The sequence below is a fragment of the Zosterops lateralis genome (assembly GCF_965231275.1).
Source record: "Zosterops lateralis genome assembly, chromosome: 13".
Taxonomy (NCBI): Eukaryota; Metazoa; Chordata; class Aves; order Passeriformes; family Zosteropidae; genus Zosterops; species Zosterops lateralis.
Window position 1 is genome coordinate 4550322 of NC_139773.1, and position 121188 is coordinate 4671509.

The 121188-nt window shown below is 41.7% G+C and overlaps 1 protein-coding gene across 1 annotated transcript; it reads left to right on the forward strand.

Moving 5' to 3' along the window:
• Positions 1–47142: 47142 nt before the first annotated feature.
• On the forward strand, positions 47143–109316 carry RORA (RAR related orphan receptor A). Its single transcript, XM_083871172.1, has 10 exons — positions 47143–47196; positions 89743–89828; positions 97693–97834; positions 99525–99920; positions 102691–102812; positions 104029–104161; positions 104835–104942; positions 106351–106461; positions 107723–107835; positions 109058–109316. The coding sequence occupies exons 1-10, from the start codon at positions 47166–47168 to the stop codon at positions 109220–109222; spliced, it is 1407 nt and encodes a 468-aa protein (XP_083727298.1). The 5' UTR covers positions 47143–47165; the 3' UTR covers positions 109223–109316.
• Positions 109317–121188: the final 11872 nt, after the last annotated feature.

Genomic DNA, 121188 nt, shown 5'->3' on the forward strand with positions numbered 1-121188 from the left:
GGGGAGGCTGTCAGCTGTTGAAAAATGAAATCATAAAATGCCTAGATGGTGCAGGAAGTCACCCTCAGAAGCAGGGAGCCAGCCTGAATTCCAAGGGCTAAAAAAAGTCATCTACCTCAGTAAAATAATGTCAAAACATTTTTAAAACTTCCTTGAGTTTTTTAATCTGTTCATTTCAAATACTTTGTATCTGTATTTGAGTAAGAAGTAAAAAAATTGTCTTCTGGAAAATTTTCTGTAGCTAATTCAGATATAACCATACAAGCAGTGAATGTAATTACTATATATATATATATTAATGTATATAAATGTAATTAACATATAAAATAACCATGTGACTAAAGCAACCCCTTAAAAATATAATTGTGACTAATTTGTTGATAGAACTTAGGTATGAGGAACAGCTGTGTATCTTAGGATAGAAAGGTTGGGGTGCTTTTCAGTACTGAAGCACTTAGGTCAATATTGATTCCTATGGCTTTGTTATGTACCTATGGACTTGAGAATGTGATTGATCTAGAATTGCTGAAGAAACCTGAAACCTTGTTTCACAGGAAAAGGTCTTTCCTTCTCAACAGAAGATGTGAAAAAGTCTGAGAAAATCTGGAATGTTTAAAAACTTATGTCATCATATTTTAAGTTGAGGAATTTTTTTTTTAAGAGACATTTGGGTTTGGTTTTGTTTTGCAGGGATGGTGTCATAATTTTGGAAAGCTTCCTTGTTCATACATGCCTAGTGGCTCTTGTCCTTGATCCATGCTACCCTAGAATCTAATTTTAATTTTTTCTTGAGTGAACTGTAAGCAGTAGAGTCTAGTTTTGAAACAAATTAGTGAAATTACTTGGAGTACTTTCAGTAGTGTGCTGATCATCATTAACAGCTCTTCTGTCCTAGACAAGGACACTGTTTTGCTACATGACTTTCTTTTGGTAAATGCACTTAAGTTGTGTTTGCAGTATTTATATATATGTTATTTCACCTTGGTCAGTGTAAACAATAGCTCCCAAGGATCACAAAATTCCTTCAAGCCAGAGCTCCATACAGACTGAAATAGAAATCACTATTAAAGTTTCTGAGAGAATGAACTCCTTTCTGAATACACCTAAATCTATTATTCTGCCTTGGTAGGTTCTCTGCAAGTGCCCCAGTGTTCCATATAATCTTCTGCTGTAATTGCCAGCTTTGTGTGGTGACAGTAAAGAAGAATTGGAGTGACAGGATGAAACACAGTGGGATCCAAGCTTGTAATATGTTTTCTTTCTGATTTTACACAATATGTCAGGCAGGAGGCTTAGAGTTTAAAATTTTAAGGTTTGGGTTTTGTTTTTTTTTCCCTTGGGATTTCCAATGCATCCTACAATGCCTAAGTTCCAAACCATGCTAGAGGCTTAATGCTGGCTTGAGGGGAGGATAGGAAAAAGTTAAAAAAACCCCAAAACATATATTGGTACACACACCCACATGAGCAAAGCATCTTACACCCAGAGCACGTACAGCATGTGCTGCCATCAGAGCAGTGGTGGTCTGAGCACCTGGTTTGGACAGAGCAGAGCAAAGGGAAGCTCAGGGATGCTTCACTGAACTCTGAGATTGGCTGTGAGCTCTGCCCGTGATGACTGTGTTTGTCCATTCAGACTTCCGAGGGAGACTTTTCTTGGAGGTTTAAGAAAATTGCACTCAAGAGTTTTCTTCTTTGATATTTTGCAGAGTAATGTATTCTGCCAGACAAAGGGCCTTTTTACTTATCTTTCTGTACATCAAAGTGTGTTTTCCCCTTGAAATATGGGGAGCTGACAACTGTACAACAGCAGCAGGGATCTGGGTTCACAGAGTAAGCAGTGTTTCATTATGCTGCTTTATTTGGATGGGCAACTGTGAGAAATAGCTTATGATGTATAAAATATCTGAGTCTCTTTTTGTACTTGAAGACATTGTTATCTCTATTTGAAGTTGGCTAGTGAAGGTCAGTCAGGCTAACTGCTTGCGAAAGAATATCCTGTCTCTGTTGGTAGATACTCTTTTCAAAGTTCATTGCATCCAGCAAGCTATTTTTGTAAATACCACCCATCATGGCAAATTACATACTGTTAGTGGGAGGGGGAAAGGGAATGGTGTAGAACTTCTTTTCATTTAAAAAGAAGTCAATTGTTGTTGTAAAGAGTGTTGCCTAGCCATGATGAAAAGTCTAAGAAGTTAATTTGTTTAAGATTTGGTGTTGATCAGGAATGTCAAATTGCGCTGCAGAAGTGATACATTCTGTGATAACTGTAATACTGAAACTTTCACTCACTGATAACCATGGCAGTGATATACTGTGGTATTTTCATGACATTTCCTTTGCTTTACTTTGAAGTCTAGTTGGTTAAGTCAGGAAGCCTTTCTGTATTAGCAACACTGAAGTTACAGTGTTGTTTCTTCCTCTCTTTATGTTTTTTATATTTGTTGTTCAGTGAGAATGGAATGCTGGCAGTGTAGGAGAGTGCTAATACTGGCAAGCAGTCACTTACATATCCAGCCTATCACATTTTGAAATGAAACCCATTTAAAAATGGGATTTTATATTAAGTAACATTTTTAAAGGAATCAGTAGGTTCTTTGTGCTCTACTTATTAAAAATAAACCTGTCTTTCAGTGGTGTGTTGGGTTTAGTTTTCATTCTATGGTGTCTACTCAAGTCTACATAAGCTGATGGTCTTGCCCCAGAAATATTTACAAACATGAGCAATCCTTGGTAATAGTGCCTGATCCTGTGAAGAAAATTCCTGCTGTACGTTGGACTTGCAGACTTATTTTCTCAAGAGACCCTGTTGATTTTAAGGGAACTGGTGCATTGACTGCACAGGAGAGGCATTCACAAGTAGATGCAAGTGGGATGTAGCCCTGGCCCAGAGAGAGACAGAGATCTTGTAACTCCCCTGGCTGTCCAGACCTTGCTAGAGCTAACACCCCCACAGTCCCCCTTCTTACATTAAGTCGTTTTATGACTGATTTTTTTTCCATAATACACTCATTTCTACGTTATTATTGCCTACCTTGAATGTTCTGAATAGCAGTCATTGGCTTCCTGCAATGCAATGAAATCTGATCACAGTGTTGCAACTTCAATGTTTATGTTTAAATTACTAGTTATGATGTATCTAATTTAAGTAACTTTTTGGAAAAGCTGGTACCTTTTTTGCTCAGTTTTTCTAGTTTTTAGAGCTACCTGTGTGAGAAGGAAGGCTACTTAAAACTTCATAATTTATGTTGGTGAAGATTACTGATTAATTTAAAGCTAATCCTGTTGAACTCACTGGCAACATTTATCCTCGTTCCACCAGATTGCAGCTACTTTAAAACCAATGCTCAAAGCAAAATACCTTGTTTTCAATGCAACCACCAGTGGAGTGATGAAGATGATGCAAAAAATCTACCTCTAAGCTGTTGCTTTAAAAGGTTATCTAAAAATATCTGCATAAACCAGCTAAAAGGTTTTACCAGATGATAATCGGTAATTATTATGGAAACATCTGATTTGGAAAAACCCACAACACATCTCACATGAAAAAAAAAAAAAAAAGGTAGAGAAATCTAAGCACTGATATTTCCATCAGTGCAGTGTTTCATGTATCAGGGAAAGTGGGCCCTCAGTCAGCGAATACAGCTAAGTCTGTTTTGTGCTGTGGCAAATCCCATTGTGAAGAGGCTGTGAGTAATCAGAAGTGACAGCATAAGCACTTTCTGTTCAAAGTGATTTTACAGAAAGCATTATTTTCTGAGAAAAGTACACATATGGCTCCCATAATGCTGAAAGAGCACTGCTGTATCCATTTATTAGCACTAGTGTTGGGAGAGGAAGTTTTGCAAATGGTGTTCAGATTTAAGATCTTTTCCTCTGCATTTCCATTCTGTAAAACATCCTTAAAATCGCAGGAATCAGACAGGCAATGGCAAGGCAATAGTGTCTGCCAGGGGGATGTTAGGGCAGTCTGTGAAGATGAGGATGCTGTCAGCGGCTGTACCTGCTGCTCAGGGGTCACTCAAGAAGCCAAACACACCAAAAATGCTCTTGCTTGGTGGAAGAGCCAATGGGCCAAGAGCAGCTGTAATTTCCAGTTCAAAGGGTGAGGCAGAGCCTTGGAAAAGCTGAGAGAGGGGTCTGCACTCGTACCAAAAGCTGCATCAATACCATTCACACTTTTTACTGTAGGTGCTTTAGATCTCTCTGCTCCCTCTCACTTGGGCCCTCTTCTTGCCCTAAGCTGGTGTTCCTAGAGCAATGCTCACCTGCTTGTCACCCTCCTGTCCTGTCCCCTGCTCTGAGCCAGCCACTCATGGATGGGCTGGAATGAAAACCGGAGAAATTTTACTCTTATAAATCATGAATTTCAAGGATGAATTTGCCCTCTGTGGTAGATACGTGTATCCAAAGGAAGGGTTTTTTGTTTTGCTTGAGGTTTGTTTTTTATTTTGTTTTTATTGCTTACCTTGGCTCTAGAGTCTGTGGCTATAACCCTGATTCCTTGTGTGAGACATATTCATGTTTGGTTTCAATTTAAGTTAATACACATACATAATCAAGTTCTAGTATTCTGATTTCTGTAAATTGCTTACCAGTGTCTCACATTTACAAAACTGCCCAAAGGAACTACTCAGAACTTCATTTCCCAAAGCCCAAAGCCTCTTTTCTTTTCAGGGAAAACAAAGGTCCCAACGCTCACACTTGTAGAGATTGGTAGTTCAAAACCAAAATGCCAATAGCAACATAAGTGCAATTTAAAAAAACTCCTCATGGCAGTTATGTCAAACTTGATAGCTCAGTATTTGGGATTGGCACGAGGGTTTTATGTACCGATCAAAAACATGAATAATTTGAAAACTGTTTGCTCTGGAAGTTAGCTCTGTATTTGCAAAAAAGGTGTATACATTTTTCTGAGTTATTGTAATTTACTGCCTCTTAGATGCTCCACAACCAATAAATAAATAAATATATTTATTTAAAATAAATAAATAAAATAAAAGTCTATTTATTTCCATAGTAATTCGTTCTTGAAAAGATGGTTGAAGGAGTTGGAGGGTAGCAAAGGAGATTCAGGTCTCTCTCTTTTTCATGAATATTAAGCCAGACAATCCCAATTCCAAAGTTTCATTACAGGCCTCGATCACAAATGAAATGTTTCAAATACTTGTACTGCTTCCAGTAACCTCTTTCTCATCGTCTCATAAAATTACCCCCAAGGAGAGTGAAGCTTAAATAGTGATGGGTCTGAGCAAGTCACCAGTTATCTACTAAAGTGGAGACAATATTGTTTGTATTCAAGCATGAATTCCAATGACATTTAACAGAGTTAATTTTATCTTTATTTGGTATTATGAATTTTGCCTCATTCTGTTCACTCTGTTGCTTTCTTTGAAATGCCTCTCAAATTTCACTGGCACTGGACCATCATTGGTGATGGCTGCCACATGCCTGTCTAGCATGAAAACATCTTTATTACTTCAGAAAGTCTATCTTTAACAGCTTGGAGATTTTTGCATCTGGCTTGGAATTACAGTAAGCAACAGTCATATTGAGAGAGCTGTTTGTTTGGTTTTAATGAGCATAAGCTACAGCTTGTCATCAAGGAACTGCTTGAACTTAATAACACAGCAAATGACTTGTGCTGCTCCAATCCGTTCTGTCTGGGTGGTTTAATGGGCACTGGTTAATGGGAGTGTGGCCATGGAAAATAAAAGGGGCTTCCATAGCATTACTGCTGTCTTCTCTTTGTATCAGCTCCAGTGTTAAACCAGCAGTGTGGAGATAGGCATTGCACGTTGAAACATTTACTGGGGAGGTATGAGGAGAGAATGTACCATCAAAATCTTCACACAGAGGGGGGAAATCCTTCCATCTTTAACGTACAAATCATGGCAATTTTCATTCCTCTTTGAGAGTGGCTGCTGTGTGTCTGATGAAATAGATTAATGATGAATTAGATGTCAAAAGAATTTACTCAGTGGTTGCTTTGCTAACACTGGTGTCGTTTCTTCCCTACAGGTATTTCTGTAACAAAGAAGACTCATACATGTAAGTAATATCTTTTGATTTGGCCTTCTCTCACAAATGGAATTCCTGTTAGGCCCTGCTGTGGTGCTCAGACTAATTGGTGTTAGTCTGGCCTGAGAAAGCTCCATTTAAAAAATTCAGGTGTTTTTTCTGCCTTAGGGGTTTCAGTCCTCACCCGAAGTGTTGTTGGAGTGTACAATGTGTGTGTGTATATGTGGTACTCACATATCTGTTAAGTTAGAGGGCAGAAAAAGAAAGTTGTGAGGAAAGGCAGAATTCCTTACTGTACTATATCTACCTTACAGCTGGCTGATATTTAACACACCCAGAAAATACAGGTGAGGAGAATGGTTATTTTTATGTCTGTTATATATGCAGTATGATTCAAATCAAAATAATTTAATTGTACAACTTCTGTCCCTTCCTATGCACTATCTATAAGATATATCATTCTCTGCTTGTGCTTGAGGAACTCAGTGAAAAAGTAGAGGTTCTTGGTTTGCTCTCAGCCATGTAAGCCAGCAGCCCCCATAAGTGGTGACCTTGGAAATGGCTGTGGATGTGTGCATTTACTTACATATACATTTATTCCAAATCCTCTTCAAAGACATCATTTCTGGGGATCAACTCTTATCTACCCTGCAGGGAGCTTGAAGCACAATTCTGAGAAAATACTGGGATTTGTAGCTGAAGGAGTATGTTGAGATTCTTCAGATACTGTGGAGGTTTGGAAACCTGGTAGTGCAAGGATTGTACTTGCCCAGGGTCAGAAACAGGCATAGGCTAAAGCTGGGACTATTACTCTCATGAAAGCCCTTTTACAAAAAAGATACTAGGCTGCTCAAAATTTACTAATATATACGCATTTTTATGCATTTTGAAGTATTTACACCACAGCTCCTAGGGTGTCATGGAGTGTCTTACATAGCTTTCATTCTTATTTCATTCCTGGCTTTATAATACTCACAGAGAGAAAAATCTGACTTGAGATGATAAATTCTCGGTGTGTAGAGTTAAAAAGCAGATTTGAGAGTTTCAAATGAGAAGCTGATTAGTGTGAGTTTTGAACCAAATTTTAAATATCTCAAACTTTTAGAGCATGATGGTCCTCCTTTGCTTATGTGGGCTTTTGCTGCTTACTGCATTCTGAGGGCTGGACCCTCCTTGGCTGAATGATGGTTTTGTTAAACTTAATGAGAACTACAAGGCAGGCAGCTGAGGGCAGAACGTGACCCTGGTATTTTTGGTGAATATTTGAGCTGGTGCTGACTGGGATGGACAGCACAGGATACTGAAGTGCTCCATGTATCCACAAGCCAGGCAGTGTCCAGTTCACGGAACACCCCTGCCCAGGGCCAGCCCTGGCATGGGGCCAGCCCTCTCTCATGGTGCTGAGCAGCTGGTGGGTGTTTGTGCCACCTCAGTCCTGGGCTCATCTTGTGCAGAGGTGCCTGGTGGTCTGTAACACCCCCCTGGGAACCAGCCAGAACCCCCCTGGGGTTTGTACAGCAGTGCCATGAACTGACCCACAGAGCCACAGCTCCAGGACTGGGAATTCTGTAGGGAAGATGAAATAGTGACCATAGACCTAAGGAGCACAGGGAACAGGCTCCTCAGCCACGCCAGACTGGTGAAATGTTGTCACCCTGTATCTCAGCTGAAGCTGTTTCAGGCCTGTGATGAAAAAAAGATGTTTTTCTCAACTGTGAGAGATGATTAGTACTGCTCACCATACAAGGCCTTTCATCTAGTTCAAACAGAAATTAGGGTTCCAGTGTCTTTCATGTTGAGAACTCTGTGCTTTTCTAAGAGAACTGTCAAAGAGTAGTTCCCCGATTTGTTAATCAGTTGTCATGCAATTGCTGAAGCATGAACAGAAAGTTGCCTGAATAATGGGAAGATAAGCTTGCCCATTAAGAAGGGATTAAAATAGAAGGAGCAATAGGCTGTAATTGGCATGATGAAAATGTAAGCTACATTTGCTAGCAAATATGTATGAGGTTTCATTCTGTTTTGGTTCAAGTTGTTTTAGAATTCATTCCTGTTATGACAAATTCTCGTAGAGAAGGAATGGATGTAAATTGTGCATCTGTGGCATTTCAGCACCACACACAAGAAGCTTTTTTCCTCCTTGTTGCCTAGAATTAGGGTTTTTAATTGAATAGAAAAAGTAGCCAATAAAATCCACAATTTTGGAATGAATTAGGAAAAAACAATTTAAGACACTTAAATATGAGAATTACACGGTCCAAGTTGTTAACAAGTACAAATGATAGAGAAAGAGTTTGTGCACCAAGATACGATCTAGAATTTATCACTTTGTATCAGTATAAATAGTTTATCCAAATGAAGTTATACAGAGTAAGATTTCTGCAAAGACATTTCAAAGAACATTCCTGCAAACACTTTGTGTGGTATATATACATTGCCTGCTCTGATTTTTAGAAATATGGATGAAATTGTCTTATTCCAAATTCATAATGTGTGGCATATGAGGATGTTGACTGACTGTAAACTGCCACTTATTTCTAATGACCTTTGATTTAATCAGGGAGAAAGAAGAGGAGTGGAGAAAATGAGTGGAAAAGAGGAAAGAAATTAGTGGAGAAAAAAATATTTTTTAACATAATGCCAGAAAGTTTGATACATGATGCATTTCAAACATCAGATGAATCCTTTTCAGACTTCATCCTAACAGCTGTTTTTAATTGTGCAGGTTTTGAAATTGGTGGGGGTTTGTCTCCAGTACTTAATTTTTCCTGGGTTTATTGTTTGAGGGTCTGAGTACATTTTATCCCCTACTTGACCTTATTCTGTGACAGAAGTGTCCTGTCAGCTGAAACTGAACTCCTGTGCTGATGGCAGCTGCTCAGGTACTTCTGAATCTAAAATAGCTTAATATTTGTACACATGCAACATAGTAGTGCTGAAGAAATGCAGGTCTTTCATAATTTAACTGTCTAAAACCTGAGAGATTCTTATCCTTTTATCCAACTATTCTACTTCATTGGTGCTTCTCCACATTTTCTCTTTATCACAGTTTAAATGTTGCAAAATCTGACACTTTTAAACAGAGAGTGCAATAGTCTCCCAAGGAGCACTGAGGGAATAAATGTTATCCACCCCAAAATGCCCTTCTTTGCTCAGTTCAAGTTTAAGATTAAATAGGCTTTTGAAGAAAAAACTCATGCCTTCTGTCTGTTTGTAGAACTATTCTCTTGAGCTCACATGGCTATTTGTCAGGTTAACCATCACTTTAGATAAGCTGCAGTCTGTCAGATGGTAGAGGACAAGTCCTGTCTCATCTTCCATACAAAGTGGGACTCCTGGTCTTTCAGTTCTTTCTTGACTCGAGAAAGACATGACTGACATTTAGATTCTTTTCTGATCATTTGACTGGCAGTAATATTTGTAAGACAACCCTCTTCCTGCCATGTCTCATGCTCTGAATAGAAAAATACTCCAAGTGAATTGTAACTTTGCACAACTTCGCCCTTTTGGCAAATTCAGAAAGGCATCATTGCGTCAGTGATGATAAAATATGAAATTCTGGGAAACAGAAAGCTGCAAAGGACCTGCCATTTAATACTGACCAACTGGGCTTCAGGCTGTCCTTAAGTGTGGAGTATTTTGTTTCAGGCATTTGAAATCTAAATCTTGCCACACTTCATGTAATTAGTTTCATGGCCTCTACCAGACCACTTGTCACTCAGAGCTATCACAAAAATCAATCATCTTCTTTTTCTTCAGATCCCTGTTTTATCTTGGGCACTGAATACATTCAGTCATTGGCTTACCTGGCACTTGTAAGATAGTAAAAAATGCATAGATTTTTCAAGCCTTCCTCACAATGTTCTGTCCAGAGCTCCTTTGGAATGTTGTTCCACAGCAGAAGAGAGCCAGGAGCCCTGGCTCTGAGTGACACACACTTGTCAGAGCAGAGATGGGCACCTGCAGGGTGCTCTTACCTGGCCTGCATTAACCTGGGGCTGCTTTGAATAGGGGCTGCTCACTGGATTCAGCTTTCACAGGTAGTGCACCTACAGTTCATTGTCACCACTGTGTGGATCAGGGCTTTTTTGAGCTGAGGCCAGAAGTGACAACTGCTTCTTTTATTTAGGCTAAATTATCACCATTTGGAGAGAAAGAGCTTGTTTTTTCTTGTGATTTATCAATATATTTAAATTAGAGTAATTTTTCTTAAACAGTTATGTCAGTAAGCACCTCTGTATGAATTCCTTAATTCTGGGTGAACTGTTCTTTACTTAAAACTGAAATTATCCTTTCAGTTAATTTCTGGCTGATAAGAAATGTTTCCAAAGCTAGGTGCTGATTTTAATGACTTGAGCTCCTGCTGGAAAATTAAATGGAAACTTTGTGCCTTTAATTTTTAGCACTAAATAAACCCATTTGCATGAAGAACTGGCAACTTTGTTGGCAAAGGGTAGAGGTAAACCCATCCCTTCTGCTATCTGACATCCCAACCCCTCTCCTCACTCCCAAATGAAGCTCTGGGGCTGTTCCTACACTCCCCTGGCTGTAGGTGTTGCTCTCATGGTGTATCTTTGATAAGTACACAGAACTCTGGACTAAGGGGGCAATTTGTGTTTGAAGTTTACACTGCAGGTGGGAAGTGTTGACTGTACCACAGGGAGGTCAGCCTGACTGCCACTGCCCACTGTGTGTGACAGGAGCTAGAGTGAGAGTTTGGGTGTCCCCACAGCTGCCCATGGCCCTGACAAGCCCCTGAGCCTTTGCCTGGACCTCAGAGTGCTGTGCCTGCATTGCTGCTGCAGCACCGTGAGCCAAGAAAAGGCAGAGTCTCATTCATGGAGTCAAAGGCTCTTAACTCTGTCCTGGGCAGAGATCCACTCCTGCAGCATGGAATGGATCCACGGATCCAAATTCCTTCCTGTCTTTGACTCTAAGCAGTTGCTAAGAAGAGCATACTGCTTGTTAAAAATGGAGAGGCAGATTTGGGGCAGAAGACAGCTCTTCAGCTTCTCAGATATCCAACTACTCTAGACTGGTTTTCACCAAAGTTCTACAAGTATATATTAACGTTTGCAGCTTAATGGAACCCAAGAGCCAAATTTCTCCTCTTCTCTGATTTTACTTTCCATATTGTATTTACTGCCACTGCTAAAGGTTTCTCAGCGTTTGGTAGTTATTTTGTTTAATTGCATTAAAGGGAAAGTCACTGTGGTTTTATTTCCTGATCTAATTTATAATTACTTACCTAGTGTGCATTGTACTGTTGCCTTCACCTCGTCTGTTACATGTGCAGACTCAAGTAAGTAAAAAATGCTTTTCCCTCACAAAACAGGAGCCTTCAGAAAACTGATGGTTAACAGGATCTGCTGTTAGCACCAAGGCCTAAAGAGAACAGGTGAAAACTAAACCCTGTCCCCTGAGGCCAATAAAATAGCTGTTTGGTCCCCTGTGTGTAACCTCCTAATAACTTTACTGGGCAGCCTTAAGATCCCTTGGGGGCTTCTCTGCAAGAGCATTCCCTCTCTTTGTTCAGATTGCTTATTAAAAATGATTTTATAATGAAGTTGCCTCAAATAGCTGCTACTTTCCTGCTTGTCCTTGAAGCACTGTTTGCCCTGATGAAGAATCTGAAGACAGCTATCTAGGGCTGTTCTCTTGCTCAAAACTTTTACTGAACTACTGCTACACTTCTTTTTTTCTTTTTCTTTTTCTCTTTTTTCCTTTTTTTTTCCTTTTCAACTTCCCTGCTGTGAGCCAAAGGAAGCCTCTTCATCAGCTTTTTGCCTTTAATTCCCCTTTGAGGCCATCCCTGTGGAAGGTTTGGTTTGGTTGCCACACAAAACACTGTGTCGTTGCCTTCTTTTTGTGTGGCCAAATTATTGAGTACAGGGCAAAGATGAAGGCGTTGTCAAAAAATGAGGAGAGGAGGGAATATTTTTTAAGTCAGAAAGTGTTTCTGGCTGGCTTGGGAGAAAGAGTACACAGAATGGCAATGGGTAAGGATGTGTGACATCCATGACATGGCTGTAGGTGAAATCTGTGGATGATCTGGTTCTTCCTGGCCCTTCCGCACCAGTGAAATGCTTTTTCTGTAAAAGTTCCAACATTTGTAAAGAGACCAGCCCCTTTACCCATGTGGAAACAGCCATGGGTAAAGGTAAAGTATCAAAAGAATTTTTATTTATGTATGTTTTGTGTCCTCACAGAATTAACAGGTCAGAGCTGAGACAAACCTGTTGCCTCTAATCTTCTCTTAGCTGCCCAAAAGCTTGGCCTGTGCCTGGGCCCCGAGCCTTTGGCACACTTGGAAGGAACATTTCATTTCCTCTAAGGCTGATAGAACAGGCAATTAAATGCACTGCCCTGGAAGTCCCATGGGGAACTCTGTCTATTAGCTGCACTTGAAGATAATATCAGGTCTCTTCTCTGGTTCTGTTCTGAGTATGTGGAGCACCTTCTATCCATTTGGGGGTTTTGGCTGTAACCATTATTTATGGGCTTACTTTACTGTGAGTTTTCTGGGGGGTTTTTGGTGCCTTTAATAATGAGTAGCATGCAAACCAGAGCAAGGGAATAACTGCAAATGAGTTGAAAAGTAATTTTAACTAATGAAGACTAATAAGTATTTGCAAAATGTTAGTTAGTAATCCAGTATGAAAATTTATGTGTCTGTGTATGTTGGCTTATAGATCAGATGCTTCTAAATTGCAAATCAATATATTCCAGTTCTGCTCACACTTAATTTCTTTTTCTGGTCACTCCTGGGGAAGCAGACAAGGTGGGCAGAGACATTCTCTTTAATGTTTAAAAAAATATTTGGAGGCCCATGTTTTAAGGATTGATGAAGTGTTAGGAGGTCATTAAGGGGTTTCTGACATTAGAGATGTAAATTCTGTTAGTGTGGTTGATGGATATTAAAAGATTGTGGACGTGACTCAAAATAAATTTGAACTGTTTGTGGATGTAGGCAGTTGGGAATGTCTGCAGTGTTCTGTTATACCCGGGTCTTGCTCTATAATTTCATAGAAGTTGCTCTTGCATGTTTTGTAGCCTTCTTTTTTCTGTCTATTAATTGCTAAGGCTGTTCATCTGGTGTAGCAAATAGTGAATGAAGCCATGAACACCTCCCGTGGTGCAGTGTACTCTGACAGGGAAAGTGTAGGAGTGCTCTGAATCCTGTGGCAGCTGCTTCAGCAAATCCTGTTGGCTGAAAGGAGCTTCCATCAGCCCTCTTAGCATTGCCTATTTTTTAATTGTTTTTAAAATCTCCCGTCTTTAGAACTCTTGCAGCTGCTACATGCAGTTAATGTTTCCAGCTTGATAAGAACAGCAGTCCACAATTTTGGTGTGTTCATTAGTTCTAGAGAGAACTGTGTTATGGGCTGAATCTAAGCTTAAAAAAATCTGATATTCTTCACATTCTAAGATTTTAATCCAACTCTGGGAGCAGGACGAGTTGTTCTTTGCACAGTCATTAAGTTAATTTTTTTTTCCCAGTTTTTGAGTGTCTTGAGCACCAGTAAACTGACAGATGAGACTTCTCCAAATCTACTTTTGTATTCTGCATATTTTTCCATGCAAACAATGTGAAAGCAAATAGGAAATGTTACTGCTCATGACTTTCTTCTTTAATATATGGGTTGCATATTTTGGCTCTGAATAGTCTAAGTCTAGCCAGCTCTAACTATGCTTACAGGGGAATGCTTTTGACTACATCCTTTGCAATAGCTCCCTAAGAAATAATTGTATTTTCTAAACAAGACTTGTGCAAGACTCATTTGGTTTGATTTGAACAGTTCCTTGAAGCCACCTCAATCTTTATAGAAAGGTGAATCTTTGTGAATGGATTGCCACCAAATACAGCCAAGTGTTGGGATTAAATTAGGGTTAAAATTAGGACTAAAACATGATCTTCATATCATTTGTTCAAACATCAAAAATCCAAGTGGATTTTTTTCCTATGGATGTATTGCTGCTACATTTTTTCATGCTTTGGGAAGACTCTGTGGAATTTTCTGCTTACATTCATTTTACTTCATGACATTGTTTATAACACAATGCTGCATTTTTTTGTAGTGAAGCTGAATTCTAATGATTCTAAAGCAAGCTCAGTCATAGGGACTTCTCCAAGGTTGGTATCTGAACCAAAAAAAGCACATTTTATTATCTGAATTTTGAAACCAGGGACTGATTCCATCATTCCTAATAGACTCATTTATTTGACAGTGCATTGCTAGACTTGAGCACTTGCCATCCTGACACAACTATTGAACCTGAAAAGGGCTCTTTAATGTATGTTGATAGCTAAGCTTAATAAGGACTGTGAAAATATTGGAAGTTTTGCAGCCTTTCTCTAAGCACATCAACCTGGAATTATTTAAATGTTGACCCAGCTGGGAGCACAGTCTGATGCAGACAGCAACTAAGACAGCTCCTTATGGCAGATCAGGTAATCACTTCAGCTTCTAATGAGGAGCTTGTTCTTAATGTTATGACCAAATGATGATGATATTTGTAAAGCTCCTAATTTAAATATTGTTTTGCTGGTCAGGTTTTTCTCCCTATAAGTCTCCTAACACGATGAAGTACAAAGGACAGAAAGTTTCAAAGGGCAATGTGGGTCAGTTTAAAGAACTAAAACTTGCAGCTGAAAAGGAACAGAAATGGATCAACCCAAAATTAGAGTGGGAGAGCAAGGAGGGAGAACTGTGCAGACAGCATTTCAGAAATCTTGCCAGATATGAGTTCCAGTTTTGAGTACAGGTGATTTTTGAGGTTTACATGGCTCAAACCATAGTGACAGATACTTTGGTTTGAGCTTGGGTTCTTAAATGTCAGCTGTTTTTGTAATTTGCACAAAGGTTGGGAAGATGGTCATCTGCTTACCCAGACTATGCCCACACACAAATTCCTTCTGCAAAATTCTTCATTAAACTGAAAGACTCAGGAAGAATGGTGTCTGGTGTTGGTTTGGTATAGGGGAATACTTAATGTTCTCTTGTGTCTTAGTAATTGTGTTGCAGTTGAAAACACAAGAAAAAATACAGTGCATTCCCAATAAAACAAAATTACACCATTTTTCTGTAATGCCAAAATTATTTACTTTGAATTACCTGTACATTCACTACAAAGGAATAGGTGAAATATGTGTGCTTTGGCACATCCTGATGTGTTGATTAGTGCACACTGAAATGAGCGTCACAGTATTGAAATAACCCTTTTTCTAAATATGTTTTATGCAGGGGAGGAGAGAGACTATGTCAGTAACAAAATTACATCCTGCAGTGTGAATACCTTTGAATTGAGTGTAAATATCCATTGCTATTTTATCTCTTGCTTTTAAAACACACGGTAGTAGAACTTTGATTTGGTCTTTAACCCCACTGCAGTCACTTTGCCTTAAATTACTTTATTGTCTGGGTTTGGATTCACAGTTGACTTGATCAAAGGAATAGAGCTCACCTAAGTAGAAGTTACCATTTTAAGGGATTGCATTTGGGACTTTGGGAAGTTTCCTTTCTTAACCTTACTGCCATTAATGGTTAGATTCTCAACTTGAACTAGAACTGAACCTTCAACGAGTTATTGTAAAAAACCTAACAAGTGAACTAAGTAGGAAGCTGTTACCGAGAGGATGATGGTTTGGCTGGAAAAACTAAGACTCGTGAGGCATTTTTGTTATCTGGCTTAGCTTCCCCTGTGTGTATGAGAGGTTTTTGTTTAAAGTGATCACCAACTATCAGTTGTGAGGTGCAGCACTGTCACTTGCTGTACAACAGGCTAGGCACACCCTCAAAGCAAAAGCAAAGCAATTTCCTCTCTCTTTTTTTTTTTTTTTTTTTTTTTTTTTTTTTTTTTTTTTTTTTTTTTTGAGGTGTTTACCACCAACTTCAAAAGCCAGTTCACAAGAGTGGTGGTGTTCTTGCAGTTTTTTGGAAATTCAAACAAGCCTTTATTTTATCTCTGTGCAACAGAGGTAGGGAAACCTCTGGTTTCAGAAAGCCACTACATGACCAAAGGCATTTAGTGATTTCCTCTTAGATAAAGCCATAAGTTGATAACCATCCTTCTCATCAGTGTTTGTCTGAAGAACTGTTTTGTTATCTTTATTATGTTACTTAACTGATATGGAGGGGTGATACTTGCTGGCTGTAAAGGCAACTTTACAGATAAGGCAAGTTTCCTGTTTAAAGTCTTCACATTTCTTTCAATTCTGACTCTTTTTTCCTTTCCCCTGCCTATATTGGTGGCTTAGTGCAGAGCTATGGTCCTTGAAGTAAAGGTGGAAGTAAAGAGGTCATTCAAAAAGACTATTTTACATGCTGTTTGAGGGTACTAAAGGCTGGCTGAAAATAATTTCCCTGTTAAACAGAGCTTTAGCTCTTTCAAAACATATTTCACTGAAAGTCTCAATTTTTTCCTGCAGTTTTCAGAAGGGAGGTAAGAAAAGCCCTTGTTAACTCAGAGTGGGGTGAGTTGTCCTCCATGTGGGATGGTGGTGGCATGACTTTAAGAGCTGACCTAGAAATGAGGCAGTTCAGGTACTTCAACCTTAAATTTCCACGTCCTGTCAACAGGACTTCACCACCTCACTGTCAGCTGTTTTGAGAGTACATTTTAGCACGAAATCCTGTCTTTAGAAGCAGTAATGTAAATTTCTCTGGAACATTTTGTTTTTGAGAAGCCAACAATGTTGACACCAAAAAAATCCCTCTTCTAAGAGGGAACCAATTAAAAGAGAGAGACAGAGAACCTTAACTTGCGAACAAGTAATTTGGGAAGTTATTACTATTCTTTGTGAAACTAATAGCTGGCAACTCCTGTTTACAAAAGAAATTCCCTTTACTGTGGGTTCATTTGCTGCTTTTCACTAGTATTGGAGGAAAGGTTTTATGACAGCATTGCAGGTGGGAAGCCAGCTCCTGCTTTATAAATAAACTCTTTCCTCACTGCAGATTAAATCAGCAGTTGAACTCAGGGTCCAGCCTAGCAAGAGGTGGTGTGTTCTTGGAAGGTTTACATGTAACTGCTAATTTCCTTTTCTCAAGATCCTGAAATCACAAAGCTGAGCATTTCAGTGTGATACAGGATCTTTTACTGTATGTTCTGCATGAGTGGAAAAGACCCTGCGTATCTGTTGTGGGTACAGGCTGTCCAGTCAATCCTATTTTTTCCTTTGTGTCAGATTTGGCTTGCGTGTTCCAAATGGCTTCATGTCACTGGCATAGCAGCCTCCATGATGCTTCTCTCCAAATCAGACTTGGTAGTGCTTATTTTGTCAATCAAAAGGTCTGTTCAGGAGGTAGGAAGAGAAACAGAAGCTTCAGCTGGAGTAGAGGGTCAAACTGAGTTTAAAGGAAAGACCACAGGAGCTGAATGATGGCAGTTTTCATATTTGATCCATTAAATCTCTGAAATTTCTGCTTGCCTCCAGTAAGATTGTAACACTTCACACCTCTACTTCCATGCATCAAGATAAGCCTGCCCAGATTATAAAATTAGAATATGAGTTCTTAGCCTCTTTCAAAAGAGCATTTCTAGGTTAGACCAAGAATCTCTGTGCACCAGCAGCTACCAACTGAAATCTGACACTGTCTATGCTCTGATCGTATCATATTCATGAAAACAACCTTTTTCTTTTTACTAGAAGCCTTCATTTCTTTAATTGTTGCACTCTTCATTTTCCTCACAAAACTTTTCCCCTCAAAGATGTGATCAAAGACAGGTGCAGTGACATTAAAAAAATGGGAAAGTTGTGCGTCTTTTGGAATCAGTAGAAAAGCTGCCCTTGGCTTTAGAGCCAGCAGAGCCACTTCAGAGCCACTTTGTTCACTGTCAAGTGCTGTAGCTTCTCCTTTATTCTCACAGTGGTACAGCAGGCTATATTTAGTTGTTTTTCACTCTATTATAAAAGTATTAATTTTGATAAGGAAAGAAACCAGGATCTTATCAGACTATTTGCCAGTAAAGTTGGGGTAATAGAGTTCTCCCAAACTGCCCTCTCTGCGTGTTCGTTCTCTTTACTTTGTGTTATCAAATGCAGCACTCTTGGTACTTTAAAATGAATTTCAAAACAGTATCTTTATTCCTTGTTTTAAAAGAAGTAACAATAATTCCATGAGCTGTTCTATTTAACATGTAATTGGTTATTTATTATAAATGCGAATCCAAGGTACTTGATTTTTAGTGCATTTTTGTCAGATGATTTTTTATTTTAATTTTTGGTGCTTAGTGCTGAGAAAACTATTTTTCATTTCGTTTCTAACCATGTGTTTTCATGGAAACAAACCATCTAGAACACATTGTATTTCTATGAAAACACAAGCCTATTAAATGTCAAACAGTTTATGTTTTCCTGGCAGTCATCTTGAAATTGGCACATTCACTGTGTCAGTGTTCTATGATGTAAGTTTAAAACTGTCACATTGTCAATGTTCAGACATTAAAAGGTCTGAAGTCTCACACATGGGGGAGGAGGAATTAGGCTCTTGTCAATGAGCAGGTGGTGATAATTTAGGCACGTTTGTTTGAGGTTTGTATTAAGTTAATAGAAACTCTCTAGTCTGAGTATCCTCAAATATTTAAGCTGATAAAGAGGTGGCGTCAATGTTGAAGTCAGAGTCATTTGTGCTTACTAAGGGCTGACTATAAATATCAGGGTTGCTGGTGGAGCTTGAAGTGTCTTTGCACATTTAACTTCATCACTCAGCTCATGCATTGCAGGAATAGCTTTAAAAAGCAGCGAAGCTGGGAGGAATTGCCCTCCTGGCTGTCCATACCCTGTGCCTCTGGAGCTGCTGCATCCTTAGGGCTGTGCAGCCAGGGCTGAGCACAGCTTACTCAGATTGCAGTTGTAACTGAGGCTCACCTTGTAACAGGCTGAAAACTTCCTTTGAGAGCAGGGCTGGCTCCTGGAGGAGAGAGGAGCCTCCTGGGTGAGTTGCTGGCCCAGCCCTGTGCTGGATGAGCCGTGGTTGATCAGGAAGTGATCCTGTTTTATGGACACTGCACTCACATCCCAGGCTGTCACTGCTCTGCTGGCAGGTGAGGTGGGCATCAGGCTGTTAAATAAAAGATGAAGGAAGCATTTGATGCATCTGGAGCAAAATGCACAAGTCACAGTAGAGAGAATTTTATCTTCACTAAGATAGGAAATACTGTTACAAGAAAACCCCCTTTAGCTCTCCAGCCCCCATCATCCTTACACTTCAAACAATACCCACAGCACTAGTGCCCCACTAAGCTTGACATTTCCAATGTATGTGGATTAACAGGCAGTAAAAATAATTTTGCATTTATCATGCTGTGCTATATTTTATAGAATAAACTAGTGTTGATTTTATGGTTGAATTCAATATGATTCTACTCAGAAATAGCTCACATGCAAAAATCTTCAGGATTAATTTATGAGTTTAGTTGCATACATTATCCTATCACATTATGCAAATAATTAGGAAGAAAATAGCTATTTAGCTTATTTATTATCTCTATAGGGAAAATGTACACATTTTACATGCATGTTTCAACTATATTTCATCTTCTTGTGATTGTGAAAAAGCCTTTAATATATTTCTTTACCATGAATTTTAAATTTCACAGTGGAATTAGCTAAATGGTTTGTTTTGCACTCTAATGGATGAGATTTAAACCCAGTTTTTCACATCACACAGGAAACATCTTTCAATATTCTTCTGACTCTGTTCTATGCACCAAAACCAACGACAATTTCTCACTGTTGGAAATTGACTTTAAAGTAGTAAAGATGTTCTAAGCTCCTTACTCAGAGGCTTTCTAACAGCTTCCAGACTCCCTCTGGGGTCTACACTTGCACCTGTGTGTGGAGGCTCAGCAGGAGCCGTGAGAAAGCCCCGTTCTGGGTCAGCCCTTGGTGGCTGAGATCTGGCTGAGCTCTGTGAGGTGTTCTTGGTTCTTCACTCAGATCTCAGCTCTGGCTCTGCCCGTGGGTCACCTGTGCCTCCCTCCCATCAGCTCTGCCTGTGCTGGTGACACACATCACCTGGTGATAGGCCCAATGACTCGTGAAATCCCGGCCCCTGGGGCACGTGCTGCTTATTTATTGTTACACACACACAGAGCACACGGGGGATTTATCACTGCCCAATTTCCCCGACTGAAATGGCTGTTTGATTATCTGAAAGAGGCAGTGAATGTTTACAGAGATTTGCGTAAGAGCCATTTTTCATTTCACCTTGCTGACGGACACAGTGGATTTGTGAGCTTGGCTGTATTCTGCTGTAATTGCCAGTATTTTGGGGTTTTTTTGAATGCTGACCTATGGGTGTAAGTGTCATAGATCTTGTATATCAGAATATATCTTATATATCAGAATATATCAGGTGTGTTGGTATGAAGCTGTCATCCAATTTTAAAGGAAGGATGAAAGTATTGGAATGGTGCTGAGCCGTGATGTCATAAACTATGTACTGCATAGACTCTGTATTTGTACTGGGATTTTTTTGCATATAGTAGCAGAATAATTTTCTGATTTTTCCCCAGAATAGCTTTTCTGTCCGTGTTATCTCTTATGCTAATGGTGTTACTAAAGGAAATTATGACTTCTTAGCCTCACCCATGAGCCAGAGGGAGATTTACTGGAAGTGTATCAATATCTGGTTTTATTAATGTTGATACACTCTGTGCAAACTTCTCTGTACATGTTTACAACTTACTCATATCTGAATTTGGGATAAAGTGTAAAGACTCCAGAACCCTGAAGCCGTGTCTGCCTTGCCAAGTCATGCAGATGCAGGGGAATGGATCTAACACTGCACAGCACTTCCCCCAGAGGATCTGCCATTCACACTGTTTGGGTTGGTCTGTTTGTGGGCTTTGCAGTCCATGGGGTGTGGTGGCTGGAAGCCTCTTGCAGTGCATTCCATATTGTCTGGGAGGGTATTTTGCAGTCCAGTTTCCTCAGCAAGGGACCCTGTCCATGTGCCCTTGGGCCACTGGTACAAACCAAAGCAATGGGGACAACTGCTACAAGCCACCTCCTGATCTAAGGGGAATGCTCTGGGAGACACACACTCAAAAGGTGAAAGGGCAGTTTGTGTATGGGACTGAAAATCTCCTCACCAAAGTGGTGTTTGCTGCACCAGCCCTGCTAACCCACCTTTGGCAAGAGACCTTGTTTCCCTCCAGCCTTTCTGTTCGCTGGGAATGGTCCCCATGGCTGCTGCCCATCTCAGTCTCATGGTGGGGACAGAGGGCTCCTCTGCTGCTCCACAGCCCTCCTGTGTGCACAGATGCATTGTCAGGGGAGGAGCTGTGGGAAAGGACGAGGTGTTCATTCCTTACACTGGAAAATGACTGCTGAAGGTTAATCATATTGTACTTTTAGCAATGCCTCTGTTCAGAATTAACTGGAGAATGCTCTTTATATTGTTCTTCAGTTTGCAAAGGCAAGTCAGATTGATCTTCTGGGGTTTTGTTCCTATTATTGTGGCATAGCATATCCAGTATAAGAACCTCAAGTTCATTCCACTATTTAAAGGAGTGCTGGAATTCAGTATCAGTTGTAGTAGTTATTGTTATTATTTTTATATAAATTACCACATACAGAGAAAACATTTACTAGGGTGAGAGGGAGAAAGGCTGTTTGGTATCCCCTGCATCAAAATGATCATAAAAATGATCAGTGAAATGCAACTTTTAATGCTCTTCTCTATTGTTCTTGTATGGATTCAGGCCCCAAAGCTACATTGCTCATTTTGGAATTTATTGCTTCCAGTGCTGAAAGCAATGGAGATAGACAGGGGAAAAAAGAAAACAAGGAGGTGCACCATAAAGAAAGGCTTTCCACACAGAACCCAATTCTTTTGCAGGTGTACACGTGTGACCTTTTTCTTGTCATTATCTATGCACACAGAGCCTCTGATTCAGAAATTGTTTTGGCAGTGTAATGCACTGCAGTAAAGCTTTTGCTGCCTTGGCTTACTCACTCAAAATTAGCCCTAGTAAATACTAACTTGGTGTGATCTGTACAGTGCTGACAATGTGTTGCTTGGCTGAGTAACTTGTAAAAAAGGCTGCAATGATTAGCTCCTACAAGTTCACATTTTCTTTCATATTTGAATATATGGATTGTCATTTGCTGCCAGGCTCTGTGTAAGTGTGTCAGTAGTTCCTCGCATTGACTTTTGGATCCACTGAACTGCTCAGCAAACTCTGGTGCCTCCATGCATTTGCATGCCTATGGTGAGCTAAATCCACATTGCTGCCCATCCTTTTTTACAGTGTCACACAGGAATGGCGCTGCAGAGTCTCCTCAGATTCCGGGATGACGCGTTTTCCTCTGAGTCACTGTTTCTGTTCTGCGTCAGCACTGCTTCGTTCTCTAATGTCAGTCAACTGGGTTTCTTCACCCCAGAAGTATTTAATAGTATTAGGGAGTATTTATTTATGTTTAGGTCATCATTCCTTTGGTGTTCCTTTGGAAAGTTTAATCTAAACATTGCCACCCTTTTTGGTCATTACTTTCTTATTTCTGTGTGTTGGCAGTGAAAAGTGTGTCCTTTTCCTTCTTCATTTTCACTGGAAACAGGAAGCCCAAGCAGAGAATTCCTCTTCTTTTTTTTTCCTCCTTAGAATTCCAATATATTTATCTGTCTTTCATCTTCTTTCTGTATGCTCTTTAGCAGACATAATGTTATTGAGGTGAATGAGAGGAGTCACGGACAATGACTGCATTATGGCTTATGTGTTAATGTGTTTTTCTTTCTTTACATTTTCATTTTTAATGTTACATTTCTTTTTTGTTTGAAAAGAATACATTTTAAAGAATCTTAAAATTTAAAAAACCCTTACACTGGAAATGTGATGATTTAGCTGGGAAGGCACAAACAATGGTGGTTGGTGCACCTGTGAATTTTGGTTTTCAGTCCTTCGCTTAGACAAGCTGGTACTGAGAGACCTTTAATTTATGTTGCCAGCATAGAGAAATAGCCACAAGAACTTCACTGTAGTATCCTTTTAAACAGTATTTTTCATCCACCTATAATGAAAGGTGTCTGTTTTATGTTGCTGCCTGTTCATCATTCCTTGGACACCTGCTGCCTCAGTTATTTCTTAAATTGGAGTCAACCTTCTAATGTAATCCTGCTCCCCTTTCTTCCTTGCCTAAACCTATTATTCCATAAACCAAGCAGTCCAACATGAGTCCAGGAACCTGTGAGCACAGGCTGGAGGATTTAACATCTATCACTTGTGCCTGCTGTTCCTTGGAGCAGTGGATTTTCACCACATCTTTATGAACAGAGGAGCCAAGTGCCCAACTCATCTGAACTGTTCATTATGTGCTCAGGGGTTTGCTTTATGTTTTCCCTCCCTGGCTTTGGACTGCACATTGTTCTAACTCATTCTGTAGACAAGAATGGAACAATTAGCCACAAACTCTCAAGCTCTGGCAGATGATTAATCAAAAAAAAAAAAAAAATTAACTTTGGCTGATAATGCCTGGGTGTGAATTATGAGCTGGCTCTAAGCCAGGGAATACTCCTATTGTCCCCTCTACAGACATCCCATCCTTCCTGACTCAAGTGCACCAGAAGTTGTAACATTTTTCCTCTTAGAGAATTTTCACCATTGCATTCTTGAGCTTTTTAACTCCTTAGTGCAGTGTTTGTGAACCTCTCTTAGCCAGCTACCATGTAATCCTCAGGGAAAAAACAAATCCTAATTCCTTTGTATTTCAGTATAATTTGACAGTTGAAGGGGGAGGGATTAAATAAAGTTTAAAGCATTTAGGTAAATAGCCACATTGCAAAATCTTATTGTTATAACTACAAAGGTTTTAATTAAAAATGTCAGCCACAAAAAATTCCTGTGTAGGCCTCTCTGCCAGTGATTGCAAATCAGTTTCCATCTGTGCTTTGGTACTGACACACAGCCAAGTTGCTGTGAAGAGAATATTTATGTTACTTTTACTGTTGGTACTCTTTTCTGTAATGTTTTCCTAGGCCCTGTACGTTCCCCTGGTGCCCAGCCAGGCTGAGTAACACTTGAGCAATGGGGTAATTTTGGCTGCAGAGGATTAGTGATTCCAAAAGCACTGCAGTGACATTAACAATTACCTGCTGCAAATGTATTTATTTCTGGGGAAAGGAATCTCGGCTTTGCTTCCTAAACACAGCCTGGTTTGCTTACTAATAAGTCTTATGAACCACTCCTGTGAGCTTGGATTTGTCAGCTCAGACCTCTGGAAGTCTTTCTGGATGACAGTGCAAATCTGTAGTTCTGCTTGGAAACAAGTGTTGTTTCCACAGGGAGCCTAGACAGACTTTTTTTCCGCCCCCCTCCTGAAAAACACTGTAATGAAACCCATGCTGCATAAAACCAGGTTTTGCTTTGAGGAGGAGGATTAGTGTGTCTGCTTCTCATAATTACTTATCTGTACTGGCACACATATGGAATTGTTTTTCATCCATCAGTGAAAGGATTTCTAGAAAAGTGCTCCACTCCCAGTCTAGGGGTGAAAAGCAAAGGCTTTACAGCAAAAGGAACTGCCTTGTGTGCTTTTCAGCTCTTTATTGGATAATTGCTGATTCTAATATTGTACTTTTCAAATTTAACGTTAAAAAAATAAAAATTGCCATTATAGGCAAATGGAAAAATACTTAAGACATAGAGTGAATCTCTGGGGCACTAATAGTTAAAGATTGTTGCCAAGATTTTGCACAGTGCTCTGAAACTTTCATTAATATTTTATTTCATTCCTGATTAGCACATGGAGTTTGGTCCATTTCAGGACTGATTTGGTGGGTTTCCAATACAGGAGCCATAGCTTAGTTTAGTACTTATTGTGAAGAGGTTCATGTAGAATCCAATTAGTGTTTAAATTTACTTTCTTTCTCATACTTCACATTAACAGTTCCAAGGATTAATTTATAGGACTCAGTAGTGACTACCAAAGAAAAAAAAATAAAGTAGTCAAATTAAGTATAAATTAAGAGATATTTTGTAGTAACTTGATGAGTCTTGGCACAAGCTTGGCTGCTCTTATTCGTAGCTAAGCTAACTGATGATGAGCTTTACCAAGTAGGAAGGAAAAAAAAGTAAGTTCAGGAATCAGTGTCTCCAGGGGGTCATACCTGTCAGTAAGAACCAGCCTGTCCTTTGGGAGTGTGTTGCCTGCACAAGTTGTGTGAAAAATGACAAATGCCAGATTTTGAGCAGAATTTGTCCATCTGTGTAATCATATCGAGGGTTGCCCTCATTAGTGCCAGAGGCAAGCACTGCACAGGTTTTGGGAGCTCAGAATCTGAGCTAGGCAGAGGAGCACTCTCATCCCTAGAAGGAGAGCCAAGACACAGAAGTGAAGGGATGCAGATCCTTTCCCAGCTGTGGTGTTGTGTGGATGTGCCCCGCACCCTTTGGGCAGAATCAGCCTGATGAGCCCTGCTCAGCAGTTCTGACTGCTTTAGGTGTTTTCTGTTGCAGTTTGGGGCAGGTTTTGGAGCTGCCTCAGGAGCTGTCCCCCCAGCAGCAGGGAGGACTGTGCTCTGCTGTGCTGCTGCTCTGAGGCTGAGACTGATCCCTGGCTGCTGCTCAGGCTCATCTGTCCGAGGGGCACGGCAGCTTTTCCCCCTGCACTGGGGAGCCACAGGCCAGGGGAACGCTCTCAGCTGCTGCTGGAAGCAATTTCCTCTTTCCTAAAACTCCTGGTCCCAGTAACTCCAGTTTCAGCTTTGTGTTCCCCTGTCCTATGAGAGTCCTTTAAGCTGGGTATCCCTCCCCTCAGAGACAGATTTCCAATTGTTTCACAGACCCACTGGGTCCTGCTTGTTTCCCAAGTACGCTTCTTATTTTTCTTTTTAGCTGCTGGCAACATCTGCAAATAGGGAAACTTTTGGCACTGTCAGCTAATTGAAATTTCTGTGGGACGAAGTAGCCCCTGCTGACACTTCAGTTTAACTGCTTTCCTTTCTATTAGCAACTTTTTGTTGTGTAGATATCCAGGCTGTAAGAAATGTACTGCTCTTAGATAGAGCTTTAATTCACACTGCTTTAGGAGGGAACAAGTAATGTTGATTGATGATGCTGCTTAACGTTCTTTTTGTGTAATGCTAACAATTTCCAGTCAGAAAATGTTTTTCTACTGTATTGCTTACACTTCGAAAAATTGTTTCTCTCCCCCTTACTACAGAACTTAATCAGGTACTTCATAAATGTGATCCTTTCCTCCCTGTCCATCCTTCTGTCACAAAATCCAGGCTTGTTCTTACTAACAGCTGCTTCATGAAACATAAAAGACTCCTTTGGAAAGCCTCTCTTCCCTTCCTTCCTCAATAGAAAGCCTTTCACATTATTGTTTATATAGAAGAACATAGTTATATTTATTATTAGGAAAAATATTTTCCGTGCAGGCCAGGCCCTGCCATTGCCAAAAGAAGCACTCTTTGGGATTTTGGAAGGAGTCTTGAGAGAAGGTAAGACTATGGTTTGTGATGAGGGAAAAAAATCAAGTATCTGAACCATTCCCTGCTGCAAAGGAGACCTTTGGGGTGTTGATCAAGACTTTCTGGGTTGGGATTGCCCCTGGTAGGCTGCAGTGGATCATTGTGATTCACCACTGCATTGTGTCATTACTCGAGGAATACTGAAATAAAGTATAACAATGGCAGGAAAGTTTGTATTACATTAAAGAACAACCAGCCCAGGTAACAACAGCAACCACCTCAGCAGAGCACAAGTTTGGTGTGTTCCAGATGAAGAATCCTTCAGTCACTGGTGAACTGTGCTGCCCCAGCTGTGCTGCTGCTTCAGATCACTGTACCTGGAGTGTGAGAACCTGTGCTGAAGTTTTCCTGAGACAGATGTGGAAGCTGATTTACCTCTGATACCTGAACTGACCTGAATAAAGGGCACACAGAGTGGCCACAGATATCTAGGTGGAAAGTAGAACTGACAGTATAGAGACTCTCACCAAAATCTGCTTTGGTAATGCAAAAATTTTAGACTAAAAATAAAAGATATCTCTTTCTTAAATCCAGGCTGTCTTTATGCACCCCCAAGTGACAAAATAGGCCTGATTGTTTTTTCATTTCTATTTTTTTTTAAACCTCCAGCAGTCACCTTTAAGAATGTGACCCTTATTCTTTGTGCTAGGAAGATAATTACTCATTCTCAATTGCTATCCCTAGGACCAGTTAATGAATGCTACATAATGAACGGAAGTAGGGCAACTGGATGAGAACAATGCACAGGTGGGTAAGAAGACTTCATTTGGTGAGAAGATAATGAACATGAGGACTTGTGGTTTGTCTAAATACCACCCTTGCCTCCTCTTCAGATGGCTCCTGCATTGTTACAGCTCTTCCTCAGTCATTCTACTTGTTAAGTGACAAGAGGAAGGTGGTTACAAAGGAAAGAGAGGTTTCCTCAGCAGAGATTCAGGCAGAAGAGGATCTTGTGTGTCTCTCTCTCAGACCCATCCTAAACATACTTTCTTAAGTGTTATCCTGCACCTTCCCAAAAGAGGCTTCTTTCTGCAGGCAGAATAATCACTGCTTTGCAGCACCTGGTTTTATCTCTCTGCAAGACTTGTCCCTTTCTCCCTTAACAAAACTGTCCCAAATCTAACTTTTGGAGGAGAAGACAGGATTGATTCTTGATACATCAATTTATGATGTTAGTACTGAGAGAAAAACCCACTATCCTGGCCCTACCACTGCAGGTCTTGCCATCTGTACTGCACAGCTGCATTTTGAGATGAGTTTTCTTGTGTATCTCAGGAACATGAATCTCTCCCAGGGGAGTTGAATGACCCATGGACAAAGGAAAGAGAAGTTTCCTCAGCAGAATTCAGGCAGAAGAGGATCCTGTGGCTCTCTCTCAGACCCATCCTAAACATATTTACTTGATGTGCTATCCTGCACCTTCCCAAAAGAGGCTCATTTTGCAGGCAGAATAATCACTGCTTTGCAGTACCTGGTTTTATTATCTCTCTGCAATCCTTAACAAAACTGTCCCAAATCTAACTTTTGGAGGAGAAGATAGGATTGATTCTTGCTACATCAATTTATGAGTTAGTACTGAGAGAAAACCCACTATCCTGGCCCTACCACTTGCCATCTGCACTGCACAGCTGCACTTTGATACAAGTTTTCCTGCATATCTCAGGAATATGAATCTCTCCCAGGGGAGCTGAATGGCCCATGGACACTCACAGGAAGGTAACAGTGCTGTCCAGCTGAGGAGAATCAATGGATAATACAGATAAGCATTTCCTGTGCCTGACAGCCTCTCCAGAGCTGTGGTTTGAGTTGCAGTGCATCTGTGTTTTGAAGCCAACCCTAGCTCATGATGGGACTGGCGTTCTGTGAAGTCAGCAGCAGAGGTGAATGACTCAGAGACAGGAATATTGAAGATGAACATAGATCCAGGCAATTTGTTCTTTCTGCTCTGGGTTTTGTTAACCTGACTGACATGCACAGAAAGGAAATGGGGTCTGAAGGTCTCTGACTTGTTAACCAAAGTATTAATTGCTTAGAAGTTGCAAAATTTAGTTTACTAATGTGGTTTCTAATATTCCAAAAACGTCTTCACTTTTTATAAGGTCCTATTTGAACTGGAACCAAAATTAGTTGAGGTAGAATTTATCTGAGCGTGTCTGCCCGAGACTGTTTTTAAAATTTCACCTAAACCTGTCAAAGGCATGTTTAACACTGAAAATGGCAGAAGCCATAGCCAGAACAGCTTCCAGCTAGATATGTGGTAGGAACATTATGCACACCGTTTGCTAATACAGGCACGTACAGGCCAGCAATAGTTCCAGAATCTCTGCCAGAAAGCTAATGAGAACATAGTTGGCCATAAACTTTCCTCTGACCTGGGCAAGGGCATATCTAATTCCAGTTGTCTCATGTCCACCAGCTGCAAAATGGAGGTATCAAAGCCACAGTGCCAGAATAAATTAGGGTTTCTTGAGGGGTTGCAGTGAGAGACCGAGACATGATAATTGAAGAAACCTGCCACGGGCTGTATTTGCATGGGCGTGTGTGTGTTTTTCTTGAGCAAACAGGCTGGTGGTGTGTGCCAAGAGCTCGCCACATGTGTGATGGGCTGATGAGGAAACACTCTGCATGTTCCACTCAGAGCATGTTTGAAGGAGAAAAACTGAATGCAGGTGTTATCTCTTCTATAATAGTCCAGGGAAATGTGGAGAAATGGCCTCACACCCACACCCTCAAAACAGGGAATCTGTCAAAGGCTGCACTCCACACTGCTCATGGCCCTCTTCATCCCAAACTAGAAGCCTTTTTTTCTTGCACAGCACCCTTTGGAATAACTTTATCTCTCTAAGGATCTGGGAAAAGCATGGATCTCTCCTGGTGCTCTCCTGGCTTATGATCTCTGAGGCCTTGTCCCATGAAGACAGGGAGCTGTTACTCAAAAAGAGCTTTCCTGCTTTTGAACTCTAACCCCCTTCCTTCCCATGCCCTCTGCTAACAGATTTTAAGATAAACTTTAGAACCTTTTCTTCATCTCCAGCAGTCAGCACTGCCAGGTTCAGTGTTGCAGGGCACAGAAATACTTGGTGAAAATCCAAGTGCAGCCCACAGTGATGATGGGCTATGAAAGGCTCCTTACAGTAAGCCTGGTCTCCTGTGGGTTGTTTTATCCAGGCTGCTCCAACTCAGTGTGTCACAGCATCTTGGACTGTTTTCTTCATGTTCCAGCTGAAACCTTGCTGATAAGTGAGCTAGATGTGCTATTTGTATTCCATGTATGAGCATGTTTGGAGTTTGCTTGAATATTCCTACAGGATACTGGCTTTTAGGGTCTGCATGGGCTTGGATGATTGGAGGCTAAGCCTTGGATTTATAGGAATTGTTATTGTGTTCTTGTCCTCCACTGGTGTTTGATTTAGATCCACAAAAGTATTCCCAGAAGGAATGTAACCAGATTTTTCTCCCAGATTTTTAATTTAATTGGTGGTTGTTTACATGAGAATCCTTGCCAAAGTGAGATGATTTGGCAATCCTCTGGAATGTAAAGGTTAAGTATATTGATTTCATCTTTTCCCAAAGGAACTGTTCTTTTTGTGCAAAAGCATCATTGGTTTTGTTCTTGTGTCTGAAACTTTGTTTACATGGGTTTAATTGAATTTTGTCTATATTGTACAGCAAGTGGGAGATGGCAGTTTCATATAATTCTTTCTTCCTGGAATACAGATTTTTTGCACTCTTGGTTTGTTAATAAATCCTGATGTTCCCTGAGGAGTAAATCTTTGGAGCTTTCAATGCCATAAATACTGAAAATAGGGAAAATCTGTCCTGCCATTATACACTCAGTTAATAGGAGTTATTTGTAGTGATGGCAGGATCTTAAACCTGTCTTAATGTGATCAATACTGTCCTTAGCTTACAAATAAGCAAAATGATGTCTGAATTGTTAGCTTACAAACAATGTCTATAAACCATATTTATTTTAACATTAGGCACAAGTTTCTGACAGTCTCAGCTTTTGAATTGTACATTCCTGAAGCAAAGTGAATAGAAAGCCAGGATTGCTAACTTTGTTTTCAGAAATCACATATGTAATTTATTTCCCACTTACGCAAAATGTTGGTTGGGTTTTAGATCTGTAATTTATGAGTAAGCAGTTTGTTACCTCTCTGGAGCTGAACAGCAGTGGGAACACCTTGGCTGGAGTGTTCTTTGATCTGCTGTGGCGTGGGTGGGTCTCGATCAGAGCAGCAGGTCTGGATGGATCACTGAGCTGCACAATAGCTCCTGCTAAGGAGCTCAATGTCACAGCTCCCTCTGAACTGTGTGCTGGCCCTGCCAACAGCTGGAGCAAAGTAAACCCCAAAGACACCATTTGGTAATTGCAATTGAAACTGGTGCTGTGGATCTATCCATTTCTTTTTCTGGTCACATCTTCTATTGATGCTGGTTTTCCACTTTCTTTAAATTCATCCACAGTTTTTCTCAGTGATCCTTTCTGTGATCCAGGTCCAGACAAAGTGATTCATTTCGCAGAGCAGAGGCATGCCAACTGTATTCTAGTTCTGCAGAGTAATTTATCTCCCTTGGGTCCATTCTGCTGGTCTGAGTTGGAAAGAAGATGATAATGAAGCAGATGCCCATCCCTGGGCTTCTGGTGGTTCTCTTGCAGAATCAGACTTCAGTCTGATGGTTCAGAGACAGTAATTCCTACTGTAAAGTGTGATTTGCATGGAGATAAATCAGGAGTGAATGTGATGCTTGTAAATTTAAATTAAAAATCTACTAGCAAAATCTTCTTTCTGCCATGCATTCCTAACCAGGGACTCAGTGTTAACAAATGAAGCTTCTCTGTAGATATTTCTCATTCCTTCTTATCGTGTCAAAGTTGGCAATAGATTTCCTGGTATTTTGTTTTTCTTTTCCCTCGTTCCTGCAGGACTCAGTCTTAACTCAAGAATTCCTTTTGATCCATACAGATCTTTAGGAAATCAATTTCAAATACTTGATGTTCCAAATACTTTTTGACACTTAAGGGTTTATTGCTGGACATACTGTCAATAGTTTAAAAAGCCAAGAGCCAGCAGCTGCAGGAATTTATGCCCATTATGGAAAATCCAGCGTGCTTGCTTTGGTATGGCAATACCAAAAGTCTGCTGGCATAGCCAACCAAAGTACTTATAACCATATAAAGGGAATGCCTTTTAGGAATTGGATAAAAACACAGACATAATATTTTCCATCAATTAGACGTCGAGAAGTCCCAGACATCCAATGCTGCAAGTGAAATTAGATGCCTTGGGAAACCTATTCCAAATGGAAATCTAATATGTGGGATCCTGACTCAGTCACCACTCCCTCAGCTTTTTACCCTCCCAAAAATATATTTGGATATGCTAGTAATGTAAATATAGTAACATTACACCCAGTAAATATGCACAGATTGGATCATGCCAGCTGCACTGAATGCAGCCATAGACAAACCACAAACTCGCCTATAGGTATTTTAAAAACCTGCCAATAATGCACATTTGCCGAGTTTCCTGTGTTATGCAGATGTGCAGTGCTACTATTTGTGGAATCCTTTCAGCAAACTGTGTATTATTTATAAATGGAAAATGAGGGAGTTTATGGTGAGCCTTCTGTCATAGTTGTTTGGCACATGGGAATTATAAATAGCACTGGGTAATCACTGATGTGCTGTGCATTTGGCACTGTGGTCATTTCTGACCCAAAGAGAAGCCACAGGAGATAAATATATGAAAGTCCCTACCAGCTTTCTTTGTGTGTTGAAATATATTTTCTGTTTCACTCCCTGCTTAAGCTGCAAACTGAATGGAGTATTTTGTTTTACATAATTTTTAACTGCTCCCACAGCATGGCTCTTTCTAAAACAGTTTGCCCCGAAGTGTTTAGGGCAGTTCTCTGTCAGAGGAGTGAAACCAGCATGTCACTATCAGTGCCACTTGCCAAAGGTGTTTGAGAGCCCTCCTGCAGGATGTCCAGGTGGAGAACTGAACACCCAGAGCTGTAGGGCTATGCTGATGCTTTTTGGATGTAATCTGAAATAAATTGAACAAAGTCTTCCGCAAATCATGTGCAAGAGGAAGTGTTCTCTGAACTCCATGGAAAGCTTGCAGGCCTGGTCTGCAGAAACCCCAGGAATAACACAGCACCCAAAAGGTACCATCTGCTTCCTCCCAGCCTAGTGAAGGTGCAAAAGAATTGCTCATGTTACTGCTGGAGCCATTATTCTCTTTGGCAACTCCAAGTGCAGTATTTTTGTTTTCCTTTCACATCTAATTCATTCAATTTGCAAGTAGTTGTGGATATTTTTTTAAACTTTTTTAAACACAATCTGTGATCTAGTTGCATCCAGTTCTGCCTCTTCTTTGACTTTTTTCAATGATAACTGCTTTCCTCCTTTGAATTTAGTTGGCAGCTCTATTGATTGATGTTCCTGGCAGAATAGAATCCAGCTGTCTTCACTTAAGAGTATTGTGATGCAGGACAAACACTTCAGTCTGTGTCATCCATGTAAACAATCTGTGGTTCTAAAGCTACGTAAATTCATCCAGAAAATGACAATCCATGCTTGGATTTTGCCATGCTTACAATGTGGACAGAAGATGGCTCTGGGTTTTTTTTGCCTAAATCATTGCAATAAGCCAGCAAGGAGATATGGCAGGCAATACTTCAATGAAGTATACATCAAGGTTGCCAAATAAACAGCTTTTGAGGCGTATGCATATCATTATTGTGGGAAATGTTTCTACTGGTATATTAGATAATAGCTGCAATTTGAAAAAAGAACATGCAGTCCTGTTCCTCTCCACTCCTTGTGCTCCCTTTGGGTGTGGGCATGTAATATTGAAATCTGTAGCTCATCAGATTTTCAGTTCACCTGGTTAAAAAGAAGTTGCAAAGCAGGATAGATTTTCTTTTGCTTTCCTTCTAGATCTGATGTACAAACCCAGTAAATTGTTTTTCTTAAGTGGGCTATTTTTTTTTCCTCATCTTTCTTCATAAAACGCATATTTTGACACTGTACTTATGGGTAGTGCACCTTTGTGACCTTGTAACTACTAAGCCTTTTGCATGAAGCTGTTTTTGCAGATGTAGAGAACAAAAGAAATCACCACCTTCCAGGTGTGCACATGAAAGCACATTTCAGGTGTATAAACAGTGTTGTTAACTGAGGAGTGCTTACTCCGTGAGAGCCCATTTATCCACGTTCTGATGGGTTTTATTAATTATTAGTACATGGCAGCTTCATCTGTAAGTTTGGGGCTCCCAGAGGTGAAAGGCTCTTGCTTTGTGATCGTTTCCTGAGCCTGCAGCAGGTCTGTAGCACTTCACAGCAGAGTTTCTGTTTTGTGCCTCCACTGGCTCATCCAGCTATTCCTGGTGGAGCTGATTTCTTTCACTTTCTGTAACGTTGTTGCCAGCACTTCTCTATAGGGAGGTCAGCTAGGCAAATGACCACAGAGCTTACAATTCCCTATGATGAGTGAAAAAACCACTCTAAATGGCTCAGTCTTTTGAAAAACCCTCTATAATGAAATATTCTCAAGCCAGGGAAATGCATATAGAGGAGGAGTGCAACAGCTTGCTCTTTATCACTAAAAACTGCAAGCTTCAACATTGCTTTTGTTAAGCAGGGATTCTTTATCTTCCTATCCAATCACCCCCTACCACCAGGCTTTAAAATTCTTTTTTCTCTGGTCAGAAAGCTGGTTCAGATGCCATACCTGTGGTTTCCCTCATATTCTGGATCTTTTCACAGAACTTGGTTTCCATAGTAAATGCTTTTCAAAAGACCTATGCTTCAATAAAAGTACTCTGCAGTTCTTCATTTTATAAAGGACTGCTCTCATTAGCTCACTGTTGAATAACTCTTACAACCTCAGATCTGTTTGAATTCTACTCCAAATGTTCCATTAGAGGCCATCTGACACCTCATGAAACACATAACACATTGCTAGGTTTCTGATCTTAAGTCTTAGTCCTCAAGTTCTTTTATCACACTTACATTTAAACAAAATATGCTGAGACAGCAAATGAGGATCCATATTTAGCCATGCAGAAACCAGAAGAAAGGATTGCTTGGTATTTACTGTTCAAAAAATTAATGCTTTCCAAACTTCCTAGAGTGATGTAATGGGAAGCTTTTATATTCTCTGTGTTGCTTCTTTTGATTTTGTTTTGTCCAGACACCACCACCATGTTTGTTAAGGGAATTAGAGAGGGGAAGATGGTGCACCACAGTTATTCAGGGAGCCCTTTGTTCCTGTGTGCTGAGCCTGAACACAAACTATGACACTGCCAGCACAGGGTTGGTTCCATCCATAGGGAGGAACACTCCCCTAACCCAGCAATTCCAGTTTAGAAACAGTAACTCAGTGAGGGAGCTGATGAAATCAGGCAGTGGGTACAGTCCTGCCCCTCATTTCTGCAGGTGCCCCTGGAGCAGGGATCTTGAGCATCACTTCCCTGCAAGCCCCAGCTGCAAGTGCAGCTCTGGGAGGGAGGGATGCAGCTGACATGCACAGGCAGGAGGGCTGTGCACACACTGTGGAGCACTGCACATCCTGCAGCACAGCCTAATCCAGTGGGGAAACCACAGCACAGAGCTCCCACTCATCCCCTTTGGCAAAACTCAGCATCACCATAAAGGAATAACGATATTCATGCTAATATTGATTTGTCCCAGTGATAAGGGAAAATAATAACCTGGAAGTAAACTAATGATATCCTTTTAAAAGGCAAGATATGCTTTCAGATGTGACCTAGTTGTGTTTGGCTTGGCTTTTTACAACAGCACACTGAGCACCAAGATACTGCAATGTTGTGTCCTAATCCTCACTCTTGTCAAGTCTCTATACTCCAGCAGTTCTCATCGTTTTGCCTTTGCCAATCCTTGCCCATTGATTATTTATCTGTATCAGCTGGGAGAATAATTGGGCCTATTTCTAGTGAGATTTTTCACCTGACTTAGCAGAGTGAGAAGGATACAGGCATTCTCCTACTCCTGCTACCAGTGTCTTTGAAGTTTGCTTTTATAACTTGGCTGGATTATGCATCAGTAATCTGTCCCATCTGCAGCAGCAAGCATATGAAATATGGCAGAAAATTATTTCACAGTTTTGGATGATTGTGTCCTACTCAGTATCGTGGCACATGAAAAAATTACCAAGAAACTTCCACAGTATTGGTAGGACCAACTAATGCCAAGCTGGTGCTTCCTTAAGTTGTCCTCTTTTCATGAGAAAAATGTGCAAAGCACCTCAATGGCTGAGTGGGAAATAATCAGCAGTGCAAGTAGTGATAACAAGTATTAAAGGAGAAATATCTGTGAAAATATGTAATGATATGGTTGTGTGATCATCAGTGCTCACAAAGTATTGGTGATGCACCTTGTAGTTACAGATTTTGGTATAGCAGTATGAAACATACTCTGGTTTTCCCCTGACAAAGACAGCTTTTTCACTTAGGAAAAGGGCAGGCGTGTCTATGATCACTTTACTGGCTGCAATCCCCATGTGAACCCCAACTGCCTCCTCTTTCATACAGATAACTGATCCTGCATGGTTTTTTGGGGGGCAGATATGAGAATTAGTTCTTGTGTCAGGGAAGCTGCATTGGGTTGTTTTGTTTTGATGTTCATTTGTTTGGGTTTTTTTTTTTTTTTTTTTTTGTCTTTTTGGTTTTTTTCTTAAATAGGCTTTATAAATTTTTCCTTTCATTTTCATAATATAAATTTCAATTTCATAATATAAAAATTCAGCTTTTTTTTTTTTCCTTCTTAGTACTGTTAAATGTTTTTCAGGCTTAATTTAAACATAATGATTGCCTGAATACATTTGTTTTCTTATTTGGTTGACAAAACCAGTGAAGCATTTATATTGCAATGCCTTGGCATGTTTTCAGTTTGGGATCACTAGACAGATAAAGAGGAAGGGCTAAAGTGTGTGGAGGTGAAAATAATGCACTTAATTCCTCTTATGAAACTGCACATAGTACTCTTTGCAGAGTACCAGCCCTGCATGGAAAAGTCTAACATGGAATAAATGCTTTTGTGTAGCTTTAAATGCTGTATGGCAAGACCAGCATTTATACAGATGAAGGAAGGAAGACAAGACTGGGAAGAGAGAAGTAAAATGTCCCAAGGTTTGGAATGGAGTATTTTCCCTGTCCCAGGTCAATGCACACCTGAAAGCTTCCTGTGGGTTGGGAGGGTCCATGGCCCCCTCAGCTGATCCTGCCTTCTGGACAAAGTGGTCTGGAGTCCTGAGGAAGAGCAGGCACTGAGTCCCCAGGAGTGGTGACTCCTCTCTTCTCTCAACACTCTCCTCAGAGATGCTCAGGAGTCTCTAGAGACAGTGCATGTGTAATTTCTCTCCTTTCCAGAGGGGACTCCAAGACTGTGACTGTGTAAATGCACAAAGACATTGAGGATCTGGAATTACCTCTAGTTTTCCTTCCTTGCGTTGGAGAAAAATTCCCAGTTCCAGAATCAAATACAGTTACTTTCACTGAATAGGGTGGCCCAGCAGGGTTTGGTGACCCTTGCTGTGGGATCTACAGCATGTTGTGGGATGTTGGCAGACCCACCACAGGCACCTAACTATGGAGGCAGCTCCCTGCACTTGCTGCTTGTGTCTCTTGTGTCCTGGGCATTGCTGAGCATTCCTGAGCACTCCTGCAGTGCTCTTGAGTTGGAGTCAGAGCTTTCAGGTTCTGTTAGCACCAGCTCCCATTTGCTGCTTGTCCCTGTTTCCCTTCTGTATTGAATGGAAATGCAGCAGATGCAGCACAGATACTGAGGAGAGTCAAGAAGCTGTCACAGGGAATACTGTGTTTTCTCATTTCCTCCAAACTGAGGCTCAGAAGGAGTTGTCTAGTGTTTCATGTTGTTCAGAGACATGCTACAGGAAAATGTAATCCCTAAGTAATTGCTTATATCAGAGTATCCTTTGATTTTTACCATATGCCTCTCCTCTATGATTTTTCAAAATTATTAAGCAGAAGGTTGTGAGGAAAAATGAAGATGACTTATGGGTAACAATAGCATAAGTCCTCTCAATTTTTCACATTGTGGTAGTTTGCCATACCTTATCTATTTCACATTGCTGGTTCTACTCCTGATATCACTTTCTGTTCAATTTGTATCATATTAACTATCTTAACGTATTAACAGTGCTTCAGAAGCTTCCTCCCTCTGCATTTGGGTGCAGATCTCATCAATATCTCTGAACTTCAGTTCTTTTTCACGTCCTTCTGAAGTGTTCTTCTCTTAGAAGTGATCCAGCCCCCATTCATCTGTAATTTGTTAAAAAGCAGTGCCATCCATTCGTTGAGCACATTGCAGACATTTAGTTTCTGGCTGCTGGAATTCTGGTGAATAAGAGAAGCTTAACATTCCTTGATTTTGTACACCCTTTTTTGTCTTTCACTTTTTTTTTTTTTTTTTTTTTTTTTTTTTTTTTTTTTTTTTTTTTTAAATTTTTTTCCTACTGTGAGTAGTTATTTTCTTGAGTTTTTCATTCTTTGGAAAGTATTTAATTTTTCACTGTTCCATACCCCAGCTCATACACTTCTCAGTTTCACTCGGCAACTCCTCACCTGTTGCAGATATTGCAGAACACCTTTTCTTTTGTATTTTGTTCTTTTGTATTGAGTCCAATCCCCAACATCCTGGATGTAGGTTCATCCCAGAAGTGTGAGAGTGGCCCCGTGGGTTTTAGCAGGACAGCTCAGATGGCTGCAGCAGGCTCTACCTCACCTGTAGTTACCATGCAACTTCTTGTGGACTGTGTAATTGTAGTAGCAGTTCATTGAACAAATGTAAAGTATAACAGCTGTGATGATGGACTTGAACTGAAAATGCAGATTGATTTTAGTAGTCCATGTTAGAGAGCAGACTCTTAAAATAGCAAAAGCACGGATCTGTAGAAACAGATCCCCAAATAAAGTCAGTAAAGACTTCGTTAATGACTTTCAGAAGTTAAGTTTAAAAAACTCCTAAATATTCTGTCCTATAGCTAAAAATGAATAGAATCATTAAAAGCACTGTTGAATCACTGGGCACTTCAAAACCCAAACAATCCAGTATTGAAATTCAAGTGTCTCTGCTAATTGTAGCTTGTAGAGTACACGCTTGCAGGACATGGGCTTTGGAGTGAAGGTTTGTGATTTAAGAGCAGGGGTGTATATCTTGGATCCTGACTAGAGAAATGTGCTGAAGAACAGCTGCCCTGTGCTACCCCAGCTACAGCAGCCTTAAAGTAAAGATTAACAGTCCTAAATTAGCCTTGATTCTATTAGAAATGTCACTCATATTTCATGATCTGGAAAGGGATATGGAGAAAGAATATCATAATGTTTCCCTGTTCTTTGACAAGCCTTGCAGTAGCCCTGTCAAAGATCCTTTCAGATGGAATTGAAATAATCAGGAATGATGTGCCTATGTGAAAAATGCTTGGCACTTTCTTTTCTGTAAGACTGCTGCATGCTAATAAGGTTTAAATTATGAGTTTAAAATGATTCTTATCAAGCAAGTGCTAGTAGTTCAGATCAAATTACTAAAAGAGAAAATGGGAAGGTTTCTAAATCCTTCCCATTTTGCTTTCTAAACAGGATAAAAAACCTACTGTCATGAGTTAAATTAATACAAAAGCAGATTATAAAACCCAATTTTAGATGAAGCAATAGATGATTCTCTATAGGTGTTCTGCTCTATGTGCTCTGCTTTGTAATCAAATTTATCAGCTTAGAATACTGCACTCCCCTTTCCAAAGGGAAAGATGGTTCTATGCAGGTGTTCTCTGAACTTGGTGATTATTAGCAAAACAGTGCTCTCAAATAATTACCTTCCTTTGTAAGTGAGTCATCTTATTATTTTGTTTCTATTAAAGTCTAGTATCCTTCAACGGTGTCACGTTATCATGTCTAATAATCAGAATTATGCAAAGGAATTATCTGTACAGATTTCACGCCCAGGAACTGTATCATTGTTTATTTATCACTCTAAGTAGGTATGCAGTGTTTTGTTTGTTTGAAGCACAGTAGTTGAAGATGTATTGACTTCTGAAAGTAGATCATTAAAGTTTATGTTTTCTTTAAAGTTGAAGCCTTAAAAGCCATAATCAGCTGCCATTTATTTTTTACTAATGGAATCAGAAGTAATGAATATTCTTTGATAATTTCAAGAATGTAATGGTGCTGTGGAGGAAGACATCAGGAGTGAAGACTGCTGAAGTGGCTTCAAAGTTTGAAGAAGTGAGAAATGAGAGAAATTAGCAATGATCTACTAATACATGATCAGAGTTTGCCAATGTTTCTGTTCTGCAGTATTAATCTGAGGAGGGACTGGAGGAAATGCTAAAGCACGGTATTTACCCCCCTCTGTTAAGCACTGTGCTGGAAAAGAGGGGGTCAGGCAGGCTTAGAAGCCATTATAACTGTGACTTGAAGAGTTAATTCTGGAGAGAGTCCCAACACGGAATTTAATTGTCCTAGAAAGCATGTCTGGTTCTAAACTTCTGTTATGACATAGAAAGCGTATAAGATCTTAAAATTTTTGCTATAATAGCACAAATACTCTATAGTGCAAAGCTGTATAAATAATGTATATGCTCACAGGAGCAGGAAATATGCTGCTGATCAGACTGTGTCAACTTAGATGAATCCTGTCCTGAAAGCTGCACTTGAAATGTGAGAATAAAGCCACTATTGACATGTGGCATTACCAACTGAAACATCAATAGTTACAAAAAGAGTATTTCATAACGCAGAACCATTGCTTGGTTTGTTTGATTAGACAGATGCTTCTACTTTCCATGAAAGAAAAGTAATTTCTGTATTAGTTCTCCAAGTGCCCAGCACAGCCTATCTGTCCCACTAATGCTCACATTCTTAATCACATTGCTGAAAATGGGCAAAATTTGCTTGCTGGTCTCATATAGCGTAAGAGGGAGGTTTGACTGTCACTGGGCATGACATGGAGCCATTTAAATGTTGGCATATTTACAGCTGCTCTCGAGTGACTTCTGCTCAATCTGGGAGTGGGTGCAGCACAGATTCCGTGTGTGGAACATCCTCATCCCATGTGTGAGACTGCTTCAATTGTTCTCTGGCAGCTCAGCTTGGACGTCATTTCCAGAGTTTATGGGCAGAAGGCACAGCTCTGGCTGGCTGTAGGCTTACATTTCTCTGGTTATTCTTAAGAATAGCTGAAGCATTCAGTTTGTTCAACAGATGAGAGCATTGCCATAAGCAGCAAAGAAATAAAGAGGCTGAAGTTGGTAAAATGCCCTTGGCACATGAAGTGGCAGAGGATCCACTGGGATATGCCCATATCATCTTGATTGTTGAACTATTCATCAGAAGAAGGCCAGAAGACTCCAGGGTTCCTTCCTGGTGCTGCATTTGGCCAGACACATTGATGAGGAAGATTCTGAGCAGGATTCTGTCTCACTTCATCCTATGCTCTGCTCACTACTGCCATTTCTCCTGCCTTGGCTTTCCCTGATGATGCAAAAGAGGCTAGAAAGGGAAGCCCAAGGATGAAAAAAAAGGTAAAAACCTGTTACTTATCCCTGGTATATAACTGGCTAATGATCTGAAGTCGTAGTCAGGCCAGTCATAAATTTGCTGGGGGCAGCAAATGCTCCAGGCTGGACTGAGGTATCCCTGTGAGCATTGCAATTCTTCTGTGAATGGCCGTGTGCAAAAAGATTTGGGCAATGGACCTAACACTTTGTGAAACCCAGTTGTTACCCATAAAATGAATAAAAACACCATAGAGCAAAGGCTTTTTAGGGAGGAGAGAACTTTTGTAATACTGCTAAGGTATTTTTCAGAAAGGAACCAAAGCACTCGGAGGGTTGTGTCTCCTCTCGGTGTCCAGCTGACAGGATGTCTGCCTGCAGGCATCTGCTCTCATCTGGCACCAGCAGGATGCTCAGGTGGTGACTGGGCACCTTTGCCCACTCTGTCTCTGTGCTACAGAAGCCTACACCAAGGTGATAAGGAACAAAAGCATTTCTGAAGATCCTAAAACACACTGAAGATGTTTCACTACAACCAGTGTGAGTCTCTCTCGGTTGATTTACAGGAAAAGGTGGTTCTTTGGAGAGCCTGTTTATTCTGAAAAATTATTATATGGCAAGGATCCTTAAACAAGGGTCTAATAATTACTTCTTTGAGGATAATTAGTATCTTGCTGTTCTTTGTGCTGCTGCCAATCAGCAGTTGGTTTATACACTGTCTATTGACTTTTCCCCACCTAAAGGGATATACAGAACAATACATAGCTGCAGTTTTTGGCAAGCAACACTGGCCAAATACCCTGGCAAGATTATGCATGAAAAAGAGAGCTCTAACAGCTTTCAAACAATTGCTACTTTTTGGCAACCTTAACATCAGGATGTTGCAGGAAGATTTGATACTTCAAAACTGTATAAATGAGAATCTCTCTGAGATCAAACAGGGACTCTGCAGTGGCAGTGTGATCAGTAATCCAATACCAATCACTCCATAATGCTCTTTTAGGTGGAGACAAAAGGGGGAGGCTACCAAGTCCAGTTTGATCTACTTCTTGTTAACTTCGTATTCTTTCCATGGCCCCACTTGCAGTTGGTGGCAGATGATGAATTGGTGATAATCTCATCTTTCTAATCACTTTATTTCCAAAGTGTACTGCTGTTACCTTAGATTCTGAAAAGCAGCAAATATGATAGCCTTTCAAGGGACTTCAAGGTGAGAGGAAGCTGGGTGAAAATGCAGTTGACTAGGTCCTTAAAATCTTTTGCTACCAACAGCATGCCTAGCTGATAATAATGACTTTGGATTTATCTTTCATCCAGATGAACCCCCAAAACATTTTGTCAACTCATACTTCATTTCACCAGGTGCAGAACTGCAGCAGCTGCTTGGCAAAGCACAGCAAGCAGCTCAACAGTTGGGGATGGCAATGGACTTAATTGGGAGTTGTGGAGTCGTCCCTGAAACGACTTGATTAAGACGTATAGCTGTAGGCCCACACGGCACAAAAGCACACCTCCTCAGCAGGAACTGAGGCAGGGATGGTGTCTGAAGCAAAATGGAATGATTGCAGGGTCAGCATAGTAGCAGTTTTAAATAGATGAAAAGAGGCAGCTTAATGAGGACAACCTCAGTTAGATTCATCTTCGACAGTGTGCTACTTGGAGGGCTAGAAATAAATGAAGACTAAAATACAACTAAACCTAGAGGGGGATATGTGTTAGGGAGCAATCATTTTCTTTTTGGGGGTGTTGCATATATCAGTTGGAAGCCACTTAAAAATTTGATTGACAACAGGGTGGACAGAAGTGTGAATTGTGTTTTTAAAGATCATCCAGAGCCGCAGTTTCCCCACACTTGGTTTTGGGTGTATTTGGTAAACAAGGATGTTGTGATCACTGCACCTGCATGGTTTCACACATGGCTATTGTTGAGTAAGAAGCCAAAAGGGCAAAATCAGAGTCTTCTAAGGCTTGGAATTTGTTATGTTTTAAACTCTGGACCTGCAGCACTAATATGAGCTGGGAGCTGAATGCTTTGCCTGATGGTAGGACATGTGATTGGGCTGCAATTGGAGAAAGGCTTTGCTTTCAGTATCACCTGCTTCTTCCCATTTACCAGCACCTGTTGTCACCATCTCTGGGCACAGTTTAACTCCTCAGAGGAGCTCTTTAAATGTTGAAAAGAAATTTTCAATATTTTCTATAGGTGTTTGAGGTCCTGAATAGTACTTGAGCATTTCTAAATGTTACTGCTGCCTATTTGAATCAATATAAGATTTCCTAAACATTTTTAAGAACTTATTTCATTGCAAGCCTATGAAGAGTACAGAAAAACAATTAAAAATAAGCATGATCATGTGAGTTTATACTGCCAGTTTAAGCCCATTTTTAAAGTGAAAACATCTACATAAAACTAGCTCTAGGTCATTTAAAAAAAAAAGTGAAGAAGCTGTCTTTGTTAAAGCTGAAAATGTGGAGGCTCTGGATGATTTATTGAAGTGTTCTTGTATCACATTTCCTTCCCAGTAAGTAGGTTTTCATCTCCATGGGAGAAGGCAGCATGCAACCCTTGCCCTGCAAGAGGTTTGCATGCAGTTGTGTTTGGAGCAGTGATGGAGCAGTGGGTAAATGCTGTACCTCAGAGTGGTTTGACAGCTTCAGCTTCATAACAACCCTGTGTGGCTGAACCTCCTTCAGACAGGGGGTAATTACATGACACATTTCCTTTTTTACGAATGCTTTTTCCCTCAATGCTAGGTAGTGAAGAAGGGTGGTAGTTGTGTCACATATTTATTATTCAAATCTTAAATTTTAGTGATAAGGAGGTCTCAAAGTTATTCCTAAATGAAGCCTAACTGTGCAGCTTTACTTAGGCAAGAATGCAAAACATGACCCAACAGTCTGCAGAAATGCTCCCCACTCACATTTCAAGTCAGAACAGCATAAACATCTTTGTTTAATTACTTGCATTTAAACTCCTTCTGTTTGGGGACGTCCTTGAACAAATAGTCAGGAGTAGTTATTGGTTCATCTTGGAAGCTGAATTTATTACTTTGCTCAGTAGGTTTAAAAAGAGATGGAGGGAGGAGAGCTTCTCTGTGTTTTCTGTCCTGTGCTTAGAATACTCAATTAATAGTGTCTCTTGCATTACCAGTGCTAACAGCTACCATAGGTGTTTCCCCTTTCTCTGTCGGCAATTTAACGCTTCTCTGTTTTGCAGCAGGGTTGAAAAGATTTCTAGAAACAGTTGTTTCCCTCAGATGGTTGCAGAGGCTTGTGGTTAGGCTGCCAAGCTGAACACCTTTTATATCAGTACAACACAGAACAATACTTGATAAGGCTCCCCAGTCTGTTCCCATCCCTGTAGCAGCAATCTAACGCTTGCAGTTCCTGGATGTTTGGGTGTGCTCAGGCTGTCCCACAGTGGCTCAAAGGATGAGGGATGCTGTGCTGTGCTCAGGGTCTGTTTGCAGGCCACTGCTCTCTCTGAACCATTAATGAATACATTTGACATCTTCAGGAGGTCTTTGAATGCAGAAATCAAGGCAAGAACTGAGTGTACCCTGAGGTGTAGTTCCTCACTCCTGTGAAGAGTTTGCAGTCCTGTGGTGTTTCATGGGTATCTATCAAAAGCTTAAGGGACAAGCAGGATAGACGACAAGCTCCTGGAAGCTGGGAAGCATTCCTATCAGTCAAATGAAACCCTGCTGCACAAACAGGGAGAGCAATTGCCTGTCAAGTGGACTGTAATACTCAGCTCAGTATTATTTGACTGGCACATTGTGTTGTCACTGATACGGTGTCTGAACTCCAGTGAGACTTTCACTATTGCAAGAGTTTGGAAAATGGGGAAGGAAATGGATTTTGGGTGGAGTTTTCATAATGAGGTCAATCTGAGACAGAAAACCCAAGTGCGAATGGATGTGTTTACATATTCAAAAGTCAGCAGGTGGCTTTAGATGGGATATTGATAACAAATAATAAACTATTTTAGGTATGCTCTTCTCACTTAAAATGTCTGATGACAAATCTTCTATAATTTTATGAAGCAGCCTTTGTAAGGCATTTGTAAGAATGCAAATCTGTGTCATCTGCTTATTATTGAAGCCGTTTAGCACATCAGATGTCATTCCAGATTACCAGTTGCATTTTAGCTGGACTGGAAACAAATCCAGATCAGTAATAATGTAATGCTGTGTACCTTAAGGTTAAATGTCTGACAAGACAACTAGTGCTAATGGACTGTGACATTTTTCAGGCCATCAGTCTGACATTACTTGCTGTGTCAGAGTAAAATGTTTACAAAGATCTAACTCCACATTACAATACATTAAGACATCATTCTTTTCTCCTGTGCGTGCTCCAAGCTTTCTGTCTGCATCTAAATTCCACAGTTGGCCCGTGTGTAAAACCAGCATCTTCCAGGCTCTGGAGAGCTCTGAGCACCACTGTTAGTGGGATTTGATTCAGTCCAGAATGCCCTGGAAGGTTTCTGTGCAGCACATTGTGACTTTACAGCTTGTGCTGCAGATAAAACTCCATGAGCACAAACCCATCGGGGACCAGCTCTGCCGCTGTAAATTTCCTCAGCAGTATCTCACTGTACATGTGCTATTGGTGGGAATGGCTTAATGTAAGGATGGCAAATACAGATGAAAAATGTTATGACAAAGGTATCTGCTAAATTTACACTGCTGCAGCAGATTAGCTCGTCGAGTTTTTAATGTTTGAATTTTTTTTTTAATAAGGAAAATTTAAATCGGTATTTTGCATTAATGGGGCTTGAATGACTAAACTGATAAATGGTAAGTACACTTGGATCAAATCACAAATAATATTATACTGTATTACTAACTCATTAAAGGAATAGGTAAGAATTAGCCATTAAGGGCCATTCAACAGTAGATTGTTTCAGTGTCCTCATCTCATAAAGGCTTTCTAAATACAGGGCTTTGTTTCAAATATTAAGATGGTTTCTCTGACTTCTGTTTGTAACTATTTTCCCTTATTTTCATTAAATGCTTATACTTCTGATTCAATTAGATTTAATGGTACATTCTGTCCCCTCTTAAACAGCTTGTGATGCATCGATTTTTTTGGTGTGGCTTTATATGTCGTGACAGATTACTCCAGTGGCTAAGACAGGAATTGGAAAAAATACTGGTTATGTTAATGCAATTTTCAGCAAAGTGTGGGGGTTTGTAATAGGTTGGATTATTTTTGTGTCTGTGTGTGTGTTCAGTCATGTGCTCTCCCTCCTGTAGTGTGATGTGTGTATATCCATGGATGCAAAACTTCATCTCCCGAACTGACAGTTCGGTGACATCTGATGCCACAGAACAGATGAAAACTCCAGCAGTGGTATCAACCTTCAGACGTTCCAAGTAAATCCTAAGAAAGCACGAACCCATCACCAGACAGATTTAAAATGTAAATGCCGATCAAATCAACGACTATTAAGCGCAGAGCGTCGTGCCAAGACGCGGCGGCAATGGGGTGAATTTTGACTTTAAATAACACTCGGGGGGGCTGCGGGGAACAAACGCGCGGGCCGGGACCGGGGGGCGGCAGCGGCCCTGGGCACTGCGGGAGCGGCCCTGGGCACTGCGGGAGCGGCCCTGGGCACTGCGGGAGCTCCGCTGCTGCTGCTGCTGCTGCTGCCGCCGCCGAGCCGGGCCGGGCCGTGCAGAGCCCCGAGCCGTGCCGTGCCGTGCCGAGTCGTGCCGTGCCGTGCCGAGTCGTGCCGAGCCGTGCCGAGCCGTGCCGAGCCGTGCCGGGCGGAGCAGCCCTGTGCGGGGTGGCGGGGGTGGTGCTGCGGGCCGGCGCGCCCCGTGCCCGCCCCTCGGCGGCGGCAGGGGAGGGGAGGGGAGGGCAGGGGAGGGGAAGGGCCGGGCCGGGCGGTGTAAACAAGGCGGGGGGCCGGGGCTGGCGCCGTGTCAGCGGGTCACATGGAGCCTCATATGGGCCGGGGGATGGCGGCGCGGCGCGGCTCTGCGCTGGCAGGCGGCGGCCGCTGCTGAGGCGGCGGCGGTGCTGGTGCTTCGCGCCCGCGGCCCGGCCCGCCTCCCCTCCCCGCCTCCCGCCCGCCGCGCTCCGCTCCGCTCCCCGCCGTGCGCCGCCGACAAATGATGTGCGTTGTGCTCGCCGCGATGAAAGGTAGGCGCGGGCCGGGCAGGAGCGGGGCCGGGCGGGGAGCGGGGCCGGGCAGGGGAGGCGCGGTGCTCCCGCCGCTCGGGGTCCGTGCCCGGCCGGGGCGGCGCTGGCCGTGCGGGGCCCGGGCCGGGGGAGGCTCCGGGCCGGGCAGCGCTCGGGGGGACGGGCGGCTCCGGCTCCAGCCCCGGGTCGGTGCCGGGGAGCTGCCGCACTTCCAGCGGCGCCTGCAAGTTCCAGGGGGAGAGCCCGAGAGCCGGGGCGCTAGCGCGGCGCTGGGCAGGATCAGGATCAGGCTGGGGCTGGGGCTGGGGCTGGGGCTGGGGCTGCCCTGCCGCCCCGGGGCCGCTCCGAGCGGAGCCGAGATGGGCTCGGGCTCTCCGCACACACGGGAAGAGAACGCGCTCTCTAAAATCTGACTCGAGCACAGAGGAAAGGACGTGCAGCATCCTCTGGGCAGCTGATGGGGCTGAAATGCCATCTTCAGACAGCTGCTCATCTTTCAAAGGCTTTGGAATAAAAGGAAAGACCAGAGTTCCTTAGTGGTTTAGTTTTTCTAAAGCCGGAGCTTTCTCTTCTTGCGGACTCGAGTCCTCAGTGAGGGGCAGTGGCAGACTGGGGACAGGCAAACGGAGTTTTTGATGAGATACCAAAAGTTTAGAGGTACGTTTGTAGTCTGCCCTGTTTTCTAAGAAAACTAGGGTCACAGTAGAGCTTTGCAGAGCAGTGTTTTTTAAGTCATAGGTTTGGGGTTTTTTTAAAATATAGAAGAAAAAAAAATCTAAACCGAATAACCTGACATACACGCAATATTCTTTCACGATAATCTAAAGACTCCGAAGTGTTGGCATTTGAATTTAATGCCCCCACTAAAATACTAAATGTGTGCTGTTTAAAATGCTTGAAATTAATTTTAGGCAAAATTTCTCTTTAAAAAATTTAGTACTTGGAGAAAGAATATTGACTCTTGCTTCAGTTAGAGACTGTTTCCTTTTTTTTTTTTTTTTTTTTTTTTTTTTTTCCACTTTGCAAGGCACTGGGTAATGTACACCAGTAGCAGCACAGTGTTTAAGAACGGTAATTTTCAATTACTCGGCTTCCTTTTCTTTTTTGGAGAGAAGCCTGTGTGAATAAAAAGAAAAGCGCTATATTCATTAATCATTAGCCATGCTGAATGTATTTGGCAAGAAAATGTAATTGGGTTGATTCAAATACTTGTATCTGTAGCAAAGGAAGTGTATCTTTTTAAGTGCAAACTACATGGATGTTTTAGCACTCCTTTAGAATTCTACATATTCTGATAAGAGTTTTTCAGCATATCCCTTATAAGCCTGTTAGAACCATGAAATTAAATAAACAAAATTTATTTAAAAGGGAGGAAAGTACACAAACTAAAAAATTGGAGAGTGTGATTATGTTGTATGCTTCTGGACAGAGGTTTAAGGTGTGTTGTAAAAGAGCAGGCAGATGATTTACAGCAATTCAACTTTGAAATATATTTTTTATTCTCTTGGGAGTTTCATTTAAACCAATTTCCACACTGATGTAAAATCTTGGCAGAGATCAGCTTTTGGATTTTAAAGTGTAATTCTTAGTGGCTTTATTATGGAAATGCTTAGGGTTTTGTACTTTTAACAGACTACTTCTATAGTACATTTAATTAATGTTTCATAATATTTAGTTTTCTAGTGCATTGAAAAACTTCCTCGGTTTCTTATCCTTTCTCTAATTTGCTGGCCAGGGTTCAGCTGAAGGAAATGTGTTGTCATTTGTCTTAAAAGGGGCTCTGACTGCTATGAAATAATAGATCCACGGGCCAATATTGTGATTTGAGAGTAGACCAATAGAATAGGGAATGCAGTTTAAGCTTGAGAGTACACGGGAAAAATGCACAATCTGTGGGTGAATTGAGTATCTTGTTTGTTCTTTATTTCGTGGTCATGTCTTCTAATCTTTTACAGTTCTGAAATTAAAGTGCAAAAAATTATTATCTTCAGGAGAATACGGGATTTTCAGATTGGGTTCAATTTTCTTTTTCAGATGAAAAGGGGGAGTGTTGATGGCTTTTCTATTGGTGTTTAGATAGCCCAGAGTGATACCATATGAAGTTAATTTTTGAGTAGTTTTATTTTTCTTGCAACCCAATGTTCTGGCAAACATGTTCTCTTTAATTCTGCAAAGTCCTGAGCCCTTGTCCGGGTCTGGGTGGGTGAAGATGACCCGGTGTCAGCCATGAGGAGCTGCCCCGTACACCTGGAGTGCTGGGGCAGAGCAGTCCAGGGCAGAGCCTGGGCATGTCTCGGGGACGGGCTCTGCGTGGGGAAATGAAACTCTCTCATTTCAGGCAGGGCGGAAAGAGGATTTTTTTTTCCAACTGATTTCTAAGAAAACAGGTAGAGATGAAGCATCAGAGTTCTTAATGACTGCATAAGTATTTCCTAGATCGATGGGCTGTTAGAAATGATTTACCAAGTGCTGTGAGTCTGCAGAGGATCCAGGAAGCCTTGCACGGTTAGTTTGTAACACGGGCAGGTCAGGAGCCAGCTGACACTGTTCAGGGAGGCAGCAGCTTTACGTGCTCACCGGGGAAGTTCGCAGAGAAATCCGATCATTCTGCCGGCACAGTCACTGGTACAGATCTTATTCCAGAGAGTCTTCCCTGGCAGGAGCAGCGGGGTGACTTCAAGGAGAATAGGGCTAAGTCCTGAACTGATGAGCAAATCCACTGCGCTGGAGGAGGAACAGGGATTCACTTGTCAGGCCGGTACAGAGCCGGAGGTGAGGCCAAGACCTCTCGGGAGAGTCTGTCCTCGGTGTGGGATTGTACCGTGCCCGGGACCTGCTCTGTGCACAGGTGTGCCAGCCAGGCCCGGGACCTGCTCTGTGCACAGGTGTGCCAGCCAGGCCCGGGACCTGCTCTGTGCACAGGTGTGCCAGCCAGGCCCGGGACCTGCTCTGTGCACAGGTGTGCCAGCCAGGCCCGGGACCTGCTCTGTGCACAGGTGTGCCAGCCAGGCCCGGGACCTGCTCTGTGCACAGGTGTGCCAGCCAGGCCCGGGACCTGCTCTGTGCACAGGTGTGCCAGCCAGGCCCGGGACCTGCTCTGTGCACAGGTGTGCCAGCCAGGCCCGGGACCTGCTCTGTGCACAGGTGTGCCAGCCAGGCCCGGGACCTGCTCTGTGCACAGGTGTGCCAGCCAGGCCCAGGCTGCTGACAGCTCAGGGACTCCTCTGGCACTGTCATCAGGCCTGGACAGAAGGGCTCAGTCCACTGATGAGTTATAAAGTGTGGACAGAACCTGGCAGTAGTTGCATTGTCTTTCTGATGGACGTTCCTAAATAGGGATTGGTGGGAAGGCTGATGTAAAATTTGTAAGCTATTTCAAGCAGGTGTATTTACTGTTAAGGTGGCATTTGAGGTGCTAATGCTCACTAATCAGTACTAATCCCCACTATTGCTGTGTGAACATCAAGTTCAGTCTGCTGCTGTTTTGTGGAAGATGGAGCAGATGAGTAGAAATCTGTTGTTCCTGGGCTGTAAAGGGTAATTGTTTTGTTTTGGGGCTCTGTGCTTGGATCACTGGAAATACAACCAGCTTTTCTACTGACGGTGCCTCCAAATGAAAACTGTTGAAGGTAAAAGACCCCGTCGGTTTCCTTATTAGCACAGGGGATTTTTGGAATGTGCTGCCTTTTTCCCGAGCCCCCGGAGCTCAGCTGGGCAGGGAGCAGCCCTGGTTTCCCCTGGTGCCCGGGGGGTTCCCTGCCCCGGGCCAGGTGGGGATTCAGTGCTGAGCTTCTCCCAGCCTGTCAGGCCTGACCTTTTGACGTGTTTTTGTCATGTATCCTGGCACCAGCCTCGCGGCACGTCGGTAATTACTCACTGTTTTTCACCAGTAAACAAATGCTTATGGAAAAAATCTTGCCTTAGCTTGGTGTTTTTTTTTTTTTAAAGGTAGCTTTGCAAATTGAAGTGTGTTTAAATTTACCTTCACTGTGACACTATTGAAAGTTAAATCCAATTTAGCAAATACTCCAGTACAGAACTTCTGTTGACTAAATATTAACAGAATCTGGCCTTTGGAATTGCTAGCTGACAGGCTGTTTTCTTGCTGCTTTAATTTTGTGTGACTGATCTGAATGACTTGCTTGTACCTAAAGACATTTGTTGCATTACATTCACAGGATAAGATTGGTTTGAGGTTTATTGCTGAAATGTACTTTTCAGGCTCTTTGAAAGACTCTCGAGATTTAAAAGTAAAAGAGGAAATCTGTCTTTATGTCTCGCTCTGTGAAAATCAAAGGCAGTTGCATGCTCTGTACAAGTCTCAGTTGGGGACACTCCTTTCAAGTGAGGAGATTCTGTCCTGTTTAAGTCAGCAGAAACTGTGGGTGCTGAACATCTCTCTAGATCAGACTCTTTAAACTTATGTACAGCTCCTGCCTTGCTAAAATGGTGAGCCTGTTCCCCCCGGCTTGTAATGCAGTCTTAAAAATAATTCTTCCAGCATAATTCTGAATAACTGGGGCAAAACTCAAGCAGACTGCATACACAACTCCAGGACTTCTGTACCCTTTGTTTATGAAACAAAACAAAACGAATCCCTGAGGGGATGAGGTTGTAGAGGAGGGTACAGAGGAGGCTGGGGATGTGGGCTCTGCACAGAGATGAAGTGTCCTCATGCTTTATTCAGTGAGCTGCTCTGGGGTGTCAGGGGGAGATGGCAGCTGCTAATGGCAGGGCCTGCAGCTCTGCAGTGGGGAGCTGAATGTTTGGATTGGCCTTTTTTAGCTTGGGGAGTAGTGTCTAGAGACCTTAGTGAAGAACTGAGTCCTCTTTATATCAAGTACGTCCCCACTGTGTGAGAAAAAGACTGATTTCTTTACTCATTCCCCATTACAGAGAACCTAGCATGTTTGGAGGGGTTTTTTTAGGGTGATGTAGTGCTCAATTTTAACCTTAAGGGGTTTTAAATCTTCTTTCTTGCTTCTCTTGCCTACAGTACAGTGTAAAAATGATCACTATTGTGTAGTAATTACTATCAGGGTTGTTAGTATTTCATCTTGACTACACAGTGGAGTTCTAAAATGGTATATTTTAGTCTAAACTATATGTACTGAATCAAAATTGGTAAATCTTTCTCTCTCCTGAGTAGATACATTGCAGTTCTCTATCTGGTATTGGAGGAAGTTGAGATGCAGCATGTTCTCTTTTTTCCTTTTCATTCCCAGGAGATAAGTTTTTGTAGTGTGCAAAGTAACTACATATGACAAGAATGTTATTACAGTCAGACTTGATACATTTTAGAATGTTTTTCTGTTGTTTTTTTTTATTCACAATGAAAGGAAAAAGTATTCACCTTTCTTGTATTTATCTGTGAGCTGTAATTTGCAATTACAGCTGATAACTCCTGAGATCAAGCAAGCAGTAGTTCTCTCCTTTTGTGGTTTGTCTTTTCCTTGAGGACTGATATCTAAGGGATATGCACATAACTAATAGTACAGAAACTGTCTCCTTCCTTTTTGAAGATCAGGTTTTTTTTTCCTTTTTGCAATAAACATTAGCAGGGGAGGGGGGAGCATTCTGTCCTCCAAGAATAACTAAATTATACGGAAAAAGGTGACTGTACAATGCAGACCTCTGCTTGTTGGATGAAAAAAAGGCACTGACTTGAAAGTGGAAGCAAAAAGCCTTTTTAGGGGGTCTGGGAGAGGGACTTTCTCCTTGTGCTTCATCCTGTAACCTGCCTGTGCTGAACAAAGTCTTAAGCTTGCCCAGGTTTTTTTGTGGATTGTTTTAGTTTTGTGGTGTGTGTTGTTTTTTTTTTTTTTTTTTTTTTTTTTTTTTTTTTTTTCTTCACTTCGCTTGCTGGAGGCATTTAGGCTGAGAAGTTCTGCAAAAGACAGGTTGGCAAGCTGGGTGCAGTTTCAGGCTGTTTCCCAGTTGCCGGCACCTTCTGTTGAGAGCACGCGGGAGAGATTGAGGGCGGCAGTGACTCACGGGGTGCTGTGCTGTGCTGTGCTGGGCTGTTCTGCTCCCCACACTGGGTTGGCTGCAGCAGGAGCTGCCTGGCAGCCTTGGGGAGCTCACTGCACTGGAGAGAGCCCCCTGAGGTTCCTCCACTCCACTCAGGGCTTGTCTGCCTGCACAGGTTACCACTGCTTCCCACTTCCCTGAAAAATGGGATTAAATTAGCGTTTGCTTCCCTTTTCAGTGCCGGGGGAAGGTGAAGCAGGCATGTTGACAGGCGCAAATGGATATGCAGGGAAATCTGAGTCCAGTGCTGTGCCAGTTGGGACATCTCTAGGATTCTCCCAGCCCTCACTTGTGCCTGTGTGCTGTCACTCAGGAGCACAGAGCTGCTTTACCTGTGCCATTGCAGTGTCTGTGATGGGTAATGCTCCTCACCCTCTCTGGCTGCAGCTTAATGTGACCCTCTGACACTCAGTCTCTCTCACAAGTGCACAATTCCCCCCAGAGAAGTCTGGGAGTTGCCCAGTGCTGTTGGGGTCAGGTGTAGCCTTGTTCTCACTGCTGTTAGTGACTGCAGCTGGGGCACTTCATCTCAGTGGGGACTGGCAGGGTCAGCAGCTGCCCCTGCACCTGTGGCCCAGCTCCACCACACCTAAACAGCCAACTTCGGATTTCACTGTGTTTTGTGTTTTCTTTCCTGTCTGATGGTGAGTGGTGCAGGACCCATCCTTGTGGCTCTCCTGTTTGTGTGATTCCAGCCTTTGGGCCTTTTGTCATGCTGCATACACAGCCATCTAGGCTAAAATCAATGTGGAGAGAGGTATAATCATCCCAGCTTTCATTTTAAGAGCATTTATCTCAAAGCTTAATTAAAGCTGCTTGCATGTAAATAAGTCTAACCTCTTCACTTCTGAACAATGCAAATAGAATAGTCAGCATACTTATAGGGTATCAGCCATGTAATTATTGTGTACTGTTTGTGTTCTTTGAAATACTCTGCTGTTTCTTGCCATTGAATCCTGGGACAAAGTGCTTCATAAAACAACTGCATGACTCTTTATGTACTTTAGAAGATGTTGATCATTCTCAAACAAAGGGGTGGAAAAGTGACATTAAATCTCTATGTAGACAGATGTGACAAAGAGGTTTTCTGTGTTCCTTCAAACTGAAGGGACCCCAAGCTGGAGTTTTGACTGGTTGACAGAGGAGCAGGGGCGGTGTTCCTGTGTGCCAGCCTTGCTTTTCACCGGCTCTCGGTGGTGCTGGTCAGAGGCACTGCGGGCACCCTGCCCAGAGCCGTGTGCTTGGCCCTCCCTCCTGCCACCTCACTCACACCTGCTATGTGCAGAGTACTTTCTGCACTCTCAGCCAAAAAAGAGAAAAGGTCCTGTCACCGTTTGCACATGCTGTCTTCTGCAGTGTACTCTTTGGTGTTCTAGAAGTCCTGAAGCCTTCGCTGTTCTTGCTGTAATTTTGTTAACAGCATGAAATGGGGAGTGATGCATTATGGCAATGGCTTCTGCTTCCAGCTCTTGCAGAGACTGAGCTCGTGTATTTCATTGGCTCAGCAATTTTCTCCCTTCATCTGAGTATCGTTTACTGCTTAATGCCTTGTACAGTTTACATGATCCAATTAGAAACCAAGTTCCCACTTCATGTGGCACTTAATTCACACCTCTTGTGAGACTGCCAGGAGTCTTAAGAGGTGATACTGCGCCATGGGTTAAGTGTGCCTAAAACTTACATAAGCTGATGTTTACCTCACTGCTAGTTCTGAAGAGAGGAGCACTCTCTTGTCCAGCCTCCTCTGCTTGGCCCTGTGTCCAATGGGACATGATTCAAAGGGCCATTTATCTTCTTCTCATCCCAAAAGAAGGTCAGATTTCTCTCTAAGCCCCAAGTGCTCTTTGCCTGGAGCCTCTAGGTAGAGAGTTGAAAGCCAATAAAAAATGATCCTGGGTCTGGTCATCAGAACATTTGGAGTTTACTTTTTTGTACATAGATATTCACATACTTTAGTTCTGGGGAAAATTTGAACAGTATGGATTGCTGTACTACTTGACAGGAGCAGCAGTGGCTGCTCTCCTCTTGTAGCTGAAATGCTTCTCATGATGGGTGCATTTTCCCATTTGGCTAAATTAATTAGCCCATCTTTGTCTGTGTTTGATTTGTCAGAGTAGCTATTGTGAGAAAACACACAATTTACAAATTGGATTTGTAGTTATTTCTTGCTCAGTTTGGGAGTTCATTAACCCATCTTGTGCACTGCAGAAAACTGCTTGTTGTAGAGTGCCCCTGCTTTTCCCTCTCCTTGGACTACCTTCTTGTAGAGTCCTGGAGAATGGTGTGATGGACCTTTTGTTAGCAGTTTTGGAGCACAGAAATGCAAGTGAAACCACTGTCCAGTGCTGGTTTGGGTGTCGGGCTGGAGCTCTCCAGGGTTGGGGAGGTGTGTTCGCCACTATCGCTGCAGGGGCAGCCTCTGCCATGGGGAGGGGACAGATTGTCATCGTCTGGAGGAGCTGAGCTCCCGCTCAGCCTTGTTTTCTGTCAAGGGGACACACCCTGCAGTTGTTAGATTGACAGAGATGCATTGTGTTAAATTCTGGGGAGAGTTTTTCTAGTCCCGTGGGTGCCTTATTGAATTAAAAGAAATATTTGCTTAAAATACGAGTACACGAGGATGTTTGTAACTGCTGGACGGATTCTGGTATCAACAGATAATAAAGTAAGCCGGGTTAATTAAAGAGGCCGAGAGGTTTCATTTGAGAACGCTCATATACATCGGCGCCTTGGAAATGGCTGGGGCAGAGCCCGGGACACCTCGGGGCCGCCTCCCGATGCCGGCAGCGATACCCGGGGACCACAACAGCTCTGCCTGGGCCAGCAGCGATACCCGGGGAGCACAGAGCTCTGCCCGGGGCTGGCACCGATACCCGGCGAGTGCAGGGCTGTGCCCGGGGAGCGCAGGGCTCTGCCGGGGCGGGCACCAGCTCGGGCAGCTCAATTCAGCAATCGATCCTCCTATTGTTCTCTTCAGGAGGATCAGAATTCTCCTCCTGCCCCCCGCACGGGATGCCTCCCCGGACACTGTGTGTGAAGCCTCCCAGTAACATGAGCAATATTTCACCCTCGTGTCTCTCTTGGGGGGTTGTTTTATTTGTTCATCTGGGTGAGCACTGAGAACTGACTTCTGCCTCAACTTGAAAAAGGCCCGGAAAATGTGGTGTTGTTTCCAGTATTGCTATCGTTAGCTCTGTCCAGATTTCTTTAAAATCTGCCGGTATTTCTGGGATTAATTTTGCATTTCCCAGGCAGAAAGGTGGAGAGCAGCACCTGGCATGGCAGATGCTGGTGTGCTCCCTCCTTTATATACACCTCACTAGCTCTTAACAACACTTCTCCTTTCTGAGCTTTGGAAAGCAGAGAATCAATATCTTTAACAGATCTGTTTCATTTTAAATATTTTTTTCTCATTTACTAAAACCATTTGAAATTATTGTATGGTTTATTCACTTTAAAATTATAACTTGAGATTAAAATGTCCAGCATGTTGCATTTCTCTGGCCAGCAAACTGGCAATGCACCTTTAAACTACTTGGCTTGGAGAGGAGCATCAGTAGCAGTTCTGATTTTTGTTGTGGAAACCTAGAGCTCAGTATGGGGAAATGCTCCCTCCTTGCTGTTGCTATTCCAAAATATTCTAATTTTCTTCTGATGTTTTCCCTCTCAACCACAGTGTTTATACTTGGAGAAGGGAAAAATAGCCAAACATAAAGGTCACTCTCAAGCAGAGACCTTGTGAATACCAAAATCTCACTCCAAAGAATTTCAGCTCGTAGGATTGATTTAAAAACCCTCACAGAAGTGCTTCAGAATGGAAATGCTTTTTTATGTCACACTGAAAGCTGTAGCATTTAGTAGTGGCAAATTTGCACTTCCTAACATGTTATTTCTGCCAGTGTTGATTACTGTTTTGCTGCAGAAGTAACTAACTTTGTAATTTAATCTGCCATGGTATTGTCAGCCTAAAATTCGATGAGTACATGCTGCATTATAAAAAACTGTGCTGCAGAGGCTGCCTGTGGCTCTGGAAGTCGCTGAACTAAAGCGTTGGAGGCTGGTGGAGTAGCCAAAAAGGTACCACTGCCTGCATGCCTTGGTTTGTCTTGGTCACTGCTGGATTCCAGGCACCATCCAGAGTTACCTAAAAGAGAGTGAGGAAATACATACTTGACTACATAATTACACTGCATGTTAAATATACTCGGATATATTAGCCAATGCTTGTATTAATTTGTGATACCAGAAAAACCTGATCGGGTCTTGATTTTTAATCAACTTATCAGTCCAGAAGAGTAGCACAGTTCTTGTGGAAATTCTGGAAACAAGTTACGAAGAAATCTGACTCATAAAGCAAATGCCTCATGAAATTTGAATGTTTAGAAGGGAAAATGACTGGCAGCTCCTCTTGTAAGTGTGCTAGTTGCAATAAAGTATAAAAGTTCAACATCAAAGAGATCACCGCTTAGTCTGTGGCGTATTTGTACATCAAAGAACAAATACAGGACAAAAGGAACTGCACAGAGATACAGTTCATCCTTGCAGACAGGTCCCCGTGGAATGCTATAAAGACTTGCTTTCATAATGTGGAAATGATCTCTGGCACATCTTCATTTCTGATTTGGGGAATAGGTAAGGCTCAGCGTTAGCAGCAGTGTCTGAGAACCCAGTGGTGCCAATGCCCTCGGTGAGAGCGTCGGGGCTTAGGTGATGTCAGCGCTGCAGTTTGTGCCTCACTGTGACTCAGGTGTGTCAGCCTGGCTGCCAGATGGCAACTCTGTCTGCACCAGTGCCATTACACTGGGGGGGTGGGCAAAGGGCTCTCAAATGCTCAAGGGAGAGGTCTGATTTTTGATTTATTTGTTGTTATGCCAGTGCTCAGGTACGGTATCATGTTGCCCAAAGAGACTGGAGGATCTCCATGCGTGGAGATACTCAGACCTCAACTGGATACAGCCCTGAGCCTTATTTGACCCTGCTTTGAGCAGGGACTGCATCAGGCTATCTCCAGAGGCCTCCACCATCGACTCTTCTATGATCCATGAGAGAAACTCTTTTGTAGTAAGGCAGGTGTCTACTTGGTATTTTTTATTATGGCTTCTATTAGTACAAGACACAATTCAGCCAAATATGTGACCAGCTCTGGCAGAGGAAAAGTCCTGTACCTGTTTTTTACTGTTTTTCTGAGCTTTTGTAATGTGAAAGCTGGATGTATTTCTACTGATTTGGGCTTTTAGTAACTTTTTGTGGTTCTGTCATTTGGTGGGGTTTTGTTGTTTTTCCTTATCAATTCTTATTAATCTTGATTTCCCCCTGAAATTGTAGAGAAAGCTTGTGTATGTCTGCTTTAGAACTAAAGACAAGTGATCTTGGGTATGTAGAGCATGTCCTCTGTCAGCACTAGACAGGTCATGAGAAATGGCTCAAGTGGACCATCACTGACCAATTGGTGAATTGTATTGAAGGCAGTGGAGACTTTGCTATTAACTCGAATGTATTTGTTTTAATCTTAAAAGGATAAGTAGGTCACATCTATTCTTCAGTTCTAGTCTTTCTAGTTAATTTGTATCTCTGTAAGTGGTGTCTGCATATGTGATACAGAGAAATGTTAATCATAAGATCCAGACTAAATCTGAATTCTCCAAAGTTCAAGTGTGCTTGGATCAACGGTTTTAATAGCAGTTCCACCTTTTTAGGAGATAGTATTGTCAGCAGACTCATTTCTTTTACTGCAGAACTAAAAATAGTTACAATCTCGTGGAATCATTAAGAAATACAAAGGGTTTCTGTTAAAAACCCCGGGGAAACCTGATTAGGCAGACTACTGTATAATTAACTGATGTGCTACTACACTTGGAGAAGTAGTGCATCAGTAAACAGAAGTCGGAATGTAAAAGGCTAAGAAGAACTGCTGGGAATTGTGTTAAGACATCAAGGCGTGAAAATAACAATTTGAGCACCTCAGGAGAGACGGGCATTTGCATTTGGTGGAAGGACAGAAAACTCTCCAAAAGGCCAGGGCAGGGGCATTATCCTTTCTGTAAAGGAAGGCTCACACTTGTGCTTAGGACTTCCTTTGCCAATAAAACACCTTTGCTACTACCTGTCACAGTATTTTATTTTGCCGTCAAGCTGATGTTCTGGTAGCTCCCTGGGCTATATTCTTACCTTTGTGAAACAGTGTCAGGTAAAGTGGTGTTAGAATGTCCTGTTAATGCTGTGCTTTAAATACATTCATTCTGATAATTAAGTTGTTGCCTAAGATATGGCATGGATCACTGATTTGTGCCATTGTTTGTCTTGTTTGCTTTGAGACTGGAAGTAATTGTCATCAAGCAGTCTGTAATTATCTCTTTGGAAAAAAGTCAGGATCTTCTGGAACATTACTGTAAGGAGGTGCAGTTGTGTATGGAGAGACCAGGGTGGCTGTGATGACAACACGAATGAATTATTCTTCCAGAAATATATTTAAAACCAATCCCTGGCCCACTGCAATAGTGTCACCTGGAGAAGGAATTCCATTCTGGGACAGTGCATGTACCATGACAAGGCCCTGTGGCCGAGGAGGAAGATGGAGAAATTACCACGAGCTTCAGAAACACATTTTTGCGAATTTGAGGAAGACGTTACAGGGACAATCAATTCATGTTTTTCTGTTTAGATAAAAGTATAATGCAGCTGTTTTTAAGGAGGTCCATTTCTGTGTCTGTTGTGTGGCTGACAAGCAGAAATGGGCTGTGCTTGAAGAGCTTTACCAACTAAGTGGCTTCCCTGGATCTTGCACCACTGTGGAATCCTTCTGGTAGCACTGGCTGCTCATGCTGCTCATGGGGGTGCTGGGGAGAGTTCAGGATGCTCAGCATGCCGAGGTCAAGCCTTTTCTCAGGAAGTGATATTAATTGGTTTTAAATAGAGACCACTGTTCTCACATAAATGTCATGGCTGTGCAGGTACCTTGCTGTGTGGAATGAAGTGCAGACATGTTTGTACTGTGCTGTTAAAACACAGCGGAGCTTTCCTCACTCGAGTGCGTCAAGTCCTGACCTGCTGCCTGGCACAGACTGTGTTTGGACGAGACAAGAGCTTCACGCTTTAGAAAGACTCATCAAATGAATTCAATGTATATGCTAAATTGACGGAAAGTTTCTTTTGAATTGTCCAAAAGAAATCCAACAAAAACCAAAACACACCAACAATGAAATTTTGAGACTCCTTCCCACCTTCCAAATCCCCCGAGTGTCAGGTGAACAGTTTTATGTCACAGAGCGTGTGTGTGCGCTTGCCCAGGGACAGCTGCCAGCAGCTCGTAAAATCAAAATCCCAAAATGAAATCCTTCAATACTTTTCTCTTTTCCCTCATTCAATTGAATTGAAAAATTTCTTCAGGAGGTGCCAGCAAAAATAATATGGGGTTGTGTGGCTTAACTTCTTTTCTTGGGCTGTTGCCGCAGCATTAGCGATTGGGTAACTGTGCTAAGTTCAAATTCTGTATTAGCAGGGGGTGGGATCTCTTTATGTGTGAATGAATATCCTGAATGAGCAACATGCACAGATGTCCAACTTGTCTCTGTGAAGCCTAAAGTTAAAGTTCTAGGAGCATGTCCAAAGCTGGCATAAAGCTGTGTATCTCACATGAAAAGCACTGCTGTGCGCTGGCAAAGGCATTAGTTTTCAATTGGAGTCAGTTTTTGTTAGCCAAGCATTTTCTCATTGGTGGAAGTTTTAGAGTTTCTGAGGACTTTTATCTGCTTCTAGTGTAAAAGCACCTTAATAATTGAAATTACATAGCAAGACTTCAAATATAATCACCAAATATAATGTGGGAGAAGAATTAATTTAATTATAATTAATTCCAGTTTTCGGAAAATGCTTTCAAAGTTGTCTTAAGCTGGATACCAAAATGGTTATCACTTTGGAAAATGTTCCAAGTCTCCAAACATCTCAGTAAAGTGTCTATTTCACAAAGGACTTCTTTGATCCAGCTATCTAGGAGATTTATCCGAGGAGACAAAACCCAGATTGCTTGCTGCTAATCCAGTGCTTTGCAAACAAGATTTTAGTTTTTATTCCCTTTACTTGTTTTTCAAAAAATCCAGCAGATATACAATGGGATGGTTTCTTCCCATAAATAATTAAGCCCATTGTAAGCAATGTCAGTAGAAAGTAGTCCTGAGATTCATTTAGTTTTAAGTACCTACTCATATTTTCCTTTTGAAAATAATTCCATGTCCCAAGCAATTTGAATGCTCATAAATCACGTTAGTTGAAGGGGAGAAATGATTCCAAACTTACTCTTTTAGTCATTTACACTTTTTCTTAAGGGTGTTTTGTTGTCCCAAAGGCTGTCTAGAGGAAGTTGTTTTTTGGCTGGGTTCACAGCAAGTGGCTCCAGGGTTGGTGTGGCAGCAGGTCCTGTTTGTGTTTCTCTGCATTAGTGGAGTTGCCTTCGTGCACCAAACATGCAGCTGGTCCTGTCACCAAATGCAGGCTGAGCTGCCTCTGTCCAACACCTGGGGAAGAATTCTTCTCTTCCCTCCTTTCAGCTGGGCCAGTAATGCCATGGGCTCTCTCAGTGAAGCTGTGCTTGTTATTGCTACTCAAAATCACGCCATTTTCGTTATGAGATCAGATAACTGAACAAGCTAATCAAAGATTTAGCATGGACTGAAAAAATAAAAAACATTCCCATACAAAAAAAAGCAGCTGAGTTTAAGTACTATGGTGTTTTTCAGGGAAAAGAGCATGTAGCAGCAGAGCACAGAAACCAAAGGACTGTATTCTAAAAGAGGCCATATCAGCAGGAATGAAAATAAGCATTTATTTGTTTACCTGCCCATTAATGCCATCTCAGTAGTTCCGAATACATTGTTCATTTGAATTAAAGAACCCACCCAAATGTTTTAAGACATTATTTATTAACAGTAACTGGTTTTAATGTCAAGAGAGGGTAAATTAAGTTGGTTACACAATTTATCAGATGCTGCTAAATGTTGTGGATGTTATTAGTCATTAAGTAACCAACAGTTAGTCTGGCAGTTTATTAAATCTCAGGACATTGAATGCAGGAATTTCTCCATGTTTTCTTTATGAAGTGGCAGAGCACCTCAGAATAATATTAGCAGTAGGTAGACATGTTTTAATTCTTCCTTCTCTTTTTCCTCATTTCTCTCTTACCAACTGCTTTAAACAAATCTTCATTTAGGTTTTTTTAATGAAAACTTTTTTTTTCTCTAGTGAATCTGTCAGAAAAAGTAAATTGACATGTCATGGAATGGCTTTGTGATTTGCAGGGTGTTTTTTTCCTTGTTTTAAGCAGATGCAAAAGGTGTATTTTGATGCTGTTACACTGTGATGGATGAAAAAACTGCACTGACTTTTATCCAGGAGAGGGAAGCGAGTCGTTGGCTTTCAAGGGCTGTAGATCAATTGATGTCTTACAGAAGTAATACTATGAAAGTGGGGAAGAACTCCTCTTTGATAGTCAAGTCTTTCTATTTCAGTTGGTACAGTAATGGGCTTTTGAATTAGAGGTTTGTTAAAGCTTGTATCTATTTCAGAGTATTGACAGCCAAAGCAGACTCACTGAGCCAAAATTTATATGTTTATCCAAGCCTGTTAAAATCAGAATTTATGTTGACTGTACTAATGTGTAAGCTTTAATACCACTTTTATATAGAAGGCTGCTATTTGAATTTTCACGGAAGTAAATTTCTTTACAATATGCCTTTGAGTTATGGTTTATAACTGGATTCATATAAACAAATGCTTTCAGCTGAATGCTGTTGAACTAATTCCATTTTGAAGTCATTAATTATATTTAGCTCACTGAAAAAAAAAGGAGAAAGCATCAACTAACCCTATATAAAAGTGACAAAAGAATTATTTCATGAGGGAGCTTTGGGCCTCTTAAACCACAAAGAGTGAGTGGTTCGTTGGGTTGGTTGGTGTTTTAATCAAAGAAGTCAAGAACAGAAGCTAGATAATGCATTGCTATACTACAAAGGCATTGCATTTTGAACAAACATTAAAAAAGTTAATGCTTTTTGCTCTTATCATGTTAAGGTCTTTGCAATAAAATCTGGCCATGCAGTGACCATACTTGTTTGTGCAGGAAAAAAAACCTTGTTTCTTCATTGTAAATCCATTGGCTTTTGTCAGATGATAGATTTTCAAGGTAAATTTCTTCTGATTTATGTTCAGTTGAAAAAGTGGTTTGTTGCAGTCAACTAAAGGTAAGAAAGAAAACTCACAGCGTTGACTTCTTACATTGTGACACTTTAGATAGAGTGCTAACCAGTCATCAGAAGTGAAATCAAGATGCAACCAAAACAAAACTAAAAATTTAGTGCAGTTTGAGTGAGCCTGCTCATTACACTTTATTAATAAGATTTTGTGTTTCCAGGAGTTAGAGGACATAATAAACCTGAGCATTGCTCATTGCAGTTTCCCAAAGACAGATTGGGAAATAATAGTGTCTGTGTATTTTTAGGCTGGAGTGTGGTACGTGTGCCATTTCCATCTTTATCCTTCCATTTTGGCTATTCCATTTAGGTGGATGGAAGAATTTTCCTGCTTGGAATTCACACTGCCCTAGGATCACATATGCTGATCACATGCAGAGCTGTCACCTTGCTAAAGAGCCGTGTGATTGCCTGATCCTTTCCTTTGCTGTCTAGTTTCTCTTTTCTTTCATTTCATTACTTTCGTTTCTTCTCCTTCACATTAATGTTCTTCATCTCTAATTCACTTTCTTGTATTCTTCCTTCACTGTCCTTTCAAAACAAGCTGCCAGTGCCTTATTTAATCTCTTTTTCAGTGTACTGAGGGGTAACAACACGACTCTGCATTTCAGACCCTTTGTAACCAGCTGGTTCAGGTCAGGGTGAAAGAGTGAAATACGGAGCCCCGTGGGACAACCCTCTGCTCTTCTAACACTGCACCTGGTTCTTCAGGAGACCTCGGGTCCTTTTGTCACCTTCTGGAGTAGTCCCAAGAACACCAGAGGGTCTGACAACTGGAAGAACCTATCTCTCCATCTGGACTTTTAATTGTCTTCCCATCTACCAAAATTCCCATCTGGTCTCCTAAAGCTCTGCTTCCTGCCCACCACCCCAAAACACTTCTGACTTCATCAGCACCTTGTGGCACTCTGTGCCAGGGACACCCCTCAGGAAACTTAAATTCTTCTTGTTTGTTGTTTTACCTGAGGAGAAACTGATGTGGTCGGATTCGCTGTGGTGGAGGGAAGGGGCGTGGAATTACCCTGCTGAGCTGCTGCAGTGTCTGAAACATTTAATTGTTCTGGTAACTGTCATGATTAACCAGAAATCAACCACAAGCTCGATTTTAGGAAAGTCTCAAAGAAAGCTCTGCCATGCTTGTAGGCTGCCCAGTAAATTTGAGTTTATTGAAATCAACTAGCATGAAGCAGGAAAGCTGTCTGGACTTACTCTTAAGTCCTTCTACAGAACACAGTGGCCATCACTTAAATCACATTAAAGGAATACAGAACCAGAATTACAGTGGGGTGAGCTGGTCGACACTTTTGGAACTAAATAGTAGGAAGCAAGGAAAATGCAAAAGATTATGCAGTTTTCTACTTCCGTTAAAGATTGTTGGAGTGGGGACCCTCTTTTTGTCTGCATTTTTTACATAAAATGCTTTATGTATGAGGTCCTCATCCAAAACTGTGGTTCCTCATGTCTACTGAAGCAGCAGTGATGAAAAGCTTCTCCCACTGTCCTTCCTGCTAACTCTGTCTGCCAGAGGAGAACCCAGTGCTGGTACATTTGCTAACTCTGATAGCCAGAACACTTTGTTTATGATGGATCAGGTGGCTTAGGACAGTCGTCTCAAAACTATGCACCCCTATCATTAAAAAATAAAATCACTACATTGAAGAAAGTCCAGTAGATCTAATGATTTTCCATTAATTCATTGCAGTTTCTTGACAAACTACTGACTTACAATAACATGTATTTTTCACTCATCCATAAGAAACAAAATTCATATTGGAAAATGCTTTCCTTTTTAAATTGCCCACTTCATAGTGTGTTTCTATCTTCTGCCCCACTCCTCTGATTCTGGCCAGCTGTGGCTTTTGGAAACAGATGGATATAACTGATTCTCAGCTATCATTTGAAAATATTCCTGGTAGTTTTAATTATGGATCTAGCTTATATGTATATTGTGATTCTCTGTATCTGACGTGCAGCTTATCTGGCTTTTCAAACAAAGGATCTCCAGACTCAGTTCAGAAACTGCCAGTGGGTAATACCAGGGAAAGCCCATTCTTCAAACTCATCATTCTTTGTACTTCCTTTGTTTCTGTGTTTCTAGAAGACCTTCATGTAGAGTTTTGCCATGGACTATTTGGGTTAAAGGGTTTTACACTGGCATCTTGCTTCAGTTGAATGTGGTGATGATGGAATGCTTCTGTCTGTTGTCTTTAAAACCCAAAAGTACCCCAAATAAACTAAAACACAAATGAACCACTAAAAAATATTAGTCAAAAATCTTACAGCTTTCTGTGTCTGTGTATTCTTACTTCTTTCTTGTTTTGTGCTTTTTTTTTAATTAAATACTCAAGGGTTGGCAGTGCTGTGAAGTAGAACAGTGAAACATAAATATTAATTGGGGTAGAAATATTGTCTGGAATCTCATTCTTGTTTTACTTGAAAATAATACTCAATTGTCTTGGCCGTGCTGGAACAAAGACAAGACCTAAGGGATGTGCATTTATTTGGCTGCAACTTTATTAACACATTTGGGAACAGTGCCTGGCAATAAATCACACCGAGTGAGTCACTGCCTATTCCTTGATCAGTGCACCTCTCTGGAGAGCTCTGCCAGCCCTCCCCTGCCAGCCTGGCTCCTGGGCCACCACGGCGTTTGTGTGTTGGGGTCAGGGGGGTCCTTCTCCCTTCTCCCAGCACCAGAGGGTGGGAGCCACAGCTGCTTTTGCCCAGCTTTCTCAGGGAACCACTGCTGGCTGGCTTGGCTTTTTTTCCCCTCTCTGGGAAGGTGAAAAACTGTGGGAATGTATTTGAGACAGGTACCACCTAGGAGTGGCAATGCCTTTACCTTCCCACTGCTTTTCCTGAGTAACACCCACTTTCAGAGGATTTCTGGCAGAGATAGGGGCTGGTAATCCTTAGTTTGCATGGGCTCAAACTGCTCTCTTCAGTTTGGGGAAGACTTTAAATATTAGGGGCAGAGATGAAAACTGATAATGAATGTTTTTCAGTCCCTCTCACTCAGGCAGCCACACACGTCAGAGGTGTGCCTGCCTTGTCACTCTGGATTGTGACTGCAGTTTCTGCCTGGCTCTTTCCTGCTGTCTCCACTCCAATGCGAAAGTATGTTGGTCAGAAATTTCCTATCACTAAGCTCAGTGAGACAAATGCAAAATAGCTGAACGGGTTAAAAAGTTAGTATTGTTGCCTCACTGGGGGGAATTCAGAACTTCTAGTTGCTACTTTAGTGCCCTGCTAGTGAATATTTCCAAAATGGATGTTTTAATTAAGTTTAATTTAGCAGTGGCAAGTCTAGTTTGTTAAGGTAAGGAACACTTCTCCCTTCCACGACATAAAGAAGTGATTCCAGCAAGTTGAAAAGTTGCAGTATTGTAATGGCTGTGTTTCTTCTGGTAGCCCTTGTGTTGCTTTCTGTGTAAAGCTGATAAACTGCCCCTGACGGGACTGGAACTCGCCTGGAGCCTGGGGCTGCCCCCCTTCCAGCTGTAGGACTGTGGGAAGCCACAAGGGAAGCCCTGGTCGTGTTTCAGCTCCAGGTTGTCCATCCTGGGCCAGAAGTGCGAAGGAACACACAGGCCCTCCCCCCTTATGTAACACTGAACGACGTGGAGTTGAGTCTGTGTTTTAGAAAAGTGCTGCTGTTGATTAGTTAGTTGGTCATGAAATCACAGGCAATTTATTTTTAAATAAACTTAATGACAATAGTTGTGCGTGCTGATTTTGAATTGCAACAGAGCTTTTGATGGAGTAATTACATCATTTATAAGCAAACGCCAGACAAAGATGAAATTCACCTGAGTTTTGTCTGAGAAACAAAAAAAGTTAGTTTATCTGTGTTCTGAGGATTGTCATCAACTGGTCTTACTGCTCAGGTATTTGCCTTAAAGAGAGATGGTCAGGTTGTTACATTGGAAATGAAGCAAGTGAGTTCACTGGTGCACAGCAACAGTGACAAATCCATTTTCCAGTCCTGGATTATGGCCTTAAAATCAAGGCAGTAATTGTTATTTAGTTCCTGCAATCAGTAAGCTCGTGTGTTTCAAAGGAAACTACAAACTGCTGTGTGGGCTAGGTGATAACTCATGACAGAAATTCAGCTGTTGTTTGAAAGTATATTTCAGCTCCTGCTTTAGCTCCTGAAAACTGTAATTGCATACTTAGTGAAAACTTTCTCTCGTCTTTCAATACTGACTGTTTGAATTGAGGAGTTTTTTTAAATGGCCTGATTTAAAAAGGTTTTATTTAGACTTCTAGGTTGAGTAAGTCGCGTGATAGTGAAGGCTGTAAATCTGTCGAGTTATATCCTGTACCATTTGAAGAAAAGGAAAGAAACAGCTAACATCTGTGGTTTAGTCCCTTCTCGCTTTACTCTCTTTAGTTCGGTGTAGGCAGAACAAGGATTAGTAATGCTTGGTCCTCTTTCTAGTCTGTTTCTGGTCAACCTAGGATGAAAACTGTATTTTATTTAATTCGTTTTGTATCCAAGTTTTGTGCTTTGATATTGTACTGGTTTATGAATACTAGAAAATAAAGTTACTGGTGGACTTTGTTCGAAGCCCAAGCAAGGCATTTGACACTGTATAAACAGAAAAATACATTATCTGCCCTGTTGAGCTTGCATCTGGAAATGTAGAATAATCAATGTGGCATTTGTAGAACTGTCTTTACATTCTCCAGCAACTTGTAAATGTATATTTGTGAAAAAATAGAACTTCCACCATTGAAATCTTTGTTCCAAATGTAAATGTTTTCTGAATGTTTTTGAATTTCTCTGATGAAAGTTTGTCAAGATATGGTACAGTACAATTTGTGCTGAAAAGTGATGGTGGCATTTCATTCCAAGTACAATTAAATGTAGGAGATGCCCTACATTGTACAAAATCCTTATGCTATTACTAAGAAGTACAGAGTCTTAAAAAAAACCCCCACTTTGTAGAATTCAGTAAACTTGGTTTTCTGGAATTGTGTGCAGATTGTATCATCACTTCTGGAATGTGCTTTTTTTCCCTGGGCCAGGGCTGCCAGACAGAGCTCTCTGACAATCTCTTTATCTGCAGGGTTGTCTATAATGTTAATTAGTGAACTCTTTGAAAAACCGGCTTCCATGAGTTAATTTATGCATAAAACATCACTGAGGGATGTGTTTTACCTGTTTCACAAGTAGGGGACTGAAGCATAGCTTAAGGGACGTGGCTTGGGCCACACAAGAAGCCAGGAATCAAGAGATTCACATTTCATTGCCTAACCGCACAAATTCAGAAAATAAATAGTTGAAGAAAAGCAGATGCAACACTGAGGATTTGAGTCTTGGGTGCAATTTACAGGATACTTAGCTCTCTGCCCATACAACCTCCTCCTTTGGGAGGCCAATAATGCTTTTGCATTCATAAAATTGTAGAATGGCCTGGGTTGAAGGCACCTCAGAAACCAACTTGCTGCAAGTTTCTGCCGTGGCCAGGGACCCCTTCCACTGTCTCAGGTTGCTCAGAACCCCATCCAGCCTGGCCTTGGACACTTCCAGGGATGGGGCAGCCACAGCTGCACTGGACACGCTGTGCCAGGGCCTCCCCACCCTCACAGGAACAATTCCTTCCAATAGTCAGATCTAACCTTCCTCTTGGAGTTTGAAGCTGTTCCCCCTCGTGCTGTCACCCCTTGCCCTTGTCCAAAGTCCCTCTCCAGTTCTCTTGGAGCCCCTTTAGGCTCGGGAAGGTGCTCTAATGTGTCCCTGGAGCCTTCTCTTGTCCAGACTGAACAGCCCCAGCCCTCCCAGCCTGGTTCCCTAGCAGAGCTGTTCCAGCCCTCACTGCATCTCCATGGGCTCCTGGCCCTGCTCCAGCAGCTGCAGGTCCTTGATGCCAGAGGCTCCAAGCTGGGCTGCTCTGCACAGCCTGGTGTCATTGGCAAACTGCTCAGGGTGCACTCAGTCCCACCCTGGACATGTCCAGCAAAATTCCCACTGGTTTGAGTGCAAGGTGCCAGGCTGGCTGCAGACATCGGAGTCTGCCTTGTATTTTCGTAGTGCAGAATTTTCACTTTCTGTTGTTGCTTTTTTTTTAACTCACTGTTACAACTCCGGAATAATTGTTATTCATGGCTGATGCCCTCACCCAAAGGGCTAAAGAAACAGAATTAGAGTGTTAACCCTTTCCAGGGATTTTTAGAATATCAGCCCAGTGCCTCAAAATCATTAAGACAGGAGCAGAAATCCTGAGGCTGGTATTTCAATTTAAAGCTGTCTTTGGGAATTCTTGTTTTCTTTAGGTTTGTGTTTGTTCTTGAATATGTGCTTCTAATCTAGCGAGGACATAATGAGCTCTTGAGACATAATAAGCTCAGTAAGACTTGAAACACTGTTTACCACTTGAAGTATTTATGTGGCTTCTATTCCTATTCATGTATCCAAGCACAATATGGCATTTAATAGATCCTCACAGATAGGAAGCCTCTAATCCTGATGTTCTACAGGTATGAACTGAATTACAGAAAGGATGTGCCCAGCTTTGTGAAGCCGTTTAATCATTTAACTCGTGGTGTGTTCAGCAAGTTCTCACATTTTACAGGAGTTCAGTGTGTACCTAACTCGGGGATAGTTCTGTGGCTCACACACACCATCTTTGTTAAACACAGGGACTTGGAGTCACATCTTTTCAATCCTGTAGTAGCAATCCTGAGCTAGCCTGAAAGGAAGAAATGTTTCCCATATGCTTCTAAAGGAAGGCAGGAAAATTCAGGCTGGAAGGAAAGGACAGGTTGTAACTGTGAGGAAAACAAGCTGTTGGAGCAGCTTCTTTTAGAATCAGGATGTGTTTTCTATCACTTGATGGCTCTGTGTGCATAATCATGGCACTTAAAAAAGAAGTGCCTTCTAGTATCGCTGGTCGGTGTGGGCATCATACAAACCTGCTGGGTGAAATTCCATCATCTCTATCACACAAAAGGTGAATTTGATTATAATGTTATCTACCACCCTCATGTTTCTGCTTATGTAAATTTTCCTTGAACTGATTCCATTATGCTGATGCTGGAAGCAATGTGTTCACAGAATTTCTTTCAGTCCTAATCCCATGATATTTTGTATCATGCAGTTTTTTCTCTTCTTGTCAGAAATTTTGGAATTGGGAATATGAGGAAGGAGAATGGGATACAGTCTATCCCTAAATGTTGTACAGCTAAATTAGCACATTGGCACAGTGCAATTATTTTTGCACATACGGAAGACGCCTCCCTGTAAATTCTTTGTGACATAAGGTTTCTGACTAAAATTAGGTCATGGCTGTTTAATTGTTTAGGTGTCCACCCACAAGGGAGCTACAGAGAGCTCTTTCAATTCCTTGCAATCAAGTAAGTAGCAGTTACTCTCATTTATCCTCCAAGGAAATAGTCCACCAAAAATAATATGTTGATTCTTTAGCCCCTCCCTGTCACTAATCACTCAGCTCTTGTAGCTACAGACTGACTTGGCCTTCAGCACCGGAGTGTCCAAGTGCCTCAGTCATTAATTTTCAACTTACGACACTTTGGTGATGTAAGAAAGCGTTGTCCTCGTTTCACAGCTGAGGAATTGACACATCAAATAAGTGACTTGCTTAAAGATTCACAGCAATACTGGCCACAGAAACCAATGACTTATTCATAGACTATTCTGTTTCTTGGAAAACCAACCCAGTGTTCCTTGTCCTTCTGCCTGCTACCCCAGATCTCCTTGGACCAATTTAGCAGGCCAAGAGTTTAGGCCTCTGTGTATTTTAGCCTCCCATAAGCTGGCATTGCCAAACAAATGCACCCCTCCCTTGTGTAAGCACAAGCAGCATCTCTGCTGTCACGTGGGGAATTAAGTCAGGAAACTGATTCAGGTTAAAGTTAATCCCCCAAGAACAGTTTCAACCTGAGTCGTTCCTCATTTGGCTCACACAGTGCAGCTGTGGAGGCACCACTGAAGGGAGGAGAGGGAGGCCAGGCCAGCTCTGCTCAGTGACTGCAGGTTTCTGCTGGCTGAAGCCCTTGTGGAGTTAGTGGGGTCAAGTTCATGAAAACCTTAACCAAAAGAAGTTCTAGTTTCTTCTTTCTCTGGAGTGCACATCACATGCTTTGAGTTTTCCCCATGTTTGCAGAGCCCACCCAAAAGCACAGGGACAAACTGTGTCCAGAACACAGAGGAGATTTTGGGATCAGTCTTTGCTCTGGGGACATTCTACATCTTCCTTGCATGGCAAGTTTTTTTGTGTGTGGCTGCTATCATTAAAAACACTTGATAACCTTTTTCTGTTTGAAATGAAACTATTTCTGAGTAGTCGCAAATGCAGCCAGAGAAAGGAGCACAGTTAGCAGGATAAGTACATTGGTAAAGGGAATAAAGTGCTGTAAGTGTGGAGCTTAATGCCTCTTCTCACCCTGCACCACGCTGACCTATGTGGGCCCACTTTGCTTTGCCTTTCTGCCCTGAGTGGTTCCAAAGAAAAGACCAGTTGGAATTGTGTGTGTGATTTTGGTCTTCAGGTGGAGCCTGTCTGCCATGATTTTCCACATATGTCAGACACATGGGGAGATTGTTCCTGTTTGGCTGAGCCCTCTCTCAAAACAAGTGTTCAGAGGGCTTCCCAATGGCTGTGCTGAGGTGAACATCCAGCCTTGAAAACAAAGTACCAATGCTGCTGCTTCATTTGAAGGACTGCAGCGTAGGAGAACCTGTAACTGTGGAATGATGCCCTCCTCCTGAGTACATCAGAAGTACACAAAAATTTATGCAGCGCCCTTGGCACGCTAATAACTTGGTTGTTGATGACTAAGGCAGGAAGAAGGGTGCCAATGACATCTGAAAGGAGACTGAAAGGAATTCACGTACTTTAAAAATTGCTGCAGAAGAGAGCAAAACATCTTTTAATGACTGCTCTTAATGCCTTTAACATATCTTAACCTTTTCACTTGAACTGCCCCGTGACCCCTGAAAAGCTTTTTTGCCATTTTTGTTGCTGAACCCTGTTCCCCATTTTTTCTGCTTTTTCGTTTTGTGGCTGGAGTGTGAGTCCTGGCTGGAGAGAGTAAGAGGATGGTCCTCTGCCATAAACTTCTGTTGTAAAAAACCTCTGGGCTGTGTCAGCCACAGCCCCTGCTCCAATCTGGCCATCTCAGAAGCCTCAAAAGAAACGTGTGGGATTGTTGTATTTGGGTTTTTTTTTTTGTTTGGGCCTTGTTCATATGTTCAAGATTGGGGCAGAAATCCATTTGATTTTCCTCCTCGATTGAACACAGATCATAACATTTAGAGCACAGCCACTTTTGTAGCAGGAACCTAACAAAAAACAGATTTTAACATAGTCACTAGTTCCTTTGAAGGAGGCAGTATTAGCAATTATGATCTAGACTAGACATTGGTAAGAACTTACCAAATAATTATAGGCTTCCTAAAGGAGTATAGTATGAGTAATTGCAGGTTTAAAAATGTCATTATGAGGAGTAGTTTATACCGAAACTTCATCCTGCTCTTTGAAACCAGAATCTGTAACTCTCATCAAGCCACAGCAAATGCTTGCCCTTCTCCACAGAAGAATGTAGACTTGCCTTATTGTACAGAAAATGTTCTGTGGTACATTATTTAAATTAGCATATAATAGAAACCTAATTGCCCACTTGGGCCCACAGCTTTAGCTGGTGGAGATCAATGTGCTTCCACTGAAGTCAGTGTAGCAATGTTGATTTTCACCCTTGAGGATCTGGCTCAGCAGCTTGTTTCTATTCCAGGCATTGTTAAAGGAGATAGTGTGTTTAGAATATTAAACCATGGCATTGTCAGAGATAGTCAGCTCAATTTATGTGCAAGTGAAGAGAAATAAAGCAGTAAAACCATTATTTTTATCTGAGGATTTCAATTTACATTGTCGATTATTCATATTGACTGATCTGCTACAACAGGGAAATCATGAGCGTGGGGTCATCTTGTTGTGGTTTTAATTTCCTACGTCTGTAGTTATCTAATCCTCTCAGTGTGAGCAAGCATGATTAGTATTTATTTCTATTCTGTGTGCCAGTGCCCTGGGCCAGGTTCTGTGCTAAATCCAAAGTGACTCTCCTACTTAATTGGCATTAACTTGTACTGCAGTAATATAAATAAAAACTTGTACTTTCTGTGTGAAGCACTCACAACTCCCGAAACAGATTTCTTCTATGTGGATATTCTCCCCCTATGTTTAGGCTTGTGATAAATCTGTACTTTTTACTCAGTTTGGAACTACTTCTAGTAATGTCTTCCAAATATGCTTAGGGAATTTGCAAAGACAGATTTGGAAAGACTTGTTAACCACTGGGGCACTACTAGGAATATTGCTACAGCTGTACCCCTGGTTAAGAAATTGCTACAGTAAGAACAACACCTGGCTCTCCAAGTACCAAAGTGAACAATAATTCTTCACTTTGTCAAATGGTTTTTACAATCACTTGGAATGCTTGCTTAAAGAAGCTTATTTTATTTCATGAATGCTCCATTCAGGAATAGGGAAACTTTAGGGCTGAGCTGAGCCAACAGTTCTTTGTGGAGTTCGTTTCCTCTCCTTTCACTTCCATTATTCTCAGAAGACCTCTGGCTGCTCCCTCACTTATCTCTGCTTCCATTTGTCCCCTGAGAGCTTTGGATAATCAAAGTTACGCTGCAAGTACTCTTCAGAGAGCAGGATGGGGCGAGTTGTGGTTAAATGGTTTGGGTCTTTATCAAGGATGGTACAGTGTCTGACTGTGTGAGCCTTTTGAAATAGTACAGTGTTAAAAGCCCAGCAAAATTTGGAGCTGCCTGGTGTTCGTTGCTGTCTGTTTTCTGATGAGTGCAGAACACAAGCATAGGAAGAAACATCAGCAGGAATGATGGATAAAGACTGTCTTGAAAGGGTTGAGAGATTGTGTTCATCACTTGGTAAGTCATTGTATGGCTTCATTCAGCCCTGGTTACCAGCTGGTTTTCTTGTCCTGACTAAGATGAAGCTCAGCTCATGAGCTGGTTTGGATTGTCTTTGGATGAAATGATGGCAGTAATACGGGTGCTGTTTCTATTATTTTCTTGAAACTTTTATCAAGCCTGCTTTTTTGGGGGGAACACAAATTGATATTCACTAATTTCCAGCTTGTGCCTTTTTGAGTGATTTGGCCTTTAGAACATAGTATTAGCCATGTGAAGTGATCTGGATTTTTCATTTTAATCTACCAAAAGCACTTAGCAACACTTGAATCAGCAATCTTATTCTGTGTTCTCCTGTTGATATTTGTATTTTGCCCAGTTCTATGGGTCGTAGGATTGTGTTCTCATTGAACTGTCAGACTTGTTTGAAAAAGGCGTCAGTGTTTCCTGTTTGGGGGAATTTTTTTGATGCTCATTTTGCAATTTCGTGAATTTTATAAACAGAAGTACTAAGGCATTCATATAGGTGTTGATGGTAATTTCTGTCAAGCTCCTTTGTTTTCAGTAGTGGGTTTTCCAGGGTTTTTGTCGGGGTTTTTTCCCTTGGAAAACACAGAACACATGTGACCAGAGACTTACATAACACAAGATGTCTTGTGTTGAGCTAAGGAAACCATCTTTGAGCTAGATATCCAAGACTAGCATTTTTCTATTTCCACTGCAAAGACAACAGACATTAAAATTCTAGAGTCTGGTGGCCAAATGGCACAGCACCAAACACGGTAGATTTTCTTTTCCTCGAGTGGCAAATCGTGTTAGATAATTCATGATGCAAACTGCTGTTATTTTGAGAGTACATGAGCCTCTGATGGCAGAGCAGATTTCCTTACCTCTCTAGGTTAGATGAAAAGCTGAACAAACTTTGAGAGCTGCAGAAAATGGCAGGAGCTTTGCTGCAGCAGATTAGCCGATACTTCTTTGCCTGTATCACTTCACTCCCCAGAGCGGTCGGGGTGGTGCAGCTCTGACGAGCTCTGCTCTTTGCCTTTTTGTGAGGAAGACGCGGGATTGCAAAGATAATGGGAGAAGGCAGTGGAGCATTCATGGCAATAATTTCTAAGAGCCGGAGATAAATAAGCAGGCAAAGTTGACGACTTATCTGGGTGGGGGTATTAGCATTTTGAGTACCCTCTGCACAGATGCAGTTATCACTTAATTGCCTTTACACTAGAAAAGCACTTCGTCGCTGCGAAGAAAACTTGTGCATGTATCCCACGATGGTTCTCTTGTGCTGCAGCAGAGAGTGGGCTGCTCTGCCGGTGGTGTCGGCCGCGGGGAGAGCGGCAGGTCCGGGCTGTGCCCTCAGGAGCGGGGCTGGGGCTCAGCACCGGCCTTGGGTGTCGGGGCTGCCCTGAGGGGCTGCGGGGACAGGCCGTGTTCATTGCGGGGGACAGGCCGTGTTCATTGCGGGGACAGGCCGTGTTCATTGCGGGGACAGGCCGTGTTCATTGCAGGGGACAGGCCGTGTTCATTGCAGGGGACAGGCCGTGTTCATTGCGGGGGACAGGCCGTGTTCATTGCAGGGGACAGGCCGTGTTCATTGCGGGGGACAGGCCGTGTTCATTGCGGGGGACAGGCCGTGTTCATTGCAGGGGACAGGCCGTGTTCTCCGGGGCTCATTGCGGGGACAGGCCGTGTCCATTGCGGGGGACAGGCCGTGTTCATTGCGGGGGACAGGCCGTGTTCATTGCGGGGACAGGCCGTGTTCATTGCGGGGACAGGCCGTGTTCATTGCGGGGACAGGCCGTGTTCATTGCGGGGACAGGCCGTGTTCATTGCGGGGACAGGCCGTGTTCATTGCGGGGACAGGCCGTGTTCATTGCGGGGACAGGCCGTGTTCATTGCGGGGACAGGCCGTGTTCATTGCAGGGGACAGGCCGTGTTCATTGCGGGGACAGGCCGTGTTCATTGCGGGGACAGGCCGTGTTCATTGCGGGGACAGGCCGTGTTCATTGCAGGGGACAGGCCGTGTTCATTGCGGGGGACAGGCCGTGTTCTCCGGGGCTCATTGCGGGCACAGACTGTGTTCTCCGGGGCTCATTGTGGGGACACACCGTGTTCTCGGGGGCTCGTAGCTCCAGGCCAGCCCTCTCCCCTCTGGCCCTTGGGTCTCGGGGTTGCCGTGAGGGGAACCCCCGGCCAAGTTCTCCGGGGCTCATTGCAGGGGCGAGGCCGGGCTCTCCGGGGCTCGTTGCTCTCCCCACGGGCTGGGCTCTGCACCGGGCCCAGTCACTGCCCTCTGCCTGAAGTGCCAGCAGCTGGTCCTGGCCGTGTCTGCCATTCCCACCCTGTGTGGGAGCCGGGGCTGCCTCGCCGTCCCTTCCCGAGCCCTCTGAGGGCAGCGGGGGCTCAGCAGCGGTCGGTGCCACAGGCGGGCCCGCAGTGGGTGCCAGGAGAGGCAGTGGCCGCCCCGAGCCCTGCTCTGCCCCCGGCACTCCCGGGCAGCGCTGCCGCCTCCGCCCGGCCCTTCCCTGCCGGGAGCGACACATGGGGCAGCCAGGAGGAGACAGTTTGTTCGTTTTGTTTCTCACCTGTGTAGAAACAAAGAAGGTTGTTGGGAATTTTAAAGGAGTTTTGTGGGAAAGCAGTCGATGTACGGTGATTAGAGGCTGCAGCCAGGTCTGTGCCGTGCTCTGCAGAGAACAGGCGGGTCTCCTGCAGGTCCCGCCTGTGTTAACCCGGCCAGGGAATTCCCTCCGAGCCTTTGACAGACCGAGATGGGTGTTGGGGGCCTGAGCACCTTGGTTTGCTCACCCGGGTTTGCTGAACATTGTCAGAGTTGCACAGACAGCACCAGCAACACCCGCAATTCAGCGGGGCCGTTTGCTGTGCAATAGTTACTTAGTTTGCTTGTAGTCATTATTTTAAATTTTGCTATCTAAGCATGTTAAGGTTTTATTGGTATTATTCCTTCAACAGCAATATTGGTTACTCCGGGCATTGTTTAAAAGCTTATAATTTTTTTTTGCAATTCTTAAAGAGAGATTTGGCTTAGAGCGAAATCAGTAAGGGGAAAAGAATTAGGAAATCAAACCCTTCCTTTCCCTTTTTGAACCTCTCGGTTTTCCAACCTCAAATAAGTACGTGAAAGGGGTTTAACAACTTTAAATTGGATTTTGGAATGTCAGATGACTCTAATAGCCTTTGTACACAAATAACAACAGAAGAGCTGATTATTGTTTCTGGGCTCTGCCATGCACTTATGTAATCATTAATCTTGGCACTTCTTTATCTGCAGCAGATTAGGAGGCCACTGTCATTTTGAAGACTGCCATTAAGTAGACTTTGTTAGTGTTTAAATATGCGAAGCTTAACTTTAAGCTTCCTTAATGTATGCGGTGGAGGTATCCAGTGCCTTGAATAGAGCTGCTGGAGTAAGTTTCAGTCACATATCTGCTGCCACAGTCTGACCTCAGACGTGGGTTTATGTACAGTGTTTGTTAATCAGCCTCTGAAGACACTTTGAAAGCTTTTTAAGCGTAAAGCATTAATATATCTGTTTGGAACAGCAAGCAAACTTGCTTTATCTACTACCTTTCAGTTGGTTTAATCATCAAGAGGCAGGAAATTAAATGCTATGAAATGAGAAGGCAGAAAGGGTTTTAATGAAGGTCGTAGCACCTAATCTGATTGTGGCAAAGGAAGAGCTTCTGCTAGACCTTTTCTTTCCACAAGCTTGTAATTTTCTAAACCGTTTTTGTGGGCAGCTGCATTTTTTTCTTTCATGATCCTTGTCATGAAATGAAGATGGTTTTCAGACACTGAGTATATCATATATAGACATCATAGGGTATAAAGAGGCTCAGAAACAGAGCTGAGTCCAGGGAGATAGTGTGAGCATGGTTGTGGGGACATCACTGTGATGTGTGGTTTGAAGAAAATGTGTGGGAATAAAGCTTTCTCTGTGACAGAAATGTTTTTGAAGCTGTTTGATAGACGGATGATGCATTTATTTTGTTGTAAGCCAGAGCCCATAAGATTTCCAGTGATAGTATCTTATGTGTTCTCCTTGGTGCAGTTTTTGGGGATGGGCCATAGTGTTTTCTTCCTGTGCCCTTTCCCAGGGGAACATCTGAGGAATCCTTCTGATCCCACATATATACTACTGTTGCTCCCTCTGAGGTGGGGCAGGGGCTGAATGAGGAGAGAAAACTAGCTGTATTTGTCCAGCAGAGGTTTGACCTTCTGTCATTAAGAAGGCCGTGAGCTTTCTCTAAAGTCTGTATTTGCTGATGTCTTAATATGTATCAGGAAACATTTATCCAGCCACTGCTTGGTTTTGAATTTCAGTACTATTTTCTCTGAAATGGAGGAAACATGGGTATAGTTAATCTGTTTTGTGCTCCCCTTCAGAACCTGGAGGATGTGGCTGCTTCTGGTGTCCCTCAGTTTTGGTCATCCTGTGATGGCCTCTGCAGAGGACTCGCAGGGAGGAGCTGTGACAAAACCACACACATACACTGGAAATAATAGTAGTGGAAAACTTCCTTGTATTAAAAACAAATGACCTGGTGTCAGGCTAGAAAGATGCAGAATATGGACTTCAGGAGAACCTCTTGTGTGAGATTTGAGGGAATCTGGTTGTGATTTGCTTGCAATAGCCATAAATCACAGATGGAGTTGAGGAATTCACACTCAGTATTGGCTGCTTGGTGATGAATCAAGGAAGGAGGTGTTGGAGGGAGTTAATAAATGAGTGAGTGCAGCTAAAAGGCTTTTTACTGTTTAGACTTCTGGAGTTGGTTTTGGTTGTTATTGTTCATCTCTCAGATGAATCATCCGAAAATGAAAATTTAAACTAGACATGTAGAGTGCACCTTTGTGAGAAACTAATGATTCTACTTGGCATACAGCATCAAAGGAAGCCGTTTTAATGACATCAAATTCATGTACAGCCAAAAAGAAAATATCTTAAAAATGCAGATGTAGTCACATCAGAATGATGGAGTTTCTAGTCTGGGTGAAATACTTTTCTTTTCTCTGCAACTTTTTATTCTAGAATTAAATTCAGGTTTTGAGTGTTTTTTCATCAAAGTGCAGCTCTCTTGTAGGGATGTGGTTTCTGCACCAGCCATGTTTGTCTGGCTTTAACTTAATTGTGCCGAGTCCCAGTTCTCCATGCACAGCGACAGGTCACGCAAATTCTGCAGAGGCCAAACCCTTTATAAAATCCCTGCAGCCCAGCAAAACAGCAGGACAAGGCTGAATCATGGCAAACACTGTGAAAGGACACTTTGGGTTTCCACTGCTCTGTCACCTCTTCTGAGCGAGTTCCGTATTCCTCTTTCCAAATGGGCCGTGCTCCCTTCAAGGAGTGAGCTGTGAAAGTAGAGCTTGACTTGGCCAAATGGGAAGTGCCAAGGAAAGCACTGTGGGCATTGGGGATGGGCTGCTAATCAGAGACAGCCTTCTAAGGAGTCCTGCCAGGGATTGTTAATGCTTGGTCTGAAAGCTCAGTGCCTGTTTGCACAAGTGATGGGGCTGCAGTGGTGCCAACCCACAAGTCAGTTGGTGCTGTGGGGTCACTGCAGTTCCCTCAGGTTCTGGGCCTATCACCTTGCTAAAGAGTGTAGAAATAGTAAATAATTTTTACATCATGTTGCAAATTATTGTTTTTTCTCAGGTCTCTGTGGTTGGTTAGGTTTTGTTATTTCCTTGTTGATATTTTTAATCAGGTAGCTGTGGCTGTGGTCTGGTCTTTTCTGGTAGACAGCCTAGTAAAGATCACTGAACCAAGATCCAATTTTGCAAATGGATAGCACAAGTGTGTGTAGCTTCTTAACAAATCCAGTTATGGAGCTTTCATGTTGTATAAAAGGAGGTCAGAGACTCCTTACCACTGTTCCAAAAGACTTTTTGGTAATGAACACTGCTGTAATTCATATACCAGCTGAGTGCCCCTTGCATATGGGAGCTCTCCACTTGGAAATGGGGGCCAGAATGATTGCCTTCCCTGAGCTGGGCGTTCCAGGCTGCTGGCAGCCTGGGAAAAGTAACTAGGGAAAGGTTGTTGAGCTGTGATAGCTGTGTTGTAGCTGAAGTGCTGCTTAACACTGGGGAGTGGTTGAGAAGTTAGGTTTTTGTTTTCCTACTACAAGCAAATAAACAGAAATGCCAGATTTTCCCCTAAGCCAGTGCAGTTCATTAGGGGAAAGAAGGTGGGAGGACAGTGTTGGGGATAACAAATTCCAGGCTTCAGAAGACCAGGTCCAACACCTGAGAGAGTATGATCAAATTGTAATTGTAGGAAATTACATCAAATGGGGGCTCTGTGAAGCAAAGCATTAATCTGTGAAGACAATATTTGGTTAATTTGGACTTTTCACTGTAAAATGCTACTTTTCTTCAAGACTTTCTTTATTTAAGTCTTTATTAGTTTCTTGCAGAGATTTAGGAAATGGGGCAGAAGTACAAATACATTTAAGCTTTTCAGTACAGGTTTCTTTTTGAAGGAAAGGGGGAGAATTCATTTAGTATTGTCTAGCTAACTCCAGCAGATAAATTATTCCTATTCTCCTGCAGATTTCACTTCTTGTTTTACCCATTAGTGATAGATAATGAAAGATCAGACACCAGGAAGGAGCGATTGTTTTAGATTTGCTGTTCCCAATGCAAGAGAACAGTAAGTGGCAAAGACTACAAGAGGCCTCAGTGTGACTGAGCATTCAGGGCCACTTTGGCAGCCTGGAGGTGCCCACACGTGTTGGCCCCAGCTCCATTCTTGTGTCACTTCTCATTTGACAGACCATTGCACTGCCTGGTGTGGGCAGCTACAGGTTGGGTCACAGCAGAGCTGTGCCTGTGCCCTGCTGCAGGTGTTTGTCTTGACAAATGCTCCAGGTTAGTAATCATCTGTAGGAAGAAATTAAGGATGTCAAAACATGAGTGAACTCTAGAATCCTGTAAAAACAAACATGATGGATTCACACAAACCCCAACTTGCTGCTTACTGGATAAAGGCAGTAGCAAATTAGAGCAGCACAAGTCAGTGCTGGCAGTTCCTGTGGTAATAGCTCACACCTGTGTTGCTCCTAAAACTTGTATTTTGTGTCATTTTATCAAGAGTAATGTTTTGTAGGTGTCATTAGACCTTTAAGCTTTGTTTTTGAAAGTGAAAAAGTGATGTAATAGAAGTAGACCACCAGCACTGCTCTTGTACAGCTCTGAAGCAGCTTCTTGACATGCAGTTCAGAGCTTTGATTAAAACCATACTATATTTCATTAGAGAATCACATGATTTCAGTGTCACTGTGTTTTCTTTTCTTATGAAAAGCTTTTTCTGAATTGCTTTATTTAACAAGAATTCCATTTAGCCTGGTGAAATTAATTATACCCCAAACTGCGTTTATTGTTGCCAGTGTAACTCCTGTTAATTTTCAGCCAGAGAAGAGGCAAATGAAATAATTGTTTATTCATAAGCACCTGAGCCACCAAGAAAGTGAGAAGCCGAAACGTGGCAGAAACAAACTGGTGTTTTGTGAAATTTGGAAGTCTGTTCTGACCATGTGGAAATCACCAATATTCAAAGTTTGGTTGCTATGTGTTGTTAGTGTCCCTCTGTTGTGCCTGGTGAGGGACAAAAGGGGACCCCCCAGAAGAAGTTGTTGCAGTGGTACATCTCTTGGTGTGTATTTCTGCCATCTTCATTATTAGTGTGTAAGTTCATGAAAGAAGTAACAAAGTTGGAGCTCGGGAACCCCGTAGGTTTCCCAGAGTGGGAAGATGTTAATTCCTGCCCTGGGTGTCCCAAGGGCTGCTCCTCTGTGCTCCTGGGCAACAGAACACCAGGGGATGTGGCAGGCCTGGCTGTTTTGGTTGAGCCCAGGCTTGGACTTGAGTGTTTTGATGTTACAGTTTGGTCTGTGCTGTGGTTTGATAATGTGGCCAGAGTCCCAAGATGCAGTTGTCTCTACCTGTCATTCCTTCAACAAGGAAAATCAAATCATCTCGCTTTCAGTGCATTCATTGCTCAGTCAGGAAAGAGTGGGAATATTTCTGGATGGATAAAGACAAGACAGTGGAGAGATATGAGTGTTATACAGAAGGAAATTAGAATCCTGTAGTGTTGTGCACGTGAATGAGAGGGAGCAAACATCATCTCTCTGAGTTCCTCTAAACACCCTAGATCAGTTTTTAGCTTGAGTTCCTGAACACTTGCAGAAGTCTCCTGATTATTTGTGTTGGGATGTAGTTTTGATTTTTCTTTATAGGAATTCAGAGTAATATGGTGATATTATATTAAGGGTTTACAGCAATTTTCTATTTGAACTTAATATTAAAAATAGAGACCTCACCACAAAAACTTCACTGAAACAGTTTTACCTTTTAAAAAACACAAACTATTTTCCATCTTGCCTTCTTTAATTAGACATTCAGGTGTCTTTGTTGAAGCCAGTGCTTTGTGAATTAGCAAAGCTCTAGTTCTTTAAATTAAAACATGTGTCAGTAAAATTTTGTGTGGTTTAAAGGAAAACAATAACCCCAAACATCAGTGATCCTGGCATGGGAATATGAGCTCTTACTGCACTGTTCCCTTCCATGTGCCCAAATCAAACAGATGTTGAAGGAATTTATATGGATTCCTCAAAGTCAGTCTTGCCAGCCCCAGGTGGTGCCATGCTATTTATCCTGTCTCCTTTAATGTGAATGTTTGCAGCATTTGGGAGTGCTGAGCAGTGTCAGTGACCTGCTGAGGGATCCAGCTGTGCCCAGGCCCACAGAGCTCGTCTGGCATTGCAGCATTTCTGCCTTGTGTGTTTGAGGTGTTGCTCATACTTTACTTCTAATTAATACTTTGGTGGCCATGTTCGTTTCTACTCCACCCATCACACCCACAGACTTCAAAGGGTTTGTACCAGTATAACCTCAGTATTTATTTTATTACCAGCGTGATTTCCTAAGGAAACAAGGCTTGGAAAGGTTGTTTGTGTTTGTCTGGTTTTCTGCCCATCACCCCAACCCTTTCCATTTCCAAAACATTTCAGCCAAGCTTGAGAGCATCAGCGGTTCCAAAGATGTGAAAATTGAAAATCTGAGCAAATTCCCCATCTGATACCCCCCTGAGGGACACCGTGCAGCCGAGCTCAGCTGTAGAGAGGAGAATCTCTAACAGAGAGGAAGAGGCAAAGAATATCTCATGTGTTGGGGAAGGCTTCTGCTGGAATTTCAACCGTAGTGGACCCCAGAAAAATGCAACCATGAGACACAAATCTCTTTCGTTAGTTGTTCTCTGGAGCTGTTTGTTGCCAGGTCTGTCACTGCAGTCTCCAGTGGGGCCTCCTCAGGATGTCATTATGGTGGGGATTGTGAATGGAATAAACACACCTTCACACAAGGAGGGGGCAGGCTCTCGATCAGACACTTCTGTGTGTTCCAAGATCGCTGGGATGTCTCCCAAGCCCAGAGGCGCGGGGGTTTCAGCGCTCAGGGGTGTGTGAGTGCACAGGGGTCACTGCAGAGTGCAGGGCCGGGGTGGGCAGGGCTGTGCTGCCACCAGCGCTCGGCTCCGTGCAACTGCAGCCTGGGGGAGCTGCAGGTGTTCGAGGCGAGTAATTTGCAGCCAGCTCAAATTACTTAGGGTACATGACAGAGCAAATTATTTAGGTAATGAAGCTGAAAATGCAGGAAGATTAGAATATTATATAGTAAAATCATTCCGTGTTAATTCAGTTTGTGATCAGATATCATGTTGCTTTAAATACCACATTACATGCAGTACCCTTGTTTGAGCCAATGAATATGTATGAATATGTCACTGAATATGTATGCTTCCTAATTTAATCAATATACTTACAAACAGCACTAGCAGGGATGTCTGGCACAAACTGCATCCCTCTAGAAGCAGGTTGGCCCAATTTGTGTGTGTATCAGGTTCATGTCAGAGCCCTTCTGAATGAACTGCACAGTCCTACACACCCAGAGAGGCTGGGCACAGGTGAGCCCGGGGAAGGGGCTCAGAGGGAGCTGCAGCCAGGGAAGGGACTGCTCCTTAAGCAGTGCCCTGAGCCCCAGGAGGGGCCAGCTGCAGCCCTGCCTGTGTCTGCACCCCACTGCAGCCTTGCTCAGCTGGCAGCTCTGGTCCTCTGGGGATGCTTTCCCTGGAAAGCCATGCACGTGAGAAGGATGGGCAGTGCCCACAGAGGCTTTAAGGAGCAGAGGCTGGTCTGGCACACTCAGCAGTCTGTGCTGAAGCCCATCCATACTGGGTGGAAAAGTGTGTACCTGGAATTTCTGGGCACTGCTGCCTTGGGAGCTCCTCAGAAGTGCTCGTGTCTCAGTGGTGCCAGCAAAGCAGCTGGGAACCCACATTCCCTGGGAGAGGGGAGCACCTCCTGCACAGTTTTCCTTTCCAAAAATGTGGATTTCTTAAATTCATCAATAGTAAGACACAGTAGGATTTACCTGGCTTTCACCTTCTAAAGGTTAGGCTTGTAATTAAAATATTGTTAAATTCCTTCACTGTTGGGTGAAGAGGAGGCCTCTGCACTCAGGGGTTTGTGTTGTTTGTTATGAATAAGGTGAATCATATACCCTTTCTCCTTCTTGCTTTCTCCTTTTGCCTTCCTTTTGTCTCTTCCTGCCTCCACTCTAGAGCAGACAAGACAATTAACTTCATTAATTACCCATGTTTCAAGAGCACTCAGGTCAGCTGTGTAGATCTCCCCTAAAAGGCAGACATGGGACCAAAGTAGAGCTCTTCCCAGGGTAACACATCTGAGGTTTCCTACCTGTTGTGAATTGGGGAAAAAATGTTATTTGTGTGCATGTACAATTTAAAAATACTGAAAATATTTGTGTGCATGTACAATTTTAAAATCTGTGTGAAAGCAGAAGGAAGAAAGGAAAAATCCCTTTTCTACCCCAAGACAATTAATTCACTAGAAACAAGCATTGTGTTCACAAACATTATTGGGAGGAAAAAACTTCTGTCTTTGGAAAACAATTTTTTTTTTAAGTGTGTTCTTCAAGGTGAACTGGTAACACACTTCCCTGTGCTGAGGCTCAGTGTGGTTTTTTTTAAGGGACAGAACTGGGCAGAAAAATGATCTGTGCTTTGCTTGGCTGTGCAGGCTCTTGCCCTGATCTGAGTCTGCCCCATGAGTTAGAAAGAGAGAAATCAAAGAATATGATGAACTTGTACAGTGCATTCCCTCCCTTCCAGATACAGAATTAGATTTTCTTACTTCTCTACTGCACAAACTGGATGAGGAATAAAGCAACATTTCATGATGTGGGAATTAATAAAAAGGGAGAGGCTGTCTAGAGGGTTTGGCTGGGGGAGGGAACTTGCAAAAGGCAGACAAACCCAGTGAAACTGTTCCAGGTTTGGGGAACAAACTCCCCTGGAGCAGGAGGGAATAAGCCATAATCTCCTGTTCCAGGTGCCAGCAGAAGATGTCATTGAGTGCTCTCACTGGCATGTTCCCTAGGAATTAGGTGGAGGCAATGGTGTTATTTAAGCATACCAGAGCTACCTCAGACAGTTGCCATGTGAAGACACAGTGGAGGAAGAATAAATGTTCGGGGGAAAACACTGGCTTTTTTTTCCCCTGTAATACTTGGGCTCAAGTTCCTGTTCAGTCTGATTTGGAGCAGACCAGGGCCCACACTCCTTTTTCTGGAAGCTCATCTGCCATTCCAGCAGGAGGACAGTTACCAGGCAGGCTGGTGACAGGAACAGCTCCCAGTGAAGGCACATGGACTGAGGGGTGCTGGTGGATGGCAGAGGCCCTTTGCAGTGGAGATGAGCTTGTTTGACATCAGCCTGCAGGGATTGCTGCCTCCAGCCCTTGGAAGGTCCCTTCACTCTCTCAGGAGCCCTTTCTGTAGCAGCTTGTTTGGTGGTGGGTCTTTGTGCTAAAGCTTCCATTTGTTGCTCTTGGTGGTTTGTTTGGGCGTTTATTCCTCCTCTTTGCTGCCTTTGGCAGAGGACAGCCTTGGTAGGATTGTGGAGCACTGTTATTTCAGGGTGTGAAAGAGTCTTAGCCCTTTAATCTGGGAGTACAAACTACATCTGTCACCTGGGTATCTGTGGCGGTTCCTAAGCAACCACAAGAGTTTATTTTTTTCTGCAGTTCATATTTAAGAAATAATTTGCTCATGCATGAACCAGCCTGAATCAGCCTGAGCACCACCCCAGGAGACAGAAATTGTAAACTGTAATTTAGGCTAATTCTAGTCTAAAGCATGAATTAGAGTATTTTATGTAATCTTGAAAATATACCATATAAATAAATGTAAGCAGAGAACAGGTACAATTAATTTGAGCACAGTAGGAAGCTTTAAGTAACTCTGGGAATGTGAGAAACCAAGTCGGAACATATTCTTGACATGTAAAAATATTTCCCACCTGCCTTGTTTGCATAAGAACAAGGTTTTAGCAAGTACATATTTGCATGTCAAAGTTAAAAGTGGGGAAAATATTTTCACCCTTGTAAGAAAAAATGCATAATCTTGGCACAGGCAATTTGCATTTAGTAAGTTTAAAGTATCTTAAGTCCTTTCATGCTGTATGGGAAGTGTATGAACGTGCGACAGGGGTTCCATTTCAATGAGTCGATTTGCAAAGGCACCACGTGGAGCAGTAATTGATCTGATCTCTCTGTGCATTAATTTGTACTACAATTGGTTGTGGCAGTCCCCAGCGACTCCTGCTTCTGAGATTCATCCCATTGTCCTGCATCTCACAGTGCAGCAGGAAGTTGGAGTTTTAAATGCTGTGTGCCTAATTGGAAGTAAGTACCTTGAAGATGTAAATTTGAGGAAATCAGGAATTCTAAAACGATACCTGATTTGGTGCCGGCGCTCATAAAATTGATGTTGGGCAAATGCTGGCACAGCTGGAGCCTGTGAATCTGTGGAGATTCTCTTATACCAGTAAAGCACCCTGGAAAATGCATTTGGGACTAATTATGGCACCTTTTAGACTATTACTAACCTAGCTTTAGGCCATCACTTTGAAGGCATGTTACATTCCTTCAGAAATATTCTGCAAATGTCCTATTGCTTAAGAAATAGGGATTGCATAGACAGGCTTCATGGGTGATTTAACTAACATGCTGGAGATTGTAGATAAACTAGATCCAATTATATCATACCTATTCAAAATAAGGCAGTAATTATGTATATAAAAGTGAAATGTAAAAAATACATTGCCATGTAGCTGTAGAGATAAGCCTTGTCACTACCCTGTCCAAGGAGCTGCAGAAGGCTGCTGATTCACTGCAGCAGAGGAGAAAAATAATCATTTGTTGAGAAGGCACAACTGGGATTTGGTAGAGCTATTCTGGAATTTGCCCACAGGATTGCTCTCTGAATCTGAACTGCACATGATACAAATTCTGAGTTTCTGTGGATTTCAGTCTGTTCTCCAATTTGTTGATGTGAAGGGGGGGTTATATCACCCTTTCTGCTGCAAGCTCATAAACATATGAGGCTCCAGTAATAATTCATGTAGCACATTAATGAAACAGCACACGTATTATTTTTCCCTTTTATTAGTTCACTTCCTGCTCCATTGTGTTTAGTGCATTAGCTGAAAGCAAAGTGAAATTAAAACCATTTTTGGGGAAGAAGTATTTCCTTCCTTAAGTGTCCTAACCAGACCTCTTAATTTCAGCCTGTTATTTTATTGCTGCAGGTATGGTGGTGGTTATAGGTCAAGGATGCCAAGGTCGTTGTGATGGCAGCAGATACAAGTGATGTCCCTCTGCATGGGAGAGCTGCTGGCACAGAACTGCCTGGCAAAGCCCTGCAGTCTGTTGGGCACTGCCTTCCCACAGAGGATTTGAGCTGCCCTCGGGTTCAAACAGGTCTCATTTGGGTGCTGCTCAGCTGCCCCATTGCTGCATTTGATGTCACCTGGAGAGTATTTTGAAGAGATATTTTAGCACAGTCGGTGCTGTGCTACATCTTCTGGGCTTCTACTTTATAATTATCTTATGCTTTGGGCCAGATCCTGAGCTGTGTCTTGCTACAATGAAATGGAGCACACAGTAGCATTGCAAGATGATTCTTGATTAATAATAAGCAGCCAGTTAGGGATTCAATGACATGCAAAATGCAATGGTTTTAGAGTGGGCATGACTTTTTGAGAACAGAGTACAACTGAAGTTAAGCTAATGCGTTGTAAGACAGTAGTATTAGGTATGATTTTGTGTGTTGTCACGGACTGGAGAGCCGTAAATTGGATGAAAGAGGAGCTCTCTTAAACAGTTGGGCAGCTTGTGAATGGATTTGAGCTCCTCAAGGAGGTGAACAGCACTTGTTAATGTGTCACAGTTACAGAAACAGCAAGAGTTGCACTTGTGCTGTTCTCCAACTAAGCCTCTCCCAGAAACCTGATGCAGCTTCATCCTAAAACACTCCAGCCCAGCAAGGGCTTTCCTGGAATCTCAGTGACCTCCCTGTGTGTGGTCTGTGTTTGTGAGCACCATCAGGCACGTGTGAAATGTGCCCTGCTGCTGTTTGATCACTACAGCACTGCCTGTGCACGCTCTGTCCAAACTTGCCAGCAAAACAACTGCAGCCCTGTGCTCCAGGAGCAGCTGGGAGGGTCCCTGGGCACGGAGTCCCTCCTTGGACCAGTGTTCACATGGGGAGGTGCTTCATTTACACACAGTCACACACCAAACTGAGCTCAGTAGGTGGGTTTATCTGTATGGATTTACATTGATCAGGGCTTTCATGCCTTATAACTGTCTGGCATTTTCCAGACTGTGCCAACTCCTCTCATTTCAGTAAACTAACAACTGCCTTGTTTGTTCTGTGGTAGATAATACACAAACAGGTACCGATAATTCCCTTTTGGTTCAGTTTTGGATTTCTCATGCAAAATGGAGTTGCTCTTTGCCTCACAACTCCTCTTTGGGGCTGGCCAGTCGTGTGAGCTGGTGGATGTTGGTGGCTTGGTACAGGTGGTGCATTTGCTTCCAGGCAGGGCAAGCTTTAAAATTACCTGCCATGGTCTCGCATGAGTACAGTTGGAAGAAACCTTTCTAGTGTCATCTTAGCTCTTTGGCCAGAGTGTGAACTCTGCTATTCTTTTTGGCTTTGAAATGCTGATTCTAGCCTTCTTGTGGGTTCTTAAACACCTTCTCAAATGACCCATTTTAATAACCCAAAAGCTATTATATAACGAGCAGCCATAATTTAGTCCAAAGCTCTAGGGGATCCTTGCAGTTCAGCAATGAATAGTTAATGCAGTATAATGTTTAGCAGGTTATTAGTTTTCACTGTACAAATGCTGATCAGGGAATGCTTTTATAAGGTGTTTAAAAGAAAATGTAATTAACTGGTTGCGTGCTTCTGTTGCAGCTCAAATTGAAATTATTCCATGCAAGATCTGTGGAGACAAATCATCAGGAATCCATTATGGTGTCATTACATGTGAAGGCTGCAAGGTAAGCTTCTAAAATATTAAGTCTGAAAAGAAGCATTTAGCCTTTTGATAGTGATTATTTTCCTTCTTTTTTTTTAAAGAGCAAGCATTGCTCCTAAGTTGAATATAAAATCGTTGGGGCTCCTGAAGTCCTGCTTTTATTTGGACTTTAAATAGGACATTTCTGTGACACACACACAGTTACACCGCTGCAGATTTTAGGACAATCCTCAAAATCACAGCTGTGCTGGGTGTGCTGTACCTTGTCTCTGTGTGAGCAGAAGAGGTACAGAGGGATGATCTGCTCCAAGCACACCACCAGGAGCCTGTTCAGTGCCTTCACCTGAGGGAGGATGAGTCTGGCTCTCCTGAATCTCCCTGTCTGGTTTTGCTCTGTAAATTGCTATGAACCTCTGTTGAAGCAGGTGAGAGCTCTCCCCTCTGTTTTGTTTTGCACTCTGCTGCAGTTACAGTCTCTGCTGTTGGGCTGGGGAGATGGTGTTTCACAGCAGCGCAGGCTCCTGGTGTTCAGCATGCTCAGGTCCTGCTGGGAGCACTGCCTGTTCCTTGCAGTGCAGTCACTGCTGTGTGAGGTTTAGGCCTTCAAGATTTTCCTGGTTGTTGTACCTTTGGTAAATCTGGTGAACAAGGATTGCCCTGGAAGAATTTTTGTTTTGTTCAGTGTGTCTGTAACAACCAGGAATTAAACTGGACAGTGCCAACATGAGGCAGGAGTGAAGGTGATCACTCCTTTTTTTGATCCCTAGTGCAGAATTACAGCACTGGCTTGGGGTGACACAGTGTGCACAGCATGTTCTGGCTTGTTGCTCCCTTCATGGATGTTTGTTGCAATCTCATACTTGATCGGTTTTCTCCTCTTAATCTATAATTGAGGTGTGAAGAATTGATGATTATAATGGTTTTTAGTCTGCTCTCTTGACCTGCTTGATATACTAAAAAACCCATCTTCAAAAAAGTACCTTCCTTGCATTCACATTATAAAGGTCTCTTTTGTGCTTTTCCCAGGAAGATTTTTGTGTTTTCATTAACACATCCTTTCAGTCTTGTGGAAATATTGGTAATGAAGGAAAAAAACCTAAATGTAAGAATCTTGGAATGATAAGGGAATGGCACCTTCTGCCCTTTGTGACTGCTGTTGCTATGGAAAATGCAAGAAATGCACTAAAAATGCATTGATAACAAAGTGGTGGCTTTCTCCCGCTTTGTTGTTAAGTAGCCTTCGTCAAATTTCAGCTGTGGGAAGTGCAGGCATTTGTTGTGACAGTTCTGCTGTTTGACTGTCTTGTCAAAGATCAGGTTGTCTTCAGGGTCTGAGAGCTCTTAAACCTTTACATGGTCTGGGACCAGAGTACCTGGGAGAGATCCATGGAACCCAACCCGAGTGCAGACACAGCAGGGTTAACGTGGGGCTGTACTGGGCTGGGCCTCCCCACACGGGCCTTCTGCAGAGCAGGAGCCCCAGCACAGGGGAGCTGCCAGCTGTGTTTCCTTCCTTCATCTTCGTGCACTTAGTGAGAAATGTGTGTGCATTATACTGTGTTTTAGAACAAAAGATTTTCCTTCAAATGCTGTATAAATCAAGTTCTCTTGGAGCTCTGTGCAGTCCCCTGCTTCTGAGAATTCCACCAGAATGGTCAGCTGGTGGGGAGGGGAAAAGGGAAGGCAAGCAGGCAGGGATGCTCAGCACACTGAAACCCATTCAAACCTTGAAAGCAGAGTGTGAGAAGTAAGACACTGGCCCAGAGAATGATTTAGGCATTTTCTCCTTCTCTTGAAGGAGCACAGAAAAGTTTTGTAGCTGTACAATTTCAGACAGAATTTTAAAGCCAATTAATATTGACTTAGTTAACCAAGATGACCTGCAAGTAGTGACAGACTGGGGTAGTGCTGGTGGACATAAGTCAAAGGGAGAGTTTACATGATCATGGTCTGGGCAGCATTTAAAATGCCCCACTGTGGCTGATGGATTCTGCCTGTGCTACACTCTTCCACAGTAATGTCAACAAAGTCTCACCCAACAGAACTATTTTGGCTGGTGAAAAGGTTGGCATAGCTTGTCTTCTGCCAAAGCAGCCAGGTGTGGATTGGTATGGGTTTCTTTTCCCAGCTTTTCTGTGGCTATGACTGCTGCAGGTTTGAGCATGCTGATGCTGCACTTCATGTTATGCTGAAGTTTCCTTTGTAAGAAGTACCTGGTACAAAGTTCCCGGTGCTGTGCCTTGGCTCCTGCAGCCACTGTCCTGCACAGCCCCAGAGGAGTCAGGGAGGTTCTGCAGAGGTGCCACAGACCCACCCACGTGCCTCAGATGGCAGGAGCAGGGCTGTGGCTGTCAGGAGGGAACAGCTGTGCTGCTGCCCTCAAGCCAGGCCTGTCAGGAATGATCTACAGGCAGCAACAGCCACGGCAGAGCCAAAGCAGGGTGTTTTCAGCTTGGACTGGTTTCACTCCACTTTGGCGTGAACTTTAATGTTACTTAATCCTAATGTTAACTTAAATGTTTCCCTGTAAATACTGATAACCAGCAGAAATAGAATTTATTCAAAACCTGAAGTGGAGTTTTTGTTTGTTAGGACTGCAAAGACCTACTGTGCAGTTCTAATCTGTATCATGGATGAAATCACAGACCAGCTCTTGTCAAATTGACTTTTGCCGATTCCATTGCTCTTCTGCAGCCTTGCAACCCTTGCATTTCACAGAGTTGAAAGTGTTTTGACCACGTTGAGTTGTTACATTGCATTTCACATAACTGGACTTGAAGATTTGTAATGAAACCCATTAGTGTTTCTTGGGAAGTTTTCATTTCCCACTTTGCTGTGGTGTTGCTGGCTGTTTTTATGAAGATAGTGGCAGTGTTTTGCACAGGCATTGAGTACTCTCAACCCATCAGCTTATTTAGCTCAATTTGAATCTGCCTTTTAAAAAGTAAAATTTACCACACCTTCATCATCTCCCCCTTAACTGAAAATCTGAGGTCTTAGCCAGGCTGTATTTTACATTTTATCTAGGAGGGCTTATCATGAATAAAATAAATTTTTAAAGAGAGGGTAGTCTACTGACAAAACTGGTATCTGTATGGAGCACTTCACCATTAGCTGAGGGAACCCATTAACCACCTTTTATGCTGTAGAAAGGACCGTGCTGGGAGAGAAGAGTGGTTTGTACACATCCATGTTCTTTTCTCCTAGCTGAAAGTTGAATTCAGTTCCACATTGTCATACAGTGAATGACATAATTTAATTTGCAGATGCAGTTACTTGTTTTGCTGTCAATTCATGCCCAGCTGACCCACCAAAGCTGTAGTGATCCTTCTCTTTACCTGCCTGCATGCAGCTGTCTTACAGAACCACCCATGCAGGGCATTCCTGGGCATTTCACACACTTCCAAAGGTTTGTCAGTAGTGGCTTTTGTTGCTTGTGTCTTTTAAGACCTCAGATGATCTTGTTCATTGTAACTACAAACTATGTCCAGGTTCTTTAGTCTGGGAAACAGTACCTCACCTGCTGTCTCTGCCCATCTTGCTTTCATTTGTTGACGAATACAAGCTCACTCCTGTCATTATTACCGATGTAAAACTGAATGGTTTTGCCCTGTTTTCAGTGACACTATGATTTGTTACCAAATACTTTATTAACACAGTTTATTAAACAATATTGTCAGAGCACTTCCCTCCCCTTACAACTAAAATACGTGCTGGTGGTCATAAAAGGGTTAAAAATCCAATTTGAATGCTTGCCTGTCTTTTGTATTACAGTGTATTTTTCTGATGTTTCTTTGAAGAAAATTTGTGTTGGTTTGCTTTAGAAAACAGTAAAAGAGTGACTCCCCCCCAACTAATTGTTAATTGCTCAGAATATTGCAAAACTTAATGATACGTGGAAGTCTATAAGTATTAGCCATAAATCATGGGATTATGAATAAGCCTTTGTTGTCACAGGCTGCCATACAGTCATTCCAAAACGTCTGCCATTAGGATGCAGCAAGGCAGCTGTCAGCTGTTTTCTTGTAATTAAACAGCCAATGAGCAGCTAATTAAGACATATGTGTATACAGAAGTGGAAGTGGGTATGTTAATGAACTGTAGGAATCAATTCATTAAATGAAAATTTGTCAAAAGACCAAACATGAGCTCAGCGTTTCAGCCCATGCGCGGTGCAGGGGGAGCCGCGGTGCATTTGGGACACGGGGGAAGCACAACTGGCTCAGGAGCCAGCTCAGACACCAACGTCTCCAGTGCTGAGCCGTCACTGAAACTAATCATAGACTTAGCAAAAACTGCTATTTACATTTCAAAGTCCTTTTTTAACAAGTTGTTATTGCAACTGACTTGCAGATGAAAAGTTCTTGCGCTCTTTTTTCCCCAAACCTGATTTGGTGGCAGCGAATGAATACCCATGTTGTGTATAAATAGGAGTCTGAAACACAGGGACCAAACTGTGGCTTGTGCTCTGCTCCTCTTCTGGCACCCAGTGGATCCATCTGCAGCAGAAGGGAATGTGCGGAGCTCGGTGTCTGGGGCTGGGTCGTGCTGCTGACGGCTCTGACACCCACCAGGGCTCCTTGGGTGCAGCCCCAGCTTTGTCTCTGTGCTGGATCAGGAGGGGTGGCCCTGCCCTGGCCCATTATGTCACATGCAGTGGTGGCTGTAAACATGCAGGCAGTAAAAAGCGTGTGGCCTGGGCTGGCTTGCATAAGGCTTGAATGTATACACGTGTACCAGGCATGCATCCACCTCCTCCTTCCTGGTGGAAAAATTATAGCCAGCTCCCTGCCTCTGGCAAAAGCCAGGGAATGGAACATCAGAACTGAGTGTTTCTCCTTTTAATAAAGGAGGGAAAAAACCTGGAAAGAAACTGTAGGTACTTACAGAAGGCTCCTGTCATAGGGGCTTCCCCATGTGTCTTACAGTGATGTGAAAGCCCAAGGACCACCAAAAGCTTACAAAAATCACAAGTAAATGACAGCCCCATAGAACAAAAAATCCTCACTTGACTTTCATTGTCAATTCACTCCCAAATCTCAGATACCTGTGTTTCTCTGAAGCTCTGGACAAGTTTAGATTAGTTTTTGAAGTTTGTGGCAAGGTTTCTTTTTCTTTAGTTGCTGCTGATGTTTCCTTGGGTTTGTTTTTAAAAGCACTCAGCTGTATCTCTGGTTTGTAAAGTGCAACTGCATTTAAAGGCCTGTGTTCAGGCATTTCTGCTCTACTGGAAATTTAGCTTCAAGCTGTAACTTAGCTGATATATTGTACACTAAAATGTATTGAGCAGCTGTGTCTCTAGGGAAAATCTGGAAAAAGAAAAAGGCCAGTATTTTCTCCATTATAATACTAAAAATAATCCTCCTAAGTTTGACAAGGCTATTCTTAATAAAATATGCCAAGTGGCAATTCAGAATCAATGTGTGTATATATATCTCAGCTAAAGGTAAACATATGGATCCTTAAGGTTATTGGGACATGTTAGTTTCACATATTGTTTAGGCTGACTTCCAGAATCTCAGAGGTGGCAGAGAGTTTCATGCAGCTTCTATGTGAGCGTGTCATTCAGTGTAACTAGAAAAGAGTTTGGAGAACTGAGATTTTCAGGGGCTGATGTAGAACCTTGACCAATCATTGGTCAGCTCAGTCTCTAATCCTGTTTTTCTGGTGATTGGCACTGGAGTTCAGTGGTGAACACACTTGTGTTTGCACTGGAGTGACAGGCTCCAGTGACAGTGCTCCCAGAACTGGAAATGAATCGATCTACTTATCCAAGAGTTGGTTTCTCTGGAGGATCAGTTGTGGTGTTAGAATGGTAGATATTTCCAATATTTCCATGGTATTTAAGGTTTTCTTTAGGGTGAAAAGCATTCAATCGGAGCTCAGTATGTGCAGTACTTTCAGTCTCAGTGGCAATTATCTCACTATTGACTAACATGAAAAACCAGCTGAAAGGTCAGTCATATAGAAACAAAGACCAGAAAAAAAGAGTAAGAAATTATGTATAGGAAAACAGGATTAAAGATAGCATCTTCAGTTTCCTTTTTTTTTTTCTTTTTTTTTTTTTTAAATTTTCCGTGTTTCCCCAGTAAAGCTTTAATAAAAGGGGTAGTGAACAGAAACCTTGCCCTCCTGCTAAGATGGAGCAGGGACTTTCTTTATGTCAGTGTTTTGCCATGTTTCTGTCTGCAGGCAGTTTGATAGGAAGTACTTGACTACTTGAGTCTTGTCATGCAGAAGTCCTTCCTTTGTTTGCTTCACCGAGTATCTTTGCGTGTGCTCAGGGACTCCAGCATGAAACTTTTGAGTAAATAACAAATTGGTAGAAGTCCAGCTTTAATTAAAAGGTGCCCAGCCTTTCCAAGGAACTATTTTCTTTGCAGCACTGTTAATTAATCCATTATGTGGCAACATAAAACTAAAATAGTGTGCTCACTGCTCTCAAATGCCTCTTTAGAATGACTACATCTTTGCAGAATCCTTGTGAAGTAGGTATTACACACACAGCAGCTTATGTTTGGGCAGTCTGTGGCAAAAGGATGAAATGGACTTCAAAGCCAACAGCTGCAGAGTGGTTAATGACACGCACCCTTCTGGAGGAGACAATAAAGTTGTAGCTGTGCGTAACCTTCCAGCCCCAGCTTTCTTTGGAGATGGGGTTACTCAGGGAAGAGATCATACATAAAACGTGTTTTAGCTTCCCCCCTCCTTAAGAATCTAAATCCTGAAAAGAGTTGAACGCAGCCTGGGCTGTCAGCACCAAACTGACTCACACAACAGCAGCAACAGGTGACAGCAACAGTGCAGTGACCATCCCTCTGTCCTGGGCACCAGTGAGGCACCTCAGGTGCTGTGTCTGGTTTTGGGCTCCTCGTGCCAAGTGAGACATTGAGGGATTGGGTGTGTCCAGAGAGGGGCAGCACAGCAGGGGAAGGGTCTGGAGCACAAGGCTGTTACTGGTTTTAAGTCTGATAAGGAACAGCTGAAGGTGGTGAAATTGTTTAATCCAGAGCAGAGGAGGCTCAGGAGTTACTTTCTTCCTGTCTACAACTCCCTGTCAGGAAGATGGAGCCAGGTGGGGGTCAGGCTCTTCTCCCATGGAGCCAGCAACAGGATAAAAGGAAATGGCCTCATGCTGTGGCAGGGCAGGTTTCAATGGGATATTAGGAAAAAATTCTTCACTGAAAGGGTGGGCAGGCATTGGAACAGGCTGCCCATGGAAATGGTGGAATCACAACCCCTGCAAGTGTTCAGAGAGGCATGTGGATGTGGCACTTGGGGTTTAGTGGTGAACACAGTGGTGCTGGGATAGTGTTTGGCCTTGATGATGTTAGAGATCTTTTCCAATCATAATGATTCTGTGAGTGTATAAAAAAATACGTTAAGAAATTGTTCTTTGTTGGAGAAACTGTTCAGCATCACACTGTGTATTTTTTAAACACATACATTGTGCTGTGTATTTTTAAACACACTGGTAAGGCTGAACATCAGAGCCTGCCACTCCAGAGAGCAGAACAAGGGTGGCAGCTGTTGAAACATCCCTATTTTGGAGAACTTTTCCAACCCAGGAAGGATAGGGAATTAAGGTCTATCATGAGTTCTATCTCGTTTGGAAAGAGCTGGTGTACCATACGTAATATGGGATCTGTAAAATCAGTGAATAAAAAGTGTAATTCCTTAATGTGTTATGACACTTTTTTCATGAACTGTTTCTTGCTAGTTACTGTTTTTTGTTTATTTCTAGGAGAGAAAAAAACCAACAAAACCTTTAGTTTTAACTTCCTTTAGTTGACTGTAGAGCACTTGAACTTCTTTTCTGTTGAGTACGGTACCTTTCAGAGTCTTTATTTGCTCTTGTTGACTTGTGTTTTGCCCTTGCATCCCAGGGCTTTTTCAGGAGGAGTCAGCAGAGCAATGCCACGTACTCTTGTCCTCGGCAGAAGAACTGTCTGATCGACAGGACCAGTCGGAACCGCTGCCAGCACTGTCGCTTACAGAAATGCCTTGCTGTGGGGATGTCTCGGGATGGTAAGCGCTGATCGCTCGGCCTCGCTGCACAGAACTAACCCGAGCTGTGCTGTGGTGTGTGCTCAGCCAAAATACACAGCACTGGTCTGCTAATTGTGCATTGGGCTGATAGTTGAGATCATCAAGTGAGTTTTAGGTGTTGCTATGTATTTTTCTTATGTTATCATATGTTATATGATTTTAGGTGCTGCTGTATACTCAGATATCTATAAATCAGGGCATGTACAAAGGTCTTGGAGTTATCTTTTTTCCCACTTACCTATTATAGTTCCTCGTTCAGAGCTTTGTCTCTGGTCATTCCTTGAAGAGGCAGTTTTTTAGTCTCATGTTAATAATTCCTCTGTATATTTATTCCAACTTAAGTGACCTCCTGTAGTTGCAAGTAGCACTGCCCTGGTGTATGGGTACAGGTCAGAACTGCTTCACAGTATGGACAGAAGTTAAATATGTGTATAATGAATAATGGAAAAAATACAAAGAAAGAAATAATGCAGTGGGGAGTTTTTTCAAAGATAGAATTCTGAAGAAAAGATGTTCCAGTGCTGTTAATACTGAGCTGTTAAAATTGCAGCTCGAGTAGTGACGAAAGCCGCCTCTGCCAAACAGGTGCTTATGTAATTCAGTCAGAACTGGCTTTGCAGCTGAGACTTGCATGCCTCCCCCACAGATGGAACGGAGCTGCCACCACTTACCCATTTGAAGATCTGACTCAGTCTTTTCTCCTGCCACAGTGACAGCAGTGCTGCCTGTTCTACAAATACATATACATTACTCTAGGTACATGAAGCCTGATCAGGGAGATTGTGTCCAGATTACATTTACTTCTTGAATTACATTGTCTTTAATTTTTTTTATTGGCCATGAGACTAAAAACCTGAAACAGTTGATCAGGTAATGACTAGTTTCTCCAACTTGTTTGCTTTCCTGTAGAAAAGCAGAAGGCAGTAGTTGCCTTTCTAAAGGATGAAGCTTTTACAGCTGATATAGGTCCTTGAAATCCCATGCTGCATCCTTGGGAACTCCCTGGATGCTGCAAACCAGTTCCTGATGGATTACAGCTAATGCTTCTCAAAGTCATAGTAATGTTATGGAGATACACACGTGCCCTTGTGTGCATACACACATAGGTTTAACCATTACTCATCTACTTAAACATTTTGGCTTGTCACAGAGGTGCTGAAGGCAGGTTTGGTGGTTCTTCCCCCGTGCTTTGGTCCCAGTCTCAGTGAAGTTTGCCATTGATACACTGAGGTAGACCCCACATGTTGGCACCATGCTCTAGGTTCACTCTACAGCATGAATGTACAGTTGGTTGGAACTGGACAGTTTTCTCAGGCCAATGTGTTCTGGTTTAGCTTCTACTTTTCTAGGTAGGGTTTGAATGCTGAAGATATGCATTTGTCAACCTCAGCAGACATACAAGAGAAAATCTTTCCAGTACAGAAGTGGAAAGTTAATGAATTAAGCTAAACCATTGACTTCTAATGGTCCATTTCAATGGCATGTCAAGATAGTCTTTTAAAGAGCAGGTGCTGCAGCTGTGTACCTGTAACTGAGAAGTGGTTCTTAAGTCTGCCCATCCTGCAGGTCTGGGGTTTGTGCTGTATCCTTCCGTGCAGTGTTGAAAGACTCACAGAAAAAGGCAGCGGTGGATGCGTAGAGATGTAACTGTTGTGTGTCTGTGTTTCAGCTGTAAAGTTTGGTCGAATGTCAAAAAAGCAGAGGGACAGCCTGTACGCCGAGGTGCAGAAACACCGAATGCAGCAGCAGCAGCGGGATCACCAGCAGCAGCCAGGAGAGGCAGAACCGCTCACACCAACATACAATATCACCACCAATGGGTTAACAGAGCTACATGACGACCTCAGTAATTACATTGATGGGCATACCCCTGAAGGTAGCAAAGCAGACTCTGCAGTTAGCAGCTTCTACTTAGACATACAGCCTTCTCCAGATCAGTCGGGTCTTGATATTAATGGAATCAAACCAGAACCAATATGTGACTACACACCAGCATCGGGCTTCTTCCCTTATTGTTCTTTTACAAATGGGGAGACCTCTCCAACTGTGTCCATGGCAGAATTAGGTAATGAGAGAGAAAAGCTTCCATTGTAATTGTCTTAACAGTACCCTTTGGATTAAAGTGACACGTGTAGCCAGGTGACAGTGAGAATGCTGCTTCAGTAGAGCTGTGGGCATGTATGGGCATTCTTGTGTGAAGTGCACAGTAAATACCCTGATCTCGGGCCACGGGGAACTCCTTACTGCTCTGGACTAAAGCTCCCAGGGGACTGTGGTTGATCAGCTCTACCAGTGTTGCTTTTGCAGTCCTTGCTATAGAACCCTTGGAATACTGACTAAGAAGCTAATTTTTAGTGCTGAGAAAACAGGGCACTGCTTTATTTGCAGATTATTTTTTAACAATTTACCTCGTTTTCATTACCTCAATGCTGTTACTCCTAACAAAAAGTGATGAGGCTGATTTTCTTCTGCTCTTTAGCTGAGGAAAGCACTAGGTTAAACTGAGGGCAGTTCTTGTCACTTGTTGAAGAGGCTCTGACCCCAGATACTGAAGGACATTTTTGAATGTAGCAAGTTTTGGTAATTTCTCTAAGAGCCTTATAACAACCACATTAATTAGTAGATTTTACTTGAAACTCTTCCCTTAATGATTACACTAGTGCTGAATTCCACAAGTATGACTTGTCAACAGCTGAGACTGGAGTAAGAGTGTGTTGTGTGAACTGGTTATAAACAAAGTGGAACAGGACATTAAAGAAGTGGTTTCATGATTCCATTAGTTATGTAAGCAGCCAGGCATTTAAAACTGATTCTTAAAACTTGCTTAAGCAACATTTTTTCTAATTATTTTATTATGAAGACCTAAAAATAGTTCAAAAAATCAGGTATTCCACATTAAATTTTTTGTGGTTAATGTTCTTTTGAGAAGTTTTGTAGAAAGGAAGTCACAAGAAACTTGGTTTTTAATGTCCTTATGTTGCAGAATGCTGTTCTCTACAATATAATTTGTCCTGACAGCCAAAATACTGTCTGGCTTCAGTTCAAATAATTTCAGATACGTAAAAAGGAGAAAATGTCAGGACAACAGCAATGCTACCAGCTTTGTCTCAGTGAAATGATTGCTAATTTTCTCATGGAAAGTATTAAAAAGATCTACATTAAACCCACAGGAAAAAAAAAAAGTGTGTTTTTCCTTTGTAGGCCAAGTGTCGAGTTTGGAACACTGGCCTAAACTAAGCTTGTCTTGTTGCTTACCTTTATTTACATAGTGCTTGGTTTAAACCCTGCACAGCATGATTTGGGTGCCCAGCATTAACATTAGTGAACAATGTTTGAAGAATGTTTGTCTGCCAGACGAAGGTTTCAATTTAAAAAGGTGTGGCTGTTCAATGAAAGTATTTAGGTGTGTGCTGAAATACAGTCCTGCAGTGAGGCGGAGGTTTGTGAATAACATGGGAATATTTCACCTCCTGTATCCTGCAAGGGCACAGGGATCATGCTGTCAGCTGCTGCCACCCAGAACGAGTGTTTTAACTACACACTTGTAAAAAAAAAAATTGCTGTGAAACACATCAAAGCTATGGTGACAAACTATAAATTACATTGTGTTCTACCTTACTGATGCTCAGGTAGCACATATAATCTGATTTGACCTCATCTGTATATTAAAGACTTTTCAGGTAATATCTTAATCAAACTACTGACAGACTGATTGGTCCAGAAGGTCAGTTTGTGAAGAGTTGGTTTTGATCATTACCAAACAAAACCAGTTTCACAAAAGACCCAGTACTGCAGTCCCTCATAATTACCTCCAGTTGTAGTGACCACCATTCCTGTTTGGTTTGAGCCTTCATTTTCAGTGGCCTGGCCAGCAGAACTGTGTGAGACAAGTCCCCAGCCCTGTACTTGTCATGTGCTAAAATAGGAGAATATGCTAACCTGAAGTGTCAGGGTGGGAAGGAGGAAGTGAAATAGAAGTGGAATTCAGGTATCTAAATTCTATTCAGGCTTTTGAAAGTGGTCCTGAACTTTTATGGAACCACGTTTTATTAATAAATGTAAATCTACCTTAAGGGTCTTTTCATCAGAATTAGCAGGAGAAAATAATTTTATTTGGAATTAAAACATTGTATGGAAATTTTAAATCGTGTAGTAAACTAGGTGACTACTCTAAAGCTGAAGGAAAAAAAAAAACCCTAGCGTTGGTGATTTTTTAGTGTGTTACCTTAATCATCTGGATTCTCTAATAGATGCATTTCCTGATTTTTTTTAATGATATAAGAGTAGGAAAAGAAAGACATTTTTTCCCGCCCCATGGGAGGAGAGTCCTGCTGGAGGGAACACTAGATTAGATCGGCGGTAACTGTATTTCTCTCTTGGAAAGCGTTGGCCCTGGCAGCTCTGCCTGGCCCGTCCCTGAGTGTCCTGCGTTCAGCAGGGCCGTGTCCCCGGACAGCTGTGCCCTCGCTGCAGGGCTCCGCCACGCGGCTCGTTCCCCTGGTTTCGTGCGGCTGCCCCGGTGGCGTATCCCGGAGCCGGTGCGGGCCGTGCCCGGGAGGTTTCCGTGTCCCCTTGTCCCGCCGCTCGGGGCCGCTGGCCCAGCGCTGCGCCATCGCCCTCTGCCGGCGGCTGCGGGCACGGCCGCGTCCTGCGGGCCGGCGTTAAATGGCCGCCCGCCCTCCCGGAGCTGCTGGGGAGAGTCGCACGAAAGCGGTTCTCTGCTCAGCTCACCCTCTCCCCTCCCCCTGTTGCAAATGAAATATACGAGCTTTTCTCGTGTCTGAAGGTGTAGCTTTGCATTTCTAACGCGTGGCGCTTTCTGCTCTTTCTTTTAGAACATCTTGCACAGAATATTTCCAAGTCACACATGGAAACTTGCCAGTACTTGAGAGAGGAGTTACAGCAGATAACATGGCAAACTTTTCTGCAGGAAGAAATCGAGAACTATCAGAACAAGGTATAAAAGCATGCCAAGTTACAGCACGGTTTCTTTAAAGCATGGTCTTTCCATAACACACTGCAAAATTCACTTTTTCACTGCTTTCTCCTTACTATCAGGAATGTAGATTTCTGTGTGTTTAAAAAAATAATACAGTAGAATCAAAAATAGTAAGATGGTCAGGATATCCTTTGCATTTGTGATTTTTACAGATATAAAAAAAGGCTTTCTCCTAAAAGCTGTCTCTGATAAAGAAGAATAGGAAATTTTATTATTTTTTTTTTTTCAATCCTAATTGGCATGTTATTTTCTTCTCTTAATTTGTAATGTCCTGGATCAACAAGAACAAAAGCTGAAGCCACCAAGTTTGTGATGTTACTTGCTGTGTTTCGGTTTGAGTTTATAAACACAGAGCTCCATCAGATTTCCAGCCTTCAGGGTTCACTGTAATCCTGATTCATGCTCCAGTTGTCCCTCAGTGTTTGGGTTTTACCTGTGGAGTAGCAGCACAGTGCTGCCATGCCACCAGGGTATTGTAAGATCTAATCAATGTTATTTCCAACATGCCTTCCATCCACAAGCTGCTACCAATTGGCTACTTTTGGAAAATGGCCTTGGGAAGCACTGCTGAAGCACACTGTTCTTTGAACATATTTTTCATTTCTGCAGAAAAATATTTAACCTTTAGGAGTATAGTTTTTTCTACTTTAGGTGATTTCATTCTGCGTTATTATCAACACTGGAAAAACTCTTGCATGCTTTCTTTATTTTGTTATCAAGATGATCTTCTTATGTGAACATCTTTATATGTATCCTTCTGAAGATGAGCTAGGTTGATAATTTGCATTCAGTACAAAATAGAGAAGCTGATAAGAAAAATATGGTCATGCCTTGCTGGTGTAAATCAGCATTTTATTTTCATGCAGTGAAAAAAATTCCCACTGAAATGACCAAAATCATTATGCTTTGACATTTTTAGCTTATGAAATAAAAGTTCTCCAAGCTGGATCTCTTCTGACATGACTGAAGACATGACATGGTTGCATTGTCACTCATCCACATGAGGCTCTGGTTTTGAGGTCCCCTTGTCTTACAAGCAGACTGTAGCCAGGAGTGTTGGAGAGAACTCACTCCATTTTGTTGTTTGGGTTTTTTTAGCTCAGTTTTACTTTCTGACAAGGAGTTTTCCAAAGCTTGGTTAGTAATTTTTGGATTTCTCTTCTCTCTCAAACAGCAAAGGGAGGTAATGTGGCAGTTATGCGCAGTCAAAATCACAGAAGCTATACAGTATGTAGTGGAATTTGCCAAACGCATTGATGGCTTTATGGAACTGTGTCAAAATGATCAAATTGTGCTTTTAAAAGCAGGTATGTGGGTCAGTTTTAAGGTCTTCTATTAGTTTTGCCTGAGGAAGGTGTTACATGTTACATGCAGTGCTTGTATACACATATATTCATATGCAGTACAATGATAATTTAAAATTAAATAAAGGAAAACCTTGTAAATTGTGTATCTTTCAAGTAACATCATCTTAGTAATTGTGGGGAGAAGGAGTTTAAATCTATCTATTAAATTTTCATTATGGACAAAGGGAGTAATGAGTGTGTTAAGATGTAAAAATTTGATTAAATTTTTTTGGATTGCTAATAGTGAATATTTCAATATTTCAAGGTAAAAATCCAGATTGTTCTATGCAAGATATTGTGGAAGTAATCCAGGTTACAAATACTGGACCAAGTTGTTAAGGCTTGGTGAACATTAATTTAAATGAGCTGCTTTGGCCTCAGAGACCTCATTACTCTAAAAAAAATACTAGAGTTTATTAGCATTAACTGAGTTGCTTTAGCAAAAACTTCTAAAGGGGTTTATGGGAATTCTTTTAATTCTACCAGCAAACCAAACTATGCTCTGTTACACCACAGCAACTTACTACTCTACTAAACCGATAATGAATGCAGAGCATTATTATTAAATCCTCACTTGCTCTTTGCAACTGAAGTCTCTCCTTCCATAGTCAAACATACGTTGTTTCTGTTTTAGGGTCTTTAGAGGTTGTGTTCATCAGAATGTGCCGTGCCTTTGACTCCCAGAACAACACAGTCTACTTTGATGGCAAGTATGCTAGCCCAGAGGTTTTCAAGTCCTTAGGTAAGGAAATGTGAAGTGTTGTGTCTTTAAAAAAAAAAAAAAAAAAAAAAAAAAAAAAAGGCGAAATCCAAAAACCCCACCAGAATAAAAAATAATAAGGTGGAAAAGCAAGGGAAAACAGCTGCTTTGAAAAAATCAATCTATAATATTCAAATAAAAGAGTTCTGTACTCAAACTGCTCTTTTGTAAGCTGACATGCTGGCTCTGTTTGAGGCCAAGCTGATTTCAGGAGGTAAAACAGCTTAACTCTGTGCAGTAAAGGACTGTTGGTGCTGAAGTTCAGCATTCTGATTAGGGCAGAGCAGTCTGGACTTACTTGTTGAGAAGAGAAGCCTAGATTTCATATCTAATATAACATTTCAAATATCCTGTTGGAAAAGGTAGTCAATTTAAAACTAATTCAGAATATACTGATGTTACTGCTTTGAAGATGTTAATGGTGTTTTAAAATCTGCTAAGTCCAGTTATTTATTGGTAAAATACTGTAATTTTTTTAAATTAAACTATATACAATTTTGAAATTATTTTCCCATATATTTTTGCTAATTTTAAAAGGATGTATTCACTAGGTATAGATTTGGGCTCTAGATTTGGGTATAGATTTAAGCCACTTGGGAGATAGTGAAAGTCTGCTGGACAATTACTGAAGTATTCTCTGCCTTTCTAAAACACCTCAAGGTACAAGGTCAGAGTGCAAACAATTCTGGGTTGTAAGGAAATATAACTTGGATCCGTTACCAGCTGTGTCCAGAAGTTTAGGCTGGGGAGGCTGAGGAAAACCCTCGTCTCTCAGGTTGTGATGCTCTTCAGAGCAGGGTTCACTTTAAAGCCTGTACCTGCATGTGTGACAGCAGCAGTAACCTGAATAACACCTGTGTGAGCAAGAGGATGGATGGAAGGAGACACAGTTCCTCTTCTGCATGAACCGTGTTCAGTCAGACCTTGGCCTCTCCCTTTGCTTCCTGCATGTCCCTTGTGTGCCTCTCTCTTCCTCCACTCTGTGTGCTCAATAATCTTGAAATCAGAACTTCTTAAGTCCGCATTTTGAGCCTTCTGTCGACACTGACACAACAAAGTTCCATTTAGAACAGGAACAAGGATACAGCAATTTTGAGCTTGAAAATAAATTGCTTGAGATTTATCCACTTGAGATTTACCCCTGAGAACCCAATGTAGATAAGATACAGCGTGCAAAACCTTCAGAATCTTGGGTGCCAGGATGTGGGAGCAGAGTAATACCCTCCAGGATGAGTGAGATCTCACTGCCATCACTTCACAGTCCTTAAGGAGAAGACCACCTATGAAGTGTTTTACATCTATTTCTCATCTCCATCAGAATAAATCAACAAATCTGTAGAGCTGAAGTAGTTTTAAACAATGTAACAAGAGCCTACCTTCTTTTTGGCAGGTTGCGAAGACTTCATTAGCTTTGTGTTTGAATTTGGAAAAAGTTTATGTTCTATGCACCTGACAGAAGATGAGATAGCTTTGTTTTCTGCGTTTGTTTTAATGTCAGCAGGTAAGAGATGAAGATTTCCTCTAGATTTATTTGGCAGGGGTTGTTTTTATTTTGGAGCCTTATTAATGATAACGTTACGATTCTCAGACATTGGGGAATATAATCTTTTTGAGTGTCTCTTCACTGTATTTTTTATTTTAATAAGCACATTAAAACTATAAATTTAGGAACCAATTTGTTATATTGGAAATCTTAATCTAAGCCCTTGTTTTCCACATTTTCACCTTGTTGAGAACTCAGCTTCTTTGCAAAGGCTTAAATGCATTTGATTGTGAGCCAGTCCTGGTGAGACAGGCAGTTACTGGACTCCCATAGTCAGCTTTCCATGTGTGTGAGCTTGCAGCTGCAGCACAACAGAAAACTTCCAGCATTGCCATTTTAGTGTGACTGGGACTCTGAGAATTATGGTGCCAGACATCCAAGTCACCCCAAAAGTCAGCCTGGGTCTGCCATGCCTGTGGCTAAAATAAGTTAGTAATCACAGGTGAAGATGCACAGTGTGCTCCAGGTCCTGGAAAGGCTTCTTAGGTCAGGCGGAACAAGGTACTGAGGCAGAAAGGCAGTTTGTGCCTGGCCTGACACCTGAGGAAGGAAACTGTGAGTTGACATTGCAGCACAGGGACTCAGGAGTGGTGATGGAAACTTCTATTATCAATGGTGGGTTTGAGTCTATCATAAATAGGTTCTCATGCTGTTGGCCAGACAGAAGTGTGTTAGCCCTGTATCTTACAAGCCACAGAACCCTACTGCTCTGTCACACCAGGAATGTGGCAGCTAATACTGCTTTTCTGCCAGGAAGTTCAGCTGCTTTTTTTTTAATAGCTGAATCTTTGCATCTGATTTTTCTGTAAGTTACTGTTAGTTCTGTTGGTTTTCTGTAAGTTCTGTAAGATCTTAGCCAGAAGATCCTCTCCAACTCCTTGTTCATTATATGATCTATTAGTTTCCCAGTAAGAAGTTGCTAGCCTTGTTTAGTAAACACCCTACTTTTTACAGATTTTCTTAGCAAATTAATAGTAGAACTTACTCAGATGCATTTGCATTCTTCTAAATAAGGGCTCTATAAAAGTAACTTTAAGTGCATGTAATGAATGTATTTCAAAACCAATTAATTTTGAAACCCATTTTCTATATGAAAGTATACAACAAGTGGAAAGAAGGTTGCAAACAGGAGAAATTAATCTGTAACAGACTTAGTACTTCCTGGTGAGCTGTGATCCATGTGTGCATTACTAGAGGTTTTAACTCCATTTATGTTCAGATCGCTCATGGCTTCAGGAGAAAGTAAAAATTGAAAAACTCCAACAGAAGATCCAGCTAGCACTTCAGCACGTCCTACAGAAGAACCACCGAGAAGATGGAATTCTAACAAAGGTAAGAGTCATTCTGTGCCCTGTCACAGGATTGTGAAAGGGCGGCTTCAGCTGAACACTGCTCTGATTATGAGGCAAAAGCTCATATGCAGTTAATTTATTTATAAACCCAGAATTCTTTGTTCAAAATCGAGCTGCTCTTCTGAACCTATTTACTTAAACCTAGAAGATGATGATGTGCTAGAGAACAAGATTGATAATTGTCTGAAAGGGAGTATTTTAATGTCAATCTTTGTGAAAAACAATGAAGGTTTTTATCGTAGTTCTCCTACACAACACTCCTGCCACACAATATTATTTCAGTGCTACAACATGCATACCTTAGTATTGATGGAATCTCTGCCTGCATGGCAGTGAAGTTGTTATAACATGCAACACGCAAACTAAACTTGTTTTTCAGACTTCTGCGAGAAGTTCCCCACACAGCCTTTTTCTCAGTTCTTCCAAATACTGAGTCTAGGAAAAAGAGGCACTACCTACTGTTATACTAAAGTTATCTTCGTGTAATTTCTCAGAAATGGGAAACTGTGATGTTAGAAGAAGTAAATATGAAGAACAGGGAAAAGATACCTTTTACCTTGCAGAGGTAGTTCCTTTTACACCTCTGCACAGCCAGAAAGCTTATCCTTCATTTCACACCACACAATTAGTTACAATAGAAGCAGGATGGTCCAGCCTGGGTGCTGCAGATTTTCTTAATTTCAAATCCTAGCTCATGTAATTTTCTCTCAGTGTATACTTTGGATACCTTTGTCAGAAGAGTCTTCCAAATGCTTTGATACAAATACTTTACTCAGTAACTTCAGGGAGTAACCTCATGATATTTTTGCAGTACATATTTTTAACCTTATTTAGCTTAAGGTAAATAAGTCTAATCTATTGCATTGCCAGTTCCCTCCATAATATTCACAGTGGGTTTAAAAGCAGTTGGGATTGCCTTCTTCCAAGACAATAATTTAATGAACGAAGATCCTGCCCTGAAATACTTGTTTATCAATCCAGCGAGGAAACCCAATGCCACATTTTCCTAAGGACTTAAAAAAGATTATTTCACAAATAGCTGAGTCCATTACTTAAATACTTTTAGTAACTATCCATGACTGTGCACCTGAAATGTCCTTGTTAAGTGAATAATTTGATTTGGGAGAGCTTTAATCCTTACAGCAAGATTGGGAGGCTTGGTTCCATGTATGACCATATGACTTGTGTTCATTTTTTTACAGTTAATATGCAAAGTGTCTACTTTAAGAGCACTGTGTGGACGACATACAGAAAAGCTTATGGCATTTAAAGCAATATACCCAGACATTGTGCGACTTCATTTTCCTCCACTTTACAAGGAGTTGTTCACTTCAGAGTTTGAGCCAGCAATGCAAATTGATGGGTAAACGTATCACCTAAGCACTTCTAGAATGTCTGAAGTACAAACATTAAAACAAAAGAAAGGAAAAAAAAGGAAAAAAAAAAAAAAAAGAAAGAAAACCAAGACACTTTATATGGCCCTGCACAGACCTAGGGAGCCAACACACTGCACATCTCTTGGCGGTCGGGGTCAGGCGAAGGATGGGAAACAATGAAACAAAGTTGAACTTGTTTTTCTCATGCATATGATTTCCATTATGCCTACAAATATGGACCCTTTTTCTGTCTCAACTTCTCAATCCTTGACCTCTGTTTACACAGACTGAGGGTACTAATGTCAGAAGGTTGTTTTCTCTTGTAGTTCACTGCCCAGACTTTTGACAGAACAATCAATTTGTTGGTCAGAACAGAGTCCACCTAGTAATCAGCGACTGGTGTGCGTTGCAGAGATTTCAGCATCAGTTTGCACAACTTGCTCATTGTTTCATGAAGGACGATTTTTTCTCACCTACCACTGTTTGCCAGTAGACAGAATGGCATGAAAAGGGTCCATAGCAATAGCAACAATAGCATTATAATATATTACAGGGTAAATGGGCATGAAGACTATATATAGCAAAAGAGATATTGTTTATATATTGTTTTAATTAATATAAAATGTAGTTACTGGTATAGCTTTTCTTGTTGAATTGATAAGGCACTTTCATTTTGCACCTTTTTCTTTAAATTAAATGCTAGCGTGTTCATTGTTGTGTTGCATGTGCACCAGAAATTCAAGTTTAACTGAAAAAGGTTTGGCAGGTACTGGTACATTGGGAGGTATTTATGCTGCTGTTTTCCATGTTACTTTTACAGAGAGGCTGGTCATATCCTGAAATGGTTACAGATTTTTTAAAAGAGTTGAAAATAATGACAATTTTCTACATTAAAACAATCTTTTCAGACGTTAAATTCAAAGGTACTTTTATTTTCAAATCTTTCAAGCCTGGATGTTTCAAAGTCAAAAGCCTCATTTTCAGAGGTTCTGAGTTTCCACTGTCAGAGTTGAACTAATTAATTACAGATCATTTACAAATTAGTAACACAGCATCTTTGAAAATCAGGCTATTAAATAGTGTATTTCAGCCCACCATAAGTCCAGGTTTGAAAGTATTTATTCAAGTCTGTATCTACAGTAAAAGTATGTGTGTATGACATGCTTGCGGAAAAGTAATTTTTATATGTAATAATACATACTTTTGTACTCCATATTGTAAACAATGCCTTCAAACGCCAAGCTGTAGCCTGTCAAAATCCACAGGTTTGTCTTTGAGATGAGACACACTGACCCTTGTTCTGCCAGCAGCCAGCAGCTCAGTTTCAGGGAGCTGAACAGAGAAGTCTGCTCTCTCCTTGTTTAAAAAGACGCACTTTAAAGTTGATCAGATGGGGACAGACTAAGAAAGGAAAGGCACACTGTTGCTAGAAAGCATTAGTTTGTACTCAGTACAAGCCTGGAAATCATTAATATCAGAAACCTGCATTCTGTAATTCTGATTCCTGCATTGCATAACCAACACCAATAAGCTGGATCTTGCAGTGTTATTAATTACCATTCCCTTCAGGAAGAATCCTGTCTCTGAGCAAAGCTGGCAGTAAAGGTAGTTCTAAAGGAAGCAGATTCACATAAATGACATCACAAATTAAACTGTGGCTGTTTGAGCCAGAGGTGTATAATTGGGTTTGGATGAGATGAAGATGCAAAACTGTATGCCCTGCAGGCCATCACAAATGCAGTTTTGATGAAGTACCTAAGAAAAAGCTGGGAACATCAAAAAATGAGAAATAATGTGCCCTACTGCTTTAACTTCCAAGGGTAAACAATCTCTTACGTATGTTACAGTCATTGAGAAGTAACAAGTGAATAGAAGCACATGGAAGCCTAAGTATTTTAAAAAGGAGAATCAGATTAGCTGGTTCTTACTAGTAAAATACAGGTTCATTCTGTGATTTGAACATGTTTCCTTTGGGGTCAAATTGAGACATTTATCTGTGACACTTATTAGAAATGTTCCAGTCTAGCACATCAGGGAAGGTTACAGCTATCACCCATCTCTAGGCTTTGAAAGGAGGGCTAGAGGAGAGCATCACACTTCCTCCTCAGAGCAGTGTGCCCTGGAGTGTGGGAGGGGAACACCTGCAGTGCTGTGAGCTCTGGGATGGAGGCAGGAGAGGGCTTTTGGAAAAAGTCCATAGAGCTGTCTTTTCCTGCTCCATCCTGCCTGCTCCTGAGGAGGCGGCTCACAGCCCAGCACATGCTCTCTCCACTCCCACTGAAACACTTTTCCTAGGATCATTGTTTACTTTATTGGAGTAGCTGGCACGATATGGTACTTGCATTCTAATGTGTGTTCCTATTTTTGAAGCACCCCTTTTAACTAACAAATGTTTTCTGAATGTGACCAGCCTTAGGTGCTAGTCCTGTAAAGATCAACTAAACTTAATCTCAGTGTCAACTAATGAATAGTGAAGTAAGACCTGTACTTTTTTAGACAGTGAGATACACCTCCTACTTCTGACAATGTAGACTACCAGGCAAAATATTTGGGGATGAGTTTTCAGTCACATCCTGTTCTTACTTTTTCATGATGAATATTAGTACTTTACCAGGCATCTAGGTGCCGTGGTTTTGTTTGGAATCTGTTTAGCGTATTTACATTCATAAATCATTGACAATATAAGTCTTGGAGCATTTTCTAATAAAATACATAACAATAAAAAGGTTTTAAATAGGGCCTTAGCTGAGAGTGATATTCCAGGCCAGAAAGTACTGTTGTTTTTGTTTGTGGGAGCTCGTGTGTACTGGGACCTTGTTAAATCAGGCTGAACATACACACCCCAAGTAACTCTGCTTTCCTGGTCACAGTTAACAGCCACTTGGCAACAGAGTATGATTTTTGGGTTGCTCTTCATGGATGGGGAAAAAAAGGATACAGCACAGCAGATGTACTGATAAGACATCTGTTGCCAAGGAGGTTTTTATGCAAGGGGACTCAGGATAACACCAGAGTGGCTGGTCAGAGATGGCCATGTATGAACCCAGTGCAGCAGAGGAAATGCCTGCTGCAAAACCCCTGGGACTGTGGCCTTGTATCAGATGATCAACTAGTTAAAAAACACTGGAGGTCAATGGATAGTCACATGAGTATTTTTATCATCTGCCCAGTTCACTACAAATAAAAACACTAGGACAGCTGAACATAATATTTTAAGTTTTGATGACCTAGTCCTTAGAGTCTGCAAAGATATTTTCCTTGGGAGTTATGTGGAGTTACATAAATTGGAGATGTTTTCTGGCTTTCTAGGAAGAGCTACTAGACTATACTGTCATCTGAACCACCCTAATATATGTAATCACCTCCAGCATTTTTTGACATATGGAATTAGGTAAAAAGGGAGGCTGGTTTTAAGTTTGGTTGTTCTTTATTAGCTTATCTTAGTATGAATACCAAGATATCTGTGTATGTGCACCTGTGTGTGTGTGAGAGAGAGTCCGTTGTGTGCGCACATGAGTGAATGCGTGGGACGTGTGAGCGGCTGCTTCTAGGCTGTTAAGTGTCAATGGAATAAAGAAAATGTATTCAAAATACTTAAGTCAAAAATAGAAGGTGGTAAAAAGATTTATTCTATACAAAGCCTTGTCTGGACCACTTTAGAGAGACTTCTATTTTTTTAACCCTTCTATAAATGTTTGATGGCACTTGAAATATTCCTGCAATAAAATGTGATTTGTGTAAACATTAAAAAAAAAAAGATTTTGTAATGTGAAACAATGAAAGAAAGTAATGTAATTTTTCTAAAAAACAAAAAAAAAACCACAAACGAACGAACTTTGTATTATTTTCTTGATGGAATTTGTCTATTTGTCTTTGGAAAACTTTTTATTTCATTGAATGTGCCATAGTAGAGGTGCGTTTTTCTTTTTCTTTCTTTTTTGTTTTTTATTTTTACATTTTAGATTAAAGGAATAGCTGTGTTCCGACATTCCAAAATGCAAGATGACATAGCAGTCATGATTAAAAGGTTTGATTAGTAAGCTTCAATCATTGTTGCTTTTTTTGCACATGTTCTTCATTCCTCTACAGTGCAATATGTACATAGAGCACTTGCGGGTGTAACCTTGATCCCTCAGGGAAAAATACATATTTGTACAGGATTTTTCTTTTTTTTGCCTTTTTTCTTTTCCTTCTTTTTTTCTTTTTTTTTTTTTTTTTCTTTTTTTTTCTTTTTTTGCTAAGGAATGTCGATTGAATCACTTGTCTGTTGTTGAGGGGCAGCCAGATAATAATCCTAAACCACTGTCACAAAACATTGTTTAAATTTTGTGCCCTTTTATTATTTAAAAAAGAAAAATAAAAGTTATTTTCTGACAGTTCTTTGTGCTGATTGGTGAAAAAAAAGGGTAAATAGATAAGCACCTTATGATTGACTTAACTGTGAATGACAATCCATCTCGTTATCAACAGGAGAAGCCCTATCATTTTGGAGCTGGGGTTATAAGTCAGAAACTAATGTGCTCAGGGATCTTCTAAAACTCTTCAACAGGGTGGCCAGTACTGCTGGTGGAACAAATTACTTTTTAAAAAATATGCTAGTATTTCTTCCCTTCCCCCTCCCCCCAGGCACAAGAGAACTGGATATTTTTTTTAACAAAATGCTCTATGTGTGCCTCATTCTCTTGTTCACTCTTGCGGCAGAGCTGCTTTTTGGCTGGTAATGTGCTCAAAACAGAAGTACTCCAAATAGCGCAAAGATTTTACAGTTATATTTTAGAAAATAAATGCTGACCCACTAATTTCAATACCCTCTGGACATTTTTATAATGATAGGACTACTCTTCCAGCTGAAATTCAGTGTTCTGCAATAGAAAACAGCTTTTTAGTATTTCAATTATTTTCAAAGAAAATGAATCAGTTTGTGAGAATACAGTAAGAATGAAAAGGTCATGGTTAGGTTTCAGCAGTGAAGTCACATAGAAAGGAACACATTCTGCAGGAATACAAGAACAACACTTCAAATGTTGTTGTCTGTCATTGCTGCAGATGTTTCATGGTAAAGCCAAAACCTGACTGAAAAGAAACACTGAGGCTGAAGAAATTTTCATATCTAGTACATCAAATACAGCAATTCCAAGTGATTTTACAATGGCACCAAAACCCAGCAATGTTTAGAAATCTCCCAGTGCCAAACTAAAGGATGCTGGAAGCCTGTCCTAATTAGCTTTGTTTCATGGCTTCACATTCTTTGGAAAATGCAAGTAGAAAAGCAAATAAACAATTACGAACAAAATGAGCAACACTTCAACACTTTGGTTACGTGGAAAGAGAGTGAATTTGATTTCTCCATCCAATCTGTCTGCTTGGAGAAAGCCCCAGTTTTCTGGTATTTCTGAGGATTTTTTCACAGGTATAGAGCTTCCAGTTGGTTACTTTAGATTGCTCAATAAATAGGGAAGCCGTACTCACGGTTTCACAAGCTGCCAGTCGAGTGCAGCCTGGAGTGGCTTTCCAAGGCAGACAAGAGCTTAGCAAGTGTGATCAGTTGGTGTTCTGGCATCTTCAGCGGAAGAGAATTCCTATTGCTGATTCACAGTGGACCCTATTCTTTACATACTTGCACATCAATTAAACACTCTTAGAATGGACAGCCTATAAGATGTTTTAACTGTGTAGTGGGATGATCCAAGCATTACAGTATCTTTTTTTCAGATTGGCATAGACAATCCCCAGTCTGTACTTGATGAACAAAACAGGTTACACAGTGTAAGCTGTGCAAAGGATGTGTATTTTTTTCCCTAGACATTCCTAAACTCCTCAATGTAGATAAACCTATTAATATAAATGCCAGAAACAGCACTTACTATACAATATCCAAAAATAATAAGCAATTTTCTCTTGAGTATTCATTGTATGGAATTCTACCTGTGCTAGCTGATTCAGATTGCACAGAACATCTTTATTTTCCTTAGCTGGAGAAATATAACTATTAGAATTATTTTCTAATTATTAATACTAATAATATTTATTACTTTTAAAGTTACATCCATTAATATATTTGAATTTTAGCCTCTTACTTTCTTTTTGTTTAAATATTCCTGTCAGTAAATCATTTGGTGGAAATGAGGGCAAATGCATACAGATACCAAATACCGCAACAAAAAGAAAAGTTTTAAAATGTAAATGAGTATTTATTTAAAAATCCTTGCAGTATGTGCTTTAATTCTAGTACTGTGATAATGGCTTGCTACATAATGCTAAGTCACTGGACTGGAGGGGAAAAATACATAACATAATATACAGTCTGTCTCTGGAACTTTATTCAGGTACTAAGTAGAATTTTAACATCTAAACAGAAGCTGTATTCTACCTTTTCCATCTATAATGTTGCTGTTTGGTTTGGGGGTTTTTTTGCCTTTATCATTGGTAGAATATAGCAATAACTTTATAGCAATAAGTAGGCTATCCAAATAAGAAAAAAACATGATAAAGGCTTCAGATCAATATTCATAGGCTCACTTCTTCTGCCACAATATTCACCTGTATGTCTTCCCTCATAATCTTATTACTTCTTCAAGCTGAACTTCACAATCAAGTTGTTCAACTTGATGTGTGACATCACACTTTGTTAACATCTGCATGTTTTCAGTGTTCACATGTTCTGTGTATACTCGTGTTCCTATGTTAGTGTTTCTCAAGGTTTCTGAAAGCACAATCTCTGTGAGCTCTATTTCTGCACAGGGCTCTCTGTGTTGGAATTCACTTACGTTTCCTGGGGCAGGGAGTGTCAATCAGCTGGAATTATGGGCAGCATTTCCTAACTGAAGGAACCCAGGTGCTGCAGGTTCACGGGAACTCTCCGGCCACTGCAAAGGCCAAGGGCAGTCCCCAGGCGGCTCCTCCGGGCCGTGGGGCTGAGCTGCAGCTCCCGAGTTCCCGCGCAGCGCGCTGCTGTAGCCAGCACGAGCACTGGTACCGCGCTGGAGAACCTGCGCCTCTCAAAGCACCGAGCCGGGCGTGCCTGGCAGGGTGCTTTGATCGTAATCTGAACACTTGGGCAGCGTTCTAACAACCAGTTGTGACTTTCGGTTTGAGAAACACTACCCTGAATTACCCCACAAAGTCTTAATGTAGATGCACAAACTTTACAGGAACTTGCAATCTGTAACGCTATCTATATCTAATGCAGAGAATTCATAAGCAATACAGTGAATTTTATTTCACAAAAAGGCATACGTACTGTACACCTTTTTAAATCCAAAACGTTCCTCATTTCTACATTGATTTAGAAACAAGTTACAGAACAGTGGTCACTATTTGAAGTATTAGGACATTAACTGGCTGCTTCTTTATATGTAACTGTATTGTCTGCCTGCTCCTTTTCTGGAGATGTGTTTTTGTATTGGATGTTTGGGCCAATGGGAGGCTTCAAGCTACAATGTATTTTCCCAGATTAAATATATTTAACATACGACAAACCCCAGACAAGGCTTTTTAAAATGTATAAAGAACTGCAGTGTTAGGTGGTTTATTTGCAAACTGTTTTCAATGTTGTCCATTTTTATGGCACCTTTAACAATATTCTTGTTTCCAAAGTACAAAAAAAAAAAAAGGTTAAAAATATTCTAGCCATAACTGAATGTCAAGCAATAAAAACAAATGACTTTTTGTGCATAGATTTAAAAGAAATACAAGTTTTAGACATCTGCATGTAAATGCAATCTCTTGTTTACTGCTTTCTTAAACTTGAGCAACTGATTCCTTATTTTACTACTAATTTAAGGACTTGTAATGGCCTGTAAACATTTTATCTTGCTCTATTCTTTCAACTCTAACTTTGTCTCTGCTTTGGAGTCATAATATTTAATGTTGTTCTGCTCACCTCTATACAGTTAACTTTTTGCTTTCATTCTGTATAGATAAAATTATACTATAAACAGCCTACACAGTGCAAATATTTATCTGTTTATCAAATACCACATTATGCTGTATAATATCTGTTTTACTATATAATCTATTTTAGACATAGCTGTTTAGAACTAGAGTGTGCTATTTTTGTGTTTTTCTGATGTGTGGTGCTAGATAAGTTACTTTTGTGAACAAAAACAAACAAACCCCTTTTATTCCTAGACAATACCACCTTTGGGTCTTGTTAATTTCACTGAGTATAACTATATATAAATATATATATTTGTGTATATATATATATACACCAACATATGCCCAACAAGTACCTGTATCAGAGTACAAGATTTGGGACATGGTTTTCTCTTTAAATGCATAGTGTCATTATATAAATTATTCTATAGTATATTTAATAAGGAGAAAATTACTTCACCGGTACAGATACTTGATATCAAATGTAGAACTTTTTTTCTACATTATTAACATTATTAATTATTAACGTTATTAAAGTTGTTCTGTCCAGCTTGTTATCCTTTTGGTTACTAAAACAGTCTGCCTGTATTGTATAAAAAATAAGAAGATCTAATCTGCCAGTATAAAATGATTACAATTTGGTGTCTGTCTGAAAGGGAGGTAGTGATTTGGCTTGTTGGGAGAACTCTATCCTGTTGTTGCATGGGAAGTGTACAGCTGTCATGGTGCTGGGTGCCTTCCTCCCTGCTCAGTGTGAATAGGATCTGTGCACACGCCCAGCGCGGGTGTCACTGGGCCAGGCCCACACGTCACTCCAGTGGCTGTAAATAGGAACGTTCTGTGATCTGCTGTGATGGATGGATGGCTAAAGCCAGTCCTGGATATGCTTTACACACCACACACACATATCCAAGGACAGCCTGTAGCAACTAAAGTTGATTAAGAAGTGGAATTTGCAACTTTTTGTCAGGTATGGGGGTTTTGTTTTTATTTTTTCATGTATACCTTAATTTACGTAGTCATATACCCTTCAAAATATTCCTGTCCCCTGTTCCTTTCATTCTAGATATTGTTTTCATGTTCATTCTTAAAAACTGATGGATATCAAATATCTAACTAAGGAGGTAATTAACCTTTTAAATATTTATTAGAATTTTTCTGTAATATTACTGAATTTATAAGATCTTTAGCAAAGATTTTTGAGCAATTTATTAATAACAATGTTTCTGTTTACTGCACTTTTTGATAATAGAAGGTAGTGAATTTTAAAGCCATGGTTCTTGGCTTCCATGCACTGCTTTTATACCCTCAATCCAAGGAATATATATATATAAATAATTTTTTTTAAACAGCAAACATACTGTTGACCTAAAAACAAAAACAAACTTTAGTGCACCATGGGTATATTTTCATAAGTGGAATGTTTAACTGCAAACACTATCAGGACAATTATAAAAAACTCTTGAAGCTACAATCTTATTTAAATATAAGCCATGACAATTTTGTTTTCCTTTCTTGATTTGTCACCTTTTGATATTTTCAAAGATGAAAGGACTCACTCTTAAATTTGTACGTACCAACCTATAGGTAATGCCAGGAACACATTCTCCCTGTTGTTTTAATAGTTTGATATATTTATGCAAAACCATCTGGTTAACATTTATCCTCCCTCTTTACTAAACGTCCAAGGTACCAAGGCCAGAATAAATGCTGATTACAAATATCCATCAGATTGACAAAGCACACAAACTTAAAAACCTCGTTGAGTGATATGCTCAAATTTCTGTAAATACACACGAGTTTAATGCAATGATACTGTACATGTAAATATGTGCTGTCTGTTATGTGTACAGTATGTATAAATTCCTTTTCTAGCCACAATCCAATGTAAGCCATCAAGAGGAATACTAAAGTGGTATTGTACTAAACCTTTGCTAATGATCTTTACCCAATCACTTCACTTTTCCCTTCCATAGACCTTTCCAACTCACTCTTACAATAGCCTGCTTATATTCAAGTTTGTTATTTTACTCGGTCCCGAAAAAAGTATTTTGATTCATTTTGTAAATATGACTGTAAAAATAAGAGATTTAATGTTGTCTTTTAAATACTCCAATTTTCATTCTAATATGAATGTTGTTATATTGTACTTAGAAACTGTACCTTTAATATTACATTACCTTTATTAAGTGCATTGAACACATCGATTTTAGATGTGCTTTATGTACTGTTATCCTGTAATAAAACTTCAGCTTCTAATGGAAAAATCTGTCTTAATTTTTTTGTCAGTCGCATCTTCCTTGTTTTTGTGACTTGTGGTTTATTAGGTTTATTCCTCAAGGAATGCACTGATACAAAATCAGGCTACACGTCTCTTAGAGCTGTTTTAGCACATACATCAAGCTTTGTTCAGCCGTAGGGAAACAAGGTGACCCCCAAACACCTTTTAAGCTCCACTTTTGGCCAACAAGAGCTTTAAACCTTCTCAGAATGAATGTGGATTAATGCAGTTTCCCTCTATTTGAAGGTGTCTCGCTTGAAATCACAGTTCACTGCATCAAATGCAAAACACAGGAAATTTGACACAAAACCCTCCCAGTGAAGTCTCCCAGCAGAAATACCACTTCAGGTCAGATCTAAATGAGGATTTGGGTGTCAAAATGGAAGTTTTAGTATAATTTAGGCATCAAAAGTCAAAGGTGCAGACTTGACTTTTCTCTGCTGTGCTAACTTTGGGAGCACCTGAATGTGTCAGAGCATGCCTGGTCTTAAGACTTCAGGCATGTGAAATCCTCCTTCTGCACCTACTCAGAAATGCCTCAGTCTTGACAGAGCTTTTAACAGCTCAGTATTTATATGCCTGACCATGATCCAGAAATAGATTCTAGCATTCATCTTTGAAGCACTGTATCTGGAAGCAGCCTTCACCTACAGATCAACTGTACAGAAAAAGTAGTGTAAGTGCTAACTCTCAGAACAGTGGCACCAAGCAGTGCCATGTGTTCTCCAGCAGCTCCATGTCTACAGCAATCAAGACACTGAAAACACAGATTTCATTTCCTTACCCTCGGGATGTGATTCCTGCCCAGTCTTCCCAGTCACAGGAGAGTTTCTAACCACCAGCACACAGGTTATGGAACAGCTTTTTAAAGAACTGTATGGTTCAATATAAAACACAAGATTTTTTCCTGAAGTGAGACAAACTGAAGGCTCCCTCCTGTGCCTGCCTGTAAGGAAAGCTGAACTGTGCATTGCTGGGTTTGACCTCCGATTGTTTCACAGAACCACAGAACTGCTGAGGGTGACAGGGACTCCAGAGGTCACAGCCAGGGCCAGGACTGTGCCCAGCTTTTGAATGTTTCCAAGGCTGGTGACTCCAGAACCTCCCTGGGCAACTTGTGCCACTGTTTTGTCACCCTCACAGTGGAAAACTGTTCCTGATGTTCATGTTTATGTCATGAAAGTACAAAGATCACGAGTAGAAAGTAGCATTATTTTGTAAAAACACCCCCCAGATACTGCAGGGTTTGAGAAATGCAGCCTGAAGTGGGATTTAAGCTGCCACACTCACCAAGATAAGTGTTCTCATAATTCAGCTATAGAACTGTTACCATACCTGGGTTGGGAAGTAAGATCACTCCTTCCAAGGGGGTAATTCCACAGCTGGACTCTGGGTGGGTCTATCCAATGGAATAGAAAACCTTTCTGCTTCTCTAAGATAAATCAAGAAGGCAGAATTAAAATCACTGTCCTTAGAACTGATCTGCAAGCAAGCTGAAGAGTCCCTTGTTGGTGGGTTTGGAAATCATTCTGAATCATCTCTGAGTTTGAATGTATTTGTGTTATAGTGCCGGGTTTTAACCACAGGACACCAAGCACGCACTCTGCCCTCATCATTTCCCCATCTTTAGGGCAGTGACCAGCATCACGTCTTCCTGTAACACCACTAGCAAATGAGTTTCTACCACCCAGACCTACGGGTTCTTAGAATACCCGAATTACACATTTTACCTCACTGGGAAGCCTGCCCACCAGTTAAAAAAAGGTTTTGTGGCTCTGCTCAAGAGAAGTGAGCCCGG

Coding starts and splice junctions, on each gene's coding strand:
- RORA (XM_083871172.1), top strand. CDS start 47,166: ATGATGTGCGTTGTGCTCGCCGCGATGAAAG. Junction 104,162..104,834: donor AATTGTGCTTTTAAAAGCAG/GTATGTGGGTCA, acceptor TTTCTGTTTTAG/GGTCTTTAGAGGTTGTGTTC. Junction 107,836..109,057: donor AAGATGGAATTCTAACAAAG/GTAAGAGTCATT, acceptor ATTTTTTTACAG/TTAATATGCAAAGTGTCTAC.